At 45.4% G+C, this 144,179-nt stretch overlaps 2 protein-coding genes across 3 annotated transcripts; one reads left to right on the forward strand and one right to left on the reverse strand.

Annotated features, from left to right (window-relative positions):
- Positions 1-21,317: 21,317 nt before the first annotated feature.
- PRAG1 (PEAK1 related, kinase-activating pseudokinase 1) lies at positions 21,318-70,568 on the reverse strand. 2 transcript variants are annotated; one of them, XM_032618383.1, is made up of 6 exons: positions 70,437-70,568; positions 65,781-66,200; positions 61,930-63,767; positions 42,530-42,687; positions 31,062-31,801; positions 21,318-24,359 (listed from the first exon to the last, which is right to left on the reverse strand). In XM_032618383.1, exons 2-6 carry the CDS (start codon positions 66,108-66,110, stop codon positions 23,193-23,195), a joined length of 4,233 nt encoding a protein of 1,410 aa, XP_032474274.1. In that variant the 5' UTR covers positions 66,111-66,200; positions 70,437-70,568; the 3' UTR covers positions 21,318-23,192. The 2 variants fall into 2 exon arrangements, with proteins under 2 accessions (XP_032474274.1, XP_032474273.1); XM_032618382.1 differs by having other exon boundaries at positions 65,781-66,281; positions 70,437-70,549.
- Positions 70,196-117,012, forward strand: LOC116746697. Its single transcript, XM_032618292.1, has 5 exons — positions 70,196-70,346; positions 70,406-70,903; positions 99,558-99,630; positions 115,036-115,301; positions 116,875-117,012. Exons 1-5 carry the CDS (start codon positions 70,196-70,198, stop codon positions 116,898-116,900), a joined length of 1,014 nt encoding a protein of 337 aa, XP_032474183.1. The 3' UTR covers positions 116,901-117,012.
- Positions 117,013-144,179: the final 27,167 nt, after the last annotated feature.

Genomic DNA, 144,179 nt, shown 5'->3' on the forward strand with positions numbered 1-144,179 from the left:
CACTGCGCCACCAGGGAAGCCCTGAATGGTAATGTTTTAAGGTGATTTCATGCTCTCTGAGTCCACTCTTTCCCTCCTGAGGCACTTCTGAGAGTTTCTGAGACTCTTTCCCAGCGGTCAGCAAACATGTTCTGTAAAAGGCCAGGTAGCAAATGTATGAGGCTTTGCAGGCCCTACAGTCTCTGTTGCAACTCAGCTCTGCCATTACAACACCACAGACAACATGTCAAAGAATGGGTGTGCTGTGTTCCATAAACCTATACAAAACAGGCAGTGGCCTGCGGGCCTCAGTTTGCCTGTCCCTGATCTCTGCAACCCTGGGAAGCTCCCACTGAAGTGCCTTTGACCTGGGCAAATGGACTTTATTTTGTGGCTGTTCACGCCCCTCTCAGGCCTTTGGGAAGAGCAGACCCGTCACCTTCTCCTCTCCTGAAGCCTGGTGCTTTCCTGAAGGCCACCCAAACAGGTCCTAAGGCAAATCTTCATTCCTTCTCTTGGTCGTAGGCTCACCAGGTCAGGCCCACGGGAAACACAAACCATCCCCCAATCTCCCCAAAACTGAGCAGCCAACACTCAACCTGGCAATCTACTTCACTCTGCCATCAAAACAGCTGGCCAGGCAGTTCTGGACCTTAGATTCCTCGGGCACAAGTCAAATCCAAGCCCACTCTGTCTATCTACATGTAGGGCACAAGCGTTCTGAGTGATCCTTCAAAGACCCCCTGCCCACCCTCTCTGCTTGAGGTAAGAGGCATAGGTAGAACTTGTAACATGCTGATAGCCATCTCCAAATAAATATAATCTCCACAAACCCCTTCCATCTCCAACAAAGCGACCTCCTTGACCCTTAGTGTAGATGAATCATCTGACAAGCTTTCCCATTTCCATGGGAGAGTCAGTCTCACAAAGCACCTGGGACACATCATCTATTGTCTTCATGCCTCAGATAAACTGAGACAGGAGATGCCAGTTTCACATTGTGTGAATAAAGCACCATTCCCTGACTGTGCCCAATGATTCAGTCCCCGTGTTTCTCTTCCCTCCATCTGAGTTCCGGTTCTCCAGCGTGTCTCAAACTGGGGTCATATAGCTCTCTCACATAAATTTTAATTTTTTTGTGATGAAACTCTAAAAGTTGTGACGAACACACACAGCGAGTTAACACGTGCATGTTCACAATCTCCCTTTTTCCTTCACTGCACTCGTGAAACAGTGGGGAGGAGCTGCCAAGAGGGAAGAGGACAGATTTGAGGGGAGAATGAGGAGGAAGAGACAGTGAGGAATCGCATGGAGACGGGGACAGGGAGGCTGCTGCAGCGGAGACCCGGGGGCGATGGATTCGGGGAGGAAGGATTTTAGGGTGCTTGGCTGTGTGTGTGATGCACCCACGTAAAGCACTGAACCCTCCTTCAAAGAAAAGCCGTAAGAAATATCTATATTACTCTTTGAGGTTTCTGGAAGAGTCTGCTTCCCCCCCATCCTTTTCTTTGTTATTGTTGGTGGGGAAGAGTGGCATCAGCAGGCAGAATTATGCTTCAACATGGCCCAGCTATATTCAGGCTGCATTCCAGGTTGGCGGATAAATACAAGTATCGCCACCTGATTTCAGTGCCCATGTCTGTCTTACCAATTACAGACCACCCTTAGGTAGGGTAACCCTATGGCCGGATTACCCAATGCAGTCCCCATTATTGCCTGTTGTCCCAGCATAATAAGAGGGTGTTATTACACCCCCTTTCACTTTCAAAAGTGTCCTGATTTGCATGATACATTATCTGGTCACTTTGACTGACAGCTTTTAACTTTACAGCAGTGTTTCTCGCTGCTTGTATTGCTGAAGATTAAAGTATGTTTTATACTATGAAAAACTAGAAGTCAGGGCCTCCCTGGTGGCGCAGTGGTTGAGAGTCCGCCTGCTGATGCAGGGGACGCGGGTTCGTGCCCCGGTCCGGGAGGATCCCACATGCCGCGGAGCGGCTGGGCCCGTGAGCCATGGCCGCTGAGGCTGCGCGTCCGGAGCCTGTGCTCCGCAACGGGAGAGGCCACAACGGTGAGAGGCCCGCGTACCGCAAAAATAAAATAAAATAAAATAAAGAAGTCAGTTATTTCCATTGACAAAATCAATCTGGGACGTAAGAAAAACAACTGTTCAGAGAGTTAGTCTCACATTGGATCCTCATGGTTCCAGAAATGAGGAGTAATTTAATTAGCCTCTGTTGCACAGGAAGCAATGACTGGGATTCTACATCACTGTGGCACCAATGTGGTTATGGTTCACCAGCTTGGCTATCCGTTAACATCGGTACCCAGAGAATTTATTCTGCTCACCTTCTACACATGGGCAGTTCTGGGCATGAACACCTCCTGTCTCCCTTCCTCCTAACCAATATATTTCTGAGACTTCCCAAATAACCAGACTGTTCACGTCAGAGCCCCCAAGACATCTGCCATATTCTTCATCTCCTCCTCTTTTTTTTTCCTTTTCCATATCTGCTGCTTAAAAACGTACTTGAAGGAGCCACCTTCTTGCTACAGCTGATGGAATCACAAATAAGGCCCAAGGTCAGTGCAAAGATGATCTGTCCTCAAGGGGTCGCTGCAGAGCCAGCTCCGTGGAGAACTCGGGAAAGGATCCCTGCTGGCTGCAGTAGGGTCCCTGGGTCCAAAACCCAGCCCATCCTATCGCATAAGGACTTTCTAATAAGTAGAATTGTTTGAAAGTAGAAATACGTGCCTGGTTAGGTCATGATTTGCCCATAATACTGGCAATATTCAAGGAGTAACTGGATCTGGGTCATTCCCAGGCTGTTACAGAAGGAGTCTCTTCATTGGGTGAGAACTTAGACGTCAAGCCCACCAGGATACCTGCAATTCTGGGTCTGCTATTCTGAAATTAAGTTACTTACTGTCCATCGACACACTTAGAGATATGAAAAGAGTTTTTTCAACCATGGTACATTGTTTAGATCATGCGATTTATAAACTAGAAAAAAAAGCATGGACAAAAGATGTGTTCTCTAAGCAAGCTACCTTTTTGGTTTACGTGATTATTCTTCTCCCCTCTCAACTAATATTTTGGTTTGGGACAAGACATTCATTTTGGACTCTATATACTCTTGGCTTACCTACTTAGATCCGAATGTCAAACTCTTTGATACCTACACTTTATAACAGAGCCGAGGCTGTCTACAGCTGTTAGTGATGACTGGGCCCAGACCCGTGCTGTGGTGTGTGTGGCAAGGCACCTGGTGAGCAATCACTCAACGCCCCACCTTCCCCTTCAAGGAGATGGGGTTGGTAGGTCTTTCATCGCTTCCCGGCTTCCTGTCACGCACTATGCGTCAGGACAGGATAATTGACAGGATGTATACCGAGTTATGAGTAATAGTCTTTCCCCAGCAGTACCTAATCTTTTATTTGGTTGCTGTTGCCCTATCATTAGCATTTCTTACAAGGACAAGAGGTCTGCCTAGCGGAAGAGCTGACACATCTGTGGGGAAATAAAGTTGCAACCAAGGTAACTACTTTCATTCCATTTGCCGAAAAGTTAGGACTTAGGAGAAGCAAACAAACAAACAAACAAACAAAATCCAGGGAAACCAAAAAAACAAACCCCAAGACAGTCTAAATCGTTTTTAAAGGCTTAGTTATGCTCTCATATTTAAAAATACAATGTTACATAAGCCATGCATATGCAAACTATATGTGATATCCAAATCCATTCCCTCCTCTGTAAATAAAGGGGTGTATACAACCTCTGTGCTCTCTCTCCACCCAACAATTTGATATGAACCCAAGCATCATGAACATGGAAATAATTAATTTTAGATAATGTAACTAAACACATTTAAATGTGTTTATGTATACACATATTTGCATTTACCCTGCGAAAGCAATAAGTCAAATATTAAAGAATACATTTCCTCTCATAGGGAAATAAACTGGGCGAGTGACTTTGCCTCTGCTGGTGCACAGGGACATGAAAACCTTTCCAGCGCGGCCAGATCTGGCCAACTAGCCTACTGTTGCTTGATGCACCTCTTCCTTCCTGAACCTTCCCTATTACACTCTTCCATTCCCCACCCTGTTTCTAAACCTTCTTCATTTTGTAACTTCATAGGGATACATTTTAGAATCTTGCAGCTCTTTTTATGGTTTTATGACCTCTTGGGAGAAAAGCTCCTCTAAAGAGAGAGAGAGAGATGAAACCGTACCCTGTAACTTACAAGGCCCATTATTAGGTAGAAACAAAATGATCAACTGACACCCGCCACAGGCTTGCCTCCAAGAGTACCAGGGAAAGTGCAGGAGTGGAAACAACTTGCTAACCACGCATTCAGCTGGGCATGGCACGGGAGCATTGAGGGACTAGAATAAGGACAGGGAACTTTGGATGTCACAGGCTGAAAAGCCACCGCATGTAACACATGAACACCCTCGCCCCCCAAATTGCACACACGACCCAAGAAGAGGCATGAAGGCAGTCGCACCTGCGCATTGAACTCTTGAAACTTACACTTACAGTCGTTTCTTTTTTTTTCGCGGTCCGCCGGCCTCTCACTGTTGTGGCCTCTCCCGTTGCGGAGCACAGGCTCCAGACGCGCAGGCCCAGCGGCCATGGCTCACGGCCCCAGCCGCTCCGCGGCATGTGGGATCCTCCCGGGCCGGGGCATGAACCCATGTCCCCTGCATCGGCAGGCGGACTCTCAACCACTGCGCCACTAGGGAAGCCCCCCACCAGTCATTTCTTAGACCCCCCTCCCCATCTCGTTCCCTATGTCCACGGTAAATAGCCCACTCAAAACCTGATCACGATAAATACCCCACTCAAAAGCTGATTGGGGAGACAGATCTGAGCATTGCCCGCATCTCTTTGCTCGACTGCCCTGCAATAAAGCCTTTTCTCTCTCTGAAAAAGACCATTGCTTCGGTACCTGGTCTTTCCGTTGTGCAATGGGCAGTGACCCCGCTTGCTCCATTACAGAGAAAGAGAGACAGAGTTATTCCCCTTCATTCCTTTTATCTTTATTACCATGGATTTCTTTCTCCTTCCCTGTTTCCCTAACCTTGCTGTCTCTTTAAAACTGTTAAAACGATTTTATTAAGTCTAAATACATGAGAAAAAATGTATCTTATGGTTCACAACTTATGCAAAAATATTTAATCGTTAGCCAACTAGTGGGACTGAGACAGAGAAATATTACCCTGTATATTTTTTCTCCTCTGCTCACAAGTTTCTGTCACCATTTGGGTACAACACAGGGTACTGCAAAGAGCATTAGAATGGGTCTTAGAGGACCAAATTTGGTATTCCTGTTGAGCTCCTACTAGGTCTGACTTCCTCATTTCATTTGTGCTATATGCAAATTTAAGATATATGCAAATATACATATGTATGCACACACATACGTAGATACACACACATATTTTTATTTGATCATGTAATCACTACAAACTTCATTCTCTTTTTTTGCTTTATTCAGTATAAATTGATAAAGACTTGTCTTGCTGAAATTTGTACACAACGGAAGTTGATTTTTTGAGGGTATAGTAATATTGTTTTTCATTTGGCTTTCAAATAATCAATATTAGGATTCAGAGGTGTATGATATGTATAAAGATGTGCTGTCTACAGGGGATGTCAGACGTATGCTAACCCTCCATTGTGTAAAGAGATCATCTCTAAATCCCTTGAGTGACTGTTTAGCTAATGTTTAGAGTCTCTTAAGCTTATATTCGATGCTAAACCAAATAGGCCCTTAGGGAAGAATTAAGAACGAGCCAGACAGTATAAAACTCTTATTTTGTTAAAGTTGAATAGTATTTGTTGCATTAGGTATAGCCAGGGTGATTACTCTGAGGGTTAGTTGAGTACTGTCTGCCCTCATAGCCTCTAAAATAAAGAGACCCAGGTACACATGTGGACTAAACGGATTAAATGCTTTTATCTTATTATTTGCCATTCGGAGGATCGCCCTTTCAGAAACCAGAATGTCATTCAGATTAATAGACAAGGTCATGCCTCCACTACCACAATGAATCAAAATTGCGGGGGCAGGGGCTGGGGTGGGGGGTGGGGGAAGAGGTGGGGAACAAATCTTGACCTAAATGCCATGAACTTTCTGAATTTTTTTTTTTTTTACGGTACGCGGGCCTCTCACCGCTGTGGCCTTTCCCGTTGCGGCGCACAGGCTCCGGACGCGCAGGCTCAGCGGCCATGGCTCACGGGCCCAGCTGCTCCGCGGCACGTGGGATTCTCCCGGACCGGGGCACGAACCCGTGTCCCCTGCATCGGCAGGCGGACTCTCAACCACTGCGCCACCAGGGAAGCCCTTTTTTTTTTTTTTTAATTAGAGGTTACATGCTCAGTAATCACTTGTATTTATTGCTCTTGCCACAGTTTTTTTTCAGGGATTCTTCGGAGTTTTTTCGTATATTTATTCATGAATAAGATTACTTCTCTTTTTCCCATTTCTTCTGTTTGGACATAGCTCTGCTGGATGCTTCAGTAACTGCCAGGTCCCACCATCGCTTCCAGATACCACAGCAGGTTTGGTATCACGGTTCTGCTCGGGACCTGCCGCCTCTCCTAGGCAGCATGCTTTGTGCACTGGGTGCCCAGCCACACTCTCGCTGAGCTGCCAGGTGCTATGGTCTCTGCCATCCTCCTGGCACCATTGTTTCCCACTGTTCGCTTTTACCCCCCAGACACCCAAAGTTGGATGTATAGGCCCTCTGTATCCGCAAGCTCTGCATCCATGGGTCGAAAATATTACCCCAAAATTCCAGAAATTTCCCAAAAGCAAAACTTGAATTTGCCTCATATCTCATGGCAACTATTTACATAGCATTTACATTGTATTAGGTATTATAAGTAATGGAGAGATGATTTAAAGTATATGGGAGGATGTGTGTAGGTTATATGCAAATACTACATCATTTTATATAAGGGACTTGAGCATCCATGGATGTTGGTATCCGAGGGGCATTCTGGAACTGATCCCCCCGTGGGTACGAAGGATACTGAGAGAGGACTGTACCTCAGGCTTAAGCTGGCGTACACTCTGTATAACGTAACTTCCCCGGTAAGAACAGGAAGAGAATGAGGGGAGAATTTTCCCAAACCCCTTAAGTAAACTTACTCATCGTGAACTTCTGTTATACGTAGACCGTTAATTCTTATCCATTGCATGTAGCCGTTCTTTACTTCTTCAGTTCCTTTACTTCTCTGTGCTTCAGTCTCCCCATCTGTAAAGTGGGGATAATAATAGCATTCATCTCATAGGGTTTCCGTGAGGCTTAAATGAGTTAATAAATGTTTCGTGCTTAAGAAAGGGCTTATAGACTGACTGCTATTTAAGTGTCGGCTGTGATTATTTTCCTAGCTTATTGTAATTCATTTTGTCATATCCTGTATTTCATTAGCTAACTGAATGGTTTTCACAGGTGACCTAAGTTTGCTTTTCCCTTTCTCTTTTTTATTTTTGTCTCCCTACTTCCAATGTGAGGATTTTCCTTTGAAATATCCTTCCTGCTTTTGTTTAGCGCTTTTGCCAGGATTCCTGATGTGGTTGATTTCTCATTCATTTACTGGCTAATCTCATTCAGCTTTTCCATCCCTTCCTAGGCAAAAATGGAAGGGTAGGTGGTGCTTAAGAGTCAAATCAAGGAGAAGCCAGATTTGTGACCAGTGAGGCAGGATCCAGAAGAGGGGGATGTAAGAATAAATTATCCCAGAGGTGGAGAGGGTGACGGGGGATGAGAGGAAGGTGCCCCTTGCTCCCCACAGCCTCCTTCCAATTCAAGGACTGTATGAGCCTTTCAAGGCTTGATGGAGAATCAAGAAATGGAAGTCCCTCCTGCCCCCACTCACCCGGTCCCCCGTCACTTCAGCCAGCTCACGGTGCCCTCAGCTGCTATCACTCACCAGACGTGACGTGCTTCTCAAATCCCAGGCCTTTGTGCACCCCTTCCTTCTCCCCAGAATGAGCACCATTTCCTTCTTGGGGAAAACCATCCTCCACCTCTCAAGACCCAGCTCACAGCGTGGTCCTAACTAGCCTCTGAGAAGCCTTCCCCTCCCTGCATCTCCCTGACAGGGCCCCTGACTGTTTGTCCCAACTCTTCCTCCTGTTGCCACCAGCACAGAACTTACTGGGGTCTTCATGATGAACCGGGCTTATTTCTCCAATTTGAAAGTGAGCCCTTGGAAGGCTGGGACTTTTTAATCTACAGGCCTGCTAAACGGCCTGGCACCCGGTAACCAAACCAAACCAATGGTGATTACATGACAGACTGAATGACAGCAGAGCGAGGAGAGAAGAGAAAAGTTGCTAAGAGGTGAGATTGTCCGAAAACTCCCTGTAAGTACAGGATAGTAAACTATGGCCAGATGGTAATAAGTAAGGGAGAACGGTGGGAACAAGAAATTGTTAGGAAGTATTCAATATCCTTCCTTCTGTGAATGAGTCACTTGACCCAGCTGTACCCTGCGAACCTTTGTCTACCTGGCTAGTTCAGCTGGAGCTGCTACACCTCATCCCCAGGGCTGGACATGATTGAGGTCAAGTTCATGGCTCCCCATTCACCCCTTCCTGACTATGCAATTGGTCACTCCCAGGAGGGTGAGGGATCCTGAGAATGGAGCATGTAAAGTGCTGTGAGCATGGAGAGCTAGGGAACCAGCTGACCTCGCCAGCCATGTGCTGCTTCTTTCCCTGTCTCTGGGCGCTGTCCTTCACGTCCTTCACAGCGGTGACTTTAGAGCCCTTCAGAACTGGGGGCCCCCAGCTCAGTGCTGTACGCAACCTACTCGCTTCAGCTCCAGGCTTCGGGGCCCCCCAGCCTCACCCTGGTCCGAGGTCTCAAGTTCAAGGTGGGGTCCTGTCTCAGTCAGGCCTTGTGGCACCTCTGTGAAAACTACTTCTTTTAAAGTCACAGGCCACAATTAGGCCTCTGCCGTCCTCTCTAAGCTGCTAGATCCCGTCTTTGGAAGTGCTGAGCACATGGGTACTATTTCTGAATCTGTGAGTTAATTGTCTTGAGTTCCAGTCCATTCTGTTGAGAAAATGGGCCCCTGCAAGTGTTTGATGGGAGACACTTCTGAAAAGTGGTGCAAGAGCACACCTCCCACTTCTCAGCCCAGGGAGTGAACGTCATTGATGGCCTGCTATGTGCGGGGGACAAGGCACAGCCTCGCCTTGTCCTCAACAGAATGGCATCTTCCTTCCCCGTGGAGGTGGCTGGTAGAAGCAAGTGGCTTCCTCCCACTCCTTCCCAAGGAGCCCAGAAGAGCAAACCCATCCAAGGAGCGACCAAACGTTCAGTTTGTTCCAAGAGGAGGATGTGTGGGACTCGGTGGAAGAAACCTGTGCTGAGTCCCCTGCCCGCACCCCGGGGCCCAGAGCAGAGGAAGGGACCTGGCGGGATAGGAGGGCCGCCCAGCTTCCTCCCTTCCCTGGCGCTCGGTGTGCAGTCTTGCTCGGCTCTAAGTCTCGGCGTCTGGATCCCTCTGACTCACCTCTTGCTCTGACTGGGAGGGTGTTTCCAGAGCATTCCATCGGCCTGACCTCAGCGGCAGCCCCGGCCTCACCCACTGCCGGGGCGCCCAGGGCGCTGCTTCCTGAGAGGCCTGTCACCCCTTCACCCCCTCTTTCTGCGAGGAGCCCACTTTCCTGGGAACCGGGCAGGTCACGCCTTCCCAGAGGCCTTGGCCCATCCACACAGAGGGAGATTTTTGTGCAGAGCCGCGAGACCGAGCTTTCTCTGAGCGTCCCTGGACCAGGAAGGGGAGAAATCCCGAGCTGGGCCTCAGGGCTTCTGCTCCACAGGGATCATTTGTGGAACAAGAGGACATCTCGGTCGCAGGCACCCGTGTGGTGCAGAGAGGCTGCCAAGGGACCCTTCCCTTCAGCCAGGCTGGGAAGGACACCGGGAGGCAAAGCTGGCCGTGCGGAAATGGGGGTGGGGGCCGCCTGGGGCTGTTTCTTCTCCATCTTCAGGAGTCGGTGTGGAAAATTCCAGTTCAGACATGAAAACGGAGCCCTCGGAGGGGCCATGGAAAAATGTAGATTGGACCAAAGGACATAATGAGATCTGATTCAGATGCAACTTCCAAAGAAAGCTAAAGGTTTAGGCCTTCACTGAGTCCTGTGTAACCAGATGATGTGGTGACTTTGATGCCCTCCAGCTCCCTTCTTTTTTGAAATGGAGTTAATTGTATGTCTTGCCATCCCCCAAAAGACACAGCAGGAGCATAAGCACTTAGACGGTGGTGACATTATAGTAAAAAAATCACTAGTGTTCAGTCATCGCAAAGCAGGATTTGGAGTGCCTGGGAGAGACCAGGTGCGGAGACCAGGTGGAGAAATTCCTCTCTGAGTTTTAACTACTGGGTTAGGGTTTCGGGTCTGAGCTCTGCCTGGGAAGGTGGGCAGACTCAGAAGGGAAATGAATGGTGTCCCCTGAGGGCTGACCACCTAGACAGGGTGGGTGGGTCAGCTGAGAAATTCTTATGGATGGGGGAACTCTCGGGACAGTATTTTAACAAGTGGCAATGTCTCCCCACTAATGGAAGGTGGAAATCAAGAAAAAGCCAAAGAGGGTGAGAGAGAAAGATCATGTGAGACGAGGAAAGAAGAAAGAACCAATGGGTAGTGTAGAGGGACTCAGTGTGAGGAGAAAATGAATGTTAACATTCCAAAGAGTCTCTGCTACAGTAAGCCATTCAGCCACCTTGAGAAAGCCTTAACCTCTTGGAGAAGTACTTCAGCTAAACACAAAGACTGAGGATAAATACTCCAAAGGAATGATGGTAAGAAAGAGAGCAGGATAGAGGCTCTGCTTTAGTGACCATAATTGCTAATAGGGGCAGTAGAAGATCTTAACCATTCATATATTTTAATAGCTTTAATCATAAGTTAAAAGAATAGTTGTATCTATTAACAGCTTATCACGTACCTCCTCATTTTGACCCAAAACAAGGCCCTCAGAGCACTTACAAAGCACAGAAAAGAACGACTCAGGTGCCACCCCAGGACCACGGACCACAGAGAGGGCTCCAGTCAAAACAGCCAGATTCTAATTCTAATTCTCATCAGTGTCCCTCGGATTAGAGTCGCCCAGTGAGCCAGGATGGCTTGTCCTTTGTACACGGTCCTCAGCTGCATCTGGCTGGTGTTTAAAGACAATAGTCATGTTCAGTCCCCTTTTCGGTTGGAGTGAGCCAATTGTCCAAGGAGACAAACCCCAACCTACTGCCAGACTGTCTAAATGAAGAATCACAGTTAAAACTTGACAGGAAAAATAAATCCCTGAATTCCTAGGCTAAATGTCCAGGTACCATGCTGGGTCTGCATTAATAATAAAGTTCCTGACATCTGTGAAAGGGCGGAAACCTTCACTGCTTACAAAACAGATGCAGTCACGATTTGTTTGTTTAAGGGGAAATAGCCTCTGGAGAACCACAAAACTGGAAAAGACATCACAGATTATCTTCTAAGGTAACCCCTGGGCTAAATTTTTCCCCAAAAGATTTTAAATGGACTGATTATAAAAAATAAACATATTTATAAGTGATTACTAATAGTGAGGTCGTGTTTGAGAGACGGAAAAAGGAAAGCTGTAGTTTTAACCAGGCTTTAAGAAACTGCAAGTATAAAGACAGAAAGTAGCTTTGGAGTTGTCCGGGCCTGGGAGGAATGGGCGCTTGAGAAGGGATGGCTAAGGTGGCAGTGTCTTTATGGAATAATAAAAATGTTCTAAAATCGATTGTGGTGATGGATGCAAAATTCTGAATTTACTAAAAGCTATTCAACTGTACACTATAAATGGGTGAATTGTATAGTATGTGAATTATATCTCATTAAAGTTTTTAAGAAGTAAAGCATTTGTATGATAATTGAGTATTTTGCTTATAGCCTGGGGATCTAGAGAACTAAAGGGTGTACAGCAGCACTTCCCAAACTTTAATGTGCAAACAAATCACATGGGGATCTTGTTAAAATGCAGCTTCAGATTCAGTAGGTCCTGGGTAGACCCTGAGATTCTACATTTCTAGCAAATTCCCAGGGATACAGATGCTGCTGGCTCATGGGTCACGTTTTGAAGGATGTCAAAGATGTAAAGGATAGTCATTTTCCCTGAAGAATTTGAACAAGAATTGGTGAGACAAGGTGCCCAGAAATTACTGAAAGAGATGTGTTTGAAAGAGGTGTGTGTGTGTGTAAACTTTAAGTGCTATACAATTTTGTGAAAATTATCCAAATTCCAGCCCTTAGAATGCTCTAAGAAAATGAACATAACTTTTTTCAAGCCCTGACTATCCCCATCCTAAGCCCATAATCCTTTCTTCGTGTCTATGAGTCTCATGGATAAAAGTCACAGGACATGGTCATGTCATTGATCTCTGTTTTTTATAATCCTTTCTTCGTGTCTATGAGTCTCATGGATAAAAGTCACAGGACATGGTCATGTCATTGATCTCTGTTTTTTTCCCATATGGCTACCCTGTTCCTTACAAGGATGCTGGACAAGTGAGTGGGGGGTTCTAACCTGGGTGTAAAAGCGACTTAGGGAAACTTTCTGAGATTAGCATAGCTCTTAGTTGCTGAACAGTGCTACACATTTCTATCAATCAAAAAAGCAATGACTTGAGGACATTACTTAGGGCTCGGGGCATCCAACAGTGGCATTATAGCTCGGTGATTGACAGAGAGAAAACATGACTTCTCACCCTAGGATTGTGGCATGTCACATTGACTTTTTTTTTTGGCCGAGCCAAAAAACCCTGCAGGATCTTAGTTCTCCAGCCAGGGGATCTTAGCTCCCCAACCAGGGATCGAACCCATGCCCCCTGCAGAGGAAGCATGGAGTCCTAATCACTGGACCTCCAGGGAATTCCCTCATTGACTTTTTTTAATGCAGACAAATTTCCTGAGGAGATCTATGGATGCAAGAGTGAGTTAAATAGGAGTTGGAAATGTTTGTACCTCTCAGGTGTTCTTAAAAAAAAAAATCTAATTTCAGCATTCTGCAAGATCCCAGATTTTACCAAGAGCTGGATATTATCAACTCAGATAGAAGCTTAAAAAAGGTTTTATGATCTTTATGGCACACGCGGCAACCTATGCCCACTTTGGAGACTTTCAGTTCTTGTCAGGGCCCTTGTACTGTCTTAACTTCCTCCACCCTTTCTGGATGATGCGAGCTGGGGGAAAGGCATGGCACCCACAAATCCACCCGGCTACAGCCAGAAAGAGTCCGTTGCAGTCACCCCTGACTCCGGATGGAGAGAATATAGTCATCCTCAGCTAAAGCAAACACTTTCCCATCTGGGAGGCCCACTGAGCGACAAGCAGCTTTTGATGTAGACATCACTCCCCCAGAGAGCTATTTGTCTGGAGGCTTTGGTGGGGGGGAGAGGAAAGAAGCTTGTCTGCCAAGATGCCGTGCTATCATATTTTTGCTTCCTGCAATGCGATCCTCATGGGTTTGGGTAGAAGCGGTTACCCTGGCACTTTCAAAGGAAAGTTGCTTCTGAAACCAGATTCTTCCTGCCAGAGCCCTGACATGCCTTTATTAAGGCTGATGAAATAATCTGCTAAGGACTGAGCTCACAGACCTTTCTGACCAGAAATGGACAGAAACCAGGCATAGGTCTGAACTCCACCAAGTGTGGCTGTCAGGGACACTGGGCTAGGTTCATAGAGCCTTTATGCCAGAAAGACTGAGAAATTATTTTGGAAAACTGAATTTCTGCTGTAAGAACATCACACTGAGAAGCAGCTCAAAGGGAAGGCACCGTTGGGCCATTGCCAAGAAATAGAACTGCGTCTTAAAACTGGTCAGAATTTCGGGAAACCCAAACAGAGCATTCATTACATAATGGAAATGTTTCTCAACAGTATTCCTTAAAAATCACTGATAAACATTTAAATGATTTGTAAACTTATGAATTCAGGTGATTCTCATTAAATTTCATCCTACCTTTTACCTAAGCGTTGAAGAAAAATGCACCTCATATAGAGGAAGTCGCGTGAAATTCTCTATTGCAAGTAACTAAGATGATGCATATCTAGCCTTTCAGCCCTGAGCCCCATTTCAGAGGTTCAGTGCTGGGGATATTGGGACAGCCTCATTAGAAGCCCTACGTGCCACCAAGCTGGCGTCTCAATGACACTCAGACTCAGCCTTAAGGAGAAAAATCTCCCAATGCAGAGTGGAAAATAAGCAGCTTGCGAAGTGTGAAAACTCTTGCTTCCTTTCTGCCCAGGGAGCCTCAGTTCGGGGCAGAAAATGGAATTTGGCGTTTGGAGCCATCTCCAAAGAAACCACACTGCTCTCTCTGTCCAGCTGTCCTTCCTGGAGCTGGGCGCCAGGGTGGCAAGCCCGAGGTAGGGAGACAGCTCAGGAGAGTGACTGTGGAGTCATAGCAGTTTCAATGTGAGTACCTGCCTGGGACATCCCCTACGTGCCCGTCACAGGCCCCTCATCCCCCGAGGCCTCAGCACAGCGGGGCGGCAGCTTGGCAACCGGTCAGGGCCGAGCAGAGGGTCTGAGGAAAGAGAATGTCTTTCTCTGGGTACCACGGAGGGGGGCATCATCACTCTGGGAGTGCATATAAGGTAATTCAATTGAAAATGGTGCTAATAAAACTTGTGTGCATCTGTTACTACCCACCTCATTCCTACACATTTTAGAGGGACAGATAGTGTTGGCATGACGTGCCAGAGAAATTGTAAAATGTTCCTTTGAATTTAACTTTTAAATTTATTTATTTATTTTTGGTTGCGTTGGGTCTTCGTTGCTGCACGCAGGCTTTCTCTAGTTGCGGTGAGTGGGGGTTTCTGCGCGGGCTTCTCATTGCGGTGGCTTCTCTGGCTGCGGAGCACGGGCTCTAAGCATGTGGGCTTCAGTAGTTGTGGCACGTGGGCTCTAGAGCACAGGCTCAGTAGTTGTGGTGCACGGGCTTAGTTGCTCCGTGGCATATGGGATCTTCCTGGACCAGGGCTTGAACCCGTGTCCCCTGCATTGGCAGGCAGATTCTTTTTTTTTTTTTTTGCAGTACTTGGGCCTCTCACTGCTATGGCCTCTCCCGTTGCGGAGCACAGGCTCCGGACGCGCAGGCTCAGCGGCCATGGCTCACGGGCCCAGCCGCTCCGCAGCATATGGGATCTTCCCGCCCGGGGCACGAACCCGCGTCCCCTGCATCGGCAGGTAGACTGTCAACCACCGCGCCACCAGGGAAGCCCCGAATTTAACTTTTGATATTAGTCATGGAGCTCAATGTAGTCACTATTGGAATGGAAAAACAGAAAGCAGCTTAGGTGTAAAAGACAGAGGCTTTTCGGTGGGGATGTTCCCTGTGTGAACAGGAGTGAGTCGTTCTTCAGAAATGTGGAGGCAAGACCGATGGGTTTGACCACAGAAGACGTGGTTCCAGTCTGGGTCCTGTCACTCACCAGCCATAAGGACTCTCCGGCAGGTCAGTTCCTCTCTCTGAGGTGCACTGTGTGGACTGTCCTTGGGGAAGCTGTACCTCCTTGGAGGGCTGATGTGAGATAAGACATGTGAAAGTGCTTTGCAACTGTACGGCCCTGGATGATGAGTGGAGCACCATTTTTCCTAAGCAGTGGTCCCAATCATCCACCGTAAACTGTGCATCATAATCAATTCCATCAACACATTTATTAAGCACCCACTATATACAGTATAAGGGGCTGGGGTCGTTTCAGACATGGTCACTGCCCTAAAGGAGCTCATGGTCTACTTAGTGAGAAAGAATATACTCCATCGCCACTCTTATTACAATGAGATAAAAAAACAGGCCCTGCCTCTCCATGAACGTGTCAGGAGTGAGTCAAGAGTACCTGGTCAAGAGTGACCCAGGAGGGACTTCCCTGGTGGCGCAGTGGTTAAGAATCCGCCTGCCAATGCAGGGGACACGGGTTTCAAGCCCTGGTCCGGGAAGATCTCACATGCCACGGAGCAACTAAGCCCGTGCGCCACAACTACTGAGCCTGCATGCCACAACTACTGAAGCCTGGGAACCTAGAGCCTGTGCTCCGCAGTAAGAGAAGCCACCACAATGAGAAGCCCACGCACTGCAACAAAGAGTAGCCCCTGCTCGCCGCAACTAGAGCAAGCCCGTGCGCAGCAACAAAGACCCAACGCAGCCAATCCTCCTAAAATGTAGATTTCCTGTCTTGATTCCTACATACAACAGAGAAATGTTCTACGGAGGTAAAATGATATCTCAAACACCAGGACTTGAAGTCTTTTGGAACAGAGAAATCAGGTAAACAAGGAGACTATTATTATGTCATTCATAGTTTTCCAATATTTTCATTAGACACCAAACCAGAAACTTCTGTTTATACAACCCGGGGAGTTCACGAATGAAACGTTGCCCAGATGAAGGCATTCCTTTCTCGGTGCTCAGACCACAGGGGTGTGTGAGTGAAAGCTGGACAAAGAACCTGGATTACATGGCCAGTTTCTGTTCACTAAACATCGGGGTGTCCACTTACAGACAGACACACTGACAGCAAACAGAGTCCCGCAGTAGCATTCCCAGGGCTTGTGACATGCTCTTAACAGAATCATTCCAGGGATATTAAGTGTCTCTCTCCGACAGCCTTTCTTTCCCTTCACGGTAACGTTAGAGGTACTACAGAGGAGAAGTTCCAGACCTTCCAGGGTTTGTGCCCTGGAAGGTGATAATTCTGACTCTTCAGCAAACTGCTCCCAGAGAGGAGCTCCCAGAGAGGAGCTCCCAGAGAAAGCGCCTTTGTAGGAGCACTTGTGAGCTGGGCATTGCTCAGCAACGGTTATCCTACCCAAAGGACATCAATCCCCATGTCACAATGCCCTTGGTTTACTTCATTCCAATGCTTTCTCCGATGGGCTGCTGTCTTTCCAGAGTTGAAACAAAGGGGGCTGCCCAACGATCAGGCAGGGCCCAGCAGCTGGCTCGGGGCTGTCAGCAGGCTGAGGGCTGCAATCAAATGTGTGATTCATAGCTGGGAGGAGGCTGCCAGCTCCAGCTGCAGGGGTATAGTCAGTCGGCACTGGCCGAGAAGGCTCTGTCTGCTCTGTGCCCTTGTGTGCCTTCTGTGCTGGAAGCATGGCCCGCACACTCACTCCCCACTTCTCTCCCCCAGTCCCTGTTTCCATGTGCAGCTGTTCCACTGGACAGAACAGCCAGCGAGCCCCTTCATTCTGTCCATAGTCAATCAGGTACTTGAAACAGCGCATGACTCATGCTGAACTCGGCCAAGACCAACAGCATCAGGCTCCTTTTGATGAAGAGTTAACTCTAAGTTCCATAAACAATTTCCATTAGTGGAGTTCTTGTTGCTTACATGGCACTGTCTACAGTCAGGGAAAAGCCACAGAAAAGCCAAGCCGCAGAGTAGCACAGTCTTTTCCCTCCTTGAACGCTCTTTCTGGAAGACCATTGTGGAAATGTTTTCCTCTGCGACCTGGCCATGGTCAGCAGGTCGAGTTGGTGGTGTGGGCTCAATCCAGAGTTTATCAGAGAAGTGCTGGGTTTCAAGTGCAAGAACCAGCAGTGCCACTCCAGAGAGGAGTGAGGGTCAAGGATAAAATTCATCTTTAAACTCAGGGGTCTGCTGTCAATGCTGACTGCGGTTTGGGGCAAACCTCGGGATTTCTATCTGGGAGGAAAAACAGTCCATACCTCTCCATGGCAATGAAATGGGTTGTCCTAAGAACTAAGGGATCTTTAAAACTTTGGTGGATGAATACTCTTCAAGCTGTGCAAATGATGTTTTTAATACCTGGGTTGAAGGCGATAAAACCCTGTCAATTCTCTGAATCAAGTGAGAGGTCAAGTTGCCTCCTCGCTTTAAGAAAGCTTCTGTTGACACACTGCTAAGAGAGAAAATCAAAGTGCTCTTGTATCTCCAGTCTACTAACTTTTGTGTGAGACAAAAGAAATATCTTTGCCACTGCTCATTTGGTTCATGGCACACAGGAAGGATAAAGAAGAAATCAGTGAGGATGGGTGGGAGCAGGGTGGAAACGATGGAGGGATGGTGACAGGAGATGCGGGGGGGGGGGGGTGATACTTCTCTGAGTATATATTTTTTTAATAGTTTGGGCTTTTATTGCCATGTTATGTTTTACATTCTCAAAATAAATAAAGCCAATAAGACTGAGGGGTAGGGGAGAGGCGATCTCTGTCACTCCTTTAGGAAAACCAAAAATTGTTTCCATCATCATGGTGATGGGAATCGTCAGTAAAGAAAGGACATAAATAAAGGGCACAGTTTTTAAAAATAAATTTATTTATTTATTATTTTTGGCTGTGTTGGGTCTTCATTGCTGTGTGCAGGCTTTCTCTAGTTGCGGCGAGCAGGGGCTATTCTTCATTGTGGTGAGCGGGCTTCTCTTGTTGTGGAGCACAGGCTCTAGAGCGCGCGGGCTTCAGTAGATGCAGCACATGGGCTCAGTAGTTGTGGCTCGCAGGCTCTAGAGCGCAGGCTCAGTAGTTGTGGTACACGGACTTAGTTGCTGCGTGGCATGCGGGATCTTCCCAGAGCAGGGATGGAACCCGTGTCCCCTGCATTGGCAGGCGGATTCTTAACCACTGCGCCACCAGGGAAGTCCCAAGTCTTTCTAACTTTTAAAGGAAACTGCTATAAACTTGGAAATTGAAATCTACACAATCTAGAGTTCTATAGTTTCCACATGGCTGGAGCTCTTTGAGAACAGAATAGTGTCCATATGATCCCAATGAAGGTCTTGACAAGAGTGATGCTGTGGACTGAATGTTTGTGTACCCCCCTCTCCCCTCAAAATTCATACATTGAAACTCAATTCCCAATGTGATGGTATTAGGTGGTGAGGCCTTTGGGTGGTGATAAGGTCATGAGGTTGGGGCCTTCATGAATGGCATTAGCGGTCTTACAAAAGAGACCCCAGAGAATTCCCTTGCCCTTTCTGCCACGTGATGATACAGTGAAAATATGGCCATCTATGGACTAGGGATTGTGGTATTACCAGAACTGAATCTGCTGGCACCTTGATCTTGGACTTACCAGCTTCTAGAACTATGAGAAATAAATTTCTGTTGTCATAAGCCACCCTTTATGGCATTTTGTTATAGCAGCCCTACTGGACTAAGACAAAAGAATACCTTTTTGGGAGTTGTGGGAAGTCCTCAGGGCTGGATCCAGGCAAGTGATAAAACAGGTGGTTTGTCTCTGAATCTTGTCTTCTCATTTCCTGCCTTCTCTTCTACCCTTAGATGAAGAGTTCAGTTGCCATGCTCAGTTCCTTAACCTGTCTCCATGCCTGATTAGCTCTGATAGGGCATCAAGTCAGGAGCCGGAAGAATGACCTTTAGGTCTTAATACCATACATAAATGTTTTGGTAGTCTAACCACATCTGGTGTTCAGGACAGTGTTTTTGTAGGAAATAGCTGTAATCGCTTCTGGTAAAATATCTGGAAAGATTTGAATCCAGCATTCAGAATATGTGATAAGTGTACATGTTCAAGTCCTACTGGGATAGCCCAATACCAAGTTGGCTTGCTGGCGTGCAGAAAAACCCCAAGTAAACCTGACTTTGCTTCCGCCACTCCAGAAAGTTGGGATGGATGTAGTCAAGTCCCAGGAGGAAACGTGCAGATCAGAGAAGACTGAATACCCAGGATCCAGGAAGTTTCCAAACTGACCATGGAAGTTCTGGCCCATCCCCGGTTCCCCCTCAATCAATGATATTGTGTTCGGGTTAATTCGGACTCCTTTCCTTAAGACGACCTCCTTTCCAGGGCACAGGTCCTCCAAAGACATCTCTTGCCTGGAGTAGGTTTCCTTGACTGTCATTAATCACATACTTAGCATTGGAAAAGAGAAGGAAAGAGTAATTTGTCAAGACTTTTGTCCCATAGAACTTACCCTAGATGTTTTATTCTTGCCTTTTATTTTTAGCAATGACAGCAGTTGGTTTAAGTTTCGGTTCCTAATAAATCAATTCCATTTACCTCACCCTCTATTAAATATGCCAAGCAGATTTTACGTTATAAAGCTACTATTTTAATGAGATTTAATGAGCTTATCCTTAGATCTTCAAAGATTTATAGACATTCATCAGAGTGGGAAAGGGCTGCTTCCTTTATTGGCTGTATATTTAAAGAACACATTTCAGAGAAGTCATTAAAGTAACGTGTGTCTTCCCTCTTCAAAATCTTCATAACTGCTTTGTGTACATGTGTGCATCACAAAAGAGCTTTTTCCAGCCCCAAGCCTTTGAAAACCAGGACGTGTCACACGGTGATAACTACAGCTCCCCAGAGCCCTGTCTTTTTAGATCTGAGCCATGTGTTTTGATAAATAAATCATCTCTGAAGTGCTTATCTTGCTTCTGGCAAGGATACAATAATTTAGATGCCTGCTTCGTAACGCCTACAGGAAAGAGAACGATTCCACATCTTGGCATGAGAAAGGGAAAGGCCCGTTAACAACCCAAATTACAATGTGGAAAGGATATGGGGGCGACTTGACTCAGAGTTGGAGGGAAAAAAACCTGGAGATTTAAATACCAGTAGTTGGGTCTAAAGCCAAGAAAAAAAGGAGATGAACTCACAGATAACAGAACTATGAAATAGCCGGATGTTACAGAACTGTCATCATATAAAGGTCCCTGCTTATTTCTGAACCTCAGTCCGTGGAAGAAGCTTTTGTTACTGGACTTAATCCATTCGGTGCTTGAACCTTCTGTAAGGTAAAGCCATGCATCCCAGGTGTATTTTGGGGTAACAAAAAAACAGTTATATCGAGCCCCTGAATTTTGTGTGAATGAAGCTGTTCGCCAAAGCTAATATTTGTAGCCACGTGACTTACCGTTCACGGAAGAGGTGGACCAATGGGGATGAGTGGGTGGCCAGTGCCCTGCAGAACCACCTTGATGAAACGAGGCCTGAACACTCCACACTTGGATTTCACCAACAGTGGATAGAAGAAATTGCCCTATCTAGAAAAATGTTACTTTGTTTATGTGCTATTGGGAACATTATTCGATGCCTTCAAACAAGGAAATCCTTGGCAAAGTCCCTTCAAAACCAAGCGCCGGGAAAAGCTTTGCTCCTCCCGATGAACAGTTTCCTAAAATTACACGAATTCTGCAACCGGTTGTTTTCTACTTTTCTAGGTTGGTGGACAGCTCAGAAGTAAGTTTTATGTTTGATCGCTATCATTCCTCTCAATTAGAATGTATTGCTATAGTTCCTTTTCTTTCCACCTTAGTTTTGGGTTCATTTTGGTTCCTAAAACCTTTTCTACCATCTCAGTTTTTTTTTTTTTTTTTTCCCTGAAGTGGGTGGCATATAAAAAAGGTACAATTAATTCAGAGGTTTAAAATGTGCCTCTTGAGACGTTTATTTCCAAATAGCGCCTTATTCCTCGGCAGAATATTTGTTTCCTCCCTCTCCATTGTTTATTTATTTGAAGTAAGAAAGAACAAGAAAGCAAGGCAGAGGGTTTGCCTGGAAAATTCCCAGGAAGAAACAACGGACAAACTAATACGCCCTGAAACAGGAAGGTCCTATGGAGAATTATGATTTCCATGTTCAAAACTCTTTCTCTTGTACAAACATAGTTGGAAGCTGGTTTTAGCCACTTCTTCCCTCAATGCTCAAGCAAGAGGTGAAATGACAAATGTGCCCCGAAGCCCCAGGTTTCACCTCAGATGCTTGGAAGTATAGGTGTGTTTACCTGGAGTCCCAGGATGGAAGGCTTGTAAAAGGAGTGAAACTAATATGCAGAAGGTGACCTGGGAGATTTCCCCATCCTGGTTGCTAGCCACATTCCTAGATTTCTAGGACATTCATTAAGATCTTTGCATTTGTTTTAAAGTTGTCCATAGTTATTAACAAGGTTTGAGAAATTAGTTCACAAGTTGGAAGATTACTCTTTAGGTAGAAATACAAGGGCCTTGGGCTGTTTCTCTTCAAATGAGTATTTAGTGACTTCTTGTGAGTCTAGTTTTGAGGAGGAAAGATCTGCTGCTTCCTAATTTTCTTTGAGTATTTTTAAAGTATTTTGAATGAGTTTTTGAAAATGGAAACCCAAAGGAGCTTAGAACAGCAGGGGGACTAGCGGTCTGAAAGTGGGAACACTGGAGTTCGATTCTTGCCCTGCCCTTATCTAGGACAGCAGTAACAGTGGGCTGTTTTCCACCTAGCCCTCCATCCATCCTTCTCAACCCTGCCCAGGGAGGCCAATCCTGCAGACTGTATCACCCAGGGGCCCTTGCTGTCTGGCATCTCACTGGTCTTGGCCTAGGGATGACAGGTGGGAAACAGGTTGAGTGAATCCTCCCCATTCCTGCCCTTGCTTTTGCCTCATCACCCTTTGCTTTTCTCTTAACCCTGCCCACAACTCTCTAAGTGGTCCCGTCAGGGTCTTGTCATTTGAACCATCTGGGGTGGCTTTTGCTTTGAGCCAGGCTTCTGATACAAATGACAACCAGGTTTAGCAAACTGGAAATGGATTTCAAGCAGTGGGATTAAATTCTGAAATTCTGGGATCATACCAGCTGTGTCTGAATTCTTCCTAAGAGACTTGTTAGGTGGGGAGAGAAGCAGGGAAGATTAACTGGTCTCCGCATGCCTGGGGCCCTTGCGGCCTTTTGCTCTATCTTACGAGAAGTGTAAGATAGAGGACAGTTCAGGTGGTCTTGAAGCCACTGCTTCAGGGGCTTAAAAACAATTTTACCCGCCAAAGGTATTAACGCTCTTGGGCACTTGAGGATAAAAGAGCTTTCTTTACTCATGAGTCAACCGAAAATTTTAATTAAAAATGGAGAGTTTTTTGGTTTTTTTTTTTAAATAGCCACTTGACAAGAGTGGTAAAGAGAGCCCATAATGGGGTAGTGAGACCAGAGTCCAGGCTTCACTCTGCTGGCCACACTGTTCTCAGGACCTTGCAATAAGCTAGAAATGTACACAATTGTAGGCGAAAACTTCAAGGCTGGGGAGGAGAGGAGGCCAGACCAGGGTGGGCAGTGACATCCTCAGTCTTTTGTATTTATATCTTACACACACACACACATATATATATAACATCCAAGTACAACAGTCATTTGTACCATTTCCCAGGAGACACAGATGTTTCCAAGGCAAGGCAAGGCGGGGTTGGGGGCAGCACGCGGGACGGGGGCTGCCTCACAGAAGCTGCAGGAGCTTCAGCGATTGTAAGAGAGCTCCGGGCTCCGCCGATGCCAGATACTGGCAGCAGAGCCAGTCCTCCAGCTCCACCCCGCGCCGGCGGTCCACCGCCTTCTCGGCGAACTTCATCATCATCAGGGCCCGCTTCATGTCGATCCAGTTGCTGAGCGTGGCGCACAGCGCCTCCTCGGAGGTGCCCGGCTGCTCCACCAGCTCCCGCCGGGGTCCCCACAGAAGGCACTGCAGCACGCGCTTGGCCTCGCCGATGCGGATGCGCTTGATGGGGTCGGCCTGCAGCAGCAGGTGCGCGAGCCGCTGCAGGCCCGGCGAGTAGAGGGACAGCACGGGCAGTGGGGGCAGGTCCTCCTGCCGGTAGTCCTGCTCCCGCAGCTGCGCCCGCACCTCGAACGGGTTGGGCTGGTGGAGCAGCTCGTAAATGAGGATGCCCGTTTGGAACTCGTCGAACTTGCGGTACTGGGAGGCAGACACAATCTCTGGTGCCAGGCGGGCCTGGCTCTTTTTCTGCTGCAGGTTGGTGGAACCGCCCGGCTTCTGCTTGGCCTTCAGGAAGTTGCTGATGATGAGTCGGGGCAAGTGCTTCTCGCCGGGCCCTCCCTGACAGGCAAGGCCAGCCGGAGGGGTGGGCGTGACGCCGGCCGGGAGGGCGGCAGAGGGGCAAGAGGAAGGGGTAGCGGCAGGGGCAGGGGGTAAGGTGGTGGGAGGGGCCCAGGAGGTGGCGGAGGAGGGGTCCGGGGAGGCCTGCGGGGCGCAGTGCACCAGCAGCAGGTTCTCCAGGCATAGGTCCCGGTGGATGATGCCGTGCTCCTTCAGGTGCTCCAGCCCGTTGCAGAGCTGCAGAAGCAGGAAGCACACGCGCCGCTCGTAAACCTCGGGCTCAGACTGGTGGCTGGTGGCTGAGTCTTGCACAAAGTCCGAGGCGGTCTGGTGGGGTACCTCTCGGGTGATGACCACCACGCAGTCCTGCTCCTGGGTGGGGGGATGTGAAGGCAGGGCAGACAGGGGGTCCTTGGGCGCATCGGGAGAGGTGAGCATGCTGGAGGGCACCGAGGCGACAAAGTGGCCGCAGTCCTGCTGGATGTTGAAGTGCACGGGCACGGAAGGGCTGCAGTACGAGGCTGCTTTGGGCTCAGGGGTTTTGCAGATCTGTGGGGGAAAGGGGCAGTGAGGTCAAAGGGCCAGAGCCATCATTCGGTTCAGCAACTGGGGTTGGGACGTTTGGATATCCACACGCAAAACGGTGAACTTACACCCATATCTCACACCGTACACACAATTAACTCAAAATGGATCCCAGAGACCTAGGTCGCAATGGAGAGACTTAGATGTGAGAGCCAAAACATATGCACTTTTGAAGAAAACACAGGACAGGATCTTTGAGACCTCAGGTTGAGCAAGGGTTGCTCAGATACCACACCAAAAGCATGGTCCATAGGAGAAAAAAATGGACAAACTTGACCTTACTGAAACTCAAAACTTGTATGCTTCAAAAGATACTAAGAAAATGCAAAGACAAGTAATAGAGTGGGAGGAAATATTTGCAAAACACATATCCAGTAAAATGATTTCTATCCAGAATTTACCAAAAATTCTTGCAACGCAGTAATAAGATAAATTACCCAATCAAAAAGTGGGCAAAAGATGCATTTCACCAAAGAAATATATAATTGGCCATAAACACATGAAAAGATGTTCAACATCATGAATCATAAGGGAAATGCAAGTCAAAACCACAATGAGAGACCAGGTGAGGCCCACCAGAACGGCTATAATAAAATGATAACAGCAAGTGTCTATGAGGATGTGGAGAAATGGGAACTCTCATTTATAGCTGGTGGAATGTCAAATGGTACCACCACTTTGGAATACAGTTTCGCAATTTCTTAACAAGCTAAACCTAAAATTATCACACGACCCAGCAAGAGTGAGTTCCCTTGGTAGGAAGACGTCCCCATGCCCAGAGCGTAGGCTGGACAAATTCTCAGGAAGCCAGATAAGAGCTCACACAGGCAGTCAGCCTCACTCCTCAGCCCTCGCACCTGAATTGGCAGCTACCTTGTAATAGATGTGTTCGACCCCTGGGGTGTTCCCTTCTTGGGGAATCTCAGGGGCAGATGCAGGCCCTAAACCTCTAGGACTTGGTCAAATTCTCTTAGGCTGCCCTAGTTTCTAGATCCAGGTACATATGCCATGCCTACCAGCTGGCACAACCTGTGGGGCTGATTTCAGTGGAGCCGCTAAGTGGAAGCCACGAGCTTTTCCTCCAAGGGTGAGTCAGAGCAGCTGAAAGAAAACAGAAAGCTCTCCAGAGAATAGGGAACCCAGAGGGCCCAAAGGCACCCTCTGAACCAGAGGTGGGAATAAACAGACGGATGATCTCAAGCTCCTTTGGGGAATTCCCAGTGTCTTTCCCACCTCTTCTACATCTTCTTGTACTAACGACAGCGACTGCCAACTAAGGATCCTGAGCAACAGGAACCCTCATCTGGTGGCCACACAACTGAAGAGTCTTGAGCCAGACACAACGGCCCCCTGTCAGGCCTCAATTTCCCTCTAATTACACTGAAAGGGACAGTATATGGTCTGTGGGTGCCCCTCTCAAAAGGAGATGATGCAACCCCAGCCATACTTTGTAGAAAGGTAGGGATCAGTGCGTAATCCTTAGAAGAAAGGCATTTCGCCTCCATCTATAAAATATCATCCTGCAAACAATCCAAAAATAACCCTTTGGGGTGCTGCATGGCTGCACTCAGATGAGTACAGCAGTGTTTATGGAGCACCACAATGCTTACAGGTGACGTTTTTAGAAGTTCTGCTGCAAGTACCTTTTCAAAGAGATATATTTATATTGCAGTTCTACAAAGCTCAGCATAAAACCTGGCATAAAAGAGCTCCGCTTCTGAGAAAACTTTTTAAAAGATAATTGGAGGGCTTGGGGGAGAGAACACATTAATTTATTGATCCCTCTAATAGAGAAGTAGAATAGAAATAAAAGGGAATTACATTTTATCCCAGACAGTGCTTCCTATTACTAACAAAAGTGATTTCAGAATGCATGCCTAAAAGGCACTGCTGCAGGCTCTTTCTTATCCAAGCACACCCAGCTATATTCAGTTTTTATTTTTGGCTGTGTTGGGTCCCCATTGCTGCACATGGGCTCTCTCTAGTTGAGGCAAGCAGGGGTTACTCTTCGTCGCGGTGCGCGGGCCTCTCATCGTTGTGGCCTCTCTTGTTGCAGAGCACAGGCTCCAGAGCGCAGGCTCGGAAGTTGTGGTGCGCGGGCTTAGCTGCTCCGCGGCATGTGGGATCTTCCCAGGCCAGGGATCGAACCCGTGTCCCCTGCCCTGGCAGGCGGATTCTTAACCACTGCACCACCGGGGAAGCCCTGTGTTCAGTTTTTAAATGGCAGTCTTCTGGAACACTATTACACTAAAGGAAATTTGGGAGGGGTCCTCAAAAAACAGTCTTGCATATAAATACCAACCCCTGTGTATGGACCTGTCTGCTGTGCCATCCACGGATACTAATGTCATCCCCTCCAGTGAGGGCTTCTCAACTACAACATATACCTACCGAACCCTTGCACCATGCCTACCAAGCATTTTGTCATGTAGTGTCTCGTTAAATCTCATTGAACAACTCAATGAGGTAGATGCTACTACAGAGGAGGAAACTGAGACTTCAAGAGGTTAAATTATTTGCCCTAGATTATACAGCTAAGAAGTGTTCTGGAGGTGAAAAGTACGGGCTTTGGAGTGAAAAGGACCTTAGTTTAAATATAAACTCTGCAAACATTGGCAACTTTCCCTTGATTCTTGTTATTTGTGGTCGTTATGTTCTATTAAGTAGCCACAAACACTGAATGCGTGAATGCTGAACCACTGCTCCTTGGGAAATACAATGTGAAGTTCTTGCAAGCCTCTGGTCACAAGGTGTTCACCAACTTATCAATATGTAACCTTGTATACTGTGTGTGTTTCTGTTTAAAGATGCCTTATTCATGGATACTGCTGATGCACTAACACTGACTCACGGCCAACAGCAGTGTAACTCATGCCCGAGCTAAGCTGATCTAACACCCTCTCAAAGGTGCATCACAGCCTTCCTGACCTTAGGAACACGAGACAGGACTTCAGCGCTCAGCGTGGCCATTTTAAAGAGCGAAATCGCCAACGAAAAGCACAAAAGTGTGACGATGAGGCATTAAATAGACAAAAAAAGTACACCTGTGTACAGTATGAGAGCTGAAACAAGAAGGCGGAGGGTCCCTTTGCACCACCTCAGCTGAAGATTTGCAAGTCAGATGACCCGGATTTCCGCCCCCGCCCACTGTGTGCCAGTTCAGTAATGAACCCCAAAGCCCTCCAAGTATTGATGTGGGGTTACAAGTAAGTTTCAGCATCGAATTCACAAACGCAGGATCCACGAATACTGAAGATCAAAGGTATTTATCTCCAAGTGTGTTTCTCCTCTGTATCTCAGGGGCAGTGTCCCTCTTCACAGGGCCACTGGGAGCATTAAAGGACACAACACAGGTGTGGCTTTCAACACAATGCCCAGGCGAGCACCCACCAGGAGAGGTTGCTATGGTGACTGCCCTTGCGGGTCCGGCTGTAGCCATGTGGTGGTGCTGGGCAATTCCAGAGCTGGCTGGCTGTACAAACCCAGAGGGTTCAGCTGCCGGGGCCTGGGCTGTGTTTCCAAGGATCCCCTCTCTCCAGGGTATCAAAGGCCTGGGCCCTGCAAACACTCTCCTTGGGAGCTCCAGGCACCTCGCACAGAGGTGTAGATCAAAGAGGAGAGTAAATGACAAGTGGCCTGGATGCATTTCAGAATCAGTGAGCTGGTCCCTCTGGCAAGACCTGCAGCTTCCTCACTGCCTCGAACAAAAGACAGAGCACAAGAGGCGCAGCCCTGGGCCGCCGCCAAGATCATTCTACAGTGTCAAATTAGAGGTGAGGGGAGAGGAGGGGGCGGAGGGAGGGGACGGCTTCTTTTCCACCCCATCTCCCCTCACCGCCCCCCAAGTTCATTTTCAGGGAGTCTGTGCTTGGGTTCTGGCTCAAGACCTTCACACAGACCTTTGGTTCAGCTCAAATTTCAAACGTTTCACTGAGCCAAGTCTCACTTTAAACTTTGGTGCCACGGCCTGATTCGTGGTTGAAAATCTGGGCTAAGTCACGTCTGTTAAATAAAAAAGGCCCAGCCCGCTTAGCGCAGGTCCCTAATTACCAGAGTTCTGGCTGACTGAGGCATGAAACAGCTTCAAAAGCACACACAACTAAGGCATTTTTTTCCCTCCTCATACTCGTGGAGCTGGGCTACATGAGCTGGCTTCACCTCCTCGCGGCTACAGGGTGCCAAGCCCACAAACGGAGGGACCAGCGTCAGCCCGAGCAGGTGCGAGCCTGCAACTGAAGCTCCTGCTTCCCAGGCACGGATGAAATGAGCTCAGCCACAGCCAGGCGGTGCGGGAAGGAGCCCCGCTCCCCACTCCTGGGGATTCAGCCAATTCAGATGACTGTATTCCATCTAGGATCAGCACTAATGAAGTGCAACAGCAGTGCGGAAGGATGCTCCGTGCCCCGCCCCCCTCCCCTCCCCCCCCAGGCCAGGCCCATTTGCAAATTGATATTGTTGTTCCCCAGACTCTGAATACTGGAAGCTCTTCTCCAGATTTTCTTTTCACACATTACAGAGATAGTCCCTGAGCTGCCAAGGCTCCAGCAAAATCAAAGAGGAGACCCCGGGGACTCTCTTCCTTAAGAGGACCAAGGTCTATCGCTGGCTTCCTTATGGTTTAGATTTCGAATGCAATGAACGACGCTGCCTTTTAACATCCTCTGGAAATGCTGAAATTTCTGCACTGTTCTTCGGAGAACTGGCTAATTCTACATTGTTACAGGAGATCCTAGAATCCAAGCTGCACATCGCCATCGTGGATAAGAAAAACAAACCCCTTTGCCCGGAGGTTCTGATCCAGCGGCAGATCTTGCACCACGTGGCCCCCTGGGCCATATCACTTTCTACCCCATGGGCAAGAGGGATTGAGCCTGTCCCACCAGGCTCTTTCCTCCTCCGAATGGAGAAGTCAGCTGTCTCTTGGCAGTGAAGGAGCTGCCCAGGTCCAGCCCAAGGAGGCGGGGGAGAGTAACACATGAACACAGGAAATGTTCAGGGTGGAAGCAGAGACATTATTCACAAATCCCTTTCTCAGGTCCACTAGGTTGGCAGAAGCAAAGAACTTCCTAAAGGCACCTCCATCCCCTTGACTTTCAAGGAGCTCAAACCTACATCCCTTTCATCGCATGGATACAGGCCCCTGGCTCTGGGCCACCAGCGATGACCAGGCTGACCATGTCCAGCTCTCTGGAGGGTCTACTCACTCTTCCTTTACTGGATACAGCACCAGGCTAATAGGAAGGGAAACGCTGGGGTTGTTTCTTTTTCTTTTAGTTGTGATTGGGGGGGTGACCAGGTAGGGTAGCTCAACAAGAGAGTAGCTGCCGAGTTCAGATATAAAGAGGCAATGAAGTTCAAAACTCTATCTAGTCTTTTGGGGCCTTGATTTCTGACAATGAACTGGATCCTCCTAATAGCTACCTTCCTGCCTAGTTTTTTTGCAAGAAGGCAGCGAGTAATTATACAGAGCCCCTTGAACAAATAAATCAGGGGTTCCCAATCTATATTTTATGGTGGTGTCATCAATTTTTTAAAAGAAAAATCTCACAGTAAAATTCACTGCAATTTTCCTTGAGTAATAAGCATAGTATTAAAAAAACTCTTACTGGTAAGAAGGAAGCCACCCCGCCAAGACCGTTCCACGTTAGTTCACTGTTTGCATTTTTTCTAATTAGAAGTAAAAGAATGTCTTGGGGCAGGTGATGGCAGAAAAGAGTTCAGGGTTCCCTTCTCACTCCTCACAAAAGCCTGCATTTATAGAAAGACCACAGACCACCAGGTACTCAAGGGACACCAAAAGAAGATGAGAAAAGGGGCCACCAGAGGGGCCAGATGGATACAGACAGCTCCACCAGCTTACTCAGAGCTGTGCCCCAAAAGAGCAATGGGGCGTGCTAGCAACAGCCCTGATCCAGGGCCAACGATTAAACAGCTGTGTTACTTTGGGCTAGTCACTTAACTTCTCTGAACTTCATTTTTCTTAACTGAAAGGGTGGTAGCATAGGCTTTGAGACAAGACAAAGAAGACTTCAAATCCATCTTAGCCACCTGCCAGCTGTGGGCAGATTACTTAATCATTTTGAGCCTCAGATTTCCCACCTGTAACACCTACCTACCCTGTGAGGATTTGAGGTCGTGTAGTTAACACACCCATCCAAGAGTCTAGTTGTATACTGACTGCTCTATCAGTAATATTACTGTTGTGGTTCAAGATGATGTTTGGGTCTAACTCTCCTTCCGGCTCTATTTTAAGAACTATATCTTAATTGCCTATCTCCCGTATTGGATTATAAGCTCCACAGGAACCGTATGTTCACCTCTATATACTCAGATCTTTACAAAATACCTGGCTCATAGTAGGCGTTCAACAGAAACCTGCTGAGTAAATGAATGAATTCTCCATCACATGAACAGGCAACTGTCTTAATCCAACTCGATCATGTAGGCTCGCTCCTGAAAGCACAGAATGAACCTTCTATTCATTGTACAAATCACATTGCACCACGTCCTGGACCAGGCAGAGAGTGAGATCACCGAGCATTTTTTGGAAACTACCCTCCTTCGGGAGCTGGCTGAGGGGAAATGACTTCCCCAGCCATAGCGCTGCCCCCTCGAGCCAGGACCGGCTGGCGGCACTGTGGAATGGGAGGAGGGGTTGGTACCTACTTTCACAGCGTAGGTGCTGCCGGGGTCCTCGGAGCAGGTGGCACAGTAATAAATGGCATCCCCCGAGTCGCAGCAGGGCTTGTTACAGGCCAGCTTGAACAGGGACCAGTTATTCTCGCTGAAGTGCAGCCCCTTTTTCTGGCCGCCCATGAAGAGGTCCTCACACCTGGCCACGAGGCGGACCAAGGACTGGGCGTAGAGCCCTCCCAGCTTGGTGTAGGTGCCCTCCTTGCTGCTGATGCTGCTCAGGAGGCTGTGGAGCTGCAGCTGGGCGCTGCCCGCCGAGGCCTGGCTGGACACGCTCAGCTGGGAGGCCGCGGCCGAGGAGACCCCTTTGCCCTGCAGGCTCTGGCTGCCCGCCAGCCCTGGCGCTGGGCCCCAGGGGCCATTGTCTTTGAACATTTTCTCCAGAGGCTCGGAAGCAGAGAAGATGTGCTGGTGGCGGCTGCCGGGGCCTGAGGAGTAGCTGAAGTGGGACTTGTCATGGACACAGACGTTGGTTTCTGAGTGGCTGAGGTTCAGCTTGGGATCTGCTGTTCTTGGCTTGGGGGAGCCTTGGGTCCAGAAGAAGCCATCCGGAGAAGAGGCCGCCCGGCTCACTAGCTTCTTCTGGGGAAGAGGTGGGGGTTGCAGGGGGCCACCGGGGGACACATCCTCAGTGGAGCCCGAAGGGAAGGGAACAGGGCTGAAGAGCTCCTTCCTGCTGCTGGTGGGCGAGTGAGTCAGCTCAGATGATGGACCTGAAAAAGAGAAACAGAAACCATCAGACCGGGGGCCCAGGCCACTCAGTTCCAGGGTCCCGTGGGCCTTTTTTTTTCTTTCCATCAAAGCAATGTATTTTATTTTGTTTTTATCTATTTCTTGAAGAGACAACATATGCACAATGAACACAACTCAAAATGCAAAAAAGGTGTACAATGCCAATGAAGTCTTCCTCCTACCCTGTTCCTTAGCGCCCAGTCCCTCTCTTCGGAGGAAACATGGCGGGCAATTTCCCACACATCCTCCTGGAGATCTGCCAAACAACCCAAACACACACACACACACACACACACACACATGCACACACACACATTTACACAAAGGAGAGCAAACGGTGCCCACTGATTGCAGTATTCCTTTTCTTCACTTGCCACTATGGCTTGGAGATATTCCACATCAGATGATGTTCAGGTCTATCTAATTCTTTTTAAAAGCTATCCCATACTGTATCATCACATGCAAGTACCATAATTTATTTAACTGCTCCCCCGTGGATGGACACTTAGGTTGCTTCTAATATTTTGCAAACAATGTTGCAACAGCACCAACAAGCTTCAACATGTGTGGCTTGGCTGGATTTTTTCAAAATGTCAGTTTATAGAGGGTACAATTTAGCTACAGTATAATTCCTCCTTTTTAGGGTATAATTCTCTGAGTTTTGACTAATGTCCTGATGGCCTGGGGGACAGTGCAGGCCCACAGACATTTCAGAAGACAGAGAATGTGATTTCATGAGAAGAAACAGATTTCAAGGGAAAGCGAGTGGTTCCCAGGCCCCACAGTTCCCAGAGGTGCACGTGGATATTGATGTGATTTGGGGAAAGTTCCATCACTGCCTCAGGCCTCCGCAGAGCATGTGGACCTTCAGAAATGTCACAGACTGTCAGATAAGGGCGAAGACTGGACTTACTCTTTATATCAATGTATGAAATGGAGAGTTCACAATGAAACAAGAGTTCAGGTAAAAAATATATAAGAAAAGGTACTGACATCAGAGACAAGAAAGGGCCAATTGAAAATAATACTCATTTCTTTCATTCTAAGAACTGACTCAAAGATGTATCCAATATTTTAATAACAGTTTTTAAGGGGATTAAAAAAAACCCAAAACATTAACTGTATCCATACATTATAAAATACATCCTATTATCCTGAAGGTTAAAATGTGAAAGAAACACGGGTCTCAGATTCAAGGAAATAGGCAGTTATGATGTGCGCCCCTCATTTAGTTGACTGTGCATGTAGCCCAAGGGCAGGGCACACAGTGCCTCTCTGGACCCCCTCCCACCTCAGCAGGACGACCAAGATGCAAGACGTACAACAAATACAGAGGCCGGAGGCAAGTGGAGGAAGGCCCCAAAGGAAGCAAACTGTCTGTTAGTTTTGTGTCACTTCACTCAGAGGCACATGGCCTTCGCAGGGCTGCTTCTGAACAGGTAACAGCTGTCTCTGCTTGAGTCCCTCTCTGCTTTCTCCAGCCAAAGAGGGACAGAATGGGCTGGCACCAAGCCTCTCCCATCAACACGGGGGCCTCCTTACATGGGGGTGCTCCACCGGCAGGAGGGAGCCGGGTGGATGACCATGTCCTCAGGCGCCGATGTCCGTGCCTCAGCCCCATTGACCAGCATCAGTAAGTGACAGCAGGGGCCTCCTGCACAGTACAAGCTCCAGCGCAAAGCCCCCAGGAGGACAGAGTTGGTAAACGCAGCTAGTTGAACACAGGAGCTGGGAACCAGGTTTGTGCAAAGAGATGCATTATCAACACGCAGAAGATAAGGGTTGGGGAGGGGGCAGGCAGAGCGTGATCGGAATCCCGGTCAACGCTTTACTCAGCGCCTCCAGTCTCCCTGTCCAGACAGGGACAGCCTGCCTATGGTCAGGACTCCTGGGTCCCCCGTCCAACCGGCCGGGGAGGTTTTTGACAAATCAGTTTCATGGCTAGTCCCCTCCTTAAGCCTTATGCTTATTCCCACCCCTTTCTTTGGTTTGTCTTCCTGGGCTTCCCCCTACAGCTCTCCTTGACGCTTTCAACACATCCCTTTCTGCCTCTGGTCTGATCTGAGGGCACACAGCGGGATGAACCCTGATGTAAGCTGTCAATCTTACTCGGCTGAATTTCCTCATTTAAAAACGGACCGGGAGGCTTCCCTGGTGGCGCAGTGGTTGAGGGTCCGTCTGCCGATGCAGGGGACACAGGTTCGTGCCCTGGTCTGGGAGGATCCCACATGCCGCGGAGCGGCTGGGCCCGTGAGCCATGGTCGCTGAACCTGCGCGTCCAGAGCCTGTGCTCCGCGACAGGAGAGGCCACAGCAGGGAGAGGCCCACGTACCGCAAAAAAACAAAAACAAAAACTGACCGGATTGCATCCCTGCGAAGGCTCCTTCCAGCACTAATAGTCTATAATTTCAGCCATTCTCTCCATTTTCAACAACTCCTCATGTGCATTTTGTCTCAAAGCTGCCCCTGAAATAAAATACCTCTAGGCAGATGGTTATCTTGCTTCCACTGTTCCTCTATCTCTAGTTCCCACAAGCTGCTGCTGGAAAACTTTTCAATCTTTAAGGATAGCAGGAATCTTAAAAAAAAAAAAAAAAAATATATATATATATATATATATATATATATATATCGGTAACACTTCTCATTCCCTAGATTACCCAAGAAAACCAAGAGGTTGTGCTTTAGCACAGAAAATAACGCGTGTGTTCAGGCAGTTGGATGGAAGTGATTTTCTGCTTTGCCCTGTGTGTGTTCTCTTGCTTTCTTGTGGGAACTGTGAGTGCGTGGCTTTGATCAGATCTATATCCCATAACCATTTAGCTAAGTAGGGGCAGGAGTACTGGGTATTAGAAGGAGGTGCGGGTTCAGGGATTAGCATGTGGACTGGTTCATTTTTCTTTATTTCTTAGATGTTAGGTGTTTCTCACCCAACAATCACTGCCTAAAGCACACAGTAATCAGAGGACGGCACTGCACAGGAAGGCTCCCAGCCATGCACTTCCCCAGAGGTTGTAAAGGACTGCATTACACAGACCTCATCTGGTGAAGTGAGGCTCATCTGAAATGTGCACTTCCTCTGTATAACTGGGCATTACATACACATATTGTGATTTTTGCATTTTAAAAAAAATCTCCTACTTGGGTAACAGGTACACCATCTTCTGACCATTCTCCAGATGTGGACCCGCACCAGGCAAAAAGACCATAATTCACTCTGATCGCCCCCAGGCACCCCAGGACCATATAACATCTCAGCCGTTAATATTCTTGGCTGTTAATAGTTGGAGGGAGATGTCTACGTGTAGCCCTTCTCGATGAAACCGATTTCTCCAGCATGAGACAAGCAGTTAGCTGTCTTCTGCGGGACCAGAGAGCCCCCCAGAAGACCCACTCTGGTTCTGTCGTGTTGTTGGCTCTCGCATGGGGCACCTCCTCACAGACACAGCTTATCCCGGTTCTATGCCGGTGTTAGATCACCCTGTTTCCAAACTCTGGCTTACAATTAAGGGTGTAAAAAGGATATGAATGGAAAAATACTTTGCTGGGAAGTCTGCCTACATCATAGTTACATAATTAGTGTTTTTTTTTTTTTTAATGACTTTGAGTCCTAATTGGGCCAGAGAGCTACAAATCCCATTTCCTAAGTTTTCCTTCCAATTTCCAATTCTGCATATCAAGCCTGCAGCCGGCTATAGAGCAGAACACCTCTGCATCTCCTTAGTGCCTGTGCTTCAGAGAAGACAAAAAGGTTTTCTGGAGAACTTCCTAGAGAAGTTTTCTAGGAAAAAACTACACATCACATTTGGTGCACTGGGTGGGATCTTAAAACGATGGAGAGGAAAGTATACCAGTTTGGTGCCATTATATTTATAAAGCAGGGAAGAGAAATCAGGATTTCAACGGTGGGGAAAAAAAAGGCTCAACTCCTATGCAGAAATGCAGGCCAAAAGTTCAAACCCAGCATTGTGAGGCTTTCTGATTATAGAGCCCTCTCTTCTGGCTGGGTTTTAATAGGTACTTTCACTGTTCTCTATAGCCAAAATGAGAGCTGGGCTTCAGGAGGAAGTGGTCAGTCCAGTTTTGAACCGTATAAATGAGCCCGTGTGGCTTGCTTGGCGCCCGGCTCTGCCTCCTGACGGCAGCTGGGCCAGAACAAATGTGGGGACAAAGGGCAGGGTCCCAGCTAAGAGTCCCCCAGCTCCAAACTTCAGCTTTGGTGTCTGACGATTCTCCAACTTAAAGGAAAGGAAAGCAAATTGAATTTTCTTTTGTTCGAAACACTGAGTGTTCTGTGGATCGTTTTTAAAAATGAGGATAAGAGATTTGGCTGGAAACGGCTGTATAGATTAATCCATTCATTCACTCAGTATTTCTTGAGCACCTACAAAATGCAAGGCAGAGGGAACAAAGCAGATGGAGAAAACCTCGCCCACACCCTGTGGCCTGGTTCAATCCCTTCATGTTCAAGGTGAGAAAATTAAAGCCATCTGTGTAGACCAGGGTCACACAGGAAGAAGTGGCAGTCTTACAGGTTTTGGCCAAAACCCCTCTTCCCACCCCCAGAAGATGTGAAGAGTGGTGGCAGAGGGGATGTTCTAGCCTCACAGAGAGGAATTTTTTCCTCCAAAGGAAAACTTGGTCAGAATAAACTCTAATTTTTTTTTTAAAGGAAGGCACATAGTATTCCTTCAAGAGGAACCCTTGCTTTTCCAAGAAGGTAAACGTGGTCTGAAAATGGAAGCATAGTATTAGCATTTTACAATTGGATGGAAAATGTGGCATTTGTGAGAAGTCTCTCCAGACCAGTTAATCATCCCAAGAAACAGTGATCCAGATGGGTAGGCAATTGACATGCAAAACAGGAGAAGCACTGTCTCAGTTTGGAAAACAGGCTCGTGGAAAATACTGCGTGTCTACAGCCCATGTATGGTTCCAGAATCATGATCTTTCCCCTGTTGTAACAAAATCATTATGGGTTTTCTTCCAAATGAACAGTAAAATTAAGTTAGTTCAAGGCACTTTCACATGCTGTTGACAGAAGCATAAACTGACATTTTTAGAGGTTAATTTGGTAACATCTGTTTAAAAATGCATATACATTTTGACATATCGATTCTACTTCTAGTAATTTATCTTACAGATATGCTCACCAAATTACCTTGGTGTACGTCATAGGATCTTCCTGCAGACTTGTAATGAAAGTAACCTAAACATGCATTGACAAGAGAAGCGTTTAACCAATTTATACAATGAAAAAAATATACAGCATGAAAAAAAATGAGGTAGACCTAGAGGTTCTGATTTGAAGGACTTCAAGATACATTAAGTACAAAAATGTGTAGAACTGAAGTTTATATTTAAAATATGGATACGAATTTCTGGGATGATATAGAAAAAAATGTTCCAAATGAGGGGTGGAGCTGGGAGTCTGAAGACTCTGACTTTTCACTTTATATCTTTCTCCATTGTTTAGATTTTTATCATAGACATGTATTGACTTCATTGAAGTAATAATATATTTTTAAAAATTTAGTTTAAAGGGAATAGCTCAAACTAAAATGAAGCTTCACTTTAGAGATATTGTGAGGGCTCAGGCCACAGACAATCTTAAAAATGCGTATTTTTTCCTTTAGGATAACTTCTCCATCCTTCAGTAACACATCTCCCAGAATAGAACCGGTGACTCAGTCTGTCTCCGTGGGGGATGGGAGGGTATACTGTGTTAGAGCAAAACATCAGTGTAATATATTAGACTGAACCCATCAATTTAGGATCAGGTGCTCTAATAAGCCTGCTTAATTGTCAGAAAGCACGCTATTTTTGGCTAGAGAGTTTTAGATGCCTTTTTCAGGACCACCTTTCTTTTTTCTTTTTTTTTTTGGCTGCGATGTGCGGCTTGTGGGATCTCAGTCCCCTGACCAGGGATTGAACCTGGGCCACGGCAATGAAAGCCTGGAATCCTAACCACTAGGCCACCAGGGAACTCCCAGGACCACCTTTTTAAAAATACTATTTCTTCTTCTTTTTTTTTTTAACATCTTTATTGGAGTATAATTGCTGTACAATGGTGTGTTAGTTTCTGCTTTATAACAAAGAGAATCAGCTATACATATACCTATATCTCCATATCTCCTCCCTCTTGTGTTCTCCCTCCCACCCTCCGTATCCCACCCCTCTAGGTGGTCACAAAGCAGGGAGCTGATCTCCCTGTGTTATGCGGCTGCTTCCCATTAGCTAACTATTTTACATTTGGTAGTGTACATAAGTCCACGCCACTCTCTCACTTCGTCCCAGCTTATCCTCCCCCCTCCCCATGTCCTCAAGTTCATTCACTACGTCTGCATTCCTGTCCTGCCCTTAAGTTCTTCAGAACCTTTTTTTTTTTTTAGATTCCATATATATATGTGTTAGCATACGGTATTTGTTTTTCTCTTTCTGACTTACTTTACTCTGTATGACAGACTCTAGGTCCATCCACCTCACTACAAATAACTCAATTTCGTTTCTTTTCATGGCTGAGTAATATTCCATTGTATATATGTGCCACATCTTCTTTATCCATTCATCTGTCGATGGACACTTAGGTTGCTTCCATGTCCTGGCTATTGTAAATAGAGCTGCAGTGAACACTGTGGTACATGACTCTTTTAAAAATACTATTTCTTCTTAGAGTCTCAGGTAACAGCCTGAGTGGGTGAGCAAGGGCTCAGTGAGGGTCAGGCAGTCACTCATTCTGACTGACGTCTTTGTGTACTATCTCCCCACCCTTCCCTGGCCCCTTCCTGGCTGACTTTTCCCCATAGCACTTACTGCCGTCTGACACACTGGCTACTTTAGTCCCTTATCTTCCTCATTGCCCATCTCTCCCCACTAGAATGTGAGCTCCACGAAAGGAAGGGACAGGGCATTTTTTGGTCACTGCTGTATCTTCAGCATCTAAAACTGTATCCAGCCCATAGTTTGTATTCAACAAATATCTATCAAACCAATGACTGAATTAATGTCTATATTTCAAAAATCTTCTTGGCATTATTGTTGAGAAACACAAGCTGACTACTGTCAAGATATTTAATTAACTTTCTGTGTTTCTGGTTTGCCAGTTACAAAAAACTCAGAACACAAACACTGCATTGGTGCATAGCTTCATGGGAGTTTGTAAGTATATTCACTACTGTATAGTTATTTAGACCTCTCATCTATCACTTCTGCCCATATTTTCAGTTCAACACAGCACTCATCTCCTTCGGGAAGAGGGGAACCTGGCATCTATGATGTTCGTTTAACTGTGGAACTCAGTTGTAATGTTATCCTAAATCAAAAGGGAAAATGATCTTAATGCAATTATGAGGTCTGCATATTTAAAAGTAACCATTTAAAAGCACAAGAGTCTTCTGGTGACCATTTCTGCTGATCATTCCCCCCACGCCCATCCATCCATCCACTACAGAGGACCTTACCCTTGGCAGCGTTCATGGATCTGTCCTAATGCATGCAGTTTGTCCCTCCCCAACCAAGCATAAACCCGACAACTGCTTAGATGGATTTTTCCTTTCACCGAGTTGACCCACTGTTCAATGGAACTGCCCACATGGACAAATGGGATAACAGATGTGCTTGGAGAAGTATGGAATGTGATACAAGCACAAAGAGCTGACATTAACACTGATATAAAATATTTTGTCAACGAAAAGTTTAGGCACACTCGTTTTTAAAATGCAACCAAGTTATAGCTTTCGATTATGTTTATTTTACTTAGAAAATTTAAAACTATATTTGGGGGGACCACAAAACCTGAATGGTAGAAAACTAATTTTCACCATTAACCCTGATGAGCTTCCAAGAAGTTTACACAAACTACTACTATGCTATACCCCGGAATGACTTTGTCCTTAACTCCCCCAGGCCCGCCCATACCACAGACGCACAAAGTCCACGAAATGCATTGTTTTCGTTACTGAATTCTTACTGACAAAAATCAATGTATAGTTGAATGGTCTCTTTTGACTTAATATATAATATTAAAGAGGTGGACGCTACATTCTTGACCTAACTCTACCTCTCCTATTTGGATTCCCTCGCTCAGCTTTGGCGCTAGATGCCGAATAGTAACAAAAGGCACGATGGGTCAATATTTCAGCTACGAGGTAAAAGTGAGTAAGGATTCACAGGAGGGAAAGCTAATTGTTCAGTAATAGATTAAAGCCAGCTGTCTTGGCTACTGATGAGCGGTTGAATGAAGGGTTTCTTACATTTCAGGACCTGCGGTTCTGGACATTCTCCAGCTTAATGTTTAAGAGACACAGAAAAGGAAAAAAAGAGAGAGAGAGAATGTCTGTGGTCTCTTGCCAGTTTCAAAGCATGGTTCTGGGTACAGAGCCATAAGTAGGAGCAGCAGATAGCAACTGCTTTGCTCTGAGAAGCCAGAGTCCGGTAAGAAGGTATATATACCTTTTTGTTGATCTTCTAGGAATCTAAATTTCGAGGTGCATTTCCACTGAATAACTCGTTCATGATAAAGGACTAACCATGAAAATATATTCTTTTTTAAAAATTGAAGTACAGTTGAGTTACAATGTGATTTCAGTGTCAGGCGTACGAGAAAATATGTTCATTTTAATTCGAAAATGACTGAGTTAGGTGTCACCATCGTACTCATAAACCCTCAAGTGGCTCCCTATTTCCAAACTCCACAAACTGGTTTTGAGAGCTTTGTACAATCCAGCCCCCAGCCTCCCACCACCTCATGTCCCACTGCCCCTCATTTGCTTCCACTGAAGTGCGTCGGGCTGGTCTGACCCTTTCCCCATGTGCACCGCTAACCCTGTGCCTTCTCTCCTCTTGAATCGTTTCCTTAACCTGCAAAGACCCCTCCTCCTCCCTCTACCTTCTCAATTTTAACCACTCTGGAGACAAGAGCTGAAGTCCCATGTCCTCAAAAAGTCTTCTCTGGGACTTTCTTGGCAGTGGAGTGGTTAAGACTCCACGCTTCCACTGCAGGGCCGCGGGTTCAATCCCTGGTCAGGGAACTAAGATCCCGCATGTCTCAGGCACGGCCCAAAAGAAAAAAAAGGAAAAAGCCTTCCCTGAACCCTACATCAGCACTCATTGATTTCTCTCTCTCTGGAAGCTTTCATAAGCACTCCTGTTCTGAGCAGCCCAATTTCCTAGCTTAACCCATCCACCCACATGTCACGTATTTTAATCTTACCTTCCTGGCTAGACCGTGTAAGAGCCCTGAGAGCAAACATCATGATCTGCTGGTTCTGAGAAGCAAAGTGCTGGGGCAATTAAGTCCAGTTCTCACCAACACCAGCTGGCAAGTGGAGGATGAAAGACCCCTCCCTCAGAATTGCTCACAATCCCAAGACAGCAGGTCAGGGCTGACCAGCACAGGGACTAACGGTTCATGTGCGCAGCCCAGCCTTCGATGGCATAAGGTGCCTTGTAGAATTTCTGCACAATGGAATGGGAAAAGGAAAAAGATAGAAACCCAGGAAAACCTGCAGAGAAAGAAAATCCTCTTTTGCCACGTCCCACCCAAATCAAGGCTAAGATATTTCCTGTTTTGAAGTCAGAGCTGTCAGAAGTTTCCCATCAGAACACACCACAGGCTGACGTACAACATATGCTTTTGTCTTAGCAGTGCTAATCTTTTAGATAGAAAAATGTTGGTGACAGTAAATTCACAATGGAACCCTCTACTCCAAAAATGCCTACTGAGAGGAAATACTTCCTTAGGACTGAGAAAGACAGTCATGCTAGCACACGTCCAAACCTAACATGCTAGGGCAAGTCAATGAGAAATGCAGGAGAGGACACACACACACAAGTGTTAAAGGGTGAAGGTTTTAATACTACCCATCACAACTACAGGAAAGCAAGAGTTCTTTTTTTTAGGAATACAGTCGTCCTTCATTATCTGCGGGGAATTGGTTCCAGGAATCACCTCAGCTACCAAAATTCGTGGATGCTCAAGTCCCTTATATAAAATGGCGGAGTACCGTCGGCCCTCTGTATCCGCGGGCTCTGCATCCGCGGATTTAATCAACAGAGGTTGGAAGTTCTTTGAATCTGCGAATTCGGAGCCTGAGAATACCAAGGGCCGACTGTACACCCAGTCAGGACTTAGCCACATATTATGCCTTAGAGCTTAATCCAGAAAGTGGGATGGATGGTGGTCTAATGAAGCCTGCATGCTTTAATTCAACACACACTTATGTAAACACCTGCTGTGTGTCCAAGGAAGTATGTGCATATATGTGTGTGTGTGTGTGTGTGTGTGTGTGTGTGCCCATGAAAGAATGAGAGAGCCAGAGGGTGGAGGAGGGGGAATTTGTGGTTGGCATGCACCCAATCCCCTGTAAACTAATCCTGAGGACAGAAATGGAACGCAGACCTATACACAGATGTCTCATTACCCAAGGAATCAGGAGTCTTTCGATATGCTTCCAACTTCAGCCTCCTCCCACCTTGCTGCCATGCGGATGCGCTGTGTGTAACTGGAGAGGGAGATATGGGATGAGGCACCTTGTCATAAATTCAATAGGGAATAAATGTCAACTGCTCCTTGGTAGAGTCTACTTCACAGGGAAAGTGGGACCAAGACAGTAGGTCTCGCTCGGCGCTTCCGAATCTAGGCAATTAACCCAGGCTGGCCTTCCAGACTCAGGGAATCTAAGCCTCTCCATCAAGGTCAAGTCTGTTACCTCCGTCGCTGCAGGTCCTGGAGTCGGAGGCCAGGCTGTCCGTGGAGCCCGTGGTGAAGCTGACGTGGACGCCCCTGAAGGATGGGCTAAGGCTCTCAGCAGAGCCCTGGCTCACCTTCTCCAAATCAGAGCTGCTCTTGTTCATTTTTAAAAGGTGCCTGGAAAATGTAGAGACAAATGATAGAAGTAATTAATTTGGTTTCTATTCAAAAACCAGCTGATGGATTATGAACTTACTATGCTCCTGAAGCCTGATCAGTGCCAGTAAGTTTTAAAAAAACAATTTGGGGAAGAGAGAACAGGGACTCTTCTGAAACCTTATGCACATGAATGGCAGGAGATTTCTCAAGCATGGTTAAGGAGAAGTGAGTCTATTAAATTTAGAAAAGCACCAAAATCATGATTTGGGAGGAACTGCCTTCATATCCTGGCCCTGTCTGCCAAAACATTTACGTCATCTACTATATCCTATGTAACATCTCTACAAAGAAAAATTAAACATCATCATACAAGCCAATGTATAGAGATACACAGAGATTGGGTAGGTTTTGCAAGATCAGAGGACAGGGGAATTGCAAATTCAGACCAAAAACAAGAGATTTCTTTTGTGCCTGATACTCTCTTGACAGAGCTTCAAAGGGTCTAGCTTATTCCTTGGACTTAAGGTCAATTTTAACCAGACATCTAGTGCAATGTTTAGATGGAACCATGTTAACATAACCCTTATTCCAGAACTATGGAATGAATCTGCCCTTAGGCTTTCTATGAAATCTTTGATTGAATCTCTAAGATAGCATGACCGATACATCAGGGACAGGAATACCAAGTTCAAGAAAAAAGAACTCGCCTTGGAGAAAACAGTTCCATTATTAAGTAGAAGGTTTAGCTTATTGATTTCTCTTTCCCTCTTTCCAAGGACTACATGAATATTCACTCTGACCTGACATTTTCCCCACGCAGCGGGACAGACCACAATCAATCCAGCCCTTTCCCTGTTGGTGGTAACCCAGATTTGTCTGAACTGATATTTCCTGATTACATGCCTGCTCCCACTACGGCAGATCTATAGCTCAATATCTGCTGTAGGAAATACACAATACAGTATCGATTTGGCATCAGAACTGCCTCATTTAGCACATGACCTTACAGCCAAGAATGTATCGATCATTCTCTGTGTTCAATATTGCACAGCCCTGTACTGGTCCTCACAGGCACTGGAATCCCTTGTTCATTAACAGAAAAGTTTAGAGAAAGTTCGTTCCCATGAAATGTGCTCCCTAGAAACATGTCTGTCTCCCCACCTCCAACCCTTAGAACCAGAATAAAAAACGTTTTAAAGCTGTTACACCTAAGTGTGACAGTGATGGCAAGGTTACAACTAACACTCTTCTTTATATTTCAATGTCACTGTAGGGACTGTGGGGATATCAAATCTTTTGGAAGTGCTACGGCAGTATATTATCTTTATTTTACCCTCTGGCAAAATATAATCATAGAAAGTTTCATAAAATATTTTTATCCTCATCAAATCCATCAATAATGGCTTTTGCAGATGAAGCCAAGATATGAAGCTGTGAATAACGACAAGTCCTCAGTCTAGGAAAAAAGCCAGATCTACGGCAATCCAACTACGCTGCCCTCTTCAAAGTGGCCCCTGGAGTCTCTTGGTTTTCAGGCTCAGAAAGCTGCCAAGGGAGAAATTCCAGCACCATAGCTGCTGAGCTGGTGCAGAAAAACACTAGATGAAATGTATATAAATAGATGAAACTAAGAAATACATAAATGTGTGTACGTATGAGTATATACAGATACACACATGCACACACACATAATTATTTAGTATAACAGTCAAGTATTAAAAGAAAGAAAAATGCACAGTGCCGGATGCAAAGGGAACAATGATTTTCAAATGACTAGTAGTGAATGAATGGCCAGGTCAATTTCATGAGCCAAGGCAGTTTACCAACTAACAGTTTATTTTAATAAGAACAGACCAGAAAAAAATATGAAAATATAGAGTGAGGATTTGTGAAACTTTGTTTTGTGGAATTTTTGTTTCGTGTGTGTTGGATCACAATATTAAATATATTTCTTTGAAATATATTTTAAAAACCTGGTTCAAAAAAGGTTAAATAGGGATAGACAAACTTTTCCTTAAAGGCCAGATGGTAAATATTTTAGGCTCACAGATCATATAGTCTCTGTTGCAAGTATCAACTCCGCTGTTGTAGCAGGAAAGCAGCCATTATATGTAAACAAATGGGTACATTTTCTAGTAATACTTTATTCACAGACATAGATGGCTGGCCTGTGGGTGGTGGATTACTGACTCCTGATCTATTGATAGAACAGCCTTATTCAACAGAAGTATAATGCAAGTCATATATCTATACATGTATATATATATATAATATAAAAAAATTTAGTAGCCAAATTATAGATGAAATTTTAATAATGTATTTTATTTCACAAAATGCATAAAAATATTGTCATTTCAACATGCAATGAATATAACATTATTAAGGAGATATTTTATATATTTTTTTCATTCTAAGTCTTCAAAATCTGGTATGTATTTTATATTTACAGCACATTGCAGTTTAGGCTCACCACATTTTAACTAGTGGCTACTGCACTGTACAGGGCAGATCTAGAGAAACTCATGTATGGACAAGACTGTTCACAGTGTTACTAACAGCAAAAACAAAATCATAAACAGTCCAATGTCCATCAATAAAGGAGTGGATACCCTGTGGTATAGTCTTGTAATGGAATACCACATAGCATTCAAAAATAAATAAACTTGATTTTAAGGTACCAGTATGAAAATTATTCTTAAAATGCTGAATATTAAAAGTAGATTGCAAAAGGCTCATGTAAAGTGTGATACCATTTATATACAATTTAAAAACACATAATGATGCTATGTATTCTTTATATATTACATATATGTGGTAAAATGGAAATAACGTCATCAACTTCAAGATAGTGATGACTCTGGGTAGCAAGGGGAAATTGAAATGGAAATTGGATGGACAGGGATCTTCCACTGTACCTGCAATATTTTATTTTAAAAAATCCAAAACAGGTAACAAAATGTTAATATTTGAAAAATCTTAGGGGGACACATGAAAGTGAGTTAAATTATTCTTTGAATTTCATCGTATGCTTGAAATACTTGATAAGTTGAAAATGAACATAGAAATGTTCATTTCTAGAAAGAAGGAAAGAAAATCACTAGGGCCTGAATGAGTCCAGGATGGCCATTCCTGTTGACCTGTTGCTGAGCCTCTGAAAGGCAAGGAACACAGAGATGACCCAGTGAGATTTCCATCAGTCCCCATGGGACAGACAGGCTCTATGAGGATTGGTTCCACCACAGAATAGCCTCATGGATGGAAAAAGTTATTTCTCAGTCCTAACAACTCGCCTGAGACTGTGGGTGTTAATTTTTCTGCCTCTAGTCACTATGAGAAGTCATAGCTGTGAAGCCCACCGAGTGAATGTAGACAAAATCAGATTCCTGTGGCTGCAGGATAAACTCTGTGTGTGTGTGTGTGTGTGTGTGTGTGTGTGTGTGTGTGTGTGTGTGTGTGTGTGTGTAAGTGGGAAGTCTCCAAATGCAGACTTTGGTCAATCTTAGTACAAGCCACAAGTGGAATTTTCATGTTTCCATGGCTTCTGGGGATATTACTACTGTTTCTCTACCAAAAAAGCTCAGGAAGCCCAGGTTCCCGCCCAGTAACAAAAACCCAATAGGCAGTTGGGATGCTTAGATGTAAATCTAAGGAGGAAAGGGGTGACCCCTTCTCTTAAATCTGTCATATGAACTGCATCAAATATCTTCCACCTTGGAAACCTGTATGATCTGCTGTCTTAGAGAATTGCCACTTTAATTATTGAATGAACAAAAACACACCAGATTTGAAAATGAAAGGGGAAGCTGGCCATCAAAGCAGACTGACAATCACATTGTCTTTGTATCTCCAGTCTGTGTGTGCAATAGATTTCTTAAGAATCCCTGCAAAAGCCTTAACATTCCGAAGGTGACTTTTCTGAGCCCTAATGGATTGTTCCGTCAGATGCAAGGCCAAGGTCAATCCGAATGTACTCAGCAACACATAACAAGACTACACTTATTCTAAAGGCACTTTTCCCTCACTAACGACAGTTTGATTTGCCTTTCATAAAACCAGTGCAAACCATCTATAAGATGAACTGATGTCATGTGATTTAAGGAAGTGGCTTCATGGGCCCAAAACCACATACTCTAGTCTTTCCTCTCTGGGTGGCAAATAACACTCTTATCAGCTGCAGCGAGAGCCGGGTGCACAGATGTCTTTGCTCCGCGCTGTGATAAATGACTTGCTCTTGCTCAGACTTCCTTCCCTGCCTCCCCACGTTGATTAGACACAGTCAAGGAGAGCAGCGTGAAATACACAGCCAGTGGCACAGCGTCCTTAGAGACCTGAGCCCTGCAGCTGCTGCCCGGTGTTTGCAGAATGGCTTTTCCCCCCATTGTCCTTGGAGAAAGAAGCCTTGCCAGAGTTTTCTCCATACTGTATTAGTAGAAAGCTGCAAAAAATAATAATAATCCAGCCGGAAGAGCCATCTGCCAGACTTCCTCATTTGTAGGAAAAAAGCCGAGTCTAAAAATACCCCCTGAGTTTTCAGAATGTCCAAAATTTTTAACGGATACTGGACCCCAGTGTGGGTCAGAGATTGTATCTCGAACTTCACATGGCTACTAGAATCCTCATGCGGCAACACAACTTAAAGTGTGACACAGGCACAGTTTCATTCTCACGGCCGACTTTGGTTTAGTTCACATCCATTTGGTTGAAAACTTTTTGCTTCTGGAGCAGAAGATAGGAAAAGTCACATAATGCCAGCATGCAGTTTTAGACTAGCTCTCCAGACCCTGGTACACAATCACACCACCCAGTCTTTGGATTGGGCAAGTTCACTGCTAAGTTTAGCCTTTTGGAGAAGCCCTTGCAGGTAGCTCTGAAAGCACAAACACGTTAGAAAACTCTATATACCTTGTTTACATTACCAAGAAGTGAAAACAGACTGGTTTAGATGCGAATAAATCAAGTCATGCCTAAATCAAAGAATGAGAGCCTCTTACCATCCCGGACTCCAGCCTGCAGTGCTGTGATCATCCGCATGGCCCCCCAGAGCCTGGGGATGGGCCGTGCCAGTGACCGTGGGGTCCTGTGGAGCAGCCCTGAGGATGAAGGGCCAGCTTCAGAGGCGGCTGAGAGTGCCCTGTCAGACTGCTGTGAATTCACCAGCTCAGAGCTCTCCGTTTCCCCTCAGTTCCTCTCTGACTTTTCTATAAAATGCACTTCCTGCAAAAGCACAGGAAAATAGGGACGGCTTTGCCTCTGTGACCTGCAGCTTTCAATCTCCAATTGTCCTGTTGGGCTGCATCATTAGAAGCAATTCAAATACCCTCTCAAATACACTCGGTTTCACCCCATTCACTCTCTACTATTTGGCCACATCCTGAAGTCAAAATCATTCAATGATTTGAGCTAAAACATGGGGTTTGCTTGGTGAATAAGAGCACCCCGTTTTTATTTATCTTATGCCTGTAAGACCTGCAGTGCATCCCCCATCCTGTCTCTTCTGACTCTCAGATTTTCCAACGAATAAATATTGACTGCCTGCTGCGTGCCGGGCACTGTGTCAGGTCTTGTGCATACAATAGTGAGTAGAGGTGACACCGTCCCTGCTTCAACAACCCTTCCCTGGTGGCACAGTGGTTAAGAATCCACCTGCCAATGCAGGGGACACGGGTTCGAGCCCTGGTCCGGGAAGATCCCACATGCCACGGAGCAACTAAGCCCGTGCGCCACAACTACTGAGCCCGCACGCCTAGAGACCGTGCTCCGCAACAAGAGAAGCCACCACAACGAGAAGCCCACGTACCACAACGAAGAGTAGCCCCTGCTCACTACAACCAGAGAAAAGCCCGCGCGCAGCAACGAACACCCAATGCGGCCCAAAATAAATAAATAAATAAATTTAAAAACATATTTATCTACAACCTGGTAGATAAATATTGATCAATCTCCTTTCAAAAAGTATATACAGTGTTCAAGCCACATCTTCCAAAAAGATCTGAAGCCTTGGGGTAGATCATCCTGACTGAAAATCTTTCCAAAATTCTACTCTCATAATGATGACCAACCCTGAAGAGCCCTACATGGAGCTCTTGTAAGTATTCTGGACCTTGGCAGCCATACTAGATCAGCTCTGGTCCTCTATGGTGACAGAAACACACACCCTGGATTTTCTTTGACACTCCCTATTTCAAATATTTCCCCACACGGTCTGTACATTAGAACATATGCCTAGTTTTTAGTTTGGAAAAAAAGTATCACCATTTTGGTTAATCAATACCTATTACTTATGCTCATATATACTTTGCTCTAATGGGGCTAGCCTCCCACTGGCCGCAAAGCACCCTGCATTCCTGTCCTTTCCCCACCTTGGCACAGAGGAAAACATTCTCTCTCCCCTTCAAACCTTTTCCATCCCCAAGACCTAGCAGCAGGATCACTCACCTAAAAACCCTTCCTAAACCACCTCAATCTTCTCTGACTGGTCTCTCCCCTCTGGAACTCACACCAAACAGTCTGATTCACATCACTAAGCATTTGGTTATAATCCTGGTTAGATTACTCTGTTTCATGTGAAATAGGCTTGTTGCCACCACAATTATAAACTGTTTGAGGAGCTGTGTCATAGTCAGGACATGCTGGAACACAGAGTAATTATTAAATACTTCTTGATTAAGTTTATCTGCCTCTGTTTCAATAACTGGGAGGCATCTAGGAGGATAAATGTTTCCTTTAAGAAAAGAATTACACTTGCCCAGCTACACTTGCCCAGCAAAACTTGCAAAAGGGGCAAAACTTGCAAGAGGCAGGGACACTGAGTAAACAACAGCCCTCAGCAAAGCTGGACCTTTCTCATATCTCATATCTACAAAATATAACAGTCCCAAAATATCCTGAATTTACACAATCTTGCAGTTAAAAAATTTTCTTTTCAAGGGGCTTCCCTGGTGGCGCAGCGGTTGAGAGTCCGCCTGCCGATGCAGGGGACTCGGGTTCGCGCCCCGGTCCGGGAAGATCCCACATGCCGCGGAGCGGCTGGGCCTGCGCGTCCGGAGCCTGTGCTCCGCAACGGGAGAGGCCACAGCAGAGAGAGGCCCGCGTACCAAAAAAAAAAAATTTTCTTTTCAAGAGATGGGATGAGAAAGGCAGATAGCTACACCAGAAAGGTTCTTATTGTTTTTACCTTTAGTGCTCTTTGATGAAGATGCTATGGGAGTTATTTTGCAAGTGTCTAAGTGCCAAATGAAGGAACTAAAGGATCCAGTCTGCTCTGGGGCAGGTTTCCCCGCTGATTTATTAGCATGTATAAAAATAGGAAATCAGTTTCATTTTGGGTCAGATGACCTTTACGGTCCCCACGGTGCAGACTTGTTAATTTGCATTTGCAGTTAATGCACTGGTGACTGCTGGGGCTCTTCAAGCTGAAAAAGCCTTTGGTTCAACCCAAAAATGAATGTGCTTTGCATTCAGTGGAAACCATTTAAAAATAGAAATAAAGCCTTTTTTTTTTTTTTTTTTCTTTCTTGCGGTACACGGGCCTCTCACTGTTGTGGCCTCTCCCGTTGAGGAGCACAGGCTCTGGACGTGCAGGCTCAGCGGCCATGGCTTATGGGCCCAGCCGCTCCGCGGTATGTGGGATCTTCTCGGACCGGGGTACGAACCCGTGTCCCACTGCATCGGCAGGCGGACTCTCAACCACTGCGCCACCAGGGAAGCCCAAGCCACGCTTACTTTTAAAGATAGTGGTAAGCGCGCCTGTGCACGCACGCACGCACGCCTGCACCTACACACACATCTTTAGGTTACTAGTTAGCTAGTATAAAAATGGATAAAAATGCTTAAATTGGTCAAATGGAAATTTGGAGCCATTTGCCCTGACTATACAGAGATATACTTTGGCGTTGAGAGACACAAATGGTTTTAAAAGATGACCTTTCCTGTCTTGGAAAATCAGTCTCTTATTTGTGGCCGCAAGTCTGCGTGGCTGTGTCCTTCCCCAAGGAGGTTCTGGTGCAGGAGTGAGAAGGGCAGATATTTGCAACTACCAAGCGTGGGGAGGTTTCAGCTAAGGCTGAGGATGGGGAGACCAGCTGTTGAGAGCAAGTAAGAGAGTACGGAAGAACACAGCGGCTGGACCCCATCACCTGGTCCACTACGCTTACACCTCCAATCCCATCACCTGAGAACAATAAGTCTTCAACTCCTGGCCTGTTAAGCCAAGGTGGAAGCTCTTACATCTGTTCACACAGGGGCAGATGGGAAAGAAGATGATGAATAACCACTGGAAGTAACTGCACTGAACAACTGCAATCCACAGAGGGGCCCCTCCCACCAGCTGCTCCTGCCCACAGGCCAGCATAGCGTGGAAGGACCCTCTGGAGCCTTTGGGAACAACAGCAATGTAAGCATTTGAATAGCTTCCCAGACAGATTTCAGAGTCACCCAGGAAGGCCACTGATGTAGTTAAGAGCATGAACACTGGGGCTCCGCTGCCTGGGTTTGGGGTCCTTGCTCCACTGCTTACTGGCTAGGTGTCTTGGAAAAGACGCTTAATCTCTCTGTGCTATAGCTTCCCATCCATAAAATGGAGATAACAATACTACTTACCTCATTGTGGGGGAGGAGAGTGGTTAGGAAGGTTCAATGAGTTAATATTTAAAAAGCACTAAAAACAGCACCAGGTACATAGAAGGTACTGGTTATACAGAAAGATGGGTGGATGGGTGGATGAATGGATAGATGGGGAGAGAGACAGAGAGAAGACTTCAGCAGCCTCCAGCAAACCCAGTAATTCTTTCTGCGACCTGGATAGAAGCAGAAAATGGATGGGCTAGAGATTTCACTCTCTTGGTACTTTGAAGAGACCCAAAAAAGAAAGTTCATCAGGGTGATTCTCTGAGGACATGCATTATTCTAAAATAACTAGGAAGAGTTGACTTGTCTGTCATCCAGACCTCAGTTTGAATCTACATATTCAAGAGCTTGATAAACTGTAGTGTAGCTCCAGGTTCAGGGGCTGACGTAGTCTTCAGATGACCAGGTAGCTTAGCTCCATTACACAAAAATTTAGAAACAGAAGAACCTCTTTTATTATATTAGCCTGCCTCCCCACTGTAAAAAAAAGAACCTCCCATGATTCCTTCCCCCTTCACACCACCTCCCCACCCTCTAGCACACAGAAGACTTCCAGTGATGGACTGAACTAAAACTGTACTGAGTTGTTGCTCACCAACCTGGGAATCGCCGCTGTTCTAGTCCTGACCTATTCCTGTTGGAATCAATCCACCACAATGATCTCTGCCTGGCCAGAATCTTTTTGTTTCTAGACTACTGATTTTGGCAGCCCTGCTTTCAGAATGATCTTTCCCTCCTTCTCTTGACTCAGCAAATGCTTCAAGTCCACTTTGTTGGCCCAGCTTCTGAGCCCAGCTATTGGGCTTAAGAAATCTGTATGTATTTATGTTAGATTTCATTCCTACCCTCCTGACTCGGGAGATTCAGGCTATTTGTAACTAAGCTCCTAGGATGATCTACTTCTCTACTCTCCACTTTGGTCCAGCCTGTTGCCTAATAAGGATAAGGTTCCCCTCCTACTCCTGGGTCAGTTTGTCAGCACCCTCTTACCTGCTCCCCAACAGCTTCATCTCCTGTCCACAGACTTAGCTGAACCCTCCCCACCCCAGGTAAGGGTTCTGGTCACCCAATTCCAACATGGGATGGTGTGCTCCTCACGCCATCAATTCTCGGACACCAGCTGGGTGTTCTACCATTCAACTCAATTCTGACACTATCTACCCAGAGACAGCATCAGGTTCCACAAGGTTAAGGGCTCAGTCCCACAAGACCGCCCTCTGTTGCAGACGACCGGCTAGGGTTAGACAGGTTGGAGGTTCCAAATTGGCTGCAGAAGCTCACAGAGAAACATTTTACTTAAAATTAAAAGCACAAGACTCAGGAAGAGCCAGATGGAAGAGATGCCTCGGGCAAGGTATAGGGAAAGGGCAGGGAGCTGCCACGCCCTCTCCCAGTGCCCCACAGGCCACATGTGCCACTTGCTTCACCAACCTGGAAGCTCTCTGAAGCCTGTCCTTTTGGGTTTTTATGGAGGCTTCATTACATTACGTATGCATGACTGATTAAATAATTTAAATCATTGGCCACTGGAGACAGATTCAACCACCAGTCCCTCTCCCCTCCCTGGAGGTGGTAGTGGGGGGTAAGACTGAAATACCGACCCTAATCACATGATTGGTTCCCCTGGCAACCGGCTTCATCCTTAGGTGAGGTCCAAAAGTCAGCTCATTAACATAATAAAAGACACCTTTATGGCTTTCGGCACTTAAGAAATTCCAAGGGTTTTAGGAGCTCTGTGCCAGCAAAGGGGAGGAAGACCAAATGTAGATTTCTTATTATAAATCAAAATGTCACACTAGGTAACTCCAAACATCCTCACTCTTCACTAGGCAGCCCAGCGCTTCTCTAGGAAAGCACAAAACCGTGCAGACTGGGACCACAATTAACGCATACTTCCTGACCATCTAGCTCTTGCGGCTCCCTGGCCATCCTTTCACTGGACCTCCCATTCTCCAAAGCAAGACTGCTGTTAAGTATTTCATTGCACACACATTTTACTTTTCTGTTTCCGTAGAGATGAATACCTGGGTTTGCTCCAACTCCCCGCTACTGTAAGCAATGTTGTTAAGATCTTCACTGGGGCTTCCCTGGTGGCGCAGCGGCTGAGACTCTGCCTGCCAATGCAGGGGACACGGGCTCGAGCCCTGGTCTGGGAAGATCCCACATGCCGCGGAGCAACTAGGCCCGTGAGCCACAACTACTGAGCCTGCGCGTCTGGAGCTTGTGCTCCACAACAAGAGAGGCTGCGATAGTGAGAGGCCCGTGCACCGCGATGAAGAGTGGCCCCCACTCACCGCAACTAGAGAAAGCCCACGCACAGAAACGAAGACCCAACACAGCCAAAAATAAATAAATAAAATTTTTAAAAAAAATTTAAAAATTAAAAAAAAAAAAAAAGATCTTCACTGTATATGCCCCTAATTGGTCTGTGTGTGTTACCCTAAGGCATGGCTCAGGAATGAAGACCATGGGGACACAGTGTGGTCTCCTACTTAATTGTCCGGAGTAATTCGTTTTAGCTCCACTTACACCAAGTCCTCAATACTTGGTGATTAAATGACTATCAACATCAAGAAAGTCTCAGACTCTGTACTGTTGGAAGAGTCTTTCATTAGCTTTCCCTGCTTTCACAGGAAGCGCAGACCAGTATTTAAGGTAGGCCAAGAAGCTGGATCAAGGGGCTGGATTTAGGATTTACTGCAGACAATTCCCTGTTTCAAGAGAACACAAATATAGAGAAGGCATTTTGAGAGATTTGAAGGGAGGTCACCAAGTAAACGTAACAGATCAGTGAATATTCCTGTCCCGGTTTTCTTCTACTTTCTTACCTAGGGAGATGCGTTTTGTCCTCACGTTGAACATTTTTATTAAAAAGATGGCCTTGGGCTTCCTTGGTGGCGTAGTGGTTAAGAATCCGCCTGCTAATGCAGGGACACGGGTTCAAGCCCTGGTCTGGGAAGACCCCACATGCCACAGAGCAACTAAGCCCGTGCACCACAACTACTGAGCCTGTGCTCTAGAGCCCGTGAGCCACAGCTACTAAGCCCGCATGCCACAACTACTGAAGCCCACGTGCCTAGAGCCCGTGCTCCACAAGAAAAGAAGCCACGGCAATGAAGAGTAGCCCCCGCTCGCTGCAACTAGGGAGAAGCCCATGCACAGCAACAAAGACCGAACGCAGCCAAAAAGAAATAAATAAAAGAAATAAATTTATTAAAAAAAAAAAGATGGTCTAACTTGCTACCAGTCAAAAAGACTTGGAAAAATTATATGTAATATGAATTATGAAAACAATAATTTGTCTTCAATTTCCAAAATTTAAATTTATATTATAATATTTAATTTCCAATTACAAAAACTATTCCTCCAAAAGATTCTGACATACCTCCTAACCCGACCCCCTTACCCCTCAATCTGGGACACAGAAAGTCAGTGCTATATGTCAAAGAGGGTGAGGCTAAGTGAAAATTCATTGTTTAATGAGATTTAAGGACCGAAAATGTAAATTTAAGGTCTATAAGGAGAAATAATACTTTAAATATTGGATACTAGACTTAATGGTAACTGTTTTTTACTAAAACAGAGTTCCCAAAATGCATGGAATGTTCATAATCACTCATTAAACTTCACAGAATATTCACAGTTCACTCATTAAGAGAAAACCAACCATTTTGGCACAATAGTCTGAGATTGAGGCTGTAATCAGAGAGGAAGACCATCTTTTGCAAACTCTTTGCTTTGGGCCATGTGGGCTGGACAGACCACACACCCCTCCCAGGTATGAACTTTTAAATTAGTATACAAAACAGTTATTGACTACCAATGATTTTGCATCACCGATGGTGAACTTTAGATTCCGAAGCTGGATTGGCAAGCAGGTGGCACACATGTCTGCACTCCCCCCTCGTATAACGTGCAGACAGTACTGATGGACGATGGCAAGCTCTCCTGCAGGGTGGGCACGTGGCCTCACTGTTTTCCATGAAGAGCTCCAGACTGGTACTCCAACGGATTGCAGCTGGTGTGGAGGATGCAACCTAACTTGTGGTGCGAGAATATGCAGTCACAAAACCCTCCTTTTGATCTGCACACATTCATAAGGATTATTTTAAGTGACCTCCTCACTACGACTGATTTTAAAATTCCAAGGACTCTTCTTCCCTTTCTTCCTGATCTTCAAGGTCTTATTACTAATTAATGTGTCTATTTATCTCAACCATTCATGGTTTTATCCAAGGTGGCTGGATTTTCATTCATTTTGACTGTCTACAGAGCTCCTGAAGTCAGGAGCCATTCTGGAGGGTTTCTACAACTCAGGGACATACGGTGCACACACAGCCAATTATGGGCCTAAAACACAAGTTTTAAACTCTAGGGAAAATTTTTATAGCACGTGCATAAATGGGCACGAAACGGCTAAAAACCAAACTGACAGGAAGTCAGGGGGATCATTTGACAGTGACAGATACTAAAATTAACTGGAGAGTAAAATATCTGAGTAAAAAGGGAAGGATTTTTTTTTTAAAGTAGTCTTTAATCTGGAACTTCCCCTTTGCCCCCAATGGAGAACACTTGTTTATATAAGTCTGCCTGTTAAAAAAGTACAGAGAATAAACTGTCCAGGGCATCAGACAAAAGTGGAATCAGGGGATTTTACAGAGCTGTATGGGAACTGCACGAACACCCTTAATACCCAGCATTTTTAGGGATCTGCTCAAAAGCCAATAGAAAGAAATAATGAGCGATTTTAGCACAGAGGATGAAGACTCTCATCTTAAACTCTGAAAAGTATTAGCTACAGAAATGGCTGCTGAGGATTCTTTGTAGTTGGTCTATCTACCCTGATAGAGGGAAACGCAAGCGTTTTCATGATCGCCAAACAACAAATTTCTTGCACTACAAATAGAGAATAGAGGTGTGAGTTCCACACCTCAAAGGTAGGCTGGCTATTCTAGGAACAAAGTCCCTTTGATCACTTGATGGGCAGAGGGGGCTTGGTCATATGGCCCATGCTTGTGTTTCCCAACCCACCTCGGAAAGCACAGAAAATCAATTCTCAGAGAAATTAAACCACACCCTAGAATTCCTTGCAATTCATGGGTGGGGGAAAAAAGTCCTTAGGTGATTACTGCCTGAAAGGAACATTCTTGCGGCAAGAGAGGGCTGGGCTCCACACACCTGCTCAGCTTTAAAAAAAAAGAGCAAATGTACAATCGTTGGAGAGTAATTAATCCATGAAAGGATGCATTGTGCCCTCATGGTGTTTGCCCACCTTGAAGCATTAATAATTATTAACTTCAGTTTCTTTAACTCAAGGCGACAATGTTCTATTGAGCAAGGCTGGCCACAGAATTATAATGGGGTGTCCAGTAAAAAATAAGGCCAAGATCTGTAGTTCCCTCTGGCCTTTCTTCCCCCAATTCAATAATCTTTTATTGAATACCTACTATGTCCCAAGGTATCCTATGGGAAAGTCAAAGGAAAATGTATAAAACATGGTTCTTGTACTCCCAAGAGTTTACAAGCTTTCAGAGAGATATGAATATGAATCCAGTTTAGTTCAAGACGCTACATTAGCTGCCAAAACAGAGGCAAGAAAAGAGCACTGGGGCCACCCGAAACCTGGGTGTCAGAAAGATACTTTGATACAAGTATTTAATGATGCTACTTGTTCCTTTTCCAATATTTCTTCATGCGCAAAACATAAAGTTAGGTGCTTTGGGCCATGATGAAATAAACAGGGTATGGTCTCTGCCTACTACTGTCTAGTGGATAAAAATTTCTTGAGCATCTACACGTGCCCGGCATCGAACAGGATATTTTGGGATGACAGATGGTTAAGCATGCTTTTCACCTTCAAGGAGCATCTGGATTTTTTTTTTTTTTAATAAATGGTTATGTATATGCTGTACTATGTGTGATCTTGTATCAGGTCAAAGGACCTTAAAGGAAGGACTATTTTTTCATTACTCCTGGACACCAAGCCGAGCTTACCTTGGCCTTACTGAATAGAACAAGGAATCTGGTGAGAGTCCAGATGCTATGGTAAACAGTCTCATCAAAAGCAATCAAAGCAGGAGTGAACCTTTCGTGGTCATTTTGCACATCTGCCGATTTAATTCATACCAACTCAACCCTCAGGGGCCTTAAGGGGCAGAACCCCAGTCACTGGCTTTTTAGCACCTTGCACAAAGTGTAACAGAAAGTAGGCAATTAGTAGATATCTGATGAATAAAATAAAGAATCTCTAATCCCTAACCTTCACCATGGATGCCTGCTCAAAAATGGAGAGAATATTGTAAATATTTCATATATATGAAAATCAGTGGTTTTTAAAAAAATTACAGAATAGGAAGAGAGGAATCAATTTGATTTCTCCCTGCTTCAGCATCACTAGATATCCCATGTCAGGTTCTACCCACAAACTCATGGGAAGAGGCCAGCTAGTAATTTCCCTCTGGCACAGAGCAGGATATAAACTTGTATTGTTGATACTTGTGCTTTGTTCTGTTTGCCAAACTTTGTGTGTGTGTTGAGGGGGGCGGGGTGTGGAAGGCAATTTCTCCCCCTGAAGTATGCCCAGTATTCAGTCTCCCCTGGACCGACTCGACCTCCAGCTGACTTAGTTTTGTCAAAAAGGCTAAACATAGAGAAGATTCTTGAAGCACATACAGTGCTTTCCAATACAAACTGTGATCTTCAGAATGCCACCCAGAAAAACCTGTTGTACATGAAGAGTGTGGGATTTCTTAGTAAATTGTTGCCATCCCATTGTAATCCACTACAGTAGAAAGGGCTTCAAGAATAAAGCATTTGGAGGTTTCATCAGATTGGATATGGGGTCTGGAGACAATGACCCATCTCACTCATCTGACTCCCATCCTCAAGGTCATGCTAAGAGATCATGTGATTGAGAGACCACACCATGAAGTCGTTTTGGTTCCTCTGGATAGCAACGTGGCCACTTCTGTGTGCAGAAAAGACCTCCATCTTTGACACCATCACCACCTGTCTGCTGAGAAGCCATGTGGAAGGGAGGGAGGGAGGGAAATTAGGAATGAACGGAAGTCCAGGAAAGACTCAGTCTCTGCCCCCAGAATCCCTGCAGAGGAGGAGGAGAACTTAGTACTCTTGGGTTAAAATTACAATAAGCATGAGTGATAACTTGAAAACAAAGTCATCCCTCACTTTCTTGGGGAAACGTTTCTTTCTTTTGATTAGTCTCACCTGGGGCCAGACCATCTGGAAACTAAAACCCTATAAACCTGTCTTATTTCTCAGTCACCTGTTGTCCTCCAATTCCACCTCCGAGTTCAGGTCTACCAGCCTAATTTGGGGTTTCTTTGTGAAATGCCTGTTCTGCATTAATCAGATGATTTTCCCTCAACTGACCTTGTCATTCAAAAGCCATAAGTCACTTAAAACGCAGTTTGCATCCACAAGGAAATAAAAGGCAGAAATAAATTTGATTTTTTCGCATCTTAATTACTCCCCCAGGCACTGGCTGCTCTCATTAAACTGCCTTAAGTCTTGAACGTGACATTTAAACTAAGAAGTCCACACTTCCTTCCTGCAGGTTTTCATTTTCTAACCAGCAATATTTGTTGACCCTCACCTTCCAACTCTGCTCTAAAGTGGAGCAGGGGTGACCCAGACTCAGTGGGGTCAGTTAGGCTGAGTAGGTGTGAGCTTGTACAGGTAGGAGGTTGCCTTGGCAGCAGCAGGTAAAGAAGGACCCAGGGCCCTTACCTGCCCAGGAGGAGGGGTGGGCATATACTTAAACACCTCTAAATGGCTTTCAGGCATTAAATGAGTATTGAGAGCCTTCGTCCTACATGGCATTACAGCAAGAGTTTCCTCAGGAACCCTAATGGGAGTTTACAGAGGATGATATCTCAAAACAGATAAGCTACTGCCAGCCATTCAAAACAAGACCACAGGAAAGCCAAGCCACTCTCAACATCTTTTTTTTCTTCCCTCCAAGTGAGTCAGTTTTGTAAAACAGGACCGTAGGAGCACGATTCTTTCTTCTTCCATAATGGCCCAAGAAAGTAGGTGGATCTGCTTAAGTAAGTGTTAGTAAAGAGTAACACCACCTTGCATGCAGCAGCCCCCTTCTCTAGAGCTGTGAGGGTACATAATACACATCGTGACAGCAGTTATCTTTGTTCACAGGTGAGCTTGATCCTTAGAAACAGGACCCACTGAACAGATGACCCATGTGAAGAAATTAACCTAGGATGTCGCTCAAAGACCTTCCAGCATTTTTCCGTCTTGGAAAACTGACATCAGCCTGCGATAGTCACCAATGTGGTGCTGGTATCGGTACTGGATCAACTGTGGGCTGCATTCTCATCAATACTCTGATGTGCCATCACATGGCTAGGTTTGAAGGCTGTGGGTTCCTGACACCCTCCTCAAAGGAATTCAGTACGTACAGTACCGAGTTCCAGAAATAAAAGTCAATTTATGGTCCTGAGCCTGCCCTCTTATCTCCTCATGGGAGAGATGTGATGATTCAAAAGAGAATGTTGGTAATGCTTGAAAAATCTTCCTCAAATGAATATATATATACTAGTTTGATTTATTTTAAGTGGTACCAGATGCTCTTTTCTTTTTTCTGTGTTCCCTTATGCTAATTTTATTTCCTAGATTTTTCTCCCCAAAGTTCTGAAAATAAAAACGTTTTTTTAAGAGCTGGCACCTAGAACTTCTGAGATTCCCACCTGGTTTATGTTTTATATAATCCAGTGGTTTTGTCATAAAAAACTGGCCCCCAAACTTGATCTCAATCAAGCCAGATGCTAACGAACATTCTACCTGAGTCACATTGTTACACTGGGTGACCGGGGTTTCTCCAAACATTATGATTCTCACCAAGAAAGTTTTAGTTCCTTCCCAAGGCTCAGGTGGTGTTCCTGGGATCGGGCCAGGCCCATTCCTACAGGGTGTGTGTGTCCCTGCCACTGTCAACAGCTTGGGGTGGCTTTTGCCTACATAACTAATCTCTGCATTGGATTCTGCTCATCTCACTCGAGCCTTTCAAGAACAGGGTGCTGCAAATGTATTACTATTATTAGCCCATTTTGGACAATAACTTGGAGGCCCGTTCACAGCGAGTGGCTTGCGTAAGATCACTTAACCTGTAGGTGAGACAGGCACAGCATGAACTCGATTTTCTGACTCCAAAGCCAGTGCTTTCCACCAACCTTCCCAGGCCTGAGGCAGACAGATACAATGCCCACGTTTTACTCGCATGCCCTGCCTGCTCCCTAAGCCGGCTGATGTGCCCTAGGTGTTTGGAAGCACAGACTTTGGAAGCAGACTGCCACGGATGGCCGTGTGACCTTGGCAGGTTACTCAGCTCTTCCTATCTCTGTTTCGTCATCTGTAGATGGTAATTCCTACTTCCTAGAGCTGTTCTGAGCATCAAATGAGTTAACATGTCTAAGTCTCTTAGCTCCCTGCCTGGCCCATAGTAAGTGCCATATAAATGGGAGCTCTTCTGAGCTGCCTCATTCATTTAGGGAGTGAAAACTGTAGCCCAAGAGTCTGCGGTCACCCTACGATCTGGAGGATGGCTGTCTACTCTGCATAGCAGGCGCCCAACTCAATACCAGAATAAAGTAGCGGTCCCAGAAAAAGCCCATGTTAGAACGCATCACAGCCCGTGATGCTTTGATGTTCAAAGTCAAGTGTCACAGCCGCTTCCCCCTGCAGTCAGTTCCCCGCTTCTGACATCAACCTGGAGGCACATGAGCTAAAACAGAACCAACAGAGATGACCCGACTGAAGGAAAGTCTGTTCGGAAAGGCTGTCAGCTTTTGAAAAACAGCAGGTTGCCCCTTTCCCTGATAGGAATCAGTTCTGCTCTGATAGAGGGCCATTTTTACCCCCCAGAATTTGAATTCCATGCACAACTCAATACCTTAAAAAAGGCATTTATTTTTCTTGGGCCTTTGAGAGGGACTTTAAACTGGACTTTAAACTCGGGCCTTTGAGAGCAGTGAAGCAGTAGAGAAAGCTTTCAGTTTCAGCATGCCACCATGAAACTATATATATATTTTTTTCTTTAAAAACCCACATCTGAGGGTTCCAAACCATGTGCAGCACCTCCTACTATTCTGCTTTTGGCTCCAAAGCCTAATCGCCATCATGGTCACAATTTAGGAGCCCTTGCTCCTTGGCCTCCCCATCTCTTTGCCTCTTGAGATTCTGTAGCATAGCCTCCTGGAGCCTTCTTTTCCATGTTTAAAGAAATGGGGAATTTCAGGATTTGGGGGGAAAAGCCTGCTGAAGACACTTCAGAGGGATGGAGAGAAAAAAGAGTACCAGATTATAAGAGGACGGGCACCAGGAAAGAGGGACAGCTTGGCATTGCTTCTTGGAAAGATGCCTTCCGAATAGCCAATCCCAAGCAGGGCACTGCTTGTAGGTTTGTGTGCTGGGCACCAAGTCACAGAAATTTACACAAAGGCACGAGGGCCTTTGGGCCGACACTGGTGCCTGGAGGTAGGGCTCTGAGCCTGGGCCTGATGGCTTCGGTACAGGTGGCAAAGACCAAGGTTTCTGGAAGAGGCCTCGGTCCTGCCAGATGAGCCCCGGAGTCGCGCGCACACACACAACTGTACTCACCGTGACTTCGGAGGCGGCGGGGGAGGCGAGAATGCCTCGATCCCACTTTTGTCCTTGGGGAACTCAAAGGCAAACGAGGCCGATTTGCTCATCCCGGTCCCGGCTTTGCTCTTTGGCCCAGAGGCGCCGTCTGTGGGGCGGGAGCGGAGCCAGGTGGAGGAGCTGCATGGGCCTGTGGGGCCACCGTCCACCCCTCTCCCCCAGCTTTGGCTCAGCAAGTCCTGCTCCACCTCCTCCTCTTCCTCTATCCGGCACTGGCGGCTCCAGGCGCCGGTCTGGTACCGGGGCCGCCTCTGGTCCGAGGCTGACGTGGCAGTGGCGGGCGGGGGGCCCCTGGCAGAGTCGCTGGCAGGGACACCGTTGGCCCGGCAGGAGGAAGCAGGGTCAGCGGGACCCCTGGATGGAGGCTGGGGCCCAGTGACACCCGAGTTGCCTTCGCTGAGGTTGGGCTGGGGGGAGGCCGATGGGGACACTGGGGACCCTCCGGGGCTACTCTTGGACAGCTTGGGAGGGATGGCAGGCCTCCCCTTGGGCGTGCTCTCACTGGCACCGTGATGGCGGCTCTCCCTCGAGCTGAGCCCCTGCCCAGCCGAAGGCTCCCCTTCGCCTGCCTCAGGGGCCTGGCTCAGGGGCCCGCGAGGCCACTGCACCCCCACCGAAGAGTCGGGGCTGCTCAGGTAGATTGTCCGGTGGTCTTCTTCTGGGTGGGCCGCCATGACTGTGATGGTGGCCGCCACCTGGGGTGCCACCTCTGGGCCTTCCCTGTCCTGGCCCCAGCCAGACGCTGTTTTCTGAGCCCAGGTGTTAGCCATCCTCACCTGGCCCTGGCCCTGGCCCTGGGCAGCTGCTGCCTGTTCTGCCTTGGTCTGTGGCCTGGAAGGAACTGGAACAGCCTTCTTCCTCTTGGTGCTCTCAGCATAGATGGGTTCAGGCTGTGCAGTCTCCCCGGGGTGGGATGGGGCCTGGGGCTCCCCAGTCAGCCCCAGGCACCTGCTGGAGGCCACCCCGTGGCAGCCAGAGTCCTGCTGCTTCCCCGGCCCAGGTGCCTTCATGAGGGAGCAGGAATCGCTCTCGTGCTGGGGGACCAGGGGGCTGCTGGCGCGGCTACTGGCACTCCCGCAGGAGAGGCCATCCGAGGAGCTGGCGGCCTCTGAGGTGAGGGAGTGCTTCTTGGGGCCCAGGCGGGGTGGGTTCTCTGTCAGGCCCTGGCTGCGGCACTCCCCGGGGAAGCTCAAAGCCCGCCTCTCCTCCTCGGTTGGCTTCGAGCACATCCCCTGCTCCCAGCAGGCCGGCGAGCAGTCCCTGCAGCCCTGTCTGCGCCCGGAGTCCTCAGCCTGTGAGGCGTCCTGACCACCTGGGCTCCCAGGGCAGCAGTCCAGGATGGAGCAGTATTCTCCCCCTTCGCTGTCCCCTGAGGGCGAGCACCTTTGATCGCTGTCATCCTCCGAGGGCAGGGATTCCCGCAGGGGCTGTGCAGAGGGGTAGGGCCTGGGGCCCTTGTGGCAGCCAGAGGTCATCTCAGCAAAGGCAGCCAGTTTCTGGCGGAAGCTCTCCTGAGGGGAGGTCAGCTCTTGGTAGGGAATCGTGGGTTTATCTTCTCGTCCAAGCTTCTCATCGGGGAAGCTCACTGGGTGGAAGGCGACACTCCGTTCCCCCCGGGACTCTAGGCTGTGCAGGCCGACCATGGCATAGGCAGGGGGGCAGCGAGGGTGCCCCCCATCTGCGGGGGCCAAGGGCCCAGCAGGCTTCTGGACGCCTCGGAAGCTGCCCAGGTAAACTACTGGCACATCTTCCTGCTTCGGGGTGGGGAGCTTGCCGGGGGCTCGTCTCCAGATGACCTACACAGCCCCAAGGTTAAAAGACTTACATTAGACCTTGTCAGAGAAAAAAGGAAGAGAGAGAAAGTGAGAGGGCAGGGCCATGACACTGTAAACTGTCTTCCGAGCCACCATGAAGCAGGCGGGCAGCGTGCCTACCCTCTAACCTCCCCACAGCCTTCTTGTCATCACTGGGGGCCCGTGGAGCCACTGGGCTTCCCGTACACTGCACTCCTCAGCCCTGTCTGTAATTCTTTTGGCTTAGGTCTGTGAGGTAGGGGGGGAAAAACGCCAAAGAATAACGTTTTGCCTTCTCCCTCGAAACTGCTGGACGAGATAAGTTCTCCCAAGGGCTTCGAAATAGAGTTTGGGGTTTTGTTCAATTTTTGCTTTGTGTCCATTAGTGTTTTGATAACATTGTCACAGCACAAAGGAAACAAAGCCATAAAGCTTTTAAAAACACTTTGGGGGGCTTCCCTAGTGGCGCAGTGGTTGAGAGTCTGCCTGCCGATGCAGGGGACACGGGTTCGTGCCCCAGTCCGGGAAGATCCCACATGCCGCGGAGCGGCTGGGCCCGTGAGCCATGGCCACACAGTCTGTGCGTCTGGAGCCTGTGCTCCACTACGGGAGAGGCCACAACTGTGAGAGGCCCGGGTACAGCAAAAAAAAAAACCAAAAAAAACCAAAAAAACACTTTGGGTGGGTGGTGGTGGGGTCAGAGGGCAGCAGGGTGAGGGCCAGTCTCCGAGCTGGGTCCCGGCTTCCTTGCTTCGCTCTGAGCTGTGCTCTTTCTCCCAGTTACAGGCAGTGACCTCAGCCAAGGCTGCATAAGTGGCTGGACTAGTCTAGCTAGAGACAGCGATGTGGGGTGGTCATTCCCATCACTGAAATCACTGTCCCCTCCTCCTTCCCCTCTAGTCTCCCCTATCCCCACTTTTAAAGCAGTCTCAAGGCAGGGTCGGCCTCTGGCTCCTTTCCAAGATGATTCAGAACAGAAAGAGTCCCTGGTTTACATCTGTGAAGGTCAAAGGTATCGAGAAAGGCCTGCGGAATGGGTGTAACCAGCTTCTGCAAAATGGAGCGGCTTTGAAGGGGACAGGAAGCTGAATGCAGCCCCAGGAGATGGCTCACCTTAGTCAAGCCTCCCTCGATTTAAAACTGACCTCTGATTTCACATACGCTCACACCCCCTTCCTGACCCACTGACTATGATATTTTAAGGAAAACTAGTTAAGTTCTTAGAATATGCCCTACGAATGCAGATTCCCAGAAGACATGTCTAGAGGCAGCAGGCTCCATGTGCCCTTTAAAAAATTAAACCTTGGTCAGGGTCACCTGGGGGATGAGTGGAATGGTCTAATCTCTAAGGATGTAATTGTCTTTAGTAATCCTAGATCAGAGCTGGAAAAACCCAAGCTTCGAAATTGAAAATATGAACACTGTCTGGGAGTTGGATGACATTATGGAATTACTGCTGACATTTTTAAGTGTGATAATGATATTTTTGTATAAAGACTTTATGTTTTAAAGACGTACTGACATGATGCAGTATGTGGGGTTTGCTTTAAAACCCCAGGTGGGGAAGGGAGGGTCGGGGCAGGGGTAGAGACGGAACAAGATTGGTCATGAGTTGATGATTGTTCAAGCTCACGCGGCAGGGTGGTGGATGCATGGGATTCGTTAAGCACTTCTTGCTACTTTTGTATATATTTAAAATGATCCATTAAATTAAAAAAATTTTTTTAACTTTTTAGAAAAAGCTTCATTCTGGTGTGCCCTGATACAGTCTTCAAATGAACTTGGGGGGACTGCATTGATGGTTCTCAGCCTAAAGGGACAGAGAGAAAGGAGGGCAGAGAGAAAAGAGAGGGCGGTAGTTGGGAAGGAGCAGTTTTGAGGTGAGCCGACAGGAAGCCACCCTGCAGGAGTCCTGCTGGGACAGCCCTCCTTGGCCGCCCGCCAGTCACCGGTGTTACAACAGGAGCAGCCTCGTAAAAATACCACAAAAATACCACGGGGCTGAGTCAGCCTCACCTGCGCAACTTCGGCACTCACGCCAGCCTCCGTCCACCCATCGGAGGCATCGGAGCTCATCATGGTGGGCTTCACGGCAATGGTGGGCTTGGAGTAGGGCGAGCTGCTCAGGCCTTCATCTTCCGGGCGGCCGCTCTCGGGCCTGGGGGGCAGGCGAGGCGGAGGGGGCAGGCTGCCGGCTCGGGGCTGGGGGCGGCCAGGTGCCGGCTGGTGGTCGGTGCGCAGGCAGAAGCAGTTTTTGCAGGACCCGGGCTTCCAGATGTGCTCCACAAAGTCGCTGCACGCAGACATTTTCGGGCTCTCGGGGTTCACTGGGATGGTCTGGTGCATCTTGAGCAGCAGGCGGGGTGCTGGTTCATCTTGCGCCTGGCTCCCTGCCGTGGTCTCAGGGGAGGCGGATGGGGCGCACAGGGCGGCTTCCTGGAAAGGCAGAACACTCCTCATCAGAGATCTCCCCTGCCAGAGGACGGGGGCGTGATCAATTCGAGCCTGACGATGTGACTGGGGAGCAGAGCGGGGAGCAGGGGGAAAGGAGGAGAAAGAGGTAAAGATGAATATTCTATTTATTCTGAGACCCTCACCCATTTGTCATGAGGCTCTTAATCCCTTTCTAGTGGTGTGGCCTTAGAAAAGCCGTAAAAGCTAAACACGGCTCTGTTGCTTGAGTAGAGAGCGTAAAAGACACTTCAGTCCCCTAAACTCCTGAGTGCTTGGAGGTTTGGGGCAGTTAACGGGAAGAAACCGCACAGGGCTGGCGATGAGAAGCTTGTGGCTGACCCATGCCTCCCCTGCTGCTAGGGGTCTCGAGCCTGGGACTCTGCCCCAGAGAAACAAGAACTACCAAGTAGGACAGCAGATAAAAATCGTGGCTTCTGGAAGACAAGCCACAATTTTTAACCAAGAACGATGTGTGTGGGGAGGCAGGCCTGGGCTCTGAAATCAGCACTGTAACCCATACTTGTGAGGATATGGAGACAGAAGTGGTGAGCAAGGGGGGAGGTGGGGTGCCGGCTGCCCCCCAGGGACCTTTGTCGGAAGGTCTGGCATCTTGGGAATTCGCCCTCCCCGGCCCCCCTTTCTTAGTATGCCTCATTCAATCCAGGGCTCAGTGAGATCAATACAGCCAGAGCTGCAGGGCCAGGGGGAAACCGAAAGAGAGATCCATGGTCACGACAGCCCTGTGGTCTAGGGCTGGTTAGGCTACAACAGAAGGAAGAGATGATCACAGCTATTTTCCCTACGAGGCCCCTGAAGGGGAGGCAGTGAGCTTGCTGAAAGAGTTTGTTGCCTCTGACAGTAAAAACTGAAGGCTGAGAGTTTGCACCATAGAATTCACTCGGTAAATTCACCATTGAGGGGGAACTCGAAGGGTTGCAGATTTTAACCAGTTAACCTGAATAACATCTATCAGGTAGCTGTCATCCCCATTTTACAGATGGGAAAAGAACGGCAGCGACATCAACTAAGACTTGGCCACAGACACAGAGAGTTCGGGGGTTCTAGAAAAAGAAGCCAACTTTGCTGGCAGCTCTTCATTATCACCTCACTCATCACCTCATTCTTTATACTGAGTTGCTGCCATTATCTGTTAGCTGCTTTTGCTCTTCTTTCCTCATTTAAATGAACTGACTTCCTCAAAAGGAGAGCGTTCAGGAGAAAATCGTCCTGAAGAATCTACAGTGAACACACTCTCATTAAACAGGGAGGGTTTGGCCCTGGGATCTGCTTTCCACTTTCCTCCCATGAGACCTGGCTCTGAGGTTGATGCTCTCTATACCGTCAACAGGACTAACCAGGTGGAATGAGCCAGGAGCCCCAAAGATCATTCCAGAATCTCTGTGGGAAGAGCTCTCTTTCTGGTCTCCCACACTCACAGAGAGGGGTGCCTATTCAACAAGAGCTGAAGCTATATTGGCCTCTTTTCCCTCCAAAGTTAACCAGGAAGCCCACCGCATCATCTTTAAGCTAAATGAACTCTCTGAAATAAAAGACAAGTATTTGTCTTTTAGTTTGTGACCGTTGTTAGGATTCATGCATCAAGATGATTGCAAGTTGGGTTCTCCTCCTCCTGCTACACCCAAGTTGCAGGTTCATTCCCTGCCAAGTTCCCAGAAGAGGTCACTAAGCTTCAACAGGCAGAGGAGAGCAAGGATTTTTCTTTCTCCTACAGTCCCAGGCCACGGAGAGCTCTAGGCTCTCCTGCTAGATTGTGGAAAGAGGAAAAAGCAGAGGAGGTGCTCTGGTGTTCAGTAAGGCAAATCTCCGTACCCCTGCCCCGAGGTGAGGAGAAAGTCCTTTCCTGGGGTTCCTGGCCCCCCTCTTCTACTGCAGGCAGAGGCTCCCACGCCCCAGGTGGGATGGAAGGAGAGAGCTTGGGAATCGGTTCTGTGTGGGCTCATCTCCTTCCTGCAGCTCCTCACAGGGCTGGGCTATCTGAGGACGGGGGTGGGGGGGGGGGCATCCTACAGTTTCGCAAAGCAGCCGCTTGGGGTAGCCACGCCTCATCTCCTGCTCAACAGGCAACTGACCCACGCTTGTCATGGTTGCTTGGTGCCGGAGGTTCCCCTCCTGTGCCGCAGATGGCCCACTCCAGCCCTGGGACTTTTGGTAGGCTCTGGATTACCAACGTTCGGGAAGCTTCCAGAACCCCTCACCAGTTCATGAGCACTCTCCTTACTCCCATCCTCAGCTCTGAAATTCTCTGACGGTGAGTACAACTTCTACCACAGACTGGAGAGGTTTTTCAGGAAAAAAGAATGAAGACAAGAACAGAATAAAGCCCTGAGCTCCTCTCCATCGCTGACTCACTACACATCCTGTTAAAACTGGTTTCTCAGTCACAGCAAACAGAATCTATCACTACATCAAGCCAGAAAGGATTCTCTGTCTAGAGAGGTTCTGTGCTTGGAATTATATCCAATTTGTTTTAAGTAAAAGATGGTGGAAAACTCAAGTGGCACTCACAAAGCAGGAGCCCTGCCTGCCTGCCGGTGCCAGCTCTCCACAGCCTGGGAATGGCACTTTTCCAGCCCACATTCCTTGCCTCCGAGGGGAGGTAGCCCCCAGAATTATGCAAATTCCTCCATTTCAGTGGGAGGCAGCGGTGTAAGATTAGAAAAAGATCTCAGCATTCTTTCTGATCCAAGTCATGATAAAATATCTTTGCCTCTGCAAACTTCTGCACCAGGTTTGTGGCTAGAATGTGCAAGATCGAAGCTGTCAGACACACACCCACCCCACTGGAAAAAGAATCCGAAGAATGGTGACCAGATCCATAAAATGAAATCTTTGGGCTCCAAATGCCCCTCATACTTGCATCGAAAGTTGCTCACACCTTACCCTGAAGTGACAGAATTCCACAAAATTTTCATCTAAAAAAATTATCTACATTACAATTAGATGAATGCAACACCGGAAAAGAGAACTATTTATGAAAGTGTTTGTCTGGATTTCAACACTCCATTGACAGAGGTTGCCCCGGCAGAAAGGAGAAAGTGACGGCCTTACCTCCCCCCTCCCCCCGCGCACACAGAGGGTAAGTCATGATATTCACTCAACTTTTAATTTTCTTTTTTCCTTCTCCAGTGCAATGTAATCTAATCTTAGCAGTAGGAATGTGGTTTCTGTGGGTTAGACCCATTAGTCTAAACCAGTAAGGAGGATTCCCGCGTTCCACAAGACCCCATGACAGCGAAATAACCGCACAATTTCCCAGCGCTTCCTGTCAAATTTCCGGCTCAAAAAGGTAAGGGGTTGTTAAGGACAGTTCAGGCCAATGATCCATAGGGCCTTCCCAACCTGACTCTGGGTTGGACGCCTTGCAAAACTCCTCCCTCCTAGACCTTTGGGCTTTGCTATCGGCTCTGCAAAGCCATGTGCTTGCTGGCTGAGCTTCACCTGAGAGAAATATACAGAGCCGGCCCTGCCTCCATTCTCAGTGGAGAGGTTCTATTTTCTATGTGTGTGTGTGTGTGTGTGTGTGTGTGTGTGTGTGTGTGTGTGTGTGTGTGTGTGTGTGTCTGGGGAAGCGGCAGCACAAGCAAAGGTTAACAACGTGCCCACAGTAGCCTTTCAGAAGGCTCTGCCACGGCTCAAGAAGAAGGCATCGTCTCGTTCCCCTTTGAGACCCCCAGGCTGGCATCCAACTCGGGGCTGCCTAAGAGGCAACTACTAACTTGGGGCCCCAAAGCATCACCCCCGGGGGCCTGGTCTGAGGCGCGCGGGCGGTCTCTCCCTCTCTGCTCCTTTGACAATCCTGCGGCCGCGGAAAGGCAGTCTCCACAATAGCAATCCCCAAAGCGCTCCGGTCCCCTGCCCCAAACCCAGCAGCCAGACCAGCGAGACCAGCAGAACAGGCGGTTCCCTTGCCTGAACTCGGAGGAAAGTTTCCCCGTTCGAAACAGCGCGATTCTCGAATGAATCGAAAACACCTCTCCGGCTCCCCGGTCCTCCGGAATCGGCGCCTCCACCTCGGGCGCAACCCGGGGCGCACGCGGTCCGGACGCTCCACCCTCCCCCAGCGGCCGCCTGTCACTCCGGGGGACGCCGACTGGGGTCGCCCGCTCGGTAACCGCCGCGCTCCCCCGGAGCTTCCCTCTGCGCCCACGTTTGCCAAACAAAAAGAGGCAGGCTTTGGAGAAGGCGCCGCGGGCTCACCTCGGGGCCGCGATCCCCCGGCCTCGCCGCTGGTCTCCGAGCCGCCCGCCGCCCCGCCGAGCGCCTCGGAGCATTGTTTGGAGAGTGTGTGCGCGCGGTCCGTGCCCGGCCGCGGGCGGTGTCGTCTGCCTGGGCCCGGCGGCCGGGTGGCAGCTGCGAGCGCGGCTCCGCCCCCTCCGCCTGCGGTGGCGCCGCCCGCCCAGCCTCAGCCGCACCTCCGGAGTCCCTGCCACCGCCCCGCGCCCCCCGCCGGCGGGCGCGCTCCCAGGCCCCGATTCCTCCCGGAGATCCACGCCCCGCCCCTCCCTCACGCTCCGGACGGAGGCTCCGCCCCCAGCCCGAGACTTGGAGGCGTCCGACCCCCGAGCGAGCGCCCTTTTCCACCCCTCTCCAAGGAGGGCCCGAGGGGTTCTGCAGGGGCGAGTTTCGGTGTCTAAAGCCTTCCTTTTCCCATGATGTGCGCATAGGTATGTAGTTGTCTTGCGTCCCTTCATCCTGCCTGCTCTGAGAGACCCTGAGAGGACCAGAGAGGCGTGGAGGGTACAGCCCCAGAGCTGGAGGGGCGGGCGAGGGGGGAAGGAAAGCGAGGGGTCCGGAGGGGAGTGATGAGGTCAGGACCGAGACGCGTTCCGAAAGCTGCGTGGGCACCGAGATTGTCATGACTTTTGCAGGTAGTAGGAGGCTGACGCACGACCCAGCCGGACTGGGCGTCCTGACAGCGGGTTCTGGGTCCTGCTCAGTCCCTCGACTGAGGCCTCAGGCAAATAGCTTAACCCCCTTGAACTTTAGTTTTCTGAAAGAGGCATACAACGATTAGAGTGGAAAGAGCTGGTCTTCCTCCACGCTGGGAAAGTGAGGGCTTCCGCAGGCCAGTATTACACCTGTGTTTACACAGTTTCCAGTGACTCATTCACTGAGATAGAATGAGTTCGAGATAGTCCTCGGGCTAAAAATCTTTTAACCGAGAGTATGACAGCCTACGACACAGTCAGTGCCCCCCCTTTCTCCTGCTGCCTGCAACAGGCTTGCACCTTGACCTGGGTGTTTCCTCAAGGAGCCCGCACCAAGGTCACCACCTGGCGCCGGCCTGGTTGGGGGGAATTCGCGAAGACCCCAGAAAAACACCTGTGGCCTTCTCTCTGCTCCTTTCTCCTCTCCAGAGAGGCAGTGTATAGTAACTCCAGCGGGAGTCCTCCGCCAGGCAGCCCACCACGATGCGCCTGTGAGCCTCCGCCCAGCTCAGAGCAGGAAAGCTGGTTCTCCTTGAGATTCCTGCGTTCTCTTAGTGATCCGGCGGTGACAGAGCAGGAATGGGGGGTGGGATAAGGGTGGGGAGAAGACATGTGTTTGAGGTTTGGTTTCTGTGTGAGAAAAAGAGAAAGTTAGAAAGGATATTAAAAAAAAAAACTTCCTGTGCTCCAATGTCACTGATTTCTCCTGAGTATGAGTAGAACTGGGGAGAAGGTTTAGAGAGAGGAAGGTAGGTTAAATACCTACCCTGTACTAAACAACCCCATGCGAGGGACATCATCCCCATTTCACAGAGAAGAAGACCAGGGCACAGGGGAGCCACATCATTTGCCATGGCCCATCAGCTGAAAAGTCGTGGTTCTGGGGTTGGAACCAAGAGCTGTCTGACTCCTCTGATGGGCACTTCCACTCTGCCACTCTGCCCTCTGCTAGTACTGGTTGTCCAGCTCTATTTTTCTTTCTTCTCGAAGTGAAGGGAAACCATTTGAACAAACATGGAAGGAAAACTCCGTTTAGGCTCCATCATCATCCAACAAAACTGAAGGGTCAATCCCACTCATTTACAGAGAGACCAGGAGGGGAAGGTGTTGATAAGCAGGTAGGGACAAAGTGGTTGTCGCTGGAGAAATCCAAAAATGACATCAGGAGGTGCATGCAATTCAGTTACAATGGAAGAGGGCAAACCCAGGTGTTTGACAAGTTCCTAGTTCCCATGATTCAGGTGGGATATCTCCGTCCTTCCTCTGTAAAGCCTGGTGGGGACACCCACCCCGCGGAATGGAGCATACAGGAGGCATTCGCGTTCTCACATTGTTCCTTCTCTTTACTTAATTTGTCTTTAATATATTAACAGGCTAAAGAACGTAATTATAAGAAGCAAAGGCTATAGTATAAGATTGGCGGTTCTGTGGCATGGTACAGCAATTGAATGGTTAATTCAGTCTTGCAAAATAAACTGTGTTTTCAAGCGTTTTGCTGCGCTCACACGAAGTAAGTGCATATACTGTAGTTGCTGACATATAAAGTGCATCTTTTAATGCCAGCGACATGGCCTTAAAACTGGCTTCATCTTGCCTAATGAAAAGAATAAAAAAATACTTCAAAAGAGTTGCTTAGATCCACACAAAATACCTGTTATCTTATGCAGTGCTCCACCAGTGACTGTTAAGTATGTTATCTCCTCAGTGAAGCTACAGTAAGCTCATGCATTTTAATAAACAATTCTTGCTTGAACTTCCAAAATTCACCCTGCAATGCAGTGCAATTAGCGTATACACAGCATTCTGCGTCTACCCACTTATCAGTTCATTTTCACAACATTTTTAACTGCAGGGCTTGGCTTCCCAGATACAGATCAGACCTCGAAGAAGAGTGATTCCCTTCAGGGTTTTAGTCCTGGAGCACCATTCTGTACAAGAGAGCAGTTAAATTTGGGGAAATTAAGACAAAGTCTGGGGCAGGTGGTGCTTTGAGATAAATAGGGTAAAGTAATTTGGAATTAGAAAGGCAAAAAGGTAGGATTAAATTATACAGAGAAAATAATGCTAGCTGGGGTACTTGAGGAGTTAGCATGAAGATTGGACCAAAATAATCCAAGCCTGTGTCTCCCTAGCTGGAGAAGAGACCTCAAATGATAGAGAGGTGTTCAATTTTAGTCAACAAACATTTATCGAGTGCCTTCTCCTTATGAAGCACAGGATGAGGGAATATAGGGGAAAAAAGAAAGATGAAAAAAAGACAGAATAAAAGCTTTATGAGAGGAAGATAAGCTAGGAGCAGTGAGGATTTAAAGGAGGAAAAGATAAAACCGCAAGAAGTGGTTTCAGGGAGGAAGGGGCTTTGTAGGATGAGAAGGATTATAATTTGTGGACAGTGGGGACTTTCCAGACGGAGAGAGTGGTATCCGCAAAGGAATGGACGTGGGTGAGGCAGAAGACTTTTTGAGAGATTTCTTATCCAGTCTGGCTGGAGCATGATTATTGGAGACAAGCCTGGAAATGGCGTGGGGCACTGGACAGGAAAGGCTTGCTTTCTAAGTGAGCGAACGGGAGAGGATTGACATTTCTGATCAGCCGAACGATGCTCTCCAAGTTAGTTTTTCATTTGCTCTATCTGGATCTTATATCTCAGGTGGATTAGGAAGTGGGAGAAGAAATTGGAGACAAGGAGACTGGCTTAGAGTTTCTAACCCTGGTCCAGATGGGAGGTCAGGACTTGATAAGGGACATAAGCAGGGGCAATGGAAAGGATGGATGTTGGAGGGAGGGCTTTGAAAGACATCAAGAGGGAGATGTGGGAACTGGATGCTTCCTGATCACTGTGAGCAGTGAGATCTTAACTACTCATGGCTTACAGAATGGGGTGCTTCCTCTGTGTCAGGCCCTGTGTGCTACATGGTTTACGTACTTTCACTTAAACTGCAGAGGAACTCTGAGGTCAGTGCTGTTGCTGAGGGAGAGGAGGGAATCAAAGATAACCGACAGAACTTCCGCTTCAAGAGACTGGTAGAAAGATGATGTCATTAGTACAAATAAGGAAGTCAGAGGATTTCGTTTGTGGTCTCTGGAGTCTGAAGTGTTTGGAGCCATCTGGTGAATGAAGTTCTCCTGCCAGAGTGGTGTCTGGAGCCAGAGGAAAAATGAAAGAGCTTGGAGGGGTGGGTGAGGAAGGAGCAAAGATGAGGCGAAGAGAGACATGGTGATCTAGCAGGCCATGCATGAAACAGGAGTTCTCTTCCAGACCTTGTGTAATCCGGAGCAGTGTGAAGAGAGGTCTCTTGGAGAGGATGGAGGAAGCATTGTCAAGGGAATTCCAGGTTTCTGCTAATTGCATGAGGTGGGGTGTGTTCAAGACCAGCTTAAATTCTTAGTTACTTTGCTTATATCAGCAGGTGTTTCCAGCAGACCCCATGGAAGTATATCAAATGGGAGCACAGATGGGATGGGAAAGGCCGGCTTGACAGGGGTGCAAGTCGGGAAAAGGCGGATTTAGCAAGGGGAGGAGGGTGACGGCAGGTGAGAGAGGATGAAACTCCTGGAAGCCATGGGTGTATGCCGGGCTGCCTTGGTGGCATCTGGAGTCCCAGAGCCATCATGGAGGGGATTGCCAGGGTAAGGAGAGAAGGAAAAAGGTCTTCTGAAAATTTGCTGTAAGGAGCCCTTCTGGGTTCCTTCTGTCCTGCGAGAAGATGGTATTCTCAGCCAGCCAGTAAAGGTTCCTAGGCATACACGGCCCCACTCCTCTTTCTTTTTCCTTCCAAGTGATAATCAGCTCTTTAAGTTGCCAACCCTCAATTCTCTCTTCCTTCTCGAAGGTGTGGAAACTCAATCTGATCAGTTAATCCTGGTCCTGTGGTTATGGCATCACATCCTTGTGTCCCAACTTTTTTTTTTTTAAACCATTCCCAACATCCCGTTCTTCCCTGTCTTTAGTCCCAGGCAGTGCTACCCAGGATAAGCCATGTTAAATAATTTACATTATTTTATCCCAAGCACTGAATAGATTCCCCCCTCCAAACTGAAAGCTATTATTTTAAATAACTGCAGATGTCAGAATCTCAACCCACATGGGACTGAAAGCTTAGGGTTCAGGATTGTTACGATGTTTCTTTGTGCCCAAGTGCCATAGAACTCAGATGTCAGGTGCTGAAGAAGGAAAACACTTTTCTCCCCTTTTATAATGTAATTACAGTGAGATGTGTATTCAGTGACAGATACCTTATTGCAAACCTCATTTTTTTCCAAAATGTTACTGTTATGGATTGACTTGTGTTCCCCTACCACCCCTCCCCCGCAAAAGATATATTGAAGTCTTAACCCCCAGTACCCCCAATAAGGTCAGATGTGACCTTATTTGGAAGTAGGGTCTTTACAGATGTAACCAAGTCTAAATAAGGTCATTAGGGTGGGTCCTAACCCAGTATGACTGGTGTCCTTATAAAAGGGGGAAATTTTGACCCAGAGACAGACACACAGAGGGAGGACAGTGTAAAGACGAAACGAGAGAAAGGCCATGTGGGTAAAGTGATGCATTTACTAGCCAAGGAAGGCCGAGGATTGCCAGTGCACCCCAGGAGCTGAAAGACACAAGGAAGGATTCTTCCCTGAACCTGTCAAAGAGAGCTTGGCCCCTGTGACACCTTGATTTGGGACCTCTAGCCTCCAGCACTGTGAGACATTAATTTCTGTTGTTTTGAGCCACCCAGTTTTTGGTATAGCCAGCCCTCTGTTTCTAAGGCTTCAGATCCACAGCTGGTTGACTCCAAGGATGTGAAACCCAAGGATACAGGAGGCTGACTGTATTCATTGAACTACCTCATTTTATATAAGGGACTTGAGCATCTGTGGATTTGGGTATGCGGGGCACTCCTGGAACCAATCCCCCACGGATACCTAGGGACGACTGTACTTTGTTAGAGCAGCCCTAGGAAACTAATATAGTTCCTAAAATAAAAATGTTCCAATGAGTGATATACACTACAGCTTCTAGACAGATGATCGATATTTTTCAAAAATCAAGAACATGACCTACAGAGGCATGTTAATTAATGCCCACCATGAATGTAATGCCAGACAGTTCACTAGAATAAGAAAGTCAGAGTGTCCCTTCATTCAACCTGCCTGAGGAAGAAAAAGGTCATTCTTTCATCTGTAGCTCCCTCTTTCTCCAGTTTTAAGGTCCATGGTTAGGGGAAAGTCCCAGTTCCTTAATTGAGTTTGTATTTGCATGGTTGAGAAACTCTTTACCTCCATACCCAGGCAGTGTGCATTAAGTATCTCGAAGCCCATCAAGGGATTTTTCTGGGTCCACAGACACATCCAGAGATGCCCTTAATGGACATTAGAAGTCATCTTGGCCTAATCCTTCACTGACAAATGGGGGCCCTGAGGCCCTAGATGACCAATGTGACTTGCCCAAGGTCTCATAGAACATTTCATGATACTTCTTCTGAGCTTTCAAGGTTGTTTGATTTTAATGTGAACTCAGCTGTGAGTTAAGGATGTGAAAATGAGAACTATTTGAAGAATTAATTCATCACGCCCACTGCTTGGCTTTCTGACTGAGCTGGGGTCAGAGTTGAAAAGCAGCAGAACATTTTACATTGGGAAGGTCACAAAGGAAAAACAAACCCATTTGAAAGATGTGTTTACTTACCCTCAAGCAAACCTCCTGATGGCACAGCCACTTTGGAAGACAGTCTGACAGTTTCTTAAAAAGTTAACTGTACAAGAGGGAAGACATATGGGAACATATGTATATGTATAGCTGATTCACTTTGTTATAAAGCAGAAACTAACACACCATTGTAAAGCAATTATACCCCAATAAAGATGTTTAAAAAACAAAAAACAAAAAAAAAAAAAAAGTTAACTGTAAACTTGTCGTATGGCCCAGTAATTCCACCCTCAGATATCTACCCAAGAGAAATGAAAATATGTCCACACTACAACTTGCATACCAATGTTCATACAACATTATTCATAATAGTTAAAGAGGGTAACAACCCAGATGTCCATCAACTGGTCAATGGATAAGCAATATGTGATATATCTGTGTAATGTAATACTATTCAGTAATAAAAAAGAATGAAATAGTGATACATGTGGCAACACAGATGGACCTCAGAAACATGCTAAGTACCAAGTGAAAGAAGCCAGACTCAAAAGACAACTTAATGTATGATTCCAGTTCTGTGAAATATCCAGGGGCTTCCTTGGTGGCACAGTGGTTAAGCATCCACCTACCAATGCAGGGGACACGGGTTTGAGCCCTAGTCTGGGAAGATCCCACGTGCCGCGGAGCAACTAAGCCCGTGCGCTGCAACTGCTGAGCCTGTGCTGTAGAGCCTGCGAGACACAACTACTGAGCCCACGTGTCACAGCTACTGAAGCCTGCGTGCCTAGAGCCCATGCTCCGCAACAAGAGAAGCCACTGCAATGAGAAGCCTGCACACCGCAACGAGGAGTGGCCCCTGCTCGCCGCAACTAGGGAAAGCCTGCGCGCAGCAACAAAGACCCAATGCAGCCTAAAAGAAAAAAAAGAAAAAAAAAAAGAAATATCCAAAAAAGGCAACTTTTCAGAGACAGAAAGTAGATCAGTTGTTGCCTAGGGCTGGAGGTGGGAAAGGGGTTGGGGAGTGAGGATGAACTGTAAATGGCCGTGGGGGGGATCTTACTGAGATGATGAAAATGTTCTAAAACCAGATTGTGATGATGATTGAACAACTTGACAAGTTTACTAAAAATTATTGAGTAGCACGCTAAAAATTGTTGCACTTTATCGTATATAAATTATACCTCAGTAAAGTTGTTTATAAAGAGAGAAAGATGGAATAGTATTCAGCCTTAAAAAGGAAGGCAATTTTGACACATGCTACAACACAGATAAACCTCCAGGGCATTAGGCCAAATGAAGTAAGCCAAGAGGACAATTGCTCTTTGATTTCACCTAGGTACCTAGAGTAGTCAAAGTCATAGGGACAGAAAGGAGAATGGTGGTTGCCAGGGCTTTTGGGAAGGGGGAGTGGGGAATTATTGTTTAATGGATACAATTTCAGTTTGGGAAGATGAAGTTCTGGAGATGGATGGTGGTGATGGTTGTACAACAATGTGCATGTCCTTAATGCCATGGCATCGCACACTTAAAAAAAGTTATAACGGTAAATTTTATGTTACATATATTTTATCACAATTAGAGAGATCACCCATGTCTCTGTGAGAGAACTGCCTGAGTGTGAAAGATGAAGCAGGTCTGAGAAATCTCATGTATCTTTAGGTCAATGAGCCTTAGTCATTCAGAAGGCCATCGGGTTTAAACTCCTGTAGCAGATAGGTGGATCCATAATTCTTTAACATCACAGAAACTCCAGGCTGATTGCTACCTGATAAATCAGGTCAGGGTTGAGAAAACATCACATGCTTTACTGTGGTTCAACAGTTGCTTCCCCCTCGTCTTTCCCAAGGCAGCTTTGGTTTTGGTTTTACTAGGTCAGTAGGCTTCCCGAGTGTCCTGACCTCTGTGTTGTTGTTGACTTTGACAGGAAGCCTTCTGTGTAACCTTACCTCTGAGACCTAGTTATCAGTTGCCAAAACCCAGCCATAAGGATGTCATTCCATGGACCATATCTTAGAGGTTTTCACTTACAAAGGTAAGCTGGTGCTCTAAATCAAGTTTTCCTGAGGATTTTTTCAGTGGTAGAATAAAAGGTTTCTATTTATCTAAAAAGAACATGTCATTTGCCATCTGTTGTAAAGTTGTCTAAACCTGTTGAAAAACTGTTTCCTTTGGTTAGTCACCCTTGAAGTGAGGTGGCCTTTTCTCTTTTCCTTCTTCTTTTTTTTTTCCTTAGCTTCTCTTTTTTTTAAATTTTTTTTTTTTGCGGTACGCAGGTCTCTCACTGTTGTGGCCTCTCCCGCTGCGGAGCACAGGCTCCAGACACACAGCCTCAGCGGCCATGGCTCACAGGCCCTGTCGCTCCGGGGCATGTGGGATCTTCCTGGACCGGGGCACGAACCCGTGTCCCCTGCATTGGCAGGCGGACTCACAACCACTGCGCCACCAGGGGAAGCCCTTCTTAGCTTTTCATAGAAAATATACCACAAAAGGATCTCAAGACAATTGTTGGACACAGAGCATTTTACCAATAAACAGTCTTGGCCCTTTGCAGGAGTAAAATCCCATTTTAATACAGCACAAGGGACGCTGGAGAGAGGTCTTATTTCTCTCTGCGGTATACCACGTGGTGAAACCAAAAAAAAGACTTTAACTTGCTTCCTTCTTTCAGGTTTCTGAGTGCATGCACTCAGTCCAGAGACATATGTTGCTTGGTTTCTGCATGGGGTGGGGTGGGGTGACATGGGGGAGCAAATAAACCTCCCCTGTAGGACCTCTGGTACCCTGTAGCCTCCTTCAATTTCAGGTCCACAGTACATCATTGACACAGAGTATCTATCTATGCCAACCCCTGCACCTTCTACAAACACTGACTCTTTTTAGTAAATGACCTCTTCCCAAGTCATAATATCACAGAGTTAACAGTCTCGTTTTGCATCTCTGTCAAGTAGTAGGGGGAGGACTTGCCTAGGCAGACCAGTTAATAATCAAGTGTAGAAGATTGGAGGGAAAAACACAGGATTAATTTGGTCTTCCAGATCCTCTGTATAAAACTCCCAGGTAGTGTCGCATGTGCAGTGTCACCAGTGCGGCACTTTGTGGGGTCGGGATGATCAGCACACTCCTGACTGGTGCTGACATATAATAATTGTGGCCGAGAGGCTGCTGGAGGGACACCTGGTGGAGTATCCAGTGACCACAGAATGTAGCCGATTCAGCAAGCTTTGCAGTGACCAGTGAATGGGGAAAGGGGGGCATCATAGCTAGAAGAGAGAGCAGAGCAAAAGCTTGAGCTAATTTACTGGAAAGCCCCAGGCCTTGTTAAGGAATCTTTATGATAATAGCTCTTTTGACTGGCCATTCTGTTTTTTCCCTTTCAGAAGTAGCAATGGTGGTTGGCTGGGAAAGATGTGGAGAGAGCAGGGTAGGAAGGGGGTCAAAAGACACGTGACAGGGCTGATTAACAAGTAGTCTTTGTGAGCATTGGCCAGGGGACACCTGCAGCTCTTCCAGACATGCCTGCCCAGTAGGGGTGGTTTGAATGAGAAAACAGCTTCCCAAAAGATGTAACACAAGAGCATAAAAGGAAAAGAAAACTGTGCATTTGTGAGATGAGGGAATTGTAGAGTTTTATCTCTGATTCTCCTTTAAATAAACCTTTTACTATCTAATACTCTCACCCGTAGGTCAGGGCTCACCAGATGACGAGAGAGAGGACTCATTACCAGGGCTCCAAGCTGGTGTTTTGCTCAAAAAGGAATCTGCTTTCAAACAGACATGTATTCACTAATCTCTTTTCTTTAAAAAAAAAAATAAATAAAACAAACACAAAATCTCTTCCAACTCAGCTGACTAAGTCTGAGTGGGGATGACAGCAGCATTCACTGGCGTGATCCCACAGAGCAAGTGTCCAGGATGAAAATAAATGTGACTTTTCCTATCAGGGCACAGTGGTGCTTTGTTTGTAATTCAATTAAAGAACAGGCGTTACAATGCTCTTGTATGACAGAGGAGATAATAAAGAGATCCACATCTTTGGGGCTGAAATTCAGCTAAACCTGTGCTTGACAGATTGGAATCAGTATCTTAAGAGAGCCAGAAGGGGACAGTCCTTGGTTTCCAAGGGGCTATACTTGGGGGAGGGGGGAGAAGCAAAAGAAAAAATCCTCATACCGTCCATGTTCAACCAGCTTAGCCCAGATGTATTCTAGGTGGTTGTTTCTCAAATTTATTGATATTTTCCATAGCTAATAGAGCCTTGATGAATATCAATTGTGTGATCATATTGTGAGATATTAATTCATCTTTCGGTCTGTCTCTCTCTCTCTCTCTCCCTATTGAAATGCTAAGTCGCCAAATAAGGTTTTAGCAGGACTTGGAAGGAATTAAGTGAGGTGTCATCACTGTCACCTTTGGAAAAGCTTTCCTGACTGTGGAAGCTGAGTTGGATGTCCCTTCTTGGCATTTTCACTGGCTTCAATTTCCTTGTCTGTAAAACATAATTAGCGATACCTTCCTCGGGAGGTTGTTTTGAAAATTAAGTAAGCTAAGTTATGTAAAATGCCTATTTCAGAACCTGGTGTCTTAGTCCATTCAGGCTGCTATAACAAAGTACCAGAGACCAGTGACTTATAAGCAGAAAACATTTCTCAGCGTTCTGGAATCTGGGAAGTTTGAGATCAAGACACTGGCAGATTCAGAGTCTGGTGAGAGCTCACTTCCTGGGTCATAGAAGGCTGTCTTTTTGCAGTGTCCTCACATGGTGGAAGGGGTGAGGGAGCTCTCTGGGGTCTCTTCTATAAAGGCACTATTCCCATTCATGAGGGCTCCACCTTCATGACCTAATCATCCCCAAAGACCCCCCATCTCCTGGTACTATCACCTTGGGGGTTGGGTTTCAATACATGAATTTGGGGGGGACCCAAACAATCAATGTGTAGCACCTGGCATGCACTCTGAATAGTTGATGGGCATTGTTAGAGCATGCATCAGAAAGCTAAATCCATTCATTTACTCATTTGGCACGCTTTTTTCTTTTTGAGGACACACCTTGTACTAGGCGCTAAGCAAGCCCCTGATGATAACAGCAGTGAGCCCAACAGATATGCTTTCTGACTTTCTGAATCGGACAGTATGATGGAGGGGAGAGGGGTAGGCAATGACAGAGCCAAACAGGACCATGAACTTTTGATGACAAATTGTGACAGGTGCTCTGAACGGACAGTGCTTTGTAAGGTCACAGTGCAGGAGAACTCCATCATCTAGGGAGTCAAAGAAGGCTTCCTTTTGAATGGACTTTGTTGCCGAGTTTGCAAGGATAAGGGTTGACATGGAGGGTGGGACATGAGACAGAAGCAGGATGTGAGAAAGGGTATCTGTTCTGTTGTGGTTTAATTTCATACTGTTGGAGGATCAGGAGATTTATTGATGTGAACTTAGAAGACTAATTCCTCCAGTGCCTTTTCTGGCATGAGTTGCTGTCCTCTGGTATCACAGGGATGTGTATGAAGGGAACACAGACAATGCAAGGGAGATGGTTTAGGGGTCTGCGGGGAAGGCACCTGGCTGGCAAATAGGAAGGAGCCAATAGGATCATGGAGTTAACACAAGGAACACCGGACTGAGAGGCAGGAGAGTCAGATCTTGTCCCCATCTAGCAGTTGTAGTTTGCAGATGAGAAAACTGGTCTTCAAGAACATTGTGTATTTACCCAGGATATACACCTGATAGGTGGTAAAACTTAGACTAAAATCCAGGCCTTTTTATTCCAGGTCTCTTGACTATACCACAGATGGAAGGATTTGAGAAAATAATCGCTGAGGTCCCTTCCAGGTTTAAAGTTCGATATTATGAATGATCCCTATGGTGCTTCCTCAATAGTAAAGAGAAAAAAAAACGAAAAAGAAAGAAAAGGAGGAAAGGTAAGGTCAACAAGGATGGAAGGAAGGAAGGATGGAAGGAAGGAAGGATGGAAGGAAGGGAGGAAAGAAAGAAAAAGAAAGAGAAAAATGAGATGACCCACAGAGACAGACAAAAAAGAAAAAGAGAAAGGAAAAGAGAAAAGAAAAAAATCTTAAATTTTATCTATGATTTTTCTACTTTGGATTATGTCCAACTTAATCATTTATAGAGCTGTTAAAATCCACATCAGAGCACTTCCCAACTGAGTGTTCTGTCTCCAGCCCACCGTCAGGGCACTCACTAGGATAGATGTGAGACTTCCCTGCCATATTATCATAATGTTTATTCCAGCCAATGCTTGATTATCTGTGCCAAACACAGGGCAAGCCATGGAGACACGAACCCCTGAGAGAGTTCACACGGTTCTGAGTCATTAGCTCCAATATCCTCGCAGCTCCAAAAGCGGCCAAGCTGGAGGTTTCTGCTGAGCTTCATTGCCTTAACCTCTTCCATGCTATTGTGTTGAGCCTGTAGGTTCAGAAATGAGACATAACGCCAGGCAAAGAAACAATTTACTTTGCACCCAGGGCAGACAAGTTAAGTCACCTGGCCGAAATTAGGGTCTCGAATGTAGGCAGTGCCTTGTCCTTTTATTTTTTACACCAGACCTCCTTTTGTCTACTCTAGGTATAAGGCAAATTTGCTTCTCCTCACAGCCTTTTGGGCATTTCCTTTTTCCCTAAGCCATGGTGACCAGACACTGTTCTTCATGCCAATGTCTGCTTCACTGCCCTCCCCTGTCACACACACACAATTTTTCAGTTTACGCTTTTGTAAGAAATTTAAATGTGTTGCCAGTTAAACACAATATCAAAGGCCCCAAGTTGTTTATTTCTGTTTCTCTATTAGAAGAAAGGAATCATGATAAAAATTGGCCTTTGTGGTTCTAATGGAATTTAGATATGTTTTTAAACAAAATGTTGGTAAGAGACACCTATCTTCTCCTCACCAAAACCCCTCATTTTATAAAACAACTGTTTAAAAAAGTTGGATCTATTTTTTTCTGTGGAATAGAAACTCAGGAGTGACATTGAAACTTGCTGTTAGTAACACATAGCAACAGCTCCCGGGCTCTCTGTGGTGTAGAAAGAGCAAGCTAATGCCTAAAATTGAGATATTCTGACGTGATATAATACATAGAAAAATAAATTGTCTCTAAAAACAGCGTATTAATAGCACTCTCATTTTTTTTTTTTTTTTCGGTACGTGGGCCTCTCACTGTTGTGGCCTCTCCCATTGCGGAGCACAGGCTCTGGACGCGCAGGCTCAGCGGCCATGGCTCACAGGCCCAGCTGCTCCGTGGCATGTGGGATCTTCCCGGACCGGGGCACGAACCCGTGTCCCCTGCATCGGCAGGCGGACTCTCAACCACTGCGCCACCAGGGAAGCCCAGCACTCTCATTTTTAACCAAAGTTACTGTAAAACAGAAGGATCTTCTCAACGCTTATCCCAAATTCCATTATTTAAGTATTTCCAAGGGCTGGAGGAATATCTAGAAATGTACAGACCAGAAAGTACAAGAGAGTCTAGAGAGAAAATAAGGTCAGTTCTTCCTGACACACAAACTACTTCAAAGGAAACTGGACATCTTTTAAGGAGCAAGGGACTGTCTTTTGGGGTCTAGGCCATCAGAAGACGGTTCTGTTCAGAAAGGTCATCTGTGTGTCACGGAATCCCCAGTCTAAGATTTAACTCGAGACTGGCTACACTGCGTCATGTCATTGGAGAGTAACCTATGTTACTTTAGAAAAGATGTTTTTTTTTTTTTTTGGCCACGCAGCATGTGGGATCTTAGTTCCCCAACCAGGGATTGAACCCACACCCACTGCATTGGAAGCACAGAGTCTTAACCACTGGACCACCAGGGATGTCCCAAGATATTGTGTTTTAAGAAAAGACATTATTGCCCTTTGTGATGCTAACCCTCTGTTCAGGATACAGACACATCCCTAGTTCCTCTTAATGACCTATGATGTGTGTATAAACTGTGAGTTTGTATTCACACTTTTGAATGTATATACATTTAGTCTGTATCTTTCAAGGTTATCAGGTTCAATAAGGTTTCCAACTACTTTGCAAAGTAATACTTTATTTTACTTTCTCCAAATGCTCTCATTTTCTATCTCCAAAAGGTGATCCTACGTCCCCTTTGGGCTTCAGGGAAGCTGTTCATATTCTTTCACTACTTCTGCAAGATTTCTTTTTTTTTAATTAATTTATTTAAAAAATTAAAAAAAAATTATTTTAGGGCTTCCCTGGTGTCGCAGTCGTTGGGAGTCCGCCTGCTGATGCAGGGGACACAGGTTCGTGCCCCGGTGTGGGAGGATCCCACATGCCGCGGAGCGGCTGGGCCCGTGGGCTATGGCCGCTGAGCCTGCGCATCCGGAGCCTCTGGTCCACAGCGGTAGAGGCCACAATGGTGAGAGGCCCGCGTACTGCAAAAAAAAAAAAAATTATTTTATTTTTGGCTGCATTGGGTCTTCATTGCTGCGCACGGGCTTTCTCTAGTTGTGGCGGGCAGGGGCTACCCTTCATTGCGGTGCGCGGGCTTCTCATCGCGGTGGCTTCTCTTGTGGCAGAGCACAGGCTTTAGGCGCACAGGCTTCAGTAGTTGCAGCACGTGGGCCCAGTAGTTGTGGCACTCGGAGTCTAGAGCACAGGCTCAGTAGTTGTGGTGCACGGGCTTAGTTACTCTGCGGCATGTGGGATCTTCCTGGGCCAGGGCTCTAACCCGTGTCCCCTGCATTGGCAGGTGGATTCTTAACCACTGCGCCACCAGGGAAGCCCCTGGCAGGCGGATTCTTAACCACTGCTCCAGCAGGGAAGTCCCTGCAAGCTTTTTTTAAAAATCTCTCTTGGTCTTGCCCTAAGTTTCAGTACACAAGTTCGTCCTAGACATGTCCCCTTAAATCTGTCATCATCGATGGAATGCGTTTACCCTACCAATGAGTTTTTCCTTCCATATTTTCTATTCTAATCAGTTCTAATTGTTCTACCCATAGAGATCTTTCATACCACCCTCCCCCAATCTAAATTCTGCTCATTCTCCAAAGTTCATCTTTAGGTCATTTCCCCCACTCCCCCCACCATGTCCTTTCCCTCTTAATCCAATCCACTCCAAACTCCAAACTACTCTACCATTTCTATTGGTCCCCTTCATGCCACCTCCAAGCCTCCTTTCATTGTTCTTAACCATTTTAGAGTTTTCTCTCTTGCTCTTGCCTTGACAGTGAGAGACCAAAGGCCAGATATCCCAATTTAGACTTGTTCTGTAGGAGGGGGCTTTGCATCTAGCAAGAGCCATACACTGCATTTTAGAGTCTTTGATGGTTTTTCCCTGCCAATCTTTGTCAAGAAAATATTTAGTCTGTCCTCTTGCTAAGTTTATTGCCCACCTGGATCACTTTTATTGCATCTGTACACACAAGGACACACCTATTATGACCGTGGAAGCTGGTTATCTCAATATGAAGCAGCAGGAAGGGGATTCAGTGGGTTATCATGCTGATAGATGAAGACTCTGCAGTCTTTAGAGCATCTACAGACTTCGTGGAGGTTTTTGACTGAAAATTTTATGGTATCTTTGGGTAAAAGAAGGGAAATAAATTGTGCTGAATCTGAGCATATCTGGCTCCTGAAGCAGTCATTGCTCGTTCTGAATTAACTCACTGGCCTTCTGGATTTTATCTACTGTACAACCTCACAGGCTTGTCCTGCCACAGGCAGCATGATTGACCTTCAGGGTACTAATAAGGTCAGCATTTGCTGCCCTGGTCAAACCCACCACACGTGCTTGGTTGTCATCACCGCTTTTCTGAGCCAGGGACCTCATCTTTTCCTTATGCAGTTTCTATCATCATAAGCTCAGGGTTAAGCCAACAACAAGGTGATGTGTTACCAAGAAAAGTCAGTACTATCTTAGACTCATTGCAGCTTTGGGTGATGGCATCCTGGGCAGAGCTGACGTTCTAGCAGAGCCAAGAGTCTGGACACTGTTGATAAGGAACAGTTTAAAAGGCTGGAAGCTGTATCACCCAGAAAAGAGGATGAGAGCGAGCAACAGGATTCTCTTTTTATCTCTACGGGTTGGGAGGTAATGTGGAAGTGGGACTTTGTTCATATGAAAGCTAGGACTAGTGAGGTTAAATTATAGGGAAGCTCCATAAGTTTAAAAATGGAAGGGACTGCATTGTAACTGGTGAGCACTCTTCTAACACTAGTCAGATGTAAGGACTTGTGTTCAGTGGTTAATCAAGATACTATGGAAGAGATGCCTGCGTTACACGAAACTAAAGAGACGCAAATCAGCTCTAACTCCAGCCTTCTTTGAATCTGTGATGGTTTCCAATTCATTTATGTCTTTCAAGAGATGTAGCACCTGAAACAAGTAAGACTCCAGATTTCGTATGGATGAAAAGATTTTATGCGGGGACAGGATTGGGAGGGGGGAATGGGCAGGGGGAAGGTTTGTCCAATATTAATCTTGATGGTTTTGTTCTAGTAGGTCTATCTTGAAAACAGCAGTGGTCACTCACAAGGCAATACTAATTTTGTTCCCTCCTTCACAACCAGTACACAACTCAATACAGTCACCCCTTACTATTCATGGGGGGTTGGTTCCAGGACCCCCACAGATACCAAAATCCACAGATGCTCAAGTCTCTTATATAAAACCTGGTAGTACCATCAGCTCTCTGTATCTGCGGGCTCCACGTCTGCGAATTCAACCAATCTTGGATTGAATTTCGACTATAAGTATACCAGGATGTCAGGCATTCTAAAACCTCTAAAACTTTGAAAAATAATGTTTGGTTGCTTTTTCATGTCAATTTACAATGACTAGGAGTACCAAATAATTAGGCTTTGGGGGAATTATTCTTTGGAGAAAAAGTACCTTTTACTGAGTTGCTTTCATACATATATCACATTCAATCTCTAAAATAATTCTACAAGGTAAGCACTTTTATTCCAATTTTACAGTTGATGGAGTTGGGAACTGCAAGCAACTTACTCAGGTTCACATGACCGTAATGCTGCTGAGCTAGTCTTTGAATCTGGGCCTGTGTGATGCCACAGTCCTTTCACAGAATCCCATGGCTCTAATCATATATCCTGCATATTTTTGAAAGATGGAAGGCAATGTTTAGAGAAGCCTGTTACTTCTGAAAGACATGACTTGGCTTTACAAGGATGGAGGAGTATTTGCTTAGTGGGTGGGAACTCCAGCTCTGGCAATGCTCTAGCATGGGTCTGAATATCAGCTCTTCCCTCTTAAGTCGCTGAGTGCCCTTCAGCAAGTTCAATAACTTGTGTAGGTCTCTATCCTTATCTGAAAAATGGGAGTGCTAACAGTATCTTCCTCATAGGACTGTTTTTAATAGTAAATGAAATAATATATGGAAAGCACCTAACACAGTGTGGACATGGTAAGTTTTAGCCATTGTGAGGAGTATACGGTTGACCCTTGAATGATACAAGTTGGAACAACACTGGTCTACTTATATGTGAACTTTTTTCTATAAATATATTGGAAAAATTTTTGGAGATTTGCAACAACTTGAAAAAACTTGGAGATGAACCGTGTAGCCTAGAAATATCGGTAAATACAGTACAGTATTGTAAATGTATTTTCTCTTCCTTATGAGGGATTTTCTTAACATTTCAAGATATAGTAGTTCTGTCACCCCCTCAAAGTTCCCTCTTGCCCCTTTGTGGTCAACGCCATCCGGCCATTTCTGGCCCCTGGCAATCGCTGACCTAATTTCTGTCCTTATAGTGTTGCCTTTTCCAGAAAATCATACTGGTAGAATCATATAGTATGTCGCATTTTGAGTCTGCCTTCTTTCACTTAGCATAATGCTTTTGATATTCATCCATGTTGTTCCATGTAGTAGTATGTTTTTTTTAATGCTGAATAGTATTCCATTATATGAATATACCACATTTGTTTACCCACTCATCAATTGACGGACATTTAATTTCTTTCTGGGTTTTGGTGATTTTGAATAAAAATTCATTTTGAAAGGGTTTTTTTTTTTTTTTTTTTGAAAGTTGTCAACCTTGGTTTTTAGCAACTTCCCATAACTTACTCATGTAGCAATTAGCGATTAGCACTTTTAGTTTGATTTGATATTAAGGAATTATCTTTCGCCTTTTCAACTGAAGTATTCGTTCTGAAATATGATGACAACTAGGGCAGCCTGGTCATGGGAACTCAGCATAGATGCTCCAATAGGTAGCCTTCTTCCTGTACTTGTCATTCCAGGCCTGCGGCTTTCCTCGTGGAGAATAGAACGCCACTTCTTCTCCGTATCCGAACAGGCAAATATTCTGCTCGAGGAGGAGACTCAGAAGGCAGTGGTTGTAGCTGCCTGAGATCCAGTAGTCGCCCTTTGCAATAAGGCTGTGATATAAATAATCGCCTGTGAATGGGTTTTCAACTTTACTCGTGGGAAATTGGGAGCCGAACTTCCGTTCTTCAAACTGTTCCGTTTTGAAAATTACCTATCTGAGAAGTAAGAAGAAAAGGGCTTATAAAGACATCAAAGTTCTCAGATAGGTGAGTTCTGATTTATTACTTAGTGTATTCACTGAAACTGGAATTTGACTTTTAGATTCGTCTGCCTTTGGCATCACAGTGCTGCAGCATGCTGCAGTATCGCATTGCAAAGCTATGGCTGTTGAAACTTCGCGCTCTCTCTCTCTCTCTCTCTTTCTCTCTCTCTCTCTCTCTCACTCTCGCTCTCTAACATCTTTCTTTTCCCAGAGAAAGGTTGGGGGGAGGAGAAGATGAAGCAAGGAAAAGGGGGTAAGGAGTGGAGAAGAAGGAAATAGAAACCCTGGGTAATTATATAGCACCTTGGATGTTAGAATCTCAAAAGCTGTTTTCAGAATCAACTCACTTGACACTACTTGACTGTCAGGACGGGGGAAACCAGGCAGGAACTGGAATGGGTTTTTGTAGAGAAACACAGTGCAGAGGTGAATTTTATGTGTCGACTGGCTGGGCCACGGGGTGCCCAGATATATGGTCCAACCTTATTCTGGATGTTTCTGCGAAAGTGTTTTTTGGTGGAGATGAACATTTAAATTGGTGAATTTGAGTAAAGCAGATTATTTCCGTAATGGGAGTGGGCCTCATCTAGTCAGTTGAAGGCCTGCATAGAACAAAAACTTGAGCTCTGGAACGAGAGGGAATTCTGCCAGCCCACTGCCTTGGGACTTGAATTGCAATTCTTCGTTGGGTCTCCAGCCTGCCAGCCTGTCCTGCAGATTTTGGACTTATCAAGTGTCCGCAATTACATGAACCAATTTCTTAAAATTTTTAAATAGTTGTAGATAGATATAGATATAAATAGATACACACACATATCCTCTTGGTTCTGTTTCTCCAGAGAACCTTGACTAATGTACACAGCAAGTCAGTGGCAGAAGGAGAACAGCCATCTGAGTGGAGACAGGAGAGTCCAGTGGTTAATGGTAAAGGCCCTGGAGCCAATGAACCGCCTTCAAATTAAGGTTCTGCCAATCATCAGCTGTTTGCTCAGTCTCCTTATCTGGGGAGCAATTCTACCTACCTTATGAAAATGTGAAGGAGTAAGGGCCCTGGACACCCAGCTGCAGTTGCCGTTGTAATTAATATCTGAGTCTTCGTGGCACCTGTTTTCTAGGTCTGATTCCACACTACGATGGCAGAATTGAGTAAGACCTGCAAAGCTGAAAATATTCACTGTCTGGCCCATGCTTGAAAAAGTTTGCTGACCTCTGAACTATGATATGGGAAAATCTGACAGTAATACTTCACAAGTAATTTGACTAGATAATGTTCTTTTTAATCAGAAACCACATTCTTGCAAATCTATCTTGAAGTTGGTCTCTTTGTATTAAACTTTAAAACTTTTTAGAGGCATCAGACAATCTTGCTAAGTCTCTGTGACGCAGGTTATCGTGTTTGAGCAGAAATTAGTCATCCTTATGTTTTCTTGAGTAGGCTCCTTCTGAATCTATTAAAATTGCCAATATCATGTGTAACAGGCTTCTCAAAGATCTTGTTTTTGATTAGTTTGGGAATTAGTAATTTGGCCTAACCACCTTTGAGAAAAGGACAGAAATAATTACTTTAAAACTTGGAACATTTTCTGGGTTTGGGAGTGACAAGGTAGGGGATTTTGTTGGGATTATCTCATTTGAATTAGTGCCAGTCGAGGCATGCCAAGAGCATTTCTCTTAAGAGCAAAAGGAAACATGTCTAGGGTGGCTGATGTTTACTAAACAATGTATATGCTGTAGGCATAGATATGCATCCACACATATGTCACAAATACACACTCACATGTACGCATTTCAGGCACACCACTCTTCTTCCCGCTGAGATTTATTTTGTTATAATTTTTCTATTGCTTCCAAGAGACAGAGACAGCCCTGTCTTCATTCTGTGACTCTTATAGTCCTAGACTGACTACATTGGTGACCACAGTGGTGATTTCAGAATAGGTTGCATTCAGCCTTGCAAGTCCTACTCAGCAACAATTTCCCATCACCCCTTTATCACCATTCTCACTTGTCTTTAAGTTTGTTTGCTGGGCAAATGTCCAAGCAGTGACTGGGAGAATGACTCACTGCGGGGAATGACATCATAAGGAAGATTCAGGGGGTGCTCATCCACCCAAGGGGGGTACCTGCACACGCTGTGATGGGAACTGGGTGACGCAGATGGGGAAGACTATTTATCCTGACACAAGGGATACTTCCTGGCAGATGCGTTATCTGATTAGAATCTTAAAGGGTGAGTAATGACTATTGCCAAGAAAGTAAAGAGGAGCAGAAGGGACGAGTTTGAGTCAAAGGGTGCAAATGGTCAGAAGTCCCTAACAGTTACTCACTGGTCATCGGTTCTGCATCGCTTCCCCCTGTTTAAGTTCCTGCCTCCCCCTACTGCCCACTGCCACCCTGGATGTTTCCAGGGGAAGATGAATCAAGTCAACCCCGTAATTGAGGAAGTGCCTTCTGACCTCTGGTCTCTGTGAAACTCTAACTTCTGTTTCTTCCTCTGTAACAGCGTCTCGCGGTAGGAAGCACCACCGTCAGTTCATTCCTTCACGGGGCGCCTTGCGTGGCAGGCTCGCCCTGGGTGGGGCGGGGTGTAGCTCTTCCACAGAACACTCTTTATCTGGATTAGATGAGAGGCTTGATCTGCCATTGGTGCTGTTTAACCAAAGAACTGCCTTCAGGACTTTCCTTAGTTAGTGAAACTATTGTTGACAAACCAAAACTGCATGCAGACTCACACCCACAGTTTATTCAAGCCAGGTAATACGCTAAGTGCATTGTGAAGGTAACAGTTTCTTTCTTGTCAGAAGTCGTGGGCTCAGATATCAGTCTGGTGGTTTCATAAACATCTTCCGTTAAGATTCATTGTTAGCCAAGTGTCTGCAGGATCTGATTTAAACGTGTGATAAAACACAGTGGGGCATGTGTAGTTTACACGTACATGTAATTTACATGTATAATTTACATGTTTAATTCTTTCCTGAATTTTTTCCTCTACTGTTCACAAACTTAGACATATCTCTTTCTTGAATTAAATAGTAAGTAAGAATTTTAATAAAGCACTCCCTGAATAAAATTTTAGAAAGTCTACTGCTAACTTTGATGGTTGGAAGATGGAACTGGTATGTCAGTGTTGATATTTGCTGGTGGTCCTCATCTCGCCTACATAATACGGTTTTATGTAGGGATGTGAGCACTGCCTTGCACAGTAATATGACACAATCCTTGATATTCAGCACAATTCTGGAGCAAAAGCATGACACTAAGACCCTTCTGACAGGCTTCCACTTTGCCCTGTTCAGCATTACAATGGGGCCATTCTTTTTCCAAGATAGTCGTTGAGACCAGCACTATCAGATTATGGCTTGATAGCTATTTATCACTTTGGTTTGATGTAAAAAGCAGGCATCCCTGATCACTCACAACTTAAAAAGGACACAATGTTATCAGAGAAGAAAGTTTTAAAGAAATATTTTAAACATTATTTCACAAACTTTCTAAACCCTTAAAGAAATCTGGCTTTCCATGCAGATATTTAAATAATACATGAAGCTGTTAAATTTGATCACTTTTTAAATTCCCTTCTATTTTATGTATTTAATGTGGAGAGGGCCAGGGGACAGAAAGAATTTCACTGCTCCTTCTAGGATTTAATCACAAATACCTTGTTTTTTACTTCTGGGGAATACTATAAAGGGAAGTTGGATATGATAAGAAAGGCTTGGTTGATTCGATTATATCTGATGCATTTGTCAATTGATTGAAATGATCAGGTTTCAGAAGTACCTAGGACAGAGGATGCAGTCTCCTGAAGGTGATAGCCCAGTGCTGGGTGACAGAGGGGATTGCACAGAGAGGACTTCTCCTTCCCCCATCTGAGTAACAGATGTTCTGTGTTCCCATCACAAGTGTCTTTTGCACATCCCTAGTCTGATATTCATATCATGAGGTTTCACGATCTGCCCATTCCATTCATCTGTTTCTTCTAGACTGTGAGCTCCTTGATACCAAGCATGTGTTCTTTATACTGTTTTCCTAAATCCTGGGCAGAGTAGATGCTCAATGAGCATTTTGGAAGGAAGGAAGGAAGATAGGAAGGAAGAGAGGAAATGAGGGAGAGAGGAAGGAAGGGAGGAAGAGGCAAAAGTTTACATATAATGTTTACAAAGATACTCAACAAAGTAGAACATGTACTTAGTTTGATGAGTCATTTGATTAATAACGAAGTATGATTTATTTAAGATTCAAATACAAGTTATAATTGAACGGGTACTCTGGGCCTGACATATGAAAAATAAGTGCGGGCTTCCCTGGTGGCGCAGTGGTTGAGAGTCCGCCTGCCGATGCAGGGGACATGGGTTCGTGCCCCGGTCCGGGAAGATCCCACATGCTGCAGAGTGGCTGGGCTCGTGAGCCATGGCCGCCGAGCCTGCGTGTCCGGAGCCTGTGCTCCGCAACGGGAGAGGCCACAGCAGTGGGAGGCCCGCGTACTGGGAAAAAAAAAAAAAAAAATAAGTGCAATACATTCTAAAGGCTTTCAAGTCTTAAGTATAAGCTAAACAGATGAGATTTTTCAACCTTAAGAATTACCTGGGATATTAGCTTTGGAAAGTGTAAAAGGCAAAAAGAGGGAAATTGCTGAAATGAAGTCAGGGGGATTATTTGCATAAATATGTACAGTCACTATAAACTTCCAAAGGAATTTAAAATCACAATATAAACTTCCAAAGGAATAAAAAGGAATTGCTAAAAGAAAGCAGCTTTACTTATTGTCTTTATGTATTGAACCAAAATATTTTAGTAAGTCTTACTGTTAAGTGGTTGATTTAATTCTTTGTAAAGTTATTTTTTTAAAACCTGGATAATGTAAATATGTTGGTTAATCATTGGAGAACTCCCAGTCTTCTTCTTTGTTCCACTCCTTAAACAACCAGAAGATTGTAAATCCTTGAAGTTTCCTTGGAGTTATCTTAGGTAAAGTCCAAAGTTTAAGGTAGTGTTCCATAAAGCATAAATCTCACCACCAAAGTCCCTAAATCTCACCACCAAAGTCCCCTAAAGCAGAGAAGGATCAAAGGACACTCAGCATTCTAGGTTAGTCCTTAGCCTGCTTTCAACCTGTTTCTTTAAAGATTCATCATACTTGGCGTTTCACCCATGACCTACCCAGCTTTTCTTTAAAATATACTTTTTTTTATCTTAGAATAGTTTTACTTATTTATTTTTATTTTTTAATATTTATTTATTTATTTGGCTGCATCAGGTCTTAGTTGCAGTGCGTGGGCTTCTCTCTAGTTGTGGTGTGCTGGCTCCAGAGCGCACGGGCTTAGTTGCCCTGTGGCATGTGGGATCTCAGTTCCCTGACCAGGGATCGAACCCACATCCCCTAACTTGGAAGGTGGATTCTTAACCGCTGGACCACCAGGGAAGTCCCCTAGAACAGTTTTACATTTATAGAAAAATCACAACAAGAGTACAGAGAGTTCCCATACACTCTGTACCCAGTTTCCCCTATTATTAGCATCTTACATTAGTAAGTTACATTTGTTACAATTAATGAACCAGTATTGACACATTCCTATTAACTAAAGCCATAGTTTACTCAGATTTCCTTAGTTTTAGCCTAATATTCTTTTTCTGTTCCAGGATCCTGTCCTGGGTACCACCTTTCCTTTTGCTGTCAAATTTTCTTGGGTTCCCCTTGGCTGTAACAGTTACTCAGACTTGCCTTGTCTTTGATGAACTTGACAGTTTGGAGGACTAGTGGTTAGGTATTTTGTAGAATGTCCCTTAGTTGGGATGTTTTTCTCATGATTAGATTACAGGTTTTTGGAAGGAAGACCGCAGATGAAGGGCACCTCTCAATACATCAAATCAAGAGAACATACTACCAGTGTGACCTCTCAGTGTTGATGTTGACCTTGGGCTCCTGGCTGAGGTAGTAGTATCTGTCAGTTTTCTCCACTGCAGAGTTAACTCTTTTCCTTCTGGTTCCAGACTGTCCTCTTTGGAAGGAAGTCACTAGGCACAACCCACACTTAAGAAGTGGACAGTTATCTTCCGCCTCTGGGAGGGCAGAGTACAGAAATTATTTGGAATGTTTCTGCACAGCCAATTTGTCTCTTCTCCGTTTATTTATTTATTCAATCATTTATTTATATACACATTATGGGTATTTATTTTTACTTTTGGTTGTAATCCAATTCTACTTTATTTATTTTCTTGCTCAAATTGTTCCAATTTTGGCCATTAGGAGCTCTTTTAGTTGGCTTCTGTGTCCCTTTGACATATGTCTATCATTATGGGGTTTTCTTTTTTATCACTTTTTAAAAAACCTCCTGGCACAAGAAGAGACTTCAGACTCATCTTTGGTGTTTCCTGCCCCAGTCCCAGAATCAACCATGTCTCCAAGGAGTCCTAGGTCCTTTTACTGGAGGATGCTATAAGGAACCAAGGTTTGAGATCTAGGTATTCTTGGTGTCGTTGCTTCTAGGTCCTCTCAGCTGACAGAGAAAGGAAATTCATGTGTGTATATTAACTTGTATTTATATGCATGTCTATAAATATTTGTATATGTAACCAAATATTTGTATATGTAGCCATACAGACACATCTATACCTCTATTCAGCTTAACATACAGTGTTTCCAATGTGGATCTATTAACATATGGATCATTCTAGCCTTCTCCCTTTGCTTATCTGTAAACTCTCATACCAACAATGAGAAATCTGACTCCACTGTTGGTCATTCATTTACTTAATTGTCAATTTCCAGCATGCAGGTATAGTAAATCTGAATTGTTCATCTGTACCCCTGTGAGAAACAACTTTATCAACTCAAGCACAAAGCTTGCTTTCAGTTTCTTTTGCCTTTGGTCTTACAGACTTCACTTACTTACAAAGTTACTAGGGTCAACACCAATTTCCCCCAAGCCCGAAACCCCTTGATGGGTTGTTTTACACATTTACAGTATAGTTAACTTGTTTCCTCACATTCTGCATTCCATCTCTGGGATCCCCAATCTCCAGATGATTTTTTTGAATTTGCATACGTTGAGGTTCATGCTTTAGTATTAAAATAATGTTTTAAATTACCTAACATCTAGCAAAACTGATAAACTATGGCCTACCTTGTGTCAGGCCCTATAACAATGTCATTCGGTGGGGCTTTATCTTGTAGTCTCCTCGGAACAGCCCTGATGTGTCCCTGCATAATCAAGGCCCAGGCACCCCAGTCTAGGAAGCACGGACTACGGAAACTGCCTTGTGATATTTATGTCCGTATCTCTAAAATTCTAGGATTCCTTAGATTTGTGTAACCACATTTCTCTTAGCGGTTCCAGAATCTGCAAAACACGATCTATTTGGAGAACTGCATTTACATAAAGTTAGAATTTTTTTTCTTGTTGCTCTTTTGCTCCTAGGAAGAAAGTAATTTAAACCGCAGGGGAGAATAATAACTACTGAAGTCAATACTAGCTTTTGTCTAGAACAAATGCCATCAGCGCAACTTAAATTAGAATCCCCTTTGTCAGTCTGGGTTTGCTGAAAGCAACAATTAAGTTGCTCTGCACTCACAAGCGATCTGCTATATTGTTTTTGGGGGGGCTTTATTTGTTGCACCAACCACATTATCCAAACAGCATGTGCAAAATTATGCCAATAAAGGAAGGAAAGGCAATGGTTGTGTGTTGCTGTTATTGTTGGGTGGGGGTGAGGGATAGGACTGGCTGGAATTAGCACACTAACAAATAAATTGTCGTCCTGAAGGACTTTCATGCTTTGTAAATCTTTCCAACTTCATTTTACCTAACTCCCAGGACGATCATCCACCACATGATGGTATAAGGTTGTCCCCAGTGGGGAATATTTATTTCTAATGCTGCCATGACAGATTGAGGACTTGGTAGGAGTGATGCTCTGCAGTTGTATGATTGAGCTGAAAAGTTTAAGAAAAATATACTTAAAATCGTAACATTTATGTAGTAAGGCACTGGACTGTATCTTTTGTTTGTTTGTTTAAGCTACTATTTTTTAAACATCTTTATTGGAGTATAATTGCTTTACAATGGTGTGTTAGTTTCTGCTTTATAACAAAGTGAATCAGTTATACATATGTTCCCATATCTCTTACCTCTTGCTGGACTGTATCTTTTGATGTGCTGCCCCACTGAGAGATTGCAAGCATCCCTGGGGGTGGAGCCTCCCCTGTGGTAGGAGGGACTGCTGGGCGGGACTTTTCTGCATGTTAGTTATAGATCAAACAGCCACCTGTTGTGCAATGGGAAACTTGGAACCCAGAGAAGGAATCTAGAAGCAGATGCTTCAGGTTGAGATGTCCTTTGGCGCTTAGCAATGTTGATTAGGTATAATAACAGAACTCCACCTCTGAAGAGATAGAAAAAGGTTTCCCCCAAACTTTCCAGAATATTATTTTTGTTCACGGAAGCTAAGCATACTTTGTCATCCAAACACTTGGTTTTGAATGACTGGGAGGAAGAACCAGCTTAGTCAGGAAGGACAAGCTTACCTGAACTTCTGTTCACTTCAGGCTGGAGGAAGGGCTGAGAAAAGGAGTGGCTGGGCTGGGTCATGCAGCCTGGACTGTTGTCACGGCCCCCACGAGTGGTGATTTCAGGTGAAATGTGCCTGACATTGGGAGGGTTCTCAGGACTCCCATGATCGCCATGCCCGAGCTCTGAGGGTCAGACTCTACCTGCTTAAGACAAGGGTGGGATTTCACCCAAAGGGAAGAAATAATGATCTCTTATCCCAGAGGAAGAAGAGGCTCGGTTTGGACCAGACTGAGAAGATTCTTCTCTTTTTTCTGGGAACTGAGTTGGGCTTGGACTCTGAACTGTGGAGGTGGGGACGGTGCCAGGGGAGGCCCATGGAACCTAGACCGGGGTGCAGAGGTTGGGTCTGAGCCTGAAATCCTGACAGTATCCAACTCTAGAAGCAGTTGTGAATTTCACCGAGCTTATGACCAAGTCTTCTGTAAAGTTTTATGAAAAACCTGATCTCAGATGTACTATGTACAGATGTATTGCAGGGGGTTAAGGAGAATCAGACCCCCTCTTGGAGGCTGGAGAAAAGGATGCTATGAGGACAGAGATGCATGGCCCAGTAGAGTTGCATTCTTATATAAGAAGCAGCAGCAGAAGGCTGCAGGCCAAGAAGCAGGAAAAAAGCAACCCCCCAAAACTTACCCCTGAGAACATATGTGATGGCACCTTGAGAAACCTCAGATTAGCTGGGAGGCATGGGTTGAGGGTGTATGTGGGTGTTGGGGAGTGGGGGCTACATCTGAGTAACTAAATCAGGAGGGGCTCATGCAGTAATGTCTTGGGAGGGCAAAGATGGGAACCTAATTTCAGTTCAAGGTCACAGTTTGGAAATGTGAAGGACACAGAAGTCCCACTTAATTTTCTTCAGCTCCTAAGCATGTTTCTATGAATTTTATCCCATGAAAGGAATGCTACTGCACATCAGAAACAAATTCAGTGGCTAATTTGAAAAAGCAGTTATTTAAAAATAGAACAATATTTCAAATATCTTAAGCTAACAGCAGCACATGGGAGTCACATTGCCCTCTTTCTCTTCTTCCCGTAACTCTGACGTATGTGCTTTCTTGTGCACACAAGTTCACTCTTCTCTCTCAAACATCCTTAGCACAAGTGGAGGACTTATGTTCTTTACAATCCTAAAACCTTCGATTATAACCCACGCTAACATAACAAAGGTAATAAAATGTGGAAGCTTGCCAAACATTTGTAGAGTACTGTGCCATTCACAAAGCACTTCAAAAATATTTGATCTCATTGGAATAACACTTTCTTGCCAGCGTAGCTGTGTAGGTTTCTTTCCATTTTATTTTATTTTACTTATTTATTTATTTATTTATTTATGTGTAAGTAACAACTCATTTTTAAAGACTGGGCAGACATGAGCTCCCACTAGCTTTCTAGATTCAGCACACAGGAAAACAATGTTCAGTTTCCTTTTTTGGTATCACATGCTCGATCTCTAAACAGATACATGAAGTGGGTCTCTAAACTGTGAGTGGAAGTAAGCTAATCATTGACATTCCAGACACTTTGCTACTTGACACACTTAAACAAAAAATGCCCAGCCGCTCTGCAAACTAAGTTTCTACTCTGGAGAAAAATTATCCCCTTAAGGGGCCCACACAGCTCTGCTGAGGTTCCTGGTAGACTGTGACCTGTCTGCTTGTTTTTTTTTTCCAGCATCCCTTGGAGTACCCCGCTCAGAGACTGGCACAAAGGGAGTGGGTATCGTTGTTGAACAGGAAAAAATAAGGTAATTGCCATCAAAGGCACACTCCTTCAGTCCCAAGCCTTTGCTAACAAGTGACAGATTGAATCCTCTTAACTACCATGTGATGTATTGATTATAATCCTATTTCACAGATGAAGAAACTGAGGCTGTGATAATGTGATATAATAAGAAATATATATTTGGTCTTTGTCCTCGGTTCCTGGCACAGAGATCCTACAATCCTTGTAATTTCCTGAGCAATAGGGGTGATAAAGAGCATATTTTGTTATCATATTTGTTGTAGTCCTCAATTCCTGACTCAAGGGCTTCTAAGCTTTTGGGATCTCTGGAGTGATAAGAATGTCATTCTTATGCTAATGAGATGACTGGTGGCTAGGGTCCTCTAAAGAGCCTCAGGATGGGGGCTGGTCACTGGAAAGACCACAATGATCGGAACTTTCATCCCCACCCCGAGTTCCCGGTGGAGGGGAGGAGCTGGAGACTGAGGTAATCACCAATGGCCGTGATTTAATCAATCATGCCTATGTAATGAAACCTCCATAACAAGCCCTAAACTGCTTGGGGGCGGGGGTTAGGGGTGATTTAAAGAGTTCCTGGTTGGTAAACTGACTGAGGTGCCGGGAGGGTGGTATGCCCACATACCTTGTCCTGTGCATCTCATCCACTGACTGTTCTAAGTTGTATCCTTTACAAGAAGCTGGTAATAATAAGTAAAGCTTCTTCCTGAGTTCTGTGAGCTGATCTAGCAAATTACCAAACCCGAGGAGAGGATGGTGGGAATCCCCGATTTACAGCCAGTGGGTCAGAAGTATGGGAGGTCCAGAACTTACACTTGGTGTCTGAAGTTTTGTGGGACTGAACCCTCAGCTTGTGGGATCTGATGCTAACTCTGAGAAGCTAGTATCATAACTGAGTTAAATTGTAGGGCACAGTTGGTATCCAGAGACTTGGAGAATTGCTTGGTGTGGAAAACCCATACTTGGATATCACAACTGTTATGAGTAAAAATGGTTTATAGAGACTCAGAGAGATTAACTTGTCTAACTCCACACAGCCTAAGAGTGTAAAAGCTGGTATTTGAACCGAATTCCTCAGATTTTAATTCCGTAATACCATGTTGTCTACTGTTTTATCTGTTTAACTTCTGGAACATTCTTATTAATCCTGGTGCTCATAAAAAATGTATTTCATGAGAAACCCACAGTGGCACTTCAAAATGAACATTTTTGTAATCTTTACGAGAGAAAAACAAAGCATAAATACACCACTGAACGTCACAGTGAGTGGCTGAAGTGCTACGTCTGGAAATTAAGTCTCTGGTCCCAGGTTCACTATGGACTAAAAATATTAATTCTGATAAAATAGGTGGTCTCTCACTTTTGCTTATTTTGTTTTACTCTTTCAAAACATAAGCAACTCATTATCTGTGTTTTTGCTTATGAGATAATATTAAACTTCAGGAAACCACATTGTTCGCTTCAGTGGAACCAGCTGGGGAAAAGGCATGATAAAAATTAGAAGGATCACGCCCACTAACAATAATTCCACCACCAGCAGCAAAACCAACAGCATAATCATCACCACTACCCTACCACCAGTAAGACGACCACCACCACCATCACCATCAGCATTAGGTTTTCTTGGGACAAGACAGAAGGGGTCGATTTCTCTTCCTTATGTGGATATCACATTTATGACTTCCCTTTCACTAAAAAGTTATGTCCCATCACTATCCAAGCCTATTCAGACTTCAAACATTGAAACATGGTTTTGACAGGATACAGAGTTTTAGTAAGTAAAAACAAAGAGCTAAGCCACATTAATGGCAGGGGTGGTTTACAAACTCTTTTTCATCAGTCAGATTCTTTTCATCATGTATATAGAAGTGGTCAACTTTCAAAAATGTCTTTTAAGTAAGTTTGAATATACGTGTTTTTCTGACTTACCCCCACACCTCCGAAAACACGCGCGCGCGCACACACACACACTCACACACTCAGACACACTCAGACACACACACACTCACACACACTCACGTGATTCTATAATAACATTTAGCTCTTCCTTATGAATTTATGTTATACAAATACAAATGTCTCTCTCACTACTTGTCTTTCGAGGCCCTAGATTAACACCCTGTATGACTAATAAACTGGGGATCAGACTTTGCTCTCTGCACAGGGTAGTTTCTAATCTATAGTGACCTGTGTGATGAGCATAATCCCTATGTTTAAAAACTGTAACAAGTAGATAATGACTAAGATTAATTTTCTTAACCAGTTAGATTTTGAGCACACAAACAGATATTTTCCTTTTCCAGGTATCAATATAAAATCTATTAAGAATCCATCTGAAACTGTTCTCAAAGTCTATGACATCTCTTATTTTATGATGGTGAACTCTCCCTATTCAAAATGGATTTGTTTTGAAAAAGGCCTCATTCAGAGGCAGGCTGTTGAGTAAAGGGAATAATCAAACTGAGTATGAAACTGTTTGTTTTTTGGTTAAAAACAAGCTTTTACTAAAATGTAATACAGTGATTCTGAGTGGGTAAGTAAAAATTCTGGGGATGGTGTATGTGTTGGTTATTTTGAAAATGCATTCTGAGATGGCAGATTGAAAAAGAAAATCCTTGATTTCATTAAATAAACAGTAAAAAACATTTCAACTTAAGTTTAAACTTTCTGGGATGGCATGATAAGTGTGGTGGGGTTTAGGACAGAGGATAGCTGACGGGCTTAAAAATTTTTTTTCACATGTCAAAAAGATGTATGAAAGGTTAAAAAACGTTGTAAGAAGACTTTTTTCTTGTGTGGCTTCTAACTTGATTTTAAAAGAAATTCACAAAATAGGACTCCAGAAATATTTTAAGAAATGGCCTCTGCAATGAAATAGAGGTATAGTCTTCTTAGGGCGACTGTTTTGAAGGTTAATGCTCATTTTAATATTAAAGTTCTAGTATACTCACTTAAAAAATTAGATTAGGGGCTTCCCTGGTGGCGCAGTGGTTGAGAGTCCGCCTGCCGATGCAGGGGACACAGGTTCGTGCCCCGGTCCGGGAGGATCCCACGTGCCGCGGACCGGCTAGGCCCGTGAGCCATGGCCGCTGAGCCTGCGCATCCGGAGCCTGTGCTCCGCAGCGGGAGAGGCCACGAGAGTGAGAGGCCTGCGTACCGCAAATAAAAAAAAAAAAGGAAGACACATATGCTGGCTCCTACTCTGTAGTTTCTCTGCTGTCTAATCTGAGAGGCAGGATGGGCACCCAGGTGCCCAGACACATATGGGCACCCAGGTGTGATGTGTTACCACACCCCAAACAGAAAGAGCAATATATTTCCTGCTCAGCACAACTCCCCTATTCTGGACGTACGGGTTTCACCAATGTCCAATTTCTTAGACAAGAAAATAGCTGGTCCAATGAAGGTTCACGAGTGATCAGTGTTTCTAAAATCTAAGACCCTTTGTTTCAGCCCCGTGTGGCAGTCTTGCATCCCCCCGGCAGCTGTGCATTCATGGGAATCCACTGAAGTCATTTGTCGGGAAGCAATTCCCTGATTGGGCTTGGAACATGGTGCAGCTATTTTTAGGGTTTCAGCTGGTGTCCTTACCAGTTCCACATGATCTAGAAGTTGCTCCACTTCCTTCTATTGAGATAATTTGGGAAATGAGTGTTAGATGGAATTTCATTCTCTGCATCTATCATTACTGATGTTTTAAAATAAACAAGTTCTTAGAATTCTTTCCACCAACCGGAAAAAATCTAGTTGCTGCTTCAGGTTTGAGTGCCTTAGGAAATTATGGGAAAAATCAGCTAAAGCGAGTTGAGAATCTTGGGCCTCTGTCACCATACGAGTAAGTCAAAGAAGGAGCCTCGCTTGGGACCGGCTTGCCAGGTAATTTTCACACTGGACTCTGCTGAGCATCACTGTAAAGGATGACAGATTGTGAGATGGTAGGGCAGGGTCACACACATCCTCTACATCCCCTGGGGTGCTTGTTAAGACTCTCAGACTCCACCCAGATCTTCTGATCAGACTCCTCAGGGGTTAAACCCAATAACTTGCATTTCTTATGGACTCCCAGGTGACTCTTAAACACACGCAAAAGCTTCAGAACCACTGCCGACCGTCCATAGATTTAGGAGCTGGAAATTGGGGTCTGGGCTGCCCCCATCCCCATTCCACATTCATCTACTTTACACACGGGAAGAAACACTTCTGTGGCCAAAAAATTTAAAAAGTTAGAAATAACTATTCCCGTGTAAACCTCTGAAAAAGACCTTCTCATGCTTATTTTCACTGATGATTTCTTTCTAGTTAGAATACAAATGAATGCATAAGAAAGTGATTTTGTCCAGAAAACTTCAGGATATAGAAAGCCACTTACTTCATCTACCACAAGGACCCAGTTCCGCATCTCCAGCTGCAACTGACCTGTAGGATTCGGGAGACTCCCAGGAGTGTTGGGCCAGGGTGTCTGGGATTAATGCCCGGCCACCATTGCACATCCAGGACCCTACTTCCCCGTCCACTTCTCAAATTTGGCCTTCAGCCCAAGAGCTCCTCATTGCAAGGTTTAAGAATGTGACATATACAAGCATGATCACAGAATGCATTCCATATGCTGGCTTTTGGGTCACACAGAATGAAGACATTAAGAACATGTTAATATGGTTGCTTGTAAGACAATTCTGTGGTTTTTGCTGTCCTAAATACCTGAAGTAAGTCTTTCTTACTGTGTCAAATTTAACAAGAAATCTAGAAGATGAAAGGAAGTAGTGGAACTAAAACTTCCAAATTTTAACTCATATAATATACCATTGAGTTTCACGTTATGAAAACTTATTACTATGACTCAGATAAGTTTCGTAGGGTAAAAACTTCAAATCCATAAAAATACAGTACATAGTAACTCACAAATGTTAATTAATTTATTAAGCATCTGTTATATACAAAGCTCCATTCTATATATTTTGTGAGAACTACAAAGGGGATAATATATTGATTCAGGCTTTCAAGGAATGTACGATTGAACAGAGTGTAAAGGAGAGGAGTAATGCTCGTATAAGACTCTGTAACAAATGCAAGGGTTAGAGCTCTGTCGTTATATATGAGAGAAGGGAAGGTCTGAGTGCTTCTTTGAAGCTGTTTTACTTTCACAAAGGTATACTTTTTAAAGATGGTACCTTTTGCCATGGATTCTTTGCTGTATCTGTGTGTGTGTGTGTGTGTGTGTGCGTGTCTGCCTTCCTCTGAGTATTTATTTCTGTATGTTTTGGCTCTGGCTTTTATTTTACAGGTTATTAAAAGAGTACATATGCACTAGAATATTAAAAAGTTAACCTAGAGGCAATTACTATTGTCAGTTTCCTATATATCTTTTAGAGATATCCTATGAAATTATAAGCATAATGTATGTACATATTCTTTTCTAATCCCTCCTTTTTAAAAAGCAATAAATATTAGCACATGATATGCACCATTTTTGCTTTTACCTTGGAGATTATTTCCAAGAAATACATATACAGTTATTGCACTTTAAAAATGGCTGCAGGCTTCCCTGGTGGCGCAGTGGTTGAGAGTCCACCTGCCGATACAGGGGACACGGGTTCTTGCCCCGGTCTGGGAGAATCCCACATGCCGCGGAGCGGCTGGGCCCGTGGGCCATGGCCGCTGAGCCTGCGCGTCCGGAGCCTCTGGTCCGCAATGGGAGAGGCCACAGCAGTGAGAGGCCCACGGACAGCAATAAATAAATAAATAAATAAATAAATAAATAAATAAATAAATATATAAAAATTAAAATGGCTGCAGAGTATTGTATTATCTGAATTGTATTCATAGTATTCTATTATCCATAATTATTTTAACTAATTCTCTATAATAGTCATTTATAAAGTTTCCGTTTGTTGCTGTTTCAAAAATTTCTAGAAGTAGGATTGTGGAATATATGCACTGCATGCATATACGGTTACCTTGGAAATTTTTAATATGAATATAAAGTCTAAAGTTAATGAATACCTTTACCACCCACCCAAACAATCCAATGTATAAACACTTGAACTCCAGTCACCTCCTCCTTACTTCTATACCATTGCTGCATTTTAGTTTTATCTTTTTTGTTTAACTCTGAAAGTATATTATTATTGTTGTTTTCCACATTAAAAGTTTGTTTATGTATACCCACAATTTTACATATTTCTTTACTCACCATTCTTTCTTTCATCCCAGACCTTTCGTCTAGGATTAGTTTCTTTCTATGTGAAATGCTTATTTGGAAGTTCTTAAAGCCAGGGTCTGTTAGTTGGAACCTCTATTAGTTTTTATTTACCATAAAATATCTTTATTTCATCGTCATATTTGAATGATAGATTTGTGGGTATAAAATTTTAGTTTTTGAGTTATCTTTTTCTCAGCATATTGAAAATATTATTCCACTATCTTCTGATTTTCATTATTGCTGCTAAGAAGTCAGCTGCTAGTATAATTGTTACCCCTTTGCAGATGATTCTTCTTTTCTGGCTGCTTTTAAGATCCTCTTATTGTTTTTTCTACAGTTTGATTATGATGTGTATAGTTGTGGATCTTAAAAAACTTAATCTTCTTTGAAAGATTCATCTTTCAAATATGAGAATTTGAATCTTTTGACAGTAACAGAAAATTCGTAGCCATTTTCATTTTGAATATTGCCTCTTCTCCATTCTCTTTATTACATCCCTCTGAAAATCTGATTGTGATTTTGGGATTCTGAAACTCACTCTATGCTACAAGATTCTTAATATCTTTCTAATTTTCAGCACTTCATTTTCTCTCTCTGCTGCATTAGTGTAATTTCTGTTGAACCATTTTCCATTTCAGTGAATCAGTCTTAAACTGTGCCTGTTGTGTAGCCTGAAAATTGAGCTTTGACTTTCAATCACTATATTTTTGTTTTTAGACATTCCTTTGGATTCTTTTTGAATTTTCTTGATTGATTTTATAATCTCTCATTCATGACTCAGGTTTATGTGTTTGTTGTAGTGCTGACTATGGACTCATGTTCCTTGGAACTTGATCTGTAGCAGTCTTTGAAGCCTTAGTTGAAAGTAATTTCCTTCAAATATGCATTTACTTCTACCTTGTACAGCAGGGCACTACCCACTAGGGGCTATTTTAAAATCAGTTCTAGATTTGAAGTAGTGTGAATTTGGGCTGAATATTCCCATGAAAACTAGATTATGGTTATGAATTCTCAGGAGAGAGATTTTTCCCTTCAACCCACCTCCAAGGTTGAGAGACACAAGCACTTTTTAATGGTCCCTTCTGTGGGTTCTTAGGTTTGTCTGCTGTTCTTAGGTTTGTCTGCTGTTCCTAGATTACTCATTGGTTTTCCTTTCAGACTCCCCCCTTTTGTTGCACATGAGGATTTGTCTTATGCCTCACAGTTTGCACAGTTGTCAAAAACAGAAGCTCAAAATAATCATGATTTAAAAGATTTCCCCAGAGCAAAAGCCGGATTCAGTGCTTAGTTACCTATATATATTTCTCCTTTTAATTAACTTTCACCCTCCATTGATTTTCTTTTCTCCCTTATTCATGAGTGCATTTATAAAGAGGTTTATTTTTTTAAATAAAAGCAGCATCTATCTTTGTTGTTTTCAGTGGAAGAGCAGATCAGGCTATCTCTCTAAAATTATGTCAAGAAACAGCAGCCCATAAAATTCTCAAGAGCTGAGCTTCAGTTCCTTCCCACAGACACTTCAATTCTTGTCTCTCTGAGGCATACACTAAGATCACGGTAATGGGGGCAGTTACAGTGCAGTGCAGTGGGGATGCTGGTGCCTTTGATGGAAAAGTGAGGGCTTTCACCTCTGCTGTAGCAGCAGGACTGCACTGGCACTGCATTCTTCTGCTCACCCAGGTCAGGGGGATGTTGTGTGAGTTCCTCTTACCTCCAAACATTTCTGGCACTGCCCAAGTTTCTCACCTGATACTAATTGTATGACCAACTTTGAAGAAAGTATTAACCTTAAGTTGAATAACTATATCTATCTGTGTTTATGGCGCTGGGGTTACAGGAATAATCTGGTGAGTTTTCCGAGAGTGGATTTGTCTGCTCTTGTTGCCATAACAAAATACCACAGACCGGGTGGCTTGAACAACAGAAATTTATTTTCTTGTGGTTCTGGAGGCTGGAAGTCCCAGATCAAGGTCTGGCAGGGTTGGTTCCTGGTGAGAACTCTCTTCCCGGCTTGCAGATGGATGTCATCTTGCTGTGTGCTCACATGGTCTTTCTGAGGTGCAGGCTTGGGGGAAGAGAGAGATAGAGAGAGGGAGATTGAGGGCGAGAGAGAGAGGGCTCTCTTCTGTCTCTTCTTATAAGGGCACCAAACCTATCTAATCCAATTGGATTAGGGATCCACAGTTACGACCTCATTTAACCTTAATTACTTCCTTAGAGGCTCAACTCCAAATACAGCCACTCTGGGGGGTTAGGGCTTCACCATATGAAATTGGGGGGGCGGACACAAACATTCAGTTTGTGAATGAACGCACCTATACGAATGTCAGGTGTTAGGGGACTATTACAGGTTACAATCCGAGGCAGTGACTGCCAGTTTTAGCCCTTAGAGGGCTTTGCTCTGATGTTTACCTGCTTGGTGATACACTAGGCCTGTGTTTCAAAGCAGGGTGTTTAAATCTCAAAGGGGTGGACAGTGCATTAGGAGAAAGGATAAAATATTAGAGCCCTATTTATAATTATTTCATCTTATTGTTTTACAATTTGTTTTTGTGTTTTTTATATATATGGAAAGTATTTTACTACACTTATACATGTATGTAGTTTATATAATCATAAATGTACTCATAACAAGGAACATGTCTAGAATAATTACTGAGGGGTAGGGAATCACAAAGTCCCAGGGATCACTTGCAAGGAAGGAAGATGGCCCTTTTCAAGGTATAGGAATCCATGAACACAGTTAAGATATAAAACTCGATAATAAGAATAGATCACAAGAAAAAACCATCAGAGAAGTAGAGACTGTTGATAGAAGGAATGAGAAGCATAAACCATGCCACCCCAACCCAGGAGGAAAGGAAAAGAAAAATGAGAATGAAGAAAGTATTGTTATTATTTCCCAGTAGCTTTTAGCTGTCTCTGCTGTGTTTGCCCTACTGATTCTTTTGTTGTTGTTGTTAAAGATTTTTCTCTTTTTTAAAAAACTAATTAAGTTTTGGCTGTGTTGGGTCTTCTTTGCTGCGCGCGGGCTTTCTCTAGTTGCCGTGAGTGGGGGGCTGCTCTTCGTTTGTGGTGTGTGGGCTTCTCATTGCAGTGGCTTCTCTTGTTGTGGAGCTCAGGCTCTAGGCCCATGGGCTTCAGTAGTTGTGGCACATGGGCTCAGTAGTTGTGGCTCACGGGCTCTAGAGCACAGGCTCAGTAGTTGTGGCGCACGGGCTTAGTTGCTCTGTGGCATGTGGGATCTTTCCGGACCAGGGCTCTAACCCGTGTCCCCTGCATTGGCAGGCGGATTCTTAACCACTGCGCCACCAGGGAAGTCCTGCCCTACTGATTCTTAATAATCCCATTGGTGGCGTGACTCCAGCTAACCACAAGTGATAATCATATAAGTGCTCTCACAGAGTACCATGATTTCTTACAGAGGGCTCTGAGTTGCTCACAGAGTTTATCCTGAACCATCTCTGTGTTTCCTTCGTAGAAAGAATAACGTTTGGCCTTGACCCAAACATCCTCTCTGCTGATTAATTCGAGAATTGAAAAGCAGAGTTAATTGCACTTCACCAGTACTCTTGAGGTGCAGGAAAACACATTAAATTGTTTTCTTTGAGAAGGTATTTTAAAACTTGATGTGTTGGATTCCCTTCTGAAAAGGGAAAAACCAGTCAGGGGATTGGCTACCCTTCAGTAATGGGTGAGAAGGAGTCCTCTGTGGGGTTATAAAGAGGCCCACAGCTTTGGTCCTTTCCTCTCTGGCCCCCACAAGGATGTAGAGTTTTATGTGCAGCCCCCAAATTGCCTGAAAATCAGAGTGGCCGCTTCTACTCAGATCCCAGTCAGTGCTTGTCTCTCGGAGGCAAAAACACAGGCATCCATGCACAAAGAACAAATGCCCTTGTTGGCAACAGGCATTTGCAGAGAATCTGGGCTGGATAAAGGGGAGGGGAAGATTTTCCGTGTCTCATGATACAGAGAGTCAGTGTGCATGCCCGGGGCCAGCGTGGAGGCAGGATGGGTCTAACTCAATGAGTTTATTCTCTGCTAGGTGTTGAAGGTACAGAAACACATAATGCAGTTTCCCTTCCAGGAAGAGTTCACACATAGTACAGGGCTCAGTAATTTGCCTAAAATTTTATGCCAAATTATGTGTTCATTTGGATACAAGCATTTGTTTTTTCTGGGGATGTACTTCATAGATTGCAAAAAGGTCTGTGACCCCCCAAAATGTTAAGAATGATTGTTCTACACAAATGCTTTTTCTTGGGCATCTTTTCATTCAAAAGGGATGTTAGTTCTTAGAATTAGATAGAAGCATCCAGGGCACACAGAGGGAGATATATAGAGCTGGCAGCACCTTTTCAGAGGTCTGGTCCTCTAACTCTTACCCTGCTGCTGAAGGGCCTGATAAAACGCTTCCAGGCAGATTGAGCTGGTGGCGTTGGTGGTGGCAGTGGTGGTGGGAGATTCTGTTTTTTAAGGACTTCTAGGCTTTTTTCTTTTTTTGACATTCACATGGATGACAGATAGATTTCTCATCAAGATCAAAATTTGTTAAATCCCAGCATAAGCACTTTGAGTAGAAGAAGTTTCCATCATAATATTTTTAAACTTTTCTTTTCCTATACATCTTCAAGGAAGACAGATCTATAACAAAAGTAATGTGTGTGGCAGGGTGTTTGTTGGTTAGTGAGAAGCTGTCATTTTAGTGGTTAAGGGCACAGACCCTGGAGCCAGGTTGCCTGGGTTCAAGTCCCAGCTCCTCCAATTTGTCACTACTTAATCTCAGTTTCCTCGTCTGCAAAATGGGAATAATAACAGTATCGGCCTCATTGGGTGGCAGTGATTTGATGAGCTAACGTATGTGAAGACCTTAGGACAGTGCCTGATTGCTTATAAATGCTACCTTAGCACATTCTTAATGATACCTCCCCCTCCAATCCCTCTAGACCCTACCTCTGCTCTCCATTCAGTAACTAGATGGTGGTAGGTGATCACTGTCATAGGGAAGCAATGTGAAAGCAAAGATCAGAGGAAAAAGTCTCCTCATGGCCTTTGAGTTTCAGAAGAATAGGCTTTGAGGAAATGGAAACAGGACAGAGGTAACAGACTATCAATCTCAGATGAGTAGTCGGAAGGGCCCTCCCTTCACCCTCACATACACACTGGCTAGAAAAGGATGCCACAGACTGGAAGGAGAGTGAATTGGATCGGGGAGTTATGAGAGCTTAGATGCTGGGAGGTCCCTAAGAAAGGAGGCCGTGAGCCCTGGTTCCACGTCAAGCGTGAGGGATGCTGGAACCTAAAACCAACCCAACAAAAAGAGAACAGAGTGAGCCCACGTCCTGTTTCTGTAATGTTCTGGGGAAGTGACAATGACTCTATACTGTGACTTGGCAGGTGTGGCCTTATAGAGTTCTCCGGGCCCCATCATGACCCCAACATGATTTCTTGGTCCCCAAGCGTGGTAGAGAGTACGGGAATGAGGCAGCCCCAGCGACCACCACGGACAGTGTGTGACATGAGATGGTGCTTCCCAGCAGGAACCAGGATGAATAGACGACACTGAGGATGAAGACCAGGTCTGCCCTCACCCCGACACCACGTTAACCCCCTGGTGCTCAGATGCCACACTCAGGAAAACAGAGGGGAGACTCACCCCGCCATCTCAGGAAGAAAATGGAACTTGAAATAAAAATTAAATCGAGTTATGAAAAATTCAAGATTGCTTTTTAGCACATTTGAATTTGCAGACAGAGACTTATACCTACTCTACCTGTTCCTTCGTGACTCAGTCGTTGTCCTCATTCGGAGAAAGTGAACGAAATTTTGGCTTGAAAGATTTAGTTCAATATCCGAGTCAGCAGGGTGCATCTCCTCTACCCGTCAAGGCTGCACAACACTGAGAAGAGACAGGGAACTGGGGAGCAGTGGACCCCTGAGATCGCAATCACAACACATCAGAATGGGGGAGGGAGATGAGCAGGCGCTGGGAGCTCTCCACTGGGAGGGACGGGGAAGGGGAGCACTGCTCCGAGGCCTGGACCTCTATCCAAGGCAGGGACTGTGGGAACATCCATACCCGTAAGATGGGAGTACTGTAATCCTAGCTTCCTGTCCTGTTCCAGCCAGGATTCTCTACACAATCATTAATGGATGTCTACTCTATTCCAGGTATTGTGTTGGATGCAGGGAACGTTCCTGGGTGAATGAGAGGGGGTCTCTGCCCCCAGAGTGTCCATTTGTAATAGGGGCGGGGCAGGCACATGGCTGTTAGCGAGCCACCCGTAGAAGTCCCGCTCAGCCGTTGGTCGGCCTCACAGTGGGCCCCTCCCCCAAGCAACTGACCGTTAGGGAGTGACCCTTAACAGTCCTGTTCGGCCGTTGGTCGGCCTCGCAGGGGGCCCCTCCCCCAAGCAACTGACTGTTAGTGAGAGACCCTTAGGGACCAACCGTTAGGGAGTGACCGTTAACAGTCCTGCTCAGCCGTTGGTCGGCCTCGCAGTGGGCCCCTCCCCCAAGCAACTGACCGTTAGGGAGTGACCCTTAACAGTCCTGTTCGGCCGTTGGTTGGCCTCGCAGGGGGCCCCTCCCCCAAGCAACTGACCGTTAGTGAGAGACCCTTAGGGACCAACCATTAGGGAGTGACTGTTAACAGTCCTGCTCAGCCGTTGGTCGGCCTCGCAGTGGGCCCCTCCCCCAAGCAACTGACCGTTAGGGAGTGACCGTTAACAGTCCTGCTCAGCCGTTGGTCGGCCTCGCAGTGGGCCCCTCCCCCAAGCAACTGACCGTTAGGGAGTGACCGTTAACAGTCCTGCTCGGCCGTTGATCGGCCTCACAGTGGGCCCCTCCCCCAAGCAACTGACTGTTAGGGAGTGACCCTTAACAGTCCTGTTCGGCCGTTGGTCGGCCTCGCAGGGGGCCCCTCCCCCCAAGCGAGCCAAGCAAGCGACCCTTAGCGAGCAAGTGTCAAGGAGCCACTGTTAGCGGTCCCACTCACCGTTAGCGAGCTACCATTAGGGAAGGACCCTTAGCGAGTAACCGTTAGTGAGCGAGCCTTAGCAGTCCTCCTCAGCCATTAGTTGGCATCGCAGTGAGCATCTCCCCCTCCCCTTTCTCTGTGTAAAAGAAACCCGAATTTGGACTGAGGGAAGATGTTTTTTTGAGACACTAGTCAGCTATTTTCTCAGTCGGCTAGCTTTCCCGTTAAAGTCATTACTCCTTGCCTCAACAACTTGTCTCCCGACTTATTGGCCTGTCGTGCAGCGAGCGTGCTTGGGCCGGGTAACACATTCTGGGCTCACAAAGACCTTTCCACGTTAAGTAGACAGTAGGTAAGGTGGGAGCACAAGCTGGGGAGGGGAGTTTGTCCAATCTGAGCGCTCCAGAGCAATTCCTAGCAAACAGGGCTCCTACGCTGGGTCTTGGGAGGACAAATGGGTGTTCATGAAGGAGACAGAGATTCAGGGGACACAGCCGCATCACAGGTGTGCAGGGAAGGAGCGGCAAAGGGCACGGAGCACAAAGCATTCGGCATCTCTGCACTGTCGGGTCAAGTCACCGAGTGGAGACGTGAAGTCGGAGATGGAAGTTTGGGCCAAGTCACAGAGGGCCTTGGAGCTTATTATCAGGAGTTTAGCCTCAGTTCTGAAGCCAATGAGTAGCTGCTGACAGGTTTCTGGGCAGATGGCGCTATAGCCAGGTTTATATTTCACAAAGACGTGTCTGGGGCAAATGGGAGAGAACTCGAGGGGTGGCCAGAATGTTAGTTAAGATTGTCTGCAGACCCTCACTCACCAACCAGCTCCAATAGGTCCCCAGATTGGACCACTGGCTCCACAGACCCATCACCAAGTCTTGCAAGTCTTGCTTGTAAAAGAAGGTCCAAAGGAGGAGGTTTCCGACTAACTGGGAACAGTGCAGGATCAGACACCTGAGATCTGAGGGCTGGTACTTAGTCTGGTTTCTGATGAGTTAGAAGAGCAGCAGACTACTCTCCTTGGCATCCAGACTCCTGCCTGTTCCCCCTCCGGCAACCTCAAGATCCAGATCGCCCACTTCCCTGACCTTGCTGCCGGGTGGGAGCTTCCAGTACCACACCCTCTAGCCATCCTTGTGTAGCTGCCCCCACCCCAGGGTGGAGGTGCTATTCTTGGAATGAGGAAGCAGGCCATCTCGCCAGTGACTGCACTAGTCCCTCAGTGCAATGGGGCCGGCAAGTGTCCCTGCACCTTCCAGAACTCCCAGTTTCAGCCTAGAGCAGGGTATGACACTTCTGTCAGCCTTAGGACAATTGCAGATTTGTACTTTATCAAAATTGCATTTTCATAATTACCAGTGTGTCCGGGGCTTCCAGGGATTGCAGTAACTCTGTCCTGCCTCTTGCTAAGTCATTTGGCTGCATTTCGGAAATACTGTCTCAGTTCCGACTGGCTTCAGTCTGCCTCTTCCAATTCATTATTCATGCCTGTGGCTCAGATTTTCACATCCTCACAGCCATCGGTGGCCCAGCGATCTTGGTTGGGAAAGGGAAGAAGTGGGAAAGGAGGGTGAGAGCATACAAAGTAGGGTGAAGGGGAAATGACAAAAAATAAATAAAATCATGCAGAGGGTTGGCGGGGGCGGCACAAGGCAGGGTGGGGAGCAGATCTGTGGATGACTGGGCAAGGGGATGGCTGGGTTAAACAGGAGTAAAAGGGAAAAAGCTCAGAGAGACAAGAGAACAGGGCAGAGGGAAGTGTGGCACTGTCCTGGAAAAGGAAACTATGTGACTTGACTGCAAGATCAAAAACATGCAGGGGGTGCGGGTTCGATCCCTGGTCAGGGAGCTCAGATCCCACATGCCCCGTGGCCAAAAAATCAAAACATAAAACAGAAGCAATATTGTAACAAATTCAATAAAGACTTCAAAATGGGTCCATGTCAAAAAAAAACAACTTTAAAAACAAAACAAAACAAAAATGCAGCTCTTGCTATTGATTAATTTTGTTTATCTTTGCAGCACACGCCGGGCTGCAAAGAGACATCATAGGTGGGTGTGAACAGGGAAATGAGCTCACTGTGCAGAGTTCCCAGTAGCTTTGATGCTGTCCCACAGGTTTCTTAGGAACCACTACGATTCCCTTTAAACAATCCTTCCCTCCCCCCCCACCCCGCCAAATCCTCACTCTTTAGATTGGGTAGTCCAGTTAATGATGTTGACTGTTTCCGCAGATCCTGTTGGAGCTTTGGCCCTTATGCATCTGGAACGTTCCATGGGATGGAGCACGGCTGGGCAGGGTGGACCGCTGAGGACAGAGAGCTGACCCAACAGACACCTGATCTGACAGGAGCAAGTCCTGCAGAACCTGCGCTGGAGAGATTTTGGCGGTCACCCAGCCGCAGTTCACCACCCTGGCTGCACCTAGACGCACCTGGGAGCTTAAAAAAATATTCGTTTCTGGATTCCATCCCTGGAGGTTTAATTCAAGTGGTCTGGGGTAAGGCCCTTGCATCATTATTAAAAATAAGAAAAACATGCGAGGCTGCTGTGCAGCCAAGAATGGAGACCCCCAACATAGTTCAGACTTTTCATTTTACAGATAAGAAAACAAAGGCTCCCAAAGGCAACGTCAGGTGCCCTGATTTTCACAGATAAGGAGTCGAGGCTCTCCTGGCCCCTCAGGTGAATGCTGGCTCTGCCAGGCTAGGAGCATCTCAGCACAAGTGCCTTCTCAGCATTACTCCTGAGCCTTACTCCCTAACATGTCCATCTGGGGCTCAGCACCCTCTGGAGAGGTTCATTCTAGCCTGCTGAATATTTTATAAGTGCCTGAAGACAGGTCAGACACATAAATAACTCCTTCTGTGAGGGAACACACACACACATCCGTGCCCCCCATCCCAGCACGTGCACACACACGTACAAACACACAGACACAGCCTTTCCTCATTTGTGTTTGAAAGCAGGTGGCTTTGTTTCTGAAATGTAGTCACTGCTAACAATAAAAAACGTGAAGGGAAGAAAGTGAACAAAGGGAGCAGCTCTGCTGATGTTCCATTCCAGAAGCGTTCTGTTTGATCCTAGCTGGAGCAGGGCATTTCTTAGATGGATTTGGACTTCATACACATTTGACTGAACAAGGGGTGCTGGGGATGGCAAAAGTGAACACTGAGCCTGGTGAAATGAGGCAAAAGGATGCATGCCTCTCTTTACAGGAAAAATCCTGTTTATTAACAGTTTGTGGAATTTCAAATGTAGAACACACTGTATAGCTTTCTTTTTAACATCAACTCCAAATGTTTTTTTCCTTTTTCTTTTTTTTTAAAATAAATAGAATAGCTTTGCTGCCTAATACTACTCAGGACAAATATTCTCTGGTAAATTACAAATAAGAGAAATCAATTTGATTTCATACAAGGCTGCATTTCATTTTGGAAGATCTTTTAGTCACATTTAAGTGCAAGAGAAAAAGATAACAGATGAAATAGCTTCATATGGAAATAGAACATTCTTGAACATTTGTTTTAATTCATTCCCACGTCCAGCTGAGCATGATGCAGAATAATGGTTTTCACAATGACTCAGGGCATCTCCCTCCCCCACCTCCAAGAATGTTTCCAGTTACATTCAAAACCTTAGATGATGGAGGATGAAAATAGCATCTTATTACACACCTGTCGGGTGGCAACATTCATTCCTAGGAGAAAGATCTCCCCCAAATGTTGCAGCGGGAGGCTTAATTTATACACACCACAAAATTCATATTCATGTGTGCTCCATTTAGGCTTCATTATGCTTACAAATCTTCTGATGAATGAGAAATCAATAAACTGAGGAACTGTAGATGTAGAAACAAAAAAAATAGAGTTCACCATCCATGACAGTTAGTGCCAGCCTGTAGATGCAGTTGTTATGGGGTCTAAAACAATGTCAAGTTCACTTGTGCAGTTTTCTCAGGGTATATTTTCCAACTATTTATCTTAAAAAGGGACACTGGAAACTTAAACTACAGGTACATTATAGAGATTCTTATGGCTTCAATTTCAATACCCCCTCTGGAAAATTTCCAGGTAGAACTCCTTCTGAAGTTCTATGAGAAAGAAGAGCTAAATGTCACCCATGACTGCAGACCTCCCTGGGGCCTTGAAGTCAGTGCAGGAGATGAAACAGCACCTGCAGGCTGAACAGGTAACGTTATGCAAAGGTGTGCCATCCTGTCTCATCATTATGCTTTTTATCATTACAACCACTATTATTTAGAAGTTTGAGACTTTTTTAAAAAAAAGATATTCTATGCTTGCAGAGGCTAAGAACTCTCGGCATACATTTTTGAGCTTTGATGACCCATTCTTTGTGGTTTTAGTGTATTCTTTCTTTATTTATTTATAGTTTTGACTGCATTGGGTCTTCGTTGCTGTGCATGGGCTTTCCTTAGTTGCAGTGAGCCAGGTCTGCTCTTCATTGCGGTGCGTGGGCTTCTCATTGCAGTGGCTTCTCTTGTTGCGGAGCATGGGGTCTAGGTGCGCAGGCTTCATTAGTTGTGGCACACAGGCTCTAGAGCGCAAGCTCAGTAGTTGTGGCGAACGGGCTTAGTTACTCCGCAGCATGTGGGATCTTCCCAGACCAGGGCTCGAACCCGTGTCCCCTGCATTAGCAGGCGGATTCTTAACCACTGCGCCACCAGGGAAGCCCTAGTGTATTCTTAAAACTGTTTTCTGAGGAATGTCTTGATTTTCTTCTGTACTTTTTTTTTTTTTTTTGGAGGGTAGGGCATCTATTCAGATACAATTCCTGATGGGCTTCGTTTTCATAAGGTGATGCAAAGACCCGTGAACGTGAATTAGCACTGTTGAGTTTCTGCATTTCCATTTCTCGCCCCAAAGTCTAACCCTGCATTTTTTCCCACCTGCTGTGGTTCATCAGACCCCTCCTACTTGAAACACTCAAGGTCAGGGGCTGATGGATGATCCAAACCCTGCTTGTTACTCTACTTCATGGTTCTAGACCCAGTGGTTGCTCCAGCAGGTGGGTACATGACCCAAGCTGACCCAATTTAGAGCTTGTCTATGGATCTTCTACATTTGATGTGGAGAGTATGTTTTTCTTGCCTCACGGGCTCTGAAGTGCCTAGAATTGTGCCTGATATAGATTAAGTGTCTCTTCTCATCATTGTTAACGGGATGTGCCTTCAGGGCTGCTAGTGGCCATGGCCCCTTCCACATGAAGGAGCCTGCAAGAACGAGGGCAAACAAAAACAAAAGCTGAGATGAGAGGTGGAGAGAGAAATCTAGTACCATTCACATGAATCCATCCTTTTTTATGGTTTGGTTCCATGAGCTAATACATTTCTTTTTCTTGTTTAATTTGAGTTTTGATTCTGCTATTTGTAATAAAAAGTTCTGATGATGAACATAACATGTTATTTAGCAAATGCTTGGAAGTGTGGACTAGAAAAAAGTAAAGATTGATGCAGGAGTTTCTAGTAGGATAGACTCAGAGACTAAGACAGAAAATGCAGGGAGACAGGTTTGAGGGATGATTATGAACTTCACTTTGGATGTATTGAGTTTGAGGATCTTTGGATTTTGCCATGTGGAACTGCCCATTAGGTGTTTAGAAATAAGGATAGAAAACTCAGGAGAGAGTTCAGAGGTGGAGATATAGATGTGTGGTCAACAGAGTGGAGCTATAGCTGAAGCCCATGCTGGATGGGGTCCAGAGTGAGACTGGAAGAGGCACAGGAGGAAGAATAGGCAACGGGAGGTGATGTGGTCCAGTGAGAGGACAGGAGAGTCAGGGTATATAACATGAGAGACGTCAAAGAGGATAATCCCAGCAACACCCTCAAATGATGCCAAGAGGCTTAGATAGATGAGAACTCAGAAGAGACATCACATTTTAACAGGTAGTTTATTGGTACCACTTGAAAGAAAATTTCAGTTTAGCAGGAGCAAAACACAGACAGCACAGGGTTGAGAAATGGGTGGGAGAAATGGATGGCGGGCGTGGTCAAAAGAGGGAAAGGTGTGGGAATTCCACAGTTTCAGTGGAGTCAGATCACCTCTTTTTTTCTTGAGAGTAATTGTGATTTAAGCATATTTGTATGTTAAAGAGAAATCAAAAGGCAGAAAAATACATCTGATGGGTACTGATGGAAGAAGCATGTTAAAAGAGGAAGTGATAGAGGGTAAAGGAAGAAGTCTCAGAGAGAATAAAATACATTTCCTTATTTAAGACAACAGGGCAAGAGAAAATGACCACGATGAGCCTGGGAGAACTTAAGGTAGGAGGTGAACGGTAGCTGGAAGTCCATCCCATGATGTTGAATCCAGGAAGGTAGATGACAGAGTCATGCACTACATGGTGGGTGGGTGAAAGAACTTCATTGTGGACAGAATTTAGAACCACTATGAGAAATTAATTGAGTTTATTATAATAATTTTGGCGCAGCACTGAAGTTAGAAAGAACAAATTGGCAGTGGATTCAGTCAGTTGCTACTAGCAGCCCAAGATAAGGAATAGCAAAAACCAAAGATGCATTTGCCCAGTTCAATGGAAAGCCAAGGAACAAGGAAATCTAGGATGCCAGGGAGTCTTACTGGGTGAAGAGAGCACGTTTGTCTCACTTATTAGCTTGCTTACTGTGGACTTGGTGCAGGTCGGTATCCAGCAATGAATGGAGATGCAATAAAGATTTACGCCATTGAAAAAAGGCACTCGTTAACTTTTATGATGTACTCTTTCATCTAGTTTGAGCTCTGAAACACAGGAATCACTTTCCTTTCGTCTTCGCTTTTGCCCTGGTGGTGTGATTAAAAGGAACAAGATGTTTCTGGAATCATCCCTGTGGAGGGAGAGGGTGGTGATAGCCATGGGAAAAATGGGAAGTAGAAATTCTGGAAGAATAAATGAATGTATCTGCATTCTCATTGTGAGGAAGGAACCAGGTGTGTGTGTGTTCTAAGCACATGTGCTGATGGTTTAAGATGAGGCAGTGCATGAGTCCCACGGAAGGAGAGGATTTATAAAGTGATGGTGAGCAAGGAGATCTGGGCAGAATATAGGGTGACCAATTGTCCCAGTTGCCCAGTGGAAGGTGAACATGGGACTTTTAGTGCTAAAACGGGCAAGTTCCAGAGTGATCAGGATGTTTGGTCAGCCTAATATGTGCAGAGAAACATGAACAAGTCTATTAAATATCCATTTCTCTTTAAATAGAATAGTTTCAGAACTCCTGGAGACTTTGTGGAAGATGGCACCCTAGGGAGCCCCTGAGAAAGAACATTTGAGTTACATCGGCAGAGTAAGATTGTTAACTCCAGGAACTGGACACATTTCTAAATTGGGCTTCTTGAAGATTTCTAAAGCTTCCAAGTAATTGATCTGAAGCTAAAAGTATAAGCCTAACCTTTATGATGACATCTTAGGTAAACTATCCTATTGCTCCATTTAAAAACATATATATATATATATTAAATAGAATCACACAATAGGTGGCCTTTTTTTTTTTTTTAAAGAAGATGTTGGGGGTAGGAGTTTATTAATTAATTAATTTATTTTTGCTGTGTTGGGTCTTCGTTTCTGTGCGAGGGCTTTTTCTAGTTGCGGCAAGCGGGGGCCACTCTTCATTGCGGTATGCGGGCCTCTCACTACTGCGGTCTCTCTTGTTGCGGAGCACAGGCTCCAGACGCGCAGGCTCAGTAGTTGTGGCTCACAGGCCTAGTTGCTCCGCGACATGTGGGATCCTCCCAGACCAGGGCTCGAACCCGTGTCCCCTGCATTAGCAGCAGATTCACAACCATTGTGCCACCAGGGAAGCCCTTAAAACATATTTTTATTAGAACCTGAAAGTGTCATTTAAAGCGACTCACCAGCTTTCTTGCAGTACAGTTCACAGGATACTAGGGGGAAAAATTGATTTTTATTTTTTCCTCTCCACCCTCCCCCAGCTGAGGAAACACTGTGCTGGGGCCCATCCACTGTCTCCAATTAGCAGGTGAGATGCTTGCATGTTTCAAAGGCTAAACAAAACATAAAACAGGCCTTATTAGCCTGCTTTGGTGCTGATCTGGACCAAAAGCTGAATAAAATGCATGAACATAATAGGAACACTGTAGATAAATCCCACACAGAAGAAACACACATATAACAGAAACATAATTGTCTTCAATTTGCAGGTTCACACTGGATCCTAAGAACCTGGACTGAATGGAGCCTTTTCTTAGATCTTAGCTTGAGTCAGTGATTTCAGTAACGTTAACAATTGGATGGTGGTAGCGGTGGGTGAATGGGTGGGGGGACAAGTGTCTTCAGAACTTCTCTTGGGGGTGCAGAACCTGCAGAGGACGATCGAGGAAGTAGTGGTGGGAAAAACAAACACAAAAACTCTGAGCAAAGGAAAAGATGGTAATTCCCAGCATTCTGAGTTGATTGATACACTCACACACAAATGCTATGAATGACTTACTGCTTCATTCAAATTCTTGCTCCAAATCAGTGGGTCTCAGGCTTGGCTGCACATTGAAATTACCTGGGGAGCCTTAAAAGACCTGGTGCCGGGGTCCAATCCCAGAGATTCTGATTTAATTGCTCTGGGTTGTAGCCTTGGCAGCGGACTGCTTCTGTGCAGCCAAAGTCGATAGCCGCTACTGTGCTGTCAGTCAAGAAATCAGGAGAAATGGCGCAGCAAGCGGTTCTCAAATTGTACGTGCCTAAGAGTGGCCTGGAGAGCTTGGTAGAATCTCCTGGAGCCCATCTTCAGAGGATTCAGTAGGTCAGGGTGGCGGCTAGAGATGCTGCATTTCAAAGGGCCAAGGACCACGCTTTGAGGACCACTGGCTTCGGTGGATCTTCTGTTACTATGTCTGGAGACAACTAAGCCATTCAGCATTCCTTGTGTACCCCTAGGAGCTCTGTGAACCCTCATTTATGTGTGCTTGGAGGGCACATCCGAATTAATTTGCCCAACTCTCTCAAGCCAGCCGATGGGAGGCAGCCTCTTTTTTTTTCTAGCCTGGAAACGTAAGGGCTTTATTCTTTGCTGATCTTGTTGATTTTGGGGAAAGCCATCTAATTGTGGGTGTCTGGTAATCCCAAGGAACACAGTGTCCTGGGCATGCGCCAGTCAGCTCCATGGAGTCCCTCAGACCTCCTGGCACACCAGCTAGCCGGGGCACCCTTCCTCCTGTGTACCCCTCCATTTCACCTTGGAGTCCTCCCTCTGTGCTCTAGGCCTGCCCTCATCCAACAAGCAGGACCCACAGTGCATTTGGAATCCTGCCCCATCGTGCTCAGAGAACCGTGGTGGCCCAAAGAATAGTAATAAATCACAGCTACTGTTTGTGAGGGCACTTATTCTGCCAGGAACTGTGCTGGCACTTCACACACATCATTTAACTTAACCTTCACGCCAACCTTCAAAGATGAGAATTATTATGCCCATTTTATAGATGAGGAAACTGAGGCTCAGAGAGTATGACTTGCCCAAAGCATTAGGGCCATTAAAGGAGAGATGGGATGTGTGGCTGGGCCTGGCTCCAAAGTCCATGCTTTTCCCCCTACCCTTCTGCCTCCCTGGCACAGATGGACTAGGGTGGCAGAAAGAGCACTGGATCCCAGCTGGTAAATGGTCTGGCCTCCACTCCCAGACGCCACTGAGTGGACAGCCTTGGACAGGTTGCTGGCCCCGCCCCTACTGCCTCTGTCCTCAGATCTTTATCTATGAAATGAGGGGTTTGACCAGATGGCTAAGGTCCCTCCCACTCTTACTTTCTCACAGTGTCTCTGTGACTAATGCAATTGTGCTTCCTTTCCCGGGACTCTGCCCTGCCTGGTGATCACATCATATGTTCAGCAGACCTGTATCCAGGGAGAGCATCTTCCAAAGGCGCAGGTTGAATTACTGAGGTGCCACTCAGCCAAGGTAGCGGGAGGTTATGTCAACCTGTCTGAGAGCTGCCTAACGACAATTTATAACCCACTTGTAAAATGTCCATTCTCTGGTGAAACTTGGCGTTCAGTTGTCTGAGTCAGTACTAGATCGAAAGCTGGTCACCTAAAACCTGAGGGGGAGGAGGACGGGAATCAGACACACTCCAGTGTGTGTCCCCTTGCCTGTTGGTCCTGGAGCAGTGGCCTCGGGGGTGTCCTCTGCCCAGAGGAGGCCAGAGAGATGTGCACTGGGCTCTGCTTTCTGTAGCCTTTCTCCCAGGGCCCCAGGGGGCGGGTGTGTGGAAGGAGGTTGTCCTTACAGCTTTTTATTATGATAGTTACTAATATTATGGTTATAGACTGATGTGCTACTTTCCCCCAGGTAAACAAAATCTGACCTGAAATTAGGAACCTTAAATTGTTCTTTCATATATTTTTTTTATTGAATTATAGTTGATTTACAATGTTGTATTAATTTCTGCTGTACAGAAAAGTGATTCAGTTGTACATATATATATTCAGTTATATATATATATATATATATACACACACACACACACACACACACATTCTTTTTTTATATTCTTTTCCATTATGGTTTATCATAGGATACTGATATAGTTCTCTGTTCTGTACAGGAGGACATTGTTGTTTATCCATTCCACGTATAATAGCTTACATCTGCTAACCCCAGCCTACCACTCCATCCCTCCCCCAGCCCACTGCCCCTTGGCAACCACAAGTCTGTTCTCTATGTCTGTGATTCTGTTTCTCTTTTGTAGATAGGTTCATTTGTGTCATATTTTAGATTCCACATATGAGTAATGTCATATGGCATTTGTCTTTCTCTTTCTGACTTCACTTAGTATGATAATCTGCAACCATATTGCTGCAAATGGCATTATTTCATTCTTTTTTATGGCTCAGTAATATTCCATTGTATATAGTACCACATCTTTATCCATTCATATCTGTTGATGGACATTTAGGTTGTTTCCATGTCCTAACTATTGTGAATAGTGCTGCTATGAACACAGGGGTGCATGTATCTTTTTGAATTATAGTTTTGTCCGGATATACGCCCAGGAGTGGGATTGCTGGATCATATGGCAACTCTATTTTTAGTTTTCTGAGGAACCTCATACTGTTTTCCATAGTGGCTGCACCAACTTACATTCCCACCAACAGTGTAGGAGGGAGGAACTTTAAATTAGAGTTGATCTTTTTGTTCAAATGGGCCTCATTTCTCATATGTAATGTAGGATGAAGGGGTGAGATGGACCACCGATCTTCAAGTCCCCTCCCATGCTTTGTGAGATTCCATCACAGATCAGAGGGCAAGCAGACGCAAGTAAGCAAAAGGGGACACAGAGCAGGTGGATGCCAGGAAACCTGCTTTCTAAACAATCAGATAATACAAAGATTTTGTTGTTGTTGTTGACTATATATTTATTTTAAAAATTGTGGTCAAATACTCATAACATAAAATTTACCATCTTAAAAAAAATTACCATCTTAACCACTGTAAAGAGTTCATTTCAGGGGCATTTAAGTACATTCATATCATTGTGCCACCATCACCACCATCCAACCAGGAACTCTATTTATCTATAAAGATATGTTAACAGTGTTCACACAGCACTAAAAATAGCATCTCCAAAAGCAATAATATTTTGAATTTATAAACCTCCTTTGTAGAAATTTAAGGCATTTCACAAACATTGTCTTGTCCGTCCTTACGATGACCTTATGTAGAAGCAGAGAGATCGGAGAGTGGACAGATCAGACAAAAAGAAGGAAAAAGACCCGGGGGACATGCAAGTTTGCTAAATTTCATTGTGACCCGCAGAGACTCAGTGAATCATCCAAGGTCTCATAGTTTTCAGGTAGCTGAGGATCTTAGAACTCGGATACATGCCTTTAAGTTCAGTTTTCAGTTTTCTAAGACTGTGATAATATCAACCAGAGAGGGAAGTTAGAGGACAGTACGGGCTTGCCCTGCCTCGAAAGAGGAGTTTTCTTCACGGTTACGTTGTTGGGATGGGTGTATCAGTGTGGGAGTGGGGACTTGGGGAGCAGGGATGCTTTGGCAGAGGTGGGGTGACCTGGGAGATTCTCGGGTTCTGTCGGTTTCTGGGCAACTGCTAATAGGGAGCTTTGGGTGGAAAGGGCTGAGACCTGTTTATAACACTGAGAGAGGAGTGCTCACAGGTGCAGAAAATTTCATGGCCTGGGAATGAAAGCTTCACTGTCCAGGCTGTGTGTGTGTGTGTGTGAGAGAGAGAGAGAGAGAGAGGGAGAGAGAGAGAAAGCCAGGTGGAATTCAGATACAAAAGATATAAAAGAAAAAGTATGTGATTTTTCCTGGCTGTGGATGATGGGTCAGATGATGAAGTTAGTCATCAAAGTTCGTAAACTGCATTCTTGTTTTCAATTTGGTGATTTGTTTTTAAAAAATGATATTTTTTGTTGGAGAAGAAAATTGTATTCGTGGAAAGTTGTGTTTCAGTTAGATTCCACCTTTTGGTGACTGGAAAATTTCCAGTGAATTTCCAGGAACAAGAAAATGGCAGTGTTCCTGGTGCAAAGTCTGAATCCTCAAAGTCCAGGAACAGTCATGCATAAACTGTGATTAAAAGACAGAAAATGAACTTAAGAAACAATCTAACAATTAGAGCCTGGCAAGTAAGATGCCGTCCTTTAGCCTGGAATATACTCATCAACGTGTGTTGGAGAAGGGGCTGCTTCTTCGTGAATAGAGTGGATGATTAACTGGTCTGGTGGTCTCTACTCAGCCAGTTATATGTCATTGGTTTCCCACTGAAAGCACATGGAATAAGTATTAGCTTTGCTGTTGTTCCCTCTGCAGTTGGCCACATTCTGGTGGATCAACAGGGAGGCCAAGAGGAGTTGGCTTCAGATATTCTCCCTTCATTCACTCCATTTCTTAAGAGCCTGCTTTGTACCAGGCACTGTGCTAGAAGCTGCTGGGCAGGGCTCCAGCCTTGACCTTGGATGAGTTTACAGACTAGCAGAGGAAGGGAGACAAGTGTCATTGGTGCCGTGAAAGGAGTTTGTGCAGAAGGTGCTCAAAAGGTACAAACTTCCAGTTATAAAATATATTTCATGGGGTGTGATGTACAGCACGGTGACTATAGTTAATAATATATTATTAACTATATATTATATAATTTTAATGTAATATATATTAATTATATATTATATAATTAATAATATTATTAAATACTGTGTATTTGAAAGTTGTTAAGAGAGTACATCTTAAAAGTTCTCATCACAGGGCTTCCCCGGTGGCTCAGTGATTAAGAATCCACCTGTCAATGCAGGGGACATGGGTTCAAGCCCTGGTCTGGGAAGATCCCACATGCCGCGGAGCAACTAAGTCCTGTGCCACAACTAGTGAGCCTGCGCTCTAGAGCCCGCAAGCCACAACTGCTGAGCCCATGTGCCACAACTACTGAAGCCTGCGCACCTAGGGCGTATGCTTCTTAACAAGAGAAGCCACCACAATGAGAAGCCCGCACACTGCAAAGAAGAGTGGCCCCTGCTTGCTGCAACTAGAGAAAGCCCAAGCGCAGCAGCCCAATGCAGCAAAAAAAAAGTTCTCATCACATGAAAAAAAAAATTGTAACTATGTGTGGTGATGGATGTTAACTAGACTTATTGTGATCATTTCACAATATACACAAATACCAAATCATTATGTTGTATACCTGAAACTAATGTAATATATGTCAATTATATCTCGATTATAAAAAAGAAGTGTGTGTAGAAGATACAATGAAGGGATTGATTAGCTTGTTTGAATGGTGCATAAGGAACAGGGAGGGCTTTTGGAAGAGATGACATCTAAACTGTGTTTAAAAAAAAAAAATCAGAATTTTCCAGGCAGGGGGTTTTTCCAGGAGAGGTTAGATGCACTGAAGGGAATGGGGAGCAATTGAAGTGAAGGTTTGGACTCCATATACAATCTTTAAAAAATGATTACCAGACGGCATGGGGCACTGGCAATCTGAATTGCCTAAAGGGATTTGGCCACAGATCCTTATAAGAGAAGACAAAGGTGAAATTGAATAACAGAAAGAAGGAAAATGATGAACAAGTACATGAGAAAAGTCAAATGGGAAAGGAGTAAAGAAAAGTGAAAAGATTTTAAAAATCATATATTAAATCCCAAACAAAGAACGACAAAGTGGTCAGACTTGGAGCAGATGATCAAGAGACAGACTTTTCCATTCTGAAGCCGGACAACATGGTCTGCATCGGACAGAGAACCACCTAAACAGAACTAGGAGAAGATGGTGCCATTTGGTGACACAGTCTGTAAAGACTAGAAGCCTGGTCCCAATGCCTGGTGACATTGTACCTGCACAAGGGAGGGAGCCCCCAGATGGCACCATGGGGCAGCAGCAAGGCCCATCGTGTGCCCTGGGCCTGATAGCTCCCTCACCTCCTCCCCGAGAGCTGCTCACACTCTCACTCCCTCCAGGAGCGGTGATAGGGCCCAGGGGCTCAGACGGCAGAAAGGCTACTGGAATCTGGCAAGCCCTGGACAGACAGTTGTCTGCCTTCACCTCCTTTTATCGGCTCTACCACAGCAGACTTTGTCCCAGGACATAAAACCACAGAACCACAGAATTTCAGTGAGAAAAGAGCATAAGTATCTCCTAATTTAATCATTTCCAAACTCCTTTGATCATCTACCCTCAGCAATAAAAAACAATTTGAGCATGTAGCTTCAATTTAAGCATATTCATTCATTTTTAAATGACATACTTAGCCTTCTGTACTAATATATTTACTTTAAACATACACAAACATTATATTTACAAATAAATAGTTATATTATTTTCTTCCTGTCCTCTAACATATTATCTTTGTTGTCTCTGGGGTACATGAAATCTATTTTTAGATTCAAATTCAAATTCAACCAGATGTTTTCATCTCTTCTGTAACTCTCTTCCAAAAAAACAATCTTTTTTTTGAACACCTAGAGGGACACTGTTCCATTTTTGGGAAACTTCTCGGAGTTCCCTGGTTACCGTGTCCCAGGTGGCCAAGGAGGGGGGCTTCTGTACAGGATCACACCAGGAGTTTGGGTCAGAGCAGAACGCTTCTCTGGGAAAGAGCCCTGGTTCCGCATTTGGCTCTCCCTGTCTCTCACCACCATCTGAGCTGTGAGGACAGCAGGAAGGCCTCTCACTGCCACAGTAAATATTATGGTTGCTTCTGGTATGCAGAAGAGCAAGAGGGGCGGCTGCATTTGCTGCTTCCAGGTGGCAGACGGACAAGAATGAAAGCAGGCAAGGAGGAGCTGGAGGGGCGTCTGGGAAAAAAGAGAACAAGAAAACCTCACTAGTGTATGATATGTACTATAAACAGCCCAGGGTTGTTTGGGGTAAGAAACTGTCAACATAAATCAGTTCTTTCTCAGCGAGTGTGGGAGCAGGTGTTCCAGGGGAAGGATGAGCATGGCAGCTGTGGTGGGTTCTGTGATCAGGCCCTGATTGCACGGAAGTCCCTGGATGTTAATGTGGACAGGGCGCAGGGGCCCCTGCCATTTGTAAAACTCGCTTTTCAAAATCCTGCATTACCACAATGTGTAAATTCTTTCAGATGGTGGATTGTTCCCTCAGTTCTTCAGCAGTTTTTCCAAAGCACACAAACATTAGTTGTGGAGCTGGTTTGGGGCCAAGAATCCTTAACTGACCAAGAGTGCAGAGAGGCCCGGGGATGGTAAAAATGCAGGCCAGCCTTGCTCTAAAACATCTCAGGATGCTCAGAGAACCAACTGGAAATGCTTCTTCGCGCAGCTCTTTGCGAAAACATTTGAGAGAAAAATCTCTTTCAGTAATTAAACTGGGCGGGTGGGGGGGGGTGGAATCAAAGATCTTTCTGGCAATTTGAGATGAACTTTCTCTCTTCCCCCTCCCCAATCCTCCTTCTTTGGAATGACAAACTAAGTCAGATACCGAGGCCAGATTTAAAATCACTGTGACTTTTAATTTGGGTACTTATTGTTTGATAGCAAAAGAAAAATATTTCTTTTGAGGTAGGTGCCCCAAATTGAAAGCTGCTCTGAGTTTAGGGAAAAGGCAGAGTCTTCAGGGTCCATAGGAGTTGGATAAAACTCAAAGGGAAAATAATTTGGGTTTCAGTTGCGGGGGAGGGGTGCTTAGACTGTGGTAACAGTTGGTTTTTGCTTGTCTGGAATGCTTTTCCTAACTCCCGATTTCAGTAACTTGCCCTGCTGCCCTGGCCACGGAGATAAGTGTGTATCCCAAGCCTGGGCAATCATTGTATCCCATCTTCCTGACAACAGTGATTGGTACAAGGGTTGGATCCTTGACTCAGACAGGGCTTTGCTGAGGTCTGATGTATAAATAGGAAGTGAGCTTCCATGGCCGCTAAATGGGAGGGTGTGGATTTGGGATCTTGGACATCATACTATCTCCTGCCACGTGGAAAATTAGAGTGAAGCCAAGAGACAGGCAGAGATGGAAGATGGATGGACACATGCTTGAGGATGGCTGGGGAGGGAGAGAGTCCTGGGAGCAAGGCATCAAACATGACGCTCTCTCGTAGCAGCCCAGGTGGGATCCGTCAGCACGTTCTTTCATCTCCACCTTTCAACTGGAACCTGATCCTGATAATGTGACAGGGTCTTATCTCCATCATAACAACTTAAGGTTCAACCTTCATTGTGTCTCCCCTGGAAAATGACAGTAGCCTTTTCCTTGTCCTCCTGCTCCTGCTTTGCCTTGATGCAGTCCATTTTCCATGCAGCAAAGAGGTCATTTAGTTGTCTGCCTGTACAGTGTTTTGAAATGTTAATTACACCTTGTCACTGCTCTGCTCAAACCCTTCAAAGGATTCTCATCTCACCCAGAGGAAAGCCAAAGTCTTACTGTGGTTTTCCCTACAACCTCTGTCCCTTCCTCCTTGGAGCTCATCAGCCTCCTCAGCTTCTGAACGATTCTCCATCCTCTGACATGGCTGTCTTTTAATTTTTGTGCACTATATATTTACGTCTCTGGTTTTTATTGTTGCTTTCATTGCTGTGTTCCGCACGTCCCCGGGGGACCCTGGAACACAGCGAGCACCACAAATTCCAGTGCTGGCCTCCAAGACCTTCCAGAGCTGGTTCCCTCTGCTCTTGCCTTCATTCTATCACTGATCCCTTCCCGCCTTCTGAGCCTACATATTCCCTTTATTTTGCTTAAGCTAGTTTTGAGTTGTGTTGGAAATTTTTAACCAGGAGATTTGGGGGAGACCTGTACATCACTAAAGCTGACATAAGTGAATTTTTCCCTAAGCTTTTGATGTTGGTTCAACCTAAGTGCTCTAAAGATACCACTTGTTGAACCACCTCCCGCCGAAGTTTAGAGGTTATTAATATTTTCCATAATGTTTTTTATGCTTAAAGAGTGTGCTCTTAAGATTTTTGCTACATTCTTAAGCTTGAGCCTTAGTATATTTCAGGGTCAGCATTCTCCTATGTCTTAAATCAAATCTAATTCAGTGAGTAAATGGGTTCAATTAAGAAAACTTCGGTGTATAGTCAACTTTCCAGGTGGGTAACTACTCTTTAGTAAAATGAGAGACACTGTGGAGTTAACACTCCATCTTTTTTTTTTTTTTTTTTTTTTTTTTTTTTTGGTACACGGGCCTCTCCCCTTTGTGGCCTCTCCCATTGCAGAGCACAGGCTCCGGACGCGCAGGCTCAGCAGCCATGACTCACGGGCCCAGCCGCTCCGCGGCATGTGGGATCTTCCCAGACCGGGGCACGAACCCGCGTCCCCTGCATCGGCAGGCGGACTCTCAACCACTGCGCCACCAGGGAAGCCCAACACTCCATCTTTTTATCCTCTAGATGGTATAGGGGGAGGGAGATGACTGACAAGGAAGCATCCAGGGATCATCTTTTTTTAGCAATAGTTATGTTGCTCACCTAGCTGGCTTCCTCTAGGCTGTGGACCACTGGTTTCCCTTTTCTGTGTGTTAGTGTCATCTGGGTAACTTTTCAAACTCTCTATACCTAGGCTACACCCCAGACCAATTAAATCAGATCCTTAGGGGTGAGAAAGCAACAATAATGAAAACAATAGTAGGTAACATTTACTGAGCACATACCACGTGCCGGGTCCCGTGCTACATGGCTTCACATGCATTACCTCATTTCACTCTAACAATAATTCTATCAGGCAGTACTGCTATGATTCCCTCTAAACATATGAGGAAATAAATCGAGTCACATAGAGCTTAAGTAGATTGTCCAACATCTTACAAGGAGCCAGTGATGAGAACCAGTTACTAATCCAGGCAGGCTGATGCCAGAGCCTAAGCTCTTTTATAATTTGGTTTTTATTTTTTATAAAAATTCAATACACGTAGTTTCAAGAGCCAAACAGTTCTTAAAGTTCATTACTAAAAAGATCAGCCTATCAATCCCGTAGCACCACACCCAGCTGTCCTACTTCCTCATTCTCAAGGCTGTCACTTTCAGTTATTTTACTTTTTCTTTTCATATTTGCATACGTGTCTCTCGCTATTACTGTTCATCATGTGATCTTTTTCTTTTTTCAGTTTTAAGCATTAGCTCTTACCTTCCCATGTGGAAGATTAAGGCAGAGTTTTACTGCCCATCACTGCTCACTTCTCCTAGTATAGCTGCATCATACTTTGATGATATCATAGCAGATTATATCATTTGGATTGTGTAAATCCTGTTTATGGCTGAGCTATATGGTACGCTCACTACGTCGTTATTTCTTCCTTCCTGAAACAATTCTATTCTTGTTTTAAGCTGTAATCTTTGTTGTTACCTCTCTGAAAGTAACAGTGGCAGTTTTCTGTTTGTTTTTGACAAGAGTGGGGAGTAATTCTCATGTCCTTGCATAGTTTCTGTTTACTTCAAGTTACTTTTTTGTCTGTCTGTTCTGGAGTTTGCCTTTCATATCTGAGACTTGCCTCAGATGTCCTGTGATCCTTGGCTGTTTGTTTCCAGATGTTAGAGGGGGGCTAAAAATCAGACTGGGAGCCATGTGCACAAGGGCATTTATGGTACGTTACTGGGCATTTGAATCTCAGGCCGATCGTGTTTCCCAGAGGAGATCTTCCAGTCTCCTGTCTGAAGAGTGTTACCCTGCATGCCAGCATTTTAGGAGTAGAGTCAGGGAGGGAGGTTGGGGATTTTCAGTTAATCCTTCTGTTTTCAACCAAGCACTCTGGCCCGAGTACTCAACTGGTCTGGTGTGTGTAGATCTTCTGTTTTGTCCTCCTTAGAGAATAAGACTCCAATCTTCTGGGGAGGGGTGTGGCAGGGAGGGACACTCACCCATCCGTGCAGAGTTAAGGAGGGGATCTGTGCACCTTACTGCTTTGTAAATAGACTTTTAACCAACTGTCTCCTTTTCTGCCCCTTGTTTACTCTCACTTCTAAAAGCACCTGTGCTACCAATTCCTGAGGCTTCTGAAGGTTCTGGATGCAAACTGAGTTGTTTCTCAGCTTCCTGCCTGCTGACTTAGAATGATTCTGCCTAGAAATTCTGAGCCAGTTATCATTTGTCCTTCTGTTTTTAACAAACATCACACACACACACAGATATGTATGCATGTATTTGTTTTATTATCTTCTGCCCCAGTCTCTTTGTCCTAGTAACTTTATTCCGAATTCTCATTTTGTTGGGAATACAGACAGGAGTGGAGTTAAATGAGTGTGTCCTATCATGCTCCTTGTGGAGGGGTCAGAGCCCTCAATCACCACCTCCCTTGGAATGATAGACAATGAGCTATTTTCACGCTCCTAAATGCGTGTATCAGCACTGTCATGATTTTTGTTTCACTGGCTTTTCTCAGCCTAGTTAGACAGGTCATGAGGCTGTCATATGCCCATAGCACAGATGAAGGATGACATGGCAACAGTAAGGGACTATGCCAGGACCACACCACATGCCTTCTGACTTCTTTCCAACGCTGTTTCTGCATTTTCACATCTGTGTCCTGGCCTATACTGAGGAGACCGTCTGCCACTAGGAACTCTCGGATCCACCAGTGATCCTGGGAAACCATGATTCAGATTTCAGGTTCCAGGCTTCCCTGGCGGCACAGTGGTTGAGAATCTGTCTGCCAATGCAGGGGACACGGGTTCGAGCCCTGGTCTGGGAAGATCCCACATGCCGCGGAGCAACTAGGCCCGTGAGCCACAACTACTGAGCCTGCGCATCTGGAGCCTGTGCTCTGCAACAAGAGAGGCCACAACGGTGAGAGGCCCACGCACCGCGATGAAGAGTGGCCCCCGCTCGCCGCAACTAGAGAAAGCCCTCGCACAGAAACGAAGACCCAACACAGCAAAAATAAATAAATTAATTAATAAACTCCTACCCCCAACATCTTCTTTAAAAAAAAAAAAAATTCAGGTTCACTGCCTGAGTCTACAAAGAAGAGACATAGAAGAGGGAAGTGTGGTATACAACTCTTTTATTCTATTCTGGGCTTTCTTTATCTGCTCCAACTGTTCAGCCTCCTTAACATTTAGGAGCAGATAAATGCAGAGATGACTACATTTGGAGGAGCTACACAGGATGCTAAAAAGGCATGGGGCTTCCCAGGACTGGAAGAATGAGTAAAACAGTAAACTTTGTTCCCAGGCTGAAGAAAAATGCTGTACCGAAACTGAAATTGGCCCTTGGGATGACATTTGGAAGCCAAATGAACTGCAGCTGTTTAAGCAGTGAGGTCAATGGCTCAGCTAATTGTGGAAACGTGGGGATTCCCCACTGACCCAGAAATCCTTGTCATCCATGGCTAAGGACATACATTGTGAAGGCGATGTGTGCAGTTGATCTTTGTAAACAGGAAGACCTGGGCAGCTCTAGCTAATGCACATGGCTATGTTGCCCTTCTCCTGAAGCTTAGGATCACTGGCAAAATCCAGCTCCATGGCCTACAAAATAAAAGAGGACCAAACGGTAAAAAGAAATCCAACATTATGGTGAATGGGCTAGACTTGATAAGGTGCACGCAGAAAACTGCGTTATTTTGTCTCTCTCTAGTGCGGTTGAATCCCTTCTGTAATTCTGTAGGCAAGTTCATTCCCATTGCTGGGGGAAAACTCAGGCAGGTCCACTGACTTGGTCACTGCCAGTAATAAAAAGTCTCTGGGTCCTTTAGATCTCAAGATAAGTCTCATTTCAGAAATTAGGCATTTCAGTAATTAAATGTATGCATCAAAACTCGAAACTTCATCCAAAGTTAAAGCTTTTCTCCTGCTCTGTGTCTGCCGTGGGCTCAAGATCTGACATTGCGATTTTTCCTCCAATTTCTTCTTCCTGACACTGCTCCTGGCTTCCCTGGAGCTAGAGCTGGGGCAAGGGAGGTGTGGAGGGAGACCAAGAGGTCTTTCCTGAAGGACCCAGATGTAATCAGACAGTGGATTGCACATGATCTTAGTTAGGTGACTGTCTGCTTCTCTCTCATGGGGGCCCTTTCTGACTGTGGACCGCGTGGTGAGGACAGAGCTGTTCTGCTGCCTGGTCCTTACGATGACTCCCCCCTCAGTCTTGGGGTCTCTGCATGGCGGTTCCTCTGTTGGAAGGCAGTGCCCCTCCAGGAAGCCCTGTTGGGTGTGGAGGGTGTCTTCCACGGCCTGTGAGCAGTGCTTCCCCACTCAGCCCAGGCCCACCTCCCTTTCCCTCAGCTCTTCCTGCCCAAGCCTGTGGTCATAGTTTCTGCCCTAAGGTTTCCCAGGCAGGAATGAGGTGCCAGTGTCTGTGTTCTGCACACTCCACGGGGGCGCAGTCACATTAAAAACTCTGTCACCATGCTGCATTCTGTTCCGGGTAGCGCCTTACATGGCCTGGAAGAGGAGAAGGTCCTCTCTCCTCCATGGGGGTGGGAGGAAGTGAGCGGCATCCCGGTGACCCTCTCTGGCCTTCCTAGCATCCACCTCTGGATATCTAAGTGGGTGATGGTATTTGACTTTTTTTTTTAACCTTTTTGGATGCTTTTTGCATCCTGCATTGGCCTGGCACCTAGTGATTTGTTCTTGGCCTGTGGGAGCTGTCACAGCTGAAGAACGTTCCCCAAAGATATTCAGTCCTAAGTCCCCCAACCTGAGACACTTACCTTACATGGCAAAAGACAGCGTTAAACTAAGGATCCTGAGATGGTATTATCCTGGATTATATGGGTGGGCTCTTCATGCAATCATAAGCACTCTTCTACAAGGGAGGCGGAGGGAGATTGGACACATAGGGTTAGGATGCAATGTAATCATGGAGGTACAGGTGACAGAGCTGCAGCCACAAGCCAAGGAATGCCAGCGACCCCCGGGAGCTGAAAGAGGCAAGGAGCCTACCTCCCCTAGCGCCTCCTGACGTGGTGTGGCCTTGGCCTTGATTTCAGCCCAGTGATACTGATTTGGGATGTCTGGCCTCCAGAACTTGGAGAGAGTAAATGTCTGTTGTTTAAGACGCCCAGTTTGGGGTAATTTGTTACAGCAGCCCCAGGAAACTAACACAGGACTGTCAGCCAGAAGTAAAATGGGAAGAATCCCATTTTAAATTATATTGTAAAAGAAAGAAATTTTTAAATTATCCCAATGCCTCTGAAAGGGGCTGCTTATCACTTTTGCTGGTTGTGTTGATATATTTGACTTTTAATGTGTATGGATCAGCCTGAGGGACATGGTTGGACTGGTGATGTCTCCACATTTGTTATTGCCTCTGACCAAGGGGCAGAGGCACCACCCCGCAGGTGCTTTGTCACTTTCTGGCCTCAGTCATTCTTTCTTTGACATAATCTCTGTAGATAGAACCTTCTTAACTGTCCCATTCTCAGGCAGCATCCTTGACCCATTTATGCTTGAAAATCACTGTCTATATACGCATCTGTTTCTTTCCTTGAGAGGTTTAGTATTAATTTTTCCCCAGGGGAGCTCCCAGGGAGAACACGGAACAACATGCCCAGTGCACTCCCTGCGGAGGGAGCAGGATTGCCTTGCTGGAGATAAGAGATGTGATTGACATCTCTGATGCATGACTGGCTCCCAGTTCTGGCATCCTTACTGTTGACTCGTAGAAACTTAAGAACCTGAAATTGTATAGTCCAGCTCCTAGAGTTTTCACATGAGGCCCCGAAGGCCTGCTGAGTTCCCTGGTGAGTGGCAAAGTCAGTGTTACTCCCAGGCCAGCCATGTGGCACCCTGCCACTGGGTCACACAGTTCCCCTCCCTGTGCTCATTTCCTCATTTTCAAGGATGAAGGGAAGGCAGGGTTGGGGAGGGTCATTTACTCATTCAACAAACAGTGTTGGGCAGCTACCACAAGCCTAATCTCCTGCCAGGTGCTGGATACCAACCAAACTGTCCCAGACTAATAGGACTCAGCCTGGTGAGCTACATACTCTTTTCAAGCTGACTTCCATGGAAGTCCACTGTATATAACAAAGAAAAGCAGAAGGAGGGCAGGTGGGGTGGGAAGAAGGGTGGAGACTGAGAAACTGGGTGCACCACAGCTAGGTACCTCCCACCCCCAACAGTCCCCAGTCTTAGGAACCCTTAGACTCAATGGTTTCTCAGCTTGAAAAATGCTATTTAAGAGCCCAGCTTAGGGCAGAGGCCACATGTTCTGACTCTGAAGACATTCTGCTTGGTTTCTAATCCTGACATTACTGCTTCCAAGGGTTGGGCTCTTGTTCAAATTACCTAATACTTCTGTGTTCCAATATCCTCATCAATAAAATCGGAATAGTACCTAATTCTAATAGTTCCTAACTCTTTGGGTATAGAAAAGATTAAATGAGTTCATTCATTCACAGCAGTGCCTGACACAGTTAGCACTCAAGAACTGCCAGGTGATAGAATTTATGTGTTTATGAATTGCCCTTCGACTCTCCACTGTCCTACATACAGTCCTCATTCTTCGATCAGGGTGGCCGATGTCAATGGAACACACTTGAAAGTTTAGGAAAATTCCACTCGACTTCAAAGCACTATGATGAATGATCATGTAATTCCTGCCTTCTGATGGGCAGGACTGAACTTCAGCAAACCCTGGACACTGATTGGAGTGAAACCCAGTCAAGGGGAACAGAAGGGAAGCCATGTGGGGCTTCATCTCGCTCTGCCAGGGAATGGACTTCTCTTTGCAAGTTAACAACCAGAGAGTCAGAGGGAAGTTGCTTTTGTTGGAGGGTTATGCCTTTGCCACTAGAAAGTTTTCCCTCCTTGCCAAACCCTTAGCCAAGATCCAGCAAAAACATAAATGACAAAAGCTGGGAGTGTTCCAAAGCAGACCGGAGAGGAAATTTAATTTTGGAGATGGGGTAGGAGTTGGGGGAGAGGGCAGAAAGGAACAGGAAGGGAGACAGGCTTGGGCAGAATGTCAGGGATGGGAGGGGAGGAGGTGAAGGGGGCTGCATGGGTCTGCTCAGTACAGAAGCCCATCTTGCAATATACAGTCGGTGCTCAGGGCCCCAGGAGCCTGCATCTTGGACAATGGCAAACAGATGGGGTCTGGAGGGCCTGCAGATGACTCTGGGGGAGCTTCAGCTGGTGGCAGATGCAGCTGGGGCCAGTGGCCACCTGTGCTCTGGCGCCCTCGCTCCCCACCTGGCCCATCTGCATTTACTCAGTCTGCCAATTATAGCTGCAAAGCCCCAGGGGCTCCAGATCACGTTCCTAAGGAAGGCTGACATCAGACCCAAGGAAGGAGTGCTTCCTTTCTGGTGCACGTTCTAACCAACCATGCAGCCTGTGGCAGGCTTCCCTGTGTTGCAGAAACTGTGAGGAAAGTGAGCCTGGGCTGAGTGTTCCATGCAGCCTGTGGCAGGCTTCCCTGTGTTGCAGAAACTGTGAGGAAAGTGAGCCTGGGCTGAGTGTTCCCTGTTCTCACCTGGGTGCCCTAGCATCTGTTTGTTCCCAGCCAGTGGGAGGAGGAGGATGGTGCCAGGGGTTGCCTCAAATTCTTGACCTTGCTGGAGAATAACCCCATGCTTCCTGGGGGAGTGTCACTTTCACATATAAAAAGAGAACATGGACACAGCAGTTGGGGATGAACCAACAAGAAGGAAGGTCATCCTACCCGGTATTGAATATCTACAACATCCCAGACACTGGATCTGGAAATTTACATGCATTCTTGGCTTATTCTCAGCAGTGATGCTTTAAGGTTGCGATTACATCTTTACTTTACAGATGAAGAAACCCAGTCTCACTGATTTCAATCATCTTTCCAAGGCCATGTAGCTGGATTCAAACCCAAGCCTGTCCTAGTCCAAGGGAGGAGTTCTTGCTATCACCTGAGTGGCTCCCAAATGTTAGACTGGTGTTGGGGAGCTGTTTAAGGCTACACATGTCCGGTCTCATCTCTAGAATCAGAAATTCTGAGGTGAGGCTGGGGAATCTGCCTCTGCAGATGTTTTGAGGCCCTCCTGGTAATTCTGATGCTCAGCAACATCAGGCACCAGACCACTGCATCACACTGCCCTTCCCAGCAGCATCTCTTAACACTGCTTAAAGCAGCGCTTGTACTTGTAATGGGCCTTGCACCTGGGGGAATTCCATCAGCAAATCTGCCTTGGCCTGTTATAATTCCCTTTATCCCGGATCCCTAACTTTCCTTGGGAGGACTTTGCTGTCGTCTGGTCGGCCTGCTTCCTACTGGCTCCCTCTTATAGCCTCCCTTAAGGTGGGATCTGGCCTCTCTGTAAACTCAGTCATGGATTTCTTCATTTCACAAACACCTCTATAGCAGTAACTCTGTGCCTGGTGTGCTTTAATCCTTTACATATGCAATCGAGTCTCATTTTTGCAGTAATTGTGTCTTTAAAGTCACAGTGAACACTGAATTAGCGAATACTGTACTATCCGTGTTCTTGGGAAGATTCAGGGTTAACGTTCCTTCAAGCCTGTAGCCACAACATTTTCATCAGCTGATCAGTACATAACTTGTTTTATCTGGCTTTCTGTTTAAAGACACCTTGTTTAATAGATATTGTGGACTCATTAACATCAAGCTTATAGCCAACAGCACTCTCAGGCGTGCCTGGATAAAGCTTATCTAACACATGTATTTTCTCTGAAAGATCCTTCCACAGCTTTCCGTACCTATAAACACCAGTTGGCACTTTTCAGTGCTCTGCTTAGGGGCCACTATATACAGCAGAATCATTAATAAAAAGCACAAAAATGCAAAAATGTGGCCCTAAATAGACTTCAAAAATGACACTTGTTTGGGCTTCCCTGGTGGCGCAGTGGTTGAGAGTCCGCCTGCCGATGCAGGGGACACGGGTTCGTGCCCCGGTCTGGGAAGATCCCACATGCCGCGGAGCGGCTGGGCCCGTGAGCCATGGCCGCTGAGCCTGCGCGTCCGGAGCCTGTGCTCCGCAACGGGAGAGGCCACAACAGTGGGAGGCCCACGTACCGCAAAAAAAAAAAAAAAAAAAATGACATTTGTTTATAGTCTGAAGCTGAAACAAGAAGGCAGAGTGTCGTCTTGCTCCACCCCACCTGGAAACGTGCACGTGGGGAGACTCAAATTCCTCACCACCTCGCATGTGCCAGAATGACCACGAAAGTGCCACGAGTACTGATTTGGGGGGTTACAAATAAATTCAGCAAGCGGGCGAATTCTTGAATTGTGCGGAGGAACTGTATTAACGTGTCTAATCCTCACAACAAAAATATGAGGTAGGCACAGTGATTGCCCTTTGCCAATCCTGATGACCTTTAGAAAAAGTTACCAGCAAATTCTAAAGATGTCATTCCCATTATAACAGATGAAAAAACTGAGTCACAGAGAGGGCAAGTGACACAGCTAGTGTCAAAATCTGGATTTAAACCTAGTATATTTGGCTGCACAGTTAACCAGATAACCATGCTACTCTGTAGGGATTACAAACTTATCCATGGACTGCAGAGCTGACCCAGCCGATAACTTGCCCACTAGAGGGATGCTGATAGACTTAAAAAGGGGAGAAAAATGAATAACTCTGAACAGGTGGTAGGCACTACTAGATATTCATTATGCCTGTTGCCTGAGTTCCCTTAAATTTGGGTTTCTCAAAGTATGTTCCAGGACTTCTGTCTTCAGAACCATTTGTGTAATGCAGAGTCTCAGAGATTCTGATTGAACTGGTGTGAGGTGAGGGCTACATTTTTAGTAGGTACCTCAAGTGAGTCTGATGTTTTAGGATTTGGAAAGCACTATCTAAAATTCAGTACCACCTTGAATAAAAGTTACACATCAAAAATAATATTTGTGAAATTTGTAGCATTCTGAGTTCTTCAGACGTTTTTTTAAGGCCATCTCTTTTTTGTTTGTTTGTTTTCTTAATAGGATGGTGGGGGGAAAATGGGTCCAAAAAAGATTATTGGGAACTCAATTAAAAATTAGAGTATTTTTAAAAATGAGTTGCTTCAAGATTTCCATAATACCAAAAGTTGAAGACAATTCACCTTACCCAGAGATCTTATTTCTTTCTGAAGAGTGGATTCTAATCTAGCTCAACCTCCTCAAACACTTTGGCCTAGGGAGAAGCAAGTTCTTAACCTTCTCTGTTTATCAACTTCCCCAAGATCTGGCCTTTAAAAGAAAAGAAATTGCAGATTTACTTGAAAACAGGGGAAAAACAAGATTAGCTTGTTAATATTACTTTTAGAAATCTGAGCACTTAAAAAAAGTGAGTGATTGTTGTATCAGTGTGTGCATTTGTCAAAATGCTCTTATACACTTGTGATTTATATACTATACCATTAGTAAATTGTAGTTCAATAAAAAATAAATCTACAGAAATAAACAAAAAAGTTAATGACTGCTTTTGCATAATTCTGCTCCTTGATTTCTCTCCTTTCTGACTTAGAAGACAAGATCTGTGTGTGCACCAGCTTTCTTTGGGGATTTTGTTCTCACTTGTTTAGTCCTGTGCAAAAGTCAAAGACGTAATAGCTAGAAGGGCTGCAGAAATATTCACCAGCTTAATGTTACCTCTGGTAAGAAGGGATGGGTATGGACTTGCCATGCCTTCTGCTATATTCCTCTTTAAAAATGGAATGCACTATGATTGTTTCAAAGAAACAGTTATGTACTACATCAAAGGATCTAACTGTAAAACCAACTACCATACAAGGTTCCAGGCAACTCAATGGTCACAGTGCCTTGGTAAAGGGCAATCTCACGTCTATGAGATTTTCTGTCCAGACACCAATCCGCTGACCTCATCTTCCCCTGTTACACCAACTCATCCATCATCCAGGAGCTTGGAAAAGGAACACCTTACAATCATCTGTGAACATAAACTCTGAACTATGGTCCCAGATGGAGCTCTTTTCCATATACATACAGTTGACCCTTGAACAACACAGGTTTGAACTGCACATGTTCACTTATAGGCAGATTTTTTTTTTCAGTAGTAAATACAGTACTACACGATCCATGGTTGCTTGGCTCCGCAGTTGTGGAACTGCGGAGGTGGACTACCGGGCCTGAGCTTCCACAGAGTTGGGTGTCCGCAGTATGTCCTAGAACAAATCCCTCGAGGATACCAAGAGACGACTGTACTTCTCTCGTTAGCAACGGTAGCTCTAGAGGTTGAAAGATGGAGCAGGTTGCTTTTCATGTAGAAAAGGAGGTCCACTGACCCTGGCTGGCTCATGAGGCAGAAGACTGATGCTCACAGTGTTCTCTCCCTTAACCGACTTCCCAGAGAGGAAGCACCCACAGTGGTTGGGTGACCGACCAGAGTTCAGGATGCAGACAGCAGTTGGTTTTTGTGACAGGGGAGCATATTCCCCAACCAGTGACCTACTCCTGATTGTAACGCTTTTCTTGGGCTAAGGGATTTGTTCTCTGGCATTTTTGGCTGTTGTGTAACAAGGCTGGACATGTGGCAATCATCAGCATAATTAATATTTCACATTTGTGTTTCCTATCTCTTGTCAGTTTATGCTCCCAGTTAGAGAGGGTTAAGAGGCTCAGCCCTCTGATAGCCATAGCCATAGCCATAGCTGGCCTTTCAGAATCTAACACAGATTACTATGAATCATCTTCAGATTTCTTATCCTTTCATTCCTGATAACCTGGAAAGCAGGATGGGATTTTGCTTCGGGAACTATTCACACATTTGTTTTCACGAGGCCAGTGACCTCCTTTTGAACTCAGGTGTTCTGCACACCTGGATGATAATATGTTTCAGAGTCTCAGAAAAGTTGCCTGATCTGATAGCTTTGAGGGAATTAAAAAGGACTCAAACACAAGTAGATAATTAGCAATTGTACCAGTAGATGTCAAAATACCTAAAAGGTTCTCAGTTGGATGCCCAAGTAGAAATCTGATTGAAACGATTGCCTTAGCACATTTGTAAAATGTGGACATGAGTGTGACTGTATTTTATTTTTCTTTTTTGCTTGTTACTACATTGCAAATTGGTTGGGACCTGAATCAATGTGTTAAAAAGTGGGCAGTAAAGAGAAGTATGTCTTTTGCTGCAGTTTGGGGCCACCTGCTTGGTTTTAAGGACCATGCCAGCAAGGAGGTCAGATTAGCAGATAGTGAGAAAGCAAACCTGCCCAGAGCATAGGCCAGGGCTGCTCTGACAACAGCTTGGCAGTTCTCTTCTTGGAACCACTCCCTTCTGAGAGATGCAAGAAACACACAAGCCTTCAGCCTCAAGAAAATTTACCAGCGCTCATGTTAAGAAGGAAGGGACAAATGCTCCAATTATCAATCCAAAAATTGGGCATATTAAGTGACTACACACAGCACCGAGCTAGATGGTACACATAATGTACAAAAAAGCAGAATTTTTACCTTCCAGGGACTTATGATCTAATATTTCTCATATAAACCAAAGACGAAAACACAGTGCAATCTTTCTTCTCCTGAAATGAGACATCAAATGTTGAGGGGGAAATGTAAGCGAGGGAAAACAGCAGTTTGGAATGTAGAAATTTGCATCCTGTCCCTGTCATGGTCAAAGGGAACTCTGGATGCCAGTGTTCTACCTAAAAAGTGAGGAAGGTAATTACATGCCTTCTCAACCTCCCTTCCAGCTTCCGGAGCTCTGATTCTGCTGCCTCCTATTTCCTATGCTGACAACAGAATTCAGGAGAAATGTTGGATAAAGAACATTCAGTGAGATGGTTAAGTCACTGCCATCAAAGACATCATCAGAGGAGAGTGACTAGTGACATAATCTAGCATAGTATGTTAGAAAAATATCTGTAAGAACCTGAGGTCTTTAGAAATAAAACACTATAATGGTACCTTTGGTGGATTTCTTGGTAGATGGCTTCACCAACAGGCAAAGGAATACAGAAAGGACATGTGAGATATCTCTTACCCTTTTAACTGGGTACTGAGAAGTTTTATCAACCATACTTGCTTGATGGGTCCTCTGGTCCTTCATTGCTCCATTCAGTGGTCTGCTGCAAATTTCTGCCGTTTAAAAGGCAATAAACAAGCATAGTGGGTAAAGCGAGAACTGTCAGTGCCAAATCAACATTTATTAAAGATCTACCATGTGTCAGTCCTTGTGTTAGAAACCAGAAGGTTATGTGTCCACATTCCCAAAGAAGGAAGCTAGGATTCTCCTCAAAGTAAATCGCTCGTAAAGTATGAGAAGGTTTCACGAAAGTAAGTGGCCTCACTTTCTACCAGACTGCTTCTTTGTTAAATACAGCTTAGACCTCAGCTCACACTGAAAGCTCCTTCACAGCCACAGAGGACTATTTCAGCCCCTTCCTATAGGACTGGAAGCTCTGGATAATATTTTGCAAGTCATAAATCAATTAAGCCTGGACTAAACAGCCTCTGAATGAATTTTCTTCATATAGTCACATATCCTGACATATTTATAAATGAAACTATTAATTTAAATTAAAATGATTAAATGAGTTTTGTCTGGTATATGGTATTTTGGACTAGAAGAAAACCACTAAAAGCCCTTCCAGCCCTTAGCTTCTATACTTTAATTTTGCTTGTTGTGATTTTTAAAATATTTATAATTCATTTTTAAAGTTAAACTTGTTATTTTAAAATAATTATAGATTCACATGAAGTTGTAATAAATAATACAGAGACATCACATATTTCTGTTACCCAGTTTCCCCTGATGATAGCATCTTGAAAACTGTAGTACATTGTTACAACCTGGATATTGATATGGACACAGGCAAGATAGGAAACGTTTCCATCACCACAAGCATCCCTCATAGCCATACTCACTTTCCTCCCACCCCATTACCTGTTTAACCCCTGGGAACCACTAATCTGTTTTCCACTTTAATAATTTTGCCACTTCAAGAGTTATGTGAATAGAATCATACAGTGAGTAACCTTTTGGTTACTTTTTCACTGAGCATGATTCTCTGGAGATTCATCCAGGTTGTTGCCTGTATCAATATTTTATTCTTTTTATTGCTGTGTAG

Source organism: Phocoena sinus, chromosome 21 (genome assembly GCF_008692025.1).
Source record: "Phocoena sinus isolate mPhoSin1 chromosome 21, mPhoSin1.pri, whole genome shotgun sequence".
In the NCBI taxonomy this organism is placed as follows: domain Eukaryota; kingdom Metazoa; phylum Chordata; class Mammalia; order Artiodactyla; family Phocoenidae; genus Phocoena; species Phocoena sinus.

Excerpts from the sequence above, each read along its gene's own strand:
- PRAG1 (XM_032618382.1), bottom strand. The coding sequence starts at position 66,224 with ATGAGGAGTGTTCTGCCTTTCCAGGAAGCCGCCCTGTGCGCCCCATCC. Across the intron at positions 63,768-65,780 it reads TGAGTGCCGAAGTTGCGCAG|GTCATCTGGAGACGAGCCCC; the intron begins GTGAGGCTGACT and ends GGGGCTGTGTAG. Across the intron at positions 42,688-61,929 it reads CCGCCGCCTCCGAAGTCACG|GCACCTTTTAAAAATGAACA; the intron begins GTGAGTACAGTT and ends TACATTTTCCAG.
- LOC116746697 (XM_032618292.1), top strand. The coding sequence starts at position 70,196 with ATGAATCGAAAACACCTCTCCGGCTCCCCGGTCCTCCGGAATCGGCGC. Across the intron at positions 70,347-70,405 it reads CGACTGGGGTCGCCCGCTCG|GCAGGCTTTGGAGAAGGCGC; the intron begins GTAACCGCCGCG and ends AAACAAAAAGAG. Across the intron at positions 99,631-115,035 it reads GTTGAACAGGAAAAAATAAG|ATCCTGTTGGAGCTTTGGCC; the intron begins GTAATTGCCATC and ends CTGTTTCCGCAG.